At 40.2% G+C, this 144,179-nt stretch overlaps 4 protein-coding genes across 8 annotated transcripts; 3 read left to right on the forward strand and 1 right to left on the reverse strand.

Annotated features, from left to right (window-relative positions):
- The first annotated feature begins 23,897 nt into the window (after positions 1-23,897).
- LOC142152440 (G-protein coupled receptor 61-like) lies at positions 23,898-26,096 on the forward strand. Its single transcript, XM_075209090.1, has one exon. It carries the CDS (start codon positions 24,150-24,152, stop codon positions 25,584-25,586), a length of 1,437 nt encoding a protein of 478 aa, XP_075065191.1. The 5' UTR covers positions 23,898-24,149; the 3' UTR covers positions 25,587-26,096.
- Positions 26,097-32,730: 6,634 nt separating this feature from the next.
- On the reverse strand, positions 32,731-89,599 carry RPAP3 (RNA polymerase II associated protein 3). Of its 2 annotated transcripts, none has more exons than XM_075209092.1 (17): positions 89,406-89,599; positions 88,078-88,258; positions 82,321-82,464; positions 81,326-81,451; positions 76,034-76,161; positions 75,808-75,929; positions 75,253-75,323; positions 73,812-73,940; positions 73,190-73,317; positions 71,212-71,333; positions 68,711-68,781; positions 66,976-67,092; positions 56,713-56,930; positions 48,388-48,568; positions 46,394-46,491; positions 42,562-42,662; positions 32,731-32,957 (listed from the first exon to the last, which is right to left on the reverse strand). In XM_075209092.1, exons 2-17 carry the CDS (start codon positions 88,228-88,230, stop codon positions 32,872-32,874), a joined length of 1,995 nt encoding a protein of 664 aa, XP_075065193.1. In that variant the 5' UTR covers positions 88,231-88,258; positions 89,406-89,599; the 3' UTR covers positions 32,731-32,871. The 2 variants fall into 2 exon arrangements, with proteins under 2 accessions (XP_075065193.1, XP_075065192.1); XM_075209091.1 differs by having other exon boundaries at positions 88,078-88,262.
- Positions 89,600-89,686: 87 nt separating this feature from the next.
- On the forward strand, positions 89,687-95,866 carry LOC142152442 (mitochondrial inner membrane protease ATP23 homolog). Its single transcript, XM_075209093.1, has 6 exons — positions 89,687-89,936; positions 90,153-90,198; positions 90,880-90,961; positions 92,725-92,862; positions 94,481-94,564; positions 95,454-95,866. Exons 1-6 carry the CDS (start codon positions 89,786-89,788, stop codon positions 95,655-95,657), a joined length of 705 nt encoding a protein of 234 aa, XP_075065194.1. The 5' UTR covers positions 89,687-89,785; the 3' UTR covers positions 95,658-95,866.
- Positions 95,867-99,436: 3,570 nt separating this feature from the next.
- On the forward strand, positions 99,437-112,401 carry LOC142152443 (mitochondrial inner membrane protease ATP23 homolog). Of its 4 annotated transcripts, none has more exons than XM_075209096.1 (7): positions 99,644-99,729; positions 101,464-101,598; positions 103,454-103,499; positions 103,764-103,840; positions 105,673-105,810; positions 106,487-106,570; positions 111,419-112,401. In XM_075209096.1, the coding sequence occupies exons 5-7, from the start codon at positions 105,712-105,714 to the stop codon at positions 111,620-111,622; spliced, it is 387 nt and encodes a 128-aa protein (XP_075065197.1). In that variant the 5' UTR covers positions 99,644-99,729; positions 101,464-101,598; positions 103,454-103,499; positions 103,764-103,840; positions 105,673-105,711; the 3' UTR covers positions 111,623-112,401. The 4 variants fall into 4 exon arrangements, with proteins under 4 accessions (XP_075065195.1, XP_075065197.1, XP_075065196.1 ...); XM_075209095.1 differs by having other exon boundaries at positions 103,759-103,840; positions 111,419-112,397; XM_075209094.1 differs by lacking the exon at positions 101,464-101,598 and having other exon boundaries at positions 99,437-99,729; positions 103,759-103,840; positions 111,419-112,165.
- Positions 112,402-144,179: the final 31,778 nt, after the last annotated feature.

Genomic DNA, 144,179 nt, shown 5'->3' on the forward strand with positions numbered 1-144,179 from the left:
TATGTTTTGTTATGTAAATGACGTTTGATTCATTTGAATGTACATTATATGAAATATGAAAACATATTTCAAAGAATGACTGTAATGACCATATATCTCTTCATAAAACTATTTTGGAATTAATAATAATAATAATTATTATTATTATTATTATTATTAATTAATGTGTCAACATGCCCACATTTTTATTGGAAGCCCCAGGACGGTGTCATTTATCCTTGCTTCTTATAGATTATATTGTGTGCCAATCCATTAGATTAACATGTTTAAAGTCACAAATAAAATTAAATATTAACATTAATAGAATGCAGGCAATCAAATTGAAAAGTTAATGTTTAAGTTTAAAAATATTCAGACTGATATGTTATTCAGTGAAAACCATCCATTAGGAAAAAATGCATCAATTTCTAGTAAGTAAGGTTAAGTACACATACCACTCTATATTAATACATCGTGTCACTTAACAAATAGAATATAAAGTATATTTAAGGAAGTTAGAATGTACCAAACAATATCAAAATTATTTAGCAATCTTGTATTTTTACAAAATGTTTTAAATAATTAACAGTATAAGCACCTTTCAAGTGGAACATTTAAATTGAATTAATATCTATCACAACTATACAGGCAAGGTAAAATATATAAATCAAAGCAAACTAATAATGTAAAATCATATAGTACAAATAAGTATTACAAAAGGGAAAGTATAATTAGAATTTGGGAACAAAGTCTTTTCAAAAAGAGGGAAATTCTGGAAGACATCAATGGTTTTAAATTTAGGGTGAAAAACTTTAAGCTTAAAATTAATATTACTATTTAACATATGTCACCTTTTTTTCGCTCACTTCATTCTCTCACTTTTATGAATGAAAAGTGATTCTCAAACCTCAAACCTCAGACAGATTTAAGAAGCACTTCAGTCTGTTAAATTTAACTAAAAATAATAGTTTACTTTATTAGAACACAGAAAAATAGACAATAAAACAGAAGGTTGCTGTCCAGGTATATTTACAAAGAGGACTACTTTTGTTTTACAACTTTGAGATTGCAATCCAAAATGTATTGCAAAAATGATGTCATTCAATAGTCTATGGAGTTTTCAGGAAAACTAGGGGCCACAAGAAAGTTTTGGAGGGTCACTATTTGGACAGCCTTGACATAAATATTATATTTTTTGTGACTCAGCAATGTTAAAACATTTTATTAAATAATACCAAATTGTTTAACAAATATTTTGAAAATTAAAGTGAATTATGTTTGCGAATGATTACATATTCTCTGTAAAACGTAGAATCATTGATGGGTGACAAACTGCTGAGAGTTACCTCCTATTTGGAACCAATTTGAAATGTGATTCAATTTCACCAGTTCAAGAACCCCAAAAATGTTTGCTGTACAAGCATCTATAGATTCAAATTTTACTATTTGTTTTTGTCTGAATGTCAATATTCATGTTAAAAAATGAGTATTTTTTAAAATAAATAAATACATTTTTAAACATAGATTTGAAAACAATGAAAATCATATTTTTTTAATTCTAAATATTTTAACAATTGTTTTTTAAACTGAACTTTGAACACTACCGTCGCAGTTTGATCTAACACTCACAGTTCACCATTCAAAGATTACAATAAAAAACAGCAAAAATAATTTCAATTTTGCTTGGTGGCCAAGCATGTGGACTGTTTCAAACATTATCAAACATAATCAAACCTGTTTGATTTTCTTTATATTTCAACTGGCTCTAAAATGTCAGAATTTCATCAGAATTTTTGAATTTTAGAAAATATTTGCAAATTCATTTGAGAATTGAACCACCTCCAATGTAAGGCTAGTGAGAGTATGGCATTATCTACAAAATTAGGTGGTAGAACTGTTTTTTGCAATCAACAAGTGGGATATATGAACTTAATTTTATTTAGCGGAACATTTAACACTACAGTCACACTACGCCACTGTTTAACAACAGTATTACATGACTATTTTGCTTTATTTTTAACATTTACATTAGATTGGCTACATATTGGCTCTCCCGTTACATGGACTCACAGGATTTAAACTGGAATAATCTGTGTTGCTGTTAAAATTCTAATGTCCTGGCTACTGCTTGTTTTGACCCCACCCTCTTCATATTCTACAATGTCATTGCCTAATTTGTGTAATCAGTTTCGAATAAGGATAAGGCCCTAGTCACAAAATGTACCTCTGGCTTAAATTAGCAAACAGCATTATTGGAATGTTTTATACAGGCAATTAATTTAAATGTCTGTGAGGTCAGGATGGAATATTTTCATCCTGTTATTTAAAATTTGTAATTAACTGACTTTTTGAGAGTTTAATTTTGCCTTTCTCTGCTTATGTATATATATATATATATATATATATATATATATCACAGGATCAGGTTAGGGTTACTGTTTCCTGGGGTAGTCAGCAGCACTTTACATGCGTCAGCTAAAGATATCACTGCAGGCAAGTGCCTAAAAAAGATAAAAAATAAAAAAACAAAATCTTAGCCTGTCTGGCTTTTAACTAAAGACAAGGAATATCCTCTCTAAAGTGAATGACCTGATGTCCTACACCTACAAACAGTGCCGTAACTAGACATTTTAGTGCCCTGGGCGAGACAGGGCACCGGCGCCCCCAATCTAAGTGGGAGTGTCAATAGTCGAGTGGGCGTGGTCAACCTACTGTGGGGGCGTAGCTAGCACTTTACAAGTTCTAAACTGCACTGAAACCCCTCCCTCCCCATTCTTCACGGTCTGGCTTTGAAAGGATCTTTATGTAATAAGCCTCCATAGAATCAAAGTACTTTAAATGCAGCTGTCACATGCTAGCTGTATAAAAAATTAATTGATTTTTTAAATAAAACTCACTGAAACAAATTAAAACATAATTGTAACAGTACCATCTGTATTACACTGCCCCTTCATCCCACTGTGCCCTCCATCACAGTTTCTCCTTTATCACACCGTGCCATGGAGCCATCTTTATCACATTGTGCCCCCTTATCACCATCAGACGAAATTATTATATATATATATATATATACACACACACATACAATATAAAGAGCCTCCTAGTGTCCGCCATACAATACAGAGAGCATTCCTGTGACCTCCATACTTTACAGAGAACATTCCTGTGACCACCATACTATATGGAGAGCATTCCTATGACCGCCATACTATACTGAGAGCATTCCTGTGACCTCCATACTATACAGAGAGCATTCCTGTAACCGCCATACTATACAGAGAGCATTCCTGTAACCGCCATACTATACAGAGAGCATTCCTGTGACCTCCATACTTTACAGAGAGCATTCCTGTGATCACCATACTATATGGAGAGCATTCCTATGACCGCCATACTATACGGAGAGCATTCCTGTGACCTCCATACCATACAGAGAGCATTCCTGTGACCTCCATACTATACAGAGAGCATTCCTGTGACCGCCATACTATACAGAGAGCATTCCTGTGACCTCCATACTATACAGAGAGCATTCCTGTGACCGCCATACCATACAGAGAGCATTCCTGTGACCTCCATACCATACAGAGAGCATTCCTGTGACCTCCATACTATACAGAGAGCACTCCTGTGACCGCCATACCATACAGAGAGCATTCCTGTGACCTCCATACTATACAGAGAGCATTCCTGTGACCTCCATACTATACAGAGAGCATTCCTGTGACCTCCATACTATACTGAGAGCATTCCTGTGACCACCATACTATACAAAGAGCATTCCTATGACCACCATACTATACAGAGAGCATTCCTATGACCACCATACTATACAGAGAGCATTCCTATGACCACCATACTATACAGAGAGCATTCCTGTGACCTCCATACCATACAGAGAGCATTCCTGTGAACTCCATACCATACAGAGAGCATTCCAGTGACCGCCATACTATACAGAGAGCATTCCTGTGATGGAGAGGGTGCAGAGGTTACAGCTGTATTTCGGGGGTCCAGGAGTCAGAATTGACAGGTGTCAAGGATCAGAAGGAAGGGAAACATATCTGGATAGAAACAGAGGGAACTGATATGCAGGGCAAGGAAAGGTCAATGATGGGGACTCTGTACTGTATCGAGAGTTGGGAGGGGCACTGGAGTCATAGTTATCAGGAGCAGAGGTGAGAGTGTTGGTGGAACGCAGGGCTGTCAGGAGGAGCTGGGGATGCTGGGAGGGGCAGTCCTGGAAGCAGAGAGCTGCTAACACACAGCATGTGATATAACAGACCAGTGTTTAGGAAGAGAACAACTAATGGAGCTGACAGATCCCCTCCCCCTCACTTACTTAAGGTCTGTTCTCAGCTCCCCGCAGTGTTGGCTCTTCTGCACTGACAGCATGGTGACATTATCAGTGATGCTGCAGTGACAGGAAGCCGGCGTGAAGGTGGCGACGATCAAAGTCGTTGGTGGTCAGTGGCCAGCAACAGGCAGCCAATCGCTAGGCTGCCTGCTGCTGTGCAACAGACAGGAAGCAGGTAGTCTTCACTTCCTGTCTGCTGATCTGAGGAGCTGAGGGGCGACGCTGGCCAGCACAACTACAGGAAAGTGAAGGGGGGACTGCCATGCATATCTATAGGGAGGGAGAAGGGGGGGACTACCATGCATATCTATATGGAGGGAGAGGGGGGACTGCCATGTATATCTATAGGAAGGGAGAAGGGGGGGCTGCCATGCATATCTATAGGGAGGGAGAGGGGGGTATCTGCCATACAAATCTATAAGGATGGAGACGGGGGGGGACTGCCATACAAATTTATAGGGAGGGAGAGGGGGGACTGCCATACAAATCTATAGGGAGGGAGAGGGAGGACTGCCATACAAATCTATACGGAGGGAGAGGGGGGCTGCCATACAAATCTATAGGGTGGAAGAGGGGGGCTGTCATACAAATCTATAGGGTGAGTAAGGGGAGCTGTCATACAAATCTATAGGGTGGGGGGGCTGCCATGTAAATCTATAGAGAGGAAGAGAGGAGGTTGATATGTGTGAAGGAGGGCAGAGGAGGGGGGCTGATATATGTGACTGGGGGGTTTTGATGTGACAGGGGGGGAAATAGCTACAGAGTGGAGGTAAGGAAAATGGCTGCAGGGGGGATAGCTACAGGGTGGGAGGTAAGGAAAATGGCTGCAGGGGTGGTTAAAAAATGGCTGCAGCGGTGGTTATGGAAAATGGCTGCAGGGGGGGTTAAGGAAAATGGCTGCAGGGGGTATTTAAAAAATAGAGCAGCTTTGGGGGCATAATCTCATGATTGTGTGGTGGTCACATGGATGCTCTCTGTGGTCTCAGCAATCACTAGAATACTAAATATTAGGGAGATGGGGCTGGTAGAGGTTTGTATTTGATGGACCACAAATTTTCAGATATTGCTTATATATGCCTGTATAATGGGGTACTTTTAGTTGGCCATAATGGAGTGTTTTGTGTTAACTAAAGGGCCTAATCATTCAGGGTTTGTTAACATTTTGCATTATAATAAATTTTTGCATTGTCAAAACAGGACGCCAACTTTCCAGAAGCCAGCAAGCGGATAACAAAGCTGCAAGAGAGAAGAGCAAGAACAGGTAAGAGACAATGGCACACTCTGTCTAAATTTGAATGCTAGAGATTACACCTGAACGTTCATATTCAGGAGTGTTCCTATGCCCCTATATATTCAGGTGGGGGGGGGGTGGTCGCGCTGTGGCCGTATAAGCCTAGGGCAGCCAGAACCCTTAATCAGGCCCTGCTTACAGATGCAAGTTTGTTCGGATTGGCCAGCAACTTGCTGGCACGTTAGAGGACCCGAAATGGGCCTTATGAATTATGAATGGAGCCCGCCTCTAGCTGTCCTTTCTTAACCACAGGGGACCCTTATACTGGCTTTCCCTACAGCCAAAAACACTCTTATGTCACAATAAATAAATATATATATATATATATATATATTGTGGTAAGAGCCCACTACTGCAGAAGCACATGCGTACAACTTCTTCCTTTTTATGGTTCTTTATTGTCAGGATGGTAATAATGTTTTGACACTGTATACTTGCACAGCAATTATGGAGACCCTCAATGCTTACTATACATAGTCCAGCTCTCTGTCCAGATCAGCCAGCTAGCCCAGCGTTGATCTCCCTGAACAATGAAACAAGCAGGGTTTTATACCTGACACTCCTCCCACAGGCCTAGCTTGATGGACAGGTGACACACCCACCTTCTCTTTGAAAAGGAAACGCCCATCCCTGGCTCTGTTTAGACTATCAGACCCACCCTGTCTGTTTGCTGAGAGGACGCAGCTTTTAAATCATGTAAGTAAACCAATTTTAAACTACACATATGTTTTTACCTGGTTTAATCTCCACCTAGGTACATAACTGTGCCAATGTTTTACTCTACTTCCCTGCTTTCTCTGCCTATTGCCAGCTAAATGCCTACCTTTTGTTACAATATATATATATATATATATATATATATATATATATATATATATATATGTTATTAGCCATTGTGCAATAGGCATTTATGTGATTCTTTGGAATTATTGTGTACTATTAAATTTATGTTGATACAACACAGCTTGTGTCCATGTTCAGTCTGCCATTTGTGCATGATCCACACTTTTTACAAGGGTTTAAGAGATCTTTAAATTTTTCTGTTTTTGTGTTCTTGTTTGGCTCTAGGGGTGGGCAGCTCCTGTAGTTGTTAGCAGCCTTACCCTTTATTATATTGATTCCATCTTTATATATTTTTATATATATATATATATATATATATATATATATATATATATATATATTTTACTTGTGGATTATTATAAAAAAAATTAAAATTTATTCATTTTTATTTTTCATTATTTATTTTTTATTTATTTATTCTTGTGATCCTTTGCGCCTGATTTAGTCAAGTGATTTTCAGGGCATATTATACTCGCACAACTGTGTAAGTCAGGAACCATACTAGCACAGGACCTGGCAGATACTCTGGGATTACTATGGTAATCTGTTGTAACTTGATTGAGCTTTCATATGCTAAAAAAGTAAGAGCACAGGAAATTTGTTGACCTCTTTGAAAAAATCAAGATGTAAACCACAAAAACTCTGGGTCCATGGAGAATTACACCAAGTTAAAAGTGGCAACTAAACCTTTTACTGACCACCTACACAGAAAATGCCTTTAAGTGACTCGCCCTAACTTTTTATGAAAAAAGGTGACAAGGTGGACAGAATACTGGATTTCAGGGTGAGGGCAAAACTGTCACAGATTAACATTTTGGCCATAAAATGTCTTTCAAATATAACAGCTTGTGACCCCAAATTAATCACTGGGGAATGTCTTGACATCTATAAAAATATAATGCAGCACAAAATACTGTCCTGATCCCCTAGCTAGGGAGATAGCCCAGCGGGTTTTTGTCACAAAGCAAACTACCCCCAATGTCCCTTGAAGAGTTGGACAAATTAGATACAGAGATCAAGGAATAAGATGTAGTGCATACCATTAAAAATATGAAATCATCATTATCATCATCATCAACATTTATTTATAGCATAGGGTTTTACAATTGGGAACAAACATTAATAAAACAATACTGGGTAATTCATACACACAGAGAGGTAAGAGGGCCCTGCTTACAAGATTACAATATATGGGACAATCTATGGGACAATGGCAGTTTGATACACAAGGGCACGTGCTACATCATATTGCACATTGGTCCAGCTAGAATGCAAAGATAAAAAGTATTGAGTGGGCTGTGTGATCAGTCACACAGCAATGTTGGTCAGAGGATTGTTGTCTTGTGTTAGTTGTGTAGAGGATGGCAATAGGGTAACTTAGGGAGATTAAGATGGTGGTTGAGGAATATCATAAGCTTGTCTGAAGAGGTGGGTTTTCAGAGAACGCTTGAAGGTTTGAAGACTAGAGGAAAGGCTTATTGTGCGAGGGAGGGAATTTCACAAAGTGGGTGTAGCCCGAAATAAGTCCTGTAACCGGGAATGGGAGGATGTGATGAGAGTGGAAGAGAGATGCAGATCTGGTGCAGAACGTAGGTGTCTAGTTGGGAGATACTTTGAGACAAGTGAGGAGATGTATTTCAGTACAATTTTGTTGATGACCTTGTATGTTAGTAGAAGATTTTTTTTTATAAATTCTTTTTCTATTATAAAAAATGGTGCAGTTTATACAAACTTAAACAGTATTATATAGACATAAAGTAAATAACCCCTAGGGCAAAGGAGAGGACGGACAAATATGCGGGTGAAACAAGTGTATTGAACAGATATACAATGGTAGTAGAATGTGTATACAGAGAATGAAGTATGCAATAAATATTGCTCGGGTGGACAAATCAAAGTATAAACAGAGTATATGAATATACAGGCAAACAATGTCCAATAAATATGAGTTGCCATATTCTATGTGACATCACGTATTCCGTTATCTATATAGAAATTAAGGATCCATGGACTAATATAGTTTAGCAATATCGGATTCCACATTGGTTTGGTTATTTATATCATGGAACTTGGTGCCTTTATTCGGGTAACCCTTATTTACTGGACATTGTCTCCATATATAGTTTCCAGAGGTACATCACAACCTGGCCGAAACATTTTGTCTTCACCGTATTGCCATATCATTGACTTTGCTTGTATATTCATACACTTTGTTTATACTTGCTATCATCTGTCTCCTTGAGCAATATTGATTGCACATTTACATTTCTGTATACCCTGGAACTTATTCTGGCAACTCATATTTATTGGACATTGTTTGTCTGTATATTCATATACTCTGTTTATACTTGTTGATTTGTCCACCTGAGCAATATCTATTGCATACTTGATTCTTTGTATACACATTCTACTACCAGTGTATATCTGTTCAATACACTTGTTTCACCCGCGTATTTTCCATCCTCTCCTTTGCACCTAGGGGTTATTTACTTTATTTCTACATACTTCCTATCCAAGGGTTGGAACTTCTCTTTAGCTTCATAGTAATCATAGTAATCCAAAAAGAGGGCGACAACTCTATTAACCTGCCACTACAGGTCTATATCAGTTAATGCAACTCAGTTTTGCCCCAATTAGTCCATAATGATGAAGTCAGTTTCATACTTTTGAGACACAGGCAGAGGACACGTAGCAGTAGACATGTAAATAACCTCATTCTCACCATTACCACCCATAAGACCGTGGCGCTCTTAGTTTCTCTCATTACAGAGAAAGCATTTGAAAGAATCAAACAACAGAATTAAATATCAAAATGCTAAAAATTACTATATAACCCATGAATTAATTAATACAGGCAGGTATTTCATATCAACATATATACATATATAATGAGTTCATATACAATTTGCTAGCCAGCACTGATTATTCAGTCATGATTAATTGCTTTGTTATGGTACAAAACATAGCAAATAAAAACTAATGTCCCCAAAAATGCAGCAAATCATTCCGTTAGCTTAAACTCCATTAGATGAAGGGAAGGACTTTTTAAGAATATTCACATAGATCAAACCCACTTATTAGGAGTAGAAGCCACTAATCCTGCGGCTTCACAGATTTTTATCCTCCACTTGTCTATCCTGGTTCAATGGGGTGCTCGGCACTTCTATATAGTTATCACAGTTCTATTGAGTCCATTTCCCATTCAATCTCCAGAAAAATAGGTTTAAGAGCCAAAATAGTTTTTATAGTGCTATTCACACTACAAATAATACAGCAATACAATACATCGATAGTTGTGCAGAGGATCAGTTAATATATGTCTTATTAAGCTATAGTGTCCTTACACATTTCACTACACTATAAGTAGTTTCTTCAGAGTAAGTGGAGAGGTACTAACCTTCTACATGTTTATATAACTGAAATTCATAGCAATTACTAGTCACCTACTTTGTAAATAAATATATTACATAAAGTGCTTCAGAAGTGTGAATGAATAAGTGAAAATCAGTAAATTGATACTTAAATTACAAGAGGCAGCTCCCAGATCATTCAACACCTGTCTGCAAGTGTCGCACCTAATAGATAAAATACAAAAGACAGGGGGCAACACACATAGTGCATTAAAAGTGAAATACTGTGATAATCACTTATAATGCACTATATTACATTCCCGATTTAAAAAAATATCAAATCTGAATAAAAATTAATTTAATTTTTTTTGAAAAAGACAGTCTACCTACCAAATAACCATACTAATAACGGAAACCTTTCTCCATTGCTCTATCACCCGATTAGATTTGATCAATAAAATGAATGAAATTTATAAAATTCACTTGGTAGCTTGTACGGTTTGTAATAAACCAATCGGATGAATGAATATTGATCAACTTGTGCGTAATGGGAAACATTATAGAAACATATTAAACTAGTCAGACTAATAGATATACTGGCACGATTGTGCTCGGAAGGGCTCAACTCGTCCATACAAGTGTTCTATCATACCAGTGTATAGATAAATATAGCTCATGGACAAGTTATTAAAATTTCATTAAATACAATACAGATGCACAACACCTAAATATTATATTACATCCATGTTCTATTCTAACACACAACTATACAAAGGTATAAAACACGTGCAATACCTTTAACTTCATTAATAAATTCATACAGTTTACATATAATGTGGGATGCTATTGGCAAGTTCCTTTACAATCTAACTACCCATGCATATGGAATAGATGTCCAGAATTGTATTCCTATTATTATTGGTGCTATTTCAACCATCTTTAGAGTACTATTAAATTACCTCTGAACTATTCTAAAAGAAAAAATGCAATCTTTTATAATAATATAAAAGGGAGATATTAATAATCCCGTAAGGAAATATTTTAATGGAACAAAAATGCAGGTGGCGCTGTGACCCAGGCCAAGGTAGCTTACTATGTGACTGGTCCGAGGGGCAGATGTCCCCCTGTCCCCCAGCCCAGCCTACCCTGGGGGAAGATGCACTCTGCTTATTAATGGCCTGCACAATGCCCATGTTATCACACCAGAAGACAGTTTTCTTGCCTTGAAACCTTGAGGTGCCCACAATTCAACCGCCACTTACAATAAGAAAACTTTCAAACAAAACAAAGTTAGCAGTCCAACTGGAACTAACCCAATCACTGGCAAAATAGGCACAGAACCTGACCGCCCCAGCTGCCTCTGTGAACAGCTATAACTCTCTACTGGACCCAGTAGACCTATTAAAATCCCAGAGAAACACTTCCCAGATAATCCTCCTTGATCTCCTTTGGAAGAGGAATACGGCAGTAAGTCCTGGTGAAACACGTGGTCACCCTTTCGAACTTACCCATAGGGATCACCCGGGAGCCCAAATTGAAAGGCCCAAAATATATTGTCTTTTTCAAAAACACGTTTCAGGAACCCTGAACGTCAGCAAACATTGTGTGCAGTTTTATGACCTTATCAGCAGGCAAACCGACAGAGTTTCAAACCCATGTTGATTTAAATGCCTAAATATGACAGACGAGTAATGAGATACTGTGTCTTATTGCAGGCAACGGGAATCAACAGCAAACAGAAAGACAAAATAACAGAAAACAAGGTGTCCGAATAGGCTGTGGAATGATCTGTCCCCACCACAAGGACATCATCCAAGTAATGGGTTATAACAGGGTGACCTTTCCCTGCTTCAACACACCAATGCAGGAAAGAACTGAAGCTTTAGAAAAATGAGCAGGAAATGGCACAACCAATGGTGTAGTCCACATAGAACCCATTGTCTAACTTTAAACCCATGGATGGAAACGACTCTGGGTGCAGTAGAAGAAGATGAAAAGTCAACTCGATATCCACCGTAGCCAGCAAAACCCCTTTACTAAAACCTTTAACCATCTCCAAGGCATACTCAGGTATAGCGTCATTAACTGATGCACCCGGCGTAAATGACATGAGCTGGATCAACTGGAATTTCATGCATCGCACCACTTAGTACGATGTGGTTGATTGTGTTCATTGGTTTCCCTTGGTTACTGCTATCTGCTGTTCAGCCTGGCATTCCTCTCATCGGACGCCATTTTGCCTAGTGGTCTGCGTATATATAAATAAATGATGATGATGATGATGATGTGCTACCCCGGAAACCTTCAAACCTCTGCTCAGCGGTGATTGGATCATCTGCAGCCAGTCCCCTTTATAAGGGCCCTCCTCCATTTAATGGGGCGTCAGATCATCAGATCTCTCTACCTGATAGGGACCATTTCCACTGACTCCTGTTCAGCTACTCCCATGGTTCCTGACATTATGAATGATGCAGCTCACCGCTTCTCAGCAAACACCTGTGCAGCTCATCACTTCTCAGCATTACCAGTGCAGCTCATCGCTTCTCAGCATTACCTGTGCAGCTCACCGCTTCTCAGCAATACCTGTGCAGCTCACCGCTTCTCAGCATTACCTGTGCAGCTCACCGCTTCTCAGCATTACCTGTGCAGCTCACCGCTTCTCAGCATTTACCGGTGCAGCTCATCGCTTCCCAGCAATACCTGTGCAGTTCACCGCTTCTCAGCATTTATCGGTGCAGCTCATCGCTTCCCAGCAATACTGTCACGGCTCTGAACGATTTTAGTAGATCCCTGGCCTCTACTATAGGGAACTTTGCCCAGGAGTGCGGAGTCTAACGGATAGGAGGTTTTCACCAGGGATCCCCGCAAGGGAATATGGTCTCCGCCGCTCCTATTCCGCAGGTAGCGGTCTCCCAGACTAGTATTAGTAGAGGATGGTGGAGGTAGAACACAATGATATTCACAGGTTTAAAAGTTCACAGCTCATAAGCATCACTGAATAATAATAACACAGGAGATGATAGTAATGCTGCAAAGTAGTGTATTGACTGATGGTACAACAGGGATGAGAAAATATATATATATATATCGGCAGAGATGAACACACGGCAGTTGGTCAGATTGCAGAGACAAATCACATATGCTACTTCATAGTTGGTAACCCTTGGCAACAGCATGAGGTGAATAATACAACAGTTCACCACAGAGGTGATGAATAAGAACACTTGGATCCAATAGAGAAACACACAGCAGATGAATGTGAATCACTGGTACAGCTAAAGTCCAAACAGAGTAGTATATAGAACTTGGCTGATCCGATAATAAGGATGATTCAACATAGCAGGTGGTTACTGGTATCGCGGTGATTCTTATCTAGCAGGGCAGTAAGCGTTAAACAACATCCAAGGACTTGGATGAACACAGAAACATGCAGCAGAATGTTGCCTAGAAGTAGCAGCAAAGTGAGGAGTATCTGAACCGTGTGTGGAACTACAGGTAACAGGTATTCCAGTCTTAGATGCAAAGGTAAGTTCACTGTAGTATGAGGCAGCTGAACAGAGGTACGCAACTTGAGCTGAAGTAATAGCCACAGACACAGCAAGCAGTTTACAATAACAGTCCAACAAACAGGTTAACAGCAGAGTGAAGATAAACCGTAGACATGGAACTACAGGTGACAGGTAACTTGGTAGTAGCTCTATCAGCGATATGTAGCGATATAGCCAGCCAGATAGAGGTAAACTTGAGCCAACAGATTAGGCACAGGTGTAGCAAACAACTCAAGATAGCAGTCAGCTTGCAGATGAACAGCGGAGAGGAGTTTCAGCTGAGCCGACCAGGACTCCAAGATGACAGGTAACTTTGGCAGCAAGTATAGCCCAGCGAGCAGGTAACGGACAAACGGAAGATCAAGGTATACAGCCAGATCCCAATGCAGCGTGAGTAACACGAAGAACAGGCAATGAGTCCATAATCATGGGAGGTTAAAATAGTGCTCCAGGACCAATGAGATTCGGGAGGAGGTCCAGATCAAGGTAGCAAGGAACAACTGTGTGAAAGTAATGTCTCTGAAGCAGAAGCAAGCACAATCATGGTTCTTAAAGGGAAAGTCACAGCGCCGGCACCTAGCTATGGGACCGGCGTGTGACAAATACCTGTGCAGCTCACCGCTTCTCAGCAAACACCTGTGCAGCGTTATTGGAGCAGCTCATCGCTTCCAAGCTGTACCTGTGCGTCTCAGCATTATCTGTGCAGCTCATCGCTTCTCAGCATTTACCGGTGCAGCTCATCACTTCTCAGCATTATCTGTGCAGCTCATCGCTTCTCAGCATTACCTGTGCAGCTCAGCGCTTCTCAGCATTACCTGTGCAGCTCAGCGCTTCTCAGCATTACCACTGCAGAGCAGTGCTCATCATCGGTCCAAGGGCTGTATATGCTCTCTAAAGCACCCTCCCTGCTAACCTTCTTGGAAAGCACTTTAGGTAGCAAAAATGCAGATTTCAGAACTGGCTAGGTCTGAACAAACCCGGTGACCTGCCGGTAAAAACCATAAAGAAAACCTCAACTGAAAAAATTTAGCGTCCACCTTGTTGGATTAGTGGTCTAACCAGCGACCCAGGCTGGCCAAATAAACCGGGGAATCCACTTAATGAGCTGCAGCCGTAGAAGGGCACTTGTCCCTGCAACTTCTGCCTAATGGCTATCTTGCGCCCAGTTTTCCGGTGGCGCGAGGGAGTAGACAGAGCTTGCCACTACGAGCCTGAGCCCTTCCTCATGACAAAATGCTTGCATAAAATTCTTAACCAGGTTACTAGGACATGTGCCTGACCAAGACGAATCCACACTAGAACTGCGACAATCAGAGAAAGCAGGCAAAACAACACTGACAGAAAGTACATCATCCCCACTCAACTGAACATAACTGTCTTCCGAGCCAGAAGCAAAAACCGGACTCATCTCACTGGAGAACGATACAGCCCCATCCCTCAAGCCAACGGACCCATCAGCAGCCAGATCACGGACTGCCAAGACACCTGCTAGGAGAGGAGTGTCATGTACAAGGTAATTTATAGACATAAAACTGCAAATATGTGTTTGTGAATTATTGTTTTACCGTGACATAGCTCAGAGGAGCTGTTTAAATCAATGTGTTTGAGTAGGTTAAACTCCTCAGTTTAAGAGAGACCCAGATCCATGGTTAAGGACTAGCACCATGTATCCATTTATGGCAGGTAGCAAATGGGAAGCCTTTCAAATGTCTCTTTTAGGACAGTGATATACCTCAAACTCAGACATGCCAACTGCAGAGACAAGGGAGCTACTCTCAGATCCAATCGGATCTCGGAGTGCCGCGGAGAGAAGAGGCAGAAAAACGTCTGGGAAAGCAGAGCGCTCCTCCTGGGCCTGCCTTCAACCCCCAACCACCACATCTAAAATGATGGGAAGTGGTGTCAGGACCCTCTTGCGCTGAAGATCCAGCACCAGGGCCACCACCTGTATCTATGCCCAGCCAACCAGAAAAGCAGGGGAGCAGAGGGTGGCATGATGTCCCCCAGCCACTGGTCTTGGTTTTGCCGCATGGCACCCCTAACAGTAGAAGGGGCAGAGAGTATAGATCAGCCATGTATGCTGCGTAATAAAGAATTTATTCAGTAGCTGTGTGAAGAACATGTCTTTCAATCTGAGAGTCCATAGATGATAAGCTATGCAGATGATAGTGACTAGCAAAAGTATAGATAGATTTCCATCTAGTTGCTTTGCAAAGCCTGGGCAAGAAGACTAAGTCTTTCTTGCCCAAGATATTTCAACCACTCATGTTGAGTGGACTGTATCTCTGGAATTTTATGCCCGTTCCTCTTGTATTCCTGTAAATTCTTTGAATATTCTGGAAATAGCTTGTTTAGAAGGGGCACACACCCTTTCTAAGTCCTGTTGAAATAACAAAAAAGTTGCTCCATGGTTCTAAATCTTTCTGTCCTGGATAAATATATGGAAACTGCGCTCACCAAGTTGCAACCCAGCTTCCTTTACTTTTCATTAATAGGTTTAGAAGAAGAAAAGCAGTACAACCACCTGATTAATGTGGAAAGTAGATTCTAATTTTTGCAGAAATGCTGGATTGGCTCCAAGTACCACTTTATCTCCATAGATATTCAGAAAGGGTTCACTCAACATAATGCTTGCAATTGTCCAACTCTAAGGCAGAGGTAGCCGCCACTAAGAACACCACCCTTAGTGTTATCCATCTCAGAGAAGGCTGTTGCAGAAGTTCAAAAGGGTCAGAGTGTTGCGAACTAAATTGAGGTCCCACAGAGCCACAAAGGACCTAATAGAGGTACAAATCCTTTTTTAATGCTTGGAAGAATCGAATAATCAATGCTTCTGAAGCAAATTTGGTATCTATAAAACCCTGTGCTGTTAGTTCTACTTTGATTTTAGATAATTCAAGACCTTTGCTGAATTTATCCTGAAGTCAAAGATCTTTGGAATAGCTGCTGCAGTTGGAATGGATGTAGACTCCCACCACATGATAAAACTCTTCCAAACTCTGTAACAGATTATTGAAGACTCGTTTATCTCTGATCTACTCTTGCTCATTCTCCATGCTATTAAAGCTAGTTGTGCTAAGTCTGAATGAAGAATTGAGCTTTGGTGCGGGAGATCAAAAAGATAGAGGTCATGGTTGTTTCTGGTTCATCTCCCAGGTTACTGGAAACCACAAACGACATGGCCAAAGTTAATGGATTGCTATTACTCCTGCTTTCTCTTTTTTAGAATTTGAGTAATGAGTGGAAATCGAAGTAAAACATAGTCTAGGCGAAATGTCCACAGAACTGTCAAAGTGTCTATTCGCTTGGTCTCTGGATATTTGTGTCAAAAGAAGAACCAGAAGAACCAGGGCAGATTGGTATTCTGTTTTGTTGCCATAATATCCACTTCAAGAAGCCCAAATTTTTCTTTTAGTAGCTAGAACACTTCCTGATGCAGAGCCCACTCCCCTGGTTGAACTTGTCTTTGACTGCTATACTCAACTATTATGTTCTGCTTGACTGCCACATGCAACACAAAGAGCGACAATACAAAGCGCTACTTTCACCATCAAGGTTCTGCTTCTGGTACCTTCCTAGCATTTTATGAAGGCCTCCATTGTATTGTTATCTGAAACTATTCAGATGTGCTTCCCTTGCCATTGAAGATGAAAATGCTTAACTGCCTTCCACATTACCCTCATTTCTCAGACATTTGCATAAAGCTTATTCTTGTTTTGAGAATATACCGCTTGTGCTATTTGTGTCTGAAATTGACCTTCCTGCCTGCCTTGGTTCTAAAAGTGACACTCTTCATACCTTTAACTTTGGATTTTGCCACCAGCTGAGAGACTTCCTGGTGGTTCTTGACAGTCTGACTCTATGAGAATTCTAATAATTCTGTTTGTGATCCCACTGTGTCAGTAGTTACAGTTGGAATCAGTGCATGCGCCACCTTGCCCAGGAAATGACCCCTATGGTGGATAAAAGTATGCCCAAAAACTGAAGTCCCTTCCTTATTATTGTTCTCCCACAGTACCTCTTCCGCTAGTCCTTTGCGTAAATCCCTTCATTGGCTCCCTATTCATTTCAGAATTCAGTTCAAGCTCCTTACTCTCACTAACAAAGCCCTTACAAACACTTATCCCTTTACATCTCTGACCTTGTCTCAAGGTACACTATATGGACAAAAGTATTTGGACGCTTGACCATTACATCAACAGGGACTGTAATGACATTGTATTCAGATACATATACTTTAATATGGAGATGGTCCCCCTTTTGCAGCGATAACAGCTTCCACTCTTCTTGGAAGGCTTTCCACAACATGTTGGAGTGTTTCTGTGAGAATTTGTGCCCATTCATTCTGTAGAGCATTTATGAGGTCAGACACTGATGTTGGACGAGAAGACCTGTCTCGCAATCTCCATTCCAGTTCATCCCAAAGCTGTTCAATGGGATTGAGGTCAGGGTTCTGTGCGGGCCAGTTAAGTTCTTCCACACTGAACTTATCAAACCATGTCTTTGTAGTCCTTGCTTTGTGCACTGGGGCACAGTGATGTTGGAATAGAAAAGGGCCTTCCCCAAACTGTTGCCACAAAGTTGGAAGCATAGCATTGTCCAAAATGACTTGGTATGCTGAAGCATTAAGATTGCCCTTTACTGCTCCACAGAGCAAACAGATTTATAGAGAACAAAGGCCCTGTGTATTGTCTATTTCTCACATACTAGAACACTTGGGAGAACATTTAGTAAAGATAACACATCTGTTGTCTTGAGAACCAAGGTTAAACTACTCAATAACTCTGCCTTTGTTATATATATTCACACAACTTACTATTCTGCCCATATAAGAAAAAGTCTATTTATTCAATTTAACCTGCACAATTCAATTAAAAAATACCATTGAATTACCTTTCACATTAACAATTCAACTTTTAATGCTAGAATTCCAGATTGCTCACCTAAGAGGGAAAAGTGCTCAGCAGCTCATTTCTGAAGTCAGTATCTTATTAATTACTAATGTACATACATTAATTTCTTATTTTCAGTGGTTTGATTTTGATATGAGTGCCTGTTTATAGAGAAATTGACTGTGGTTCTAATTATTATATATACTACCAAGTAGAAGGTACTATAGTAGCAGGTAGGAAGCAGACAGTGAAGCTGTCAAAGAACCATAATCAAGATACACTTTGCAAAAACGAAAACCAGTACATCAGAAAAGAGAGCTAGGCTGGGTATACACTATATACAATTTCTCCTGATGTGATATCCTTGATGATTTTACCAACAATTTGTTTCAAAAAAAATTCTTGATCAGCATCATATGTACACACTAAACACATTTTATACGATTTACCTTCAGATCTGTGCTCTTCATCTGTCATAACCATGGGCTGAAAAGATTCGGACTTTGCTCACTCCATAGAGATCTTTGGACACTGCCGGCCATGAGTGCATACACACTGCAGAATTGGAATGACATTGTTCCATCGTTGAATGAGATATTTAGTCTGGTTTAAAAATCAAATAAAACGATACGATGTGCTTTGGAACGATAATCGTTCATCGTTGCAGTGTACACACTAATTCGATATAGGGCCGAAAGGTCGTTTATTGTTTGAGTGGCAACATAATCGGCTGAAAAAACTGTAGCTTCAACTCAGCCTAAGTGGAGACATTTGTATAGGTATAATCTTCGAGGCTGAGAAAAGAGAGGAGATCTAGCTGTAGCTGATTTGCAGTTGTGGGTAGAAAATGTAGACTATAATAATATCCGTTATAACTTTACTCACTTTATGAAAAAAAATCCCCCAATTTCAGCTAAAGTAAACTTACCTGGTGATCTGATTAACCAGAAACATAAATTTCACCATCTGTGTTGTTACTATCTTTCTGCCATTTCATCTTGGATGTCCTCTCGCCATCTCAAACTCAATCTTTCAAAAACTGAATTAATAATATTCCCACCCAAAAACGGAAGTTTCCTGCCGGACATTTCTATTTCTGTTGATAACATGACCATAAATTCCACCCTGCAAGCTCGTTCCCTAGGTGTAATCCTTGACTCACAACTGTCATTTATTCCCCACATCAACTCTATATCTAAATCCTGTTACATACAGCTAAAGAACATTTCCAGAATACGCAGATATCTCACACAAGACACTGCAAAAACCTCAATTCATGCACTCATCATCTCCCGCATCGACTATTGCAATTCCCTCTTTACTGGTCTTCCCAAAGTCAGACTTGAACCCCTACAATCTATTTTGCATGCAGCGGCTTGATTTTCCTTGCAAACCGTTATTCCTCTGTTGAGCCACTCAGTCAGTCTCTACATTGGTTGCCTGTATTTCAACTAATCCAATATAAAATTCTTCTAGTAACATACAAGGCTGTCAACAAAATTGCACCGCAATACATCTCCACACTTGTCTCAAAATATCTCCCTACTCGACACCTCCGTTCTGCACAAGATCTGCGTCTCTCTTCCATTCTCATCACATCCTCCCATTCCCGGTTACAGGACTTTTTCCGGGCTGCACCCACTTTGTGGAATTCCCTCCCTCGCACAGTAAGACTTTCCTCTAGTCTTCAAACCGTCAAGCGTTCACTGAAAACCCACCTCTTCAGACAAGCTTATGATATTCAACCACCATCTTAATTTCCCTAGATTACCCTATTACCACCCTCTACACAGCTAACACAAGACAACAGACAACAACCCTCTGACCAACATTGCCACACACACAGCCCACTCAATACTTTACCTTTGCATTCTAGCTGGTCCATTGTGCAATATGATGTAGCACATGTCCTTGTGTTTCTAACTCCCATTGTCCTATAGATTGCAAGCTTGCGGGCAGGGCCCTCTTACCTCTCTGTCTGTATTACCCAGTAGTGTCTTATTAATGTTTGTTCCCAATTGTAAAGTTCTACGGAATTTGCTGGCGCTATAAAAATAAATGCTGATGATGCTGATGATGATAAATGAAAGAAACCTACAATATGGTTATTTTACGGTAGTGTCAGACAGGTGCTTTAGAATACCACAAATTTCTGATTAGATAGTGGAATCTCTATGGTGTGCAGGGTCTGGCTGGGCTGTGGGGCAGAGGGGCATCTGTCCTCCGGACCGGGCCCATAGTGGGCTACCTTGGGCTGGGTCACTGGGCCACCTGCATATTTTTTCTTTAAAATGTTCCTAATAGGCTGCTGAGTTCAGTCTTGCCCCCCAGGCTAAAATTTGCCAGCCCTCCCCTGATGGTGTGACAGGTAAAAAGGGTTCCCCATTCACTTCCATAATGTGCTGACAGAGTGCACCACCACTTAAAGAGCTGCAGTTTCCTGGTCAAAAAATTAGTCCTACGAAATAGTATAGTTTAAATTCAAACAATCTGCAATCGGTGCTGCATTTTGTATAGGTGTTCCTGATATTTTAATTGATCTACTAACCTTAACATAAAACTAAATGTTTTTACGGATATAGTATGTGCATTTAACCCGTTAATGCCCGCCCCATGTATTTTTATGGCAGGGAACACTGGGATCTATTTTTAGATGTCCTGCTTTTACAAAGGCTAGAAATGGCAAATATGCACTTTTGACTGTAGACACACATCACAAATTGATAGAGTTAGCTATGAACCATTATTAGCAGTTTCTGGAAGCATAATCAGTGCTCCACAGTATTCAGTAGAATACCTTGTAACCTGTTAGCTGTGATTATGACTGACACCATTATGTCAGCTCCTGTTATAACAATAAACATGCCCTCAAGAGTAAAATGCACGTTAGCTACCAAAATAAAAGGAGATATAGGAGAATATATTTAAATATATGTTTGATGGGCACAATAATTGGGTGGAAAATATATGCTAATTTACTCTATATAGTCCTATAAAATAAATGGCTTTTTTTTTAAATGCTGCCAAAAGAATACATTATCTGCTATTAAAAAAACAAAATCAAATTTATTGAGCCACACTAACGAATATTTCATTTACCAGCACATAGCACAAATATGCCAAAATATATCTCGACCTTAAGGCAAGAAATATCATTGATCATTAGGGGTTAAGGTCCCTATGTATTACCCACCACATGTTACCAAAAACTGCTGTCCCTGTGAAGTTCAAAGATACCTTTTCACTGTGTTTTCTCTCCCGAGGACTGCTGTGCGATCCGCAGCAGTCTGGAAAATCCATGTGCGCATGCGCCATTCGGAAACCTAAGGCATGCGCACAAACATATCTCAGGAGGCAATGCAGAATGTGAGAGGGATGGATCACATTGATCCCTCTACACATGCTCTGTTCAGCTCTGCTCTGTGGAACAGAGCTGAAAGTTACATATACGGTAATGTCCGCCAGATTGTGCTGGTGTACGTTAACTTGAACAAGTTCTGATTTTCAGAACTTGTTATACTGCGGAATAGAACATTCCCCATAGACATCTATGGGGACTGCTCTGCAGTTTGAAGAGAAATGCAAAGCAGCAGATATCTATGATATCTGTTGCGATGCACTGTTAACAAATGTGCACATTACTTCAATGTGCGTCTGTCCCCCGAACACAGCTGTTTTGGGGGATTTTCATGAAAAAAGACAACCATAAATAGGCCCCTAAGGGAGAAGCTCACTATTTTGTTTTGCTTTTAAAAAAAATCATATTCCCAAAGTAGTAATAATAATAATAATAATATAAGTTGCACACAGACTATTTAATGTGTAGACAAAACCTTAAACTATGTCCTTGCTTTAACAGAGCGTCAGAGCCGCATTTATTAATGTGTCTCAAAGCATTTACATAAAAGAACAAGAAATAAGAAACCAGCAAGTAATTAGATGATGCAATGAAATTATTGCATTGTGCACCATGTACTTAAATAAGCATTCCCATAGAACTTCATTGTATTTTGCAGAACATTAAAGCTTTTCAACAAAGCAAAGAAATCAAAAGTAAAGTAAATAAAACACTTGTCAGAAAGTGTTTGTGCACAGGTTAATTTGATTTCATTAACTTTGTACCACCCTATTTGTGTCTCCCCCTTTCCATTAGGATGTAGGCTCTCAGGAGCAGGGCCTCTTTCCTTGTGTGCTCCTTCTACTATTACTATCCATCACCTCTGTCCCTCTTGGCCTACTTCCCTAGCCCTATTTTCTTAAGCTTCGGCCTACTTCTCGCTGATTTCTACCATCACTTTCACACATTGTCCCAGTAATAATTTGATTTTCATTACCATGTTACCTGTATCTGTGTATATATTTTTGTTTTTGCTTTGTTCTTTCTGTATCATGTTGTGTCATGGCTCACTGTTTTCTGTATGTCATGTACGGCGCTGCGGACCCTTTGTGGCGCTTATAATTTAAAGATAATAATAATAATAATTAGCTTTTCGTCTATCAGCATTAAACTGTGTTTAATTTCACAACTTGAATGAAACTTTAAAATACTTTCTGTCTGTACAAAGCCATATTCTTAAAAAACATTAAGAGATCTATTTAAGAAGTGTTGAAGTGCTAATATGTCGGTGTGAACTCCGGCCAAAGTCTCTCTCGCCACTTTTTCTTATTTATTTCTTATCTTATTATAATATATTTCTCCAGCATTAACCTCATTACCAGCGCTTGCAACAGCAGCATTAATTTATTAAGCTTTTCACAGAATAGTAACGCTATCTCAGAATAGGATCCAGCAGAAGCCTCTCCAACTTTGTTGGATCCCTCCTGGGAGAAAACACTATGCGCATAGCACTTTCTCCATTCACTGGCAGCATTAGGATCCATTCACTGGCAGCATTAGGATGCCGGTGAACAGAAAAAAGTCTTTGCTGAGGAGGGGGGTAAACACTGAGGCTCCCAGACCAGCCTGCATAGTAAACTGCAGCTGTGCTTATTTATGTACTGCTGTGATTCACTGCAGTACCTATTGATGACTACCACACAGTGGTCATAAATAGACCCCTTAATTTAAGATTATACCTGTAAAGCTATAGGTTAATTGAGGTGTGCAATACTTTTTGAAAAAAACATGGTATAGTCTGCAATTGATAATATATCTGCAAACATTTTATTTGTTAGTCCACCCCTCATGGTTAAACACAATGTTAAATAAATAGCTTCATTCATAGCAAATAATCTTGTTATCAATTGAGAGATATGATTAAAAATGTGTGGATATCACAGTTGAGTTCCCCCACATATCTAATGAAACAATTTATCTGTACTGCATATTAAGGTATTCGTTATAAGGAAAATGATCTCATAAAACATTTGTTGAATTGCTATACATTTCCAAATTATTATTTTCCAAAAACAAACTGTTCAATTTGTAATATCGCGTGAATAGGGAATGTGTTCAATATTTTCAATTATTACCGACGAATAAATTATGAGGGTGACTGTAAAGGCCATTAAAAATGCTGTTAAGATATTGAACACTTTGCTTTCCTTAAAAGAGTTCTGAAAGGCCTGTTAGAAATTGGCATTAAGCTGTGGAGCCCCAGGGACACATTCCATGTGAAGAATGTAAGTACAGCCTGGCTCAGTCCCTGTCACCTGACGTCAAGTCTGATTAGATGGATGCTGGCAGCCCCCTCCTCTGCTGGATCCAGTGCAGGAAGCCAGCACTACCCCTTTACACGCCTGTGGGGCTGGAGATACTGGATCGTTACAGGTACGGTATTGGTAGCCGGATGCTGAGGGGATGCGTGCTATGAAGGGTCCACCTTCAGGTGAGAGATGCTCCGCTGTGCTGGCTATTGCAGCGACTGACAGCGGGGGAGTAAGGTAAAGATGACCGATGCTAGCAAAGGGAGATCTCTGCTGCATTGGATCGCTGCCACCGGGGGATTTACCCCATCTCCTGCGATAACAGGGCCGGGGATGGAGGATCTGTTTGTGCACAACCCGTGTCTGAATAGCAGCAGCAACTGCTCGTCTGGCTCGTTCTCTCCGTTGGACGCCGCAGACACCATCCCTCGGTACATCGGGCTGTTCTTCATGCTTCTCCTCGATCTGGTGGCCGTGATTGGGAATGTGGCAGTAGCTGCAGTGATTGTTAAAACGCCCAAACTCCGGAAATTCCTGTTCGTGGTCCACCTGTGCATTATAGATATATTAGCTGCCATTACAGTGATGCCGCTAGGGATTGTGGCAAGCTCGGGAAGAGTGGCGTTTGGCGAGTCCCTCTGTCAAGCCTACATCTCCTTGGAGGTTTGCTTCAGCAGTGCGTCCATCCTCACTGTGTCTGCCATCAACATAGAACGCTATTACTATATAGTCCATCCCATGAGATATGAAGTCAAGATGACCTTGGGTCTTGCCATTTCAGTTTTGATTTTCATATGGTTTCAGGCATCCTTAACATCAACAGTGCCGTTCCTGACGCCACATGTGTACAGCACGGGGTCTAACAATGTCAGCCTGGTCAATGCCACTCGCTGCTCACTGCAGAGGAATGCAGGAGGCCACAAAAAAGTGTTTGTGACTTTTTTTGTCTTGGTATATTTTGTGCTGCCCCTTATCATCATACTGACAGTGTATTGCAACGTATTTAAAGTGGCAAGAATAGCTGCTATGCAGCATGGACCAATGCCGTCCTGGGCAGCAAGTCCTCGTCAGAGGTCCAACTCTACTGGCAGCCAGACCAATATTATGCCAGGGAACAGATCTCACAGGGGTTCACCAGACAGGACATTAGGAGGTGCAAAAGCAGCCTTTACTCTCATGATTATTGGTGGACAGTTTGTTATGTGCTGGTTTCCTTATTTTGTTTATCATGTGCATAATGCTCTAGAAAACACCTCATACAGAACATCAGGAGGCAAGTGGGAGAACATAGTTAAATGGCTTGCATACACCTCATTTACTGTAAATCCATTCTTTTATGGCTGTCTCAACAGGCAAATACGAACTGAGCTTGCAAGAATTCCAAAATGCTTTCTAAAAGAGTCTTTGGATGAACAGCTAGGCCTCTCCAGTCATGAGGGGTCAGTAGAAGAAAACTTCCTCCAGTTCCTTCAAAGAACCAGTTGCGTAGTGGAGAGGAGAAACAGCTTTCCTACATCTTCAACTTCTAGATTGCTTGTTAATCAAAGTACACTGAGTTTTAGAATTCCAGGGCAAATTGTGGAAGAAACACCAGAGTTATTGGAACATGATTCAACAGAAGGGTTTAAAAGTATGCAGATGTGTTCTAGGAAGGGGAATAATCTAATTCCAACAAAATGAACACACATTTTAATCAGATTCTTAAAAAATAATGAGGGTTAAATCATAATGTGGCTAAATGAGGTACATCTTGTAAAAAGTTGTTTAAATGAGTGCTCCATTTTTGTAAATTCGGTGTAAGCAAAAAAACAAAAAAAACTTGTGATATTGAAATTAGAATGGTTTGAGTGTGAATCTGAATTGTTTACTTCAAAGGCACAAGCACTTTTTTATAGAAATATAGGAACTGGTACTACTTTCATGTTACGCACACTAATGCTACTGGATACATTTTATTCTATATATTCTTATATTTAGAACCTGATGATCATTACACTTAAAGTATGCATCAATGCGAAGGATTTACTAAGTCTTACATGTATGATACTAACAACCTTTTGTTCCATTGTGAAACGCATATTGACAGTTATGCTCTTCTGTGTTCTCTAAAAACATATCAAGCACAAAATAGCAATAAAGAACTGCAACACAATATAATGTATCTCGATATTTGACCAAATAAATAAAAAATGAAAGTAGTTAGGCGTTTATATGTTGCAAAATAAGCTGGATTATTGTGCAAATAATTGTGAGAAAGACTTAAAAAAGATAAATACTTAAATTTAAGTGAAATGTATCTTCCAAGCTTCTTAATCTTCACTCTATGTTTCACATTTGTCATGAAAGAAATGGAAAAAAAGAAAAACACATAGTACAAACCAATTTTAACACAAAATTCCCCATATGAAGTGTTCAAACTAATGAATTGCTGAGTGGTATTAAGTCACATTAAATCGTGATTTTATTATTTGAAATATGTCCTTGAAAGATCTGTTAAGTTTAATATAACACTTTTGTGTTTGATCAGTACGGAGACATAATATATGGTAGGTTTTTTATGCTGGGATTCCCCATGTGCCTTTTGGATGTTCTGTCCTAAAGAAGTCTAAACATTACATTACTTTCTAAAGATTAGGCCATGCATTTTGTTATGTAATACTAGCAAATAAGAGTGCAATAGGGTTTCTTACTGTTTTACATAGGCTTTATGGTTTGAAGGGATGATTCCCTTAAACCCCTTCTCTGTGCCCTTGCCTACACTTGGATTGATCAAATAAGAGAGATTGGAGATTTTTGTCATGGTAGCTTACACTTCTGTGCTCCACTAGGGATTGGTGGGGGGAGGGGGAAGGTTATAGGAAGTCATATACAGATGGAAATTGGTACCCTGGAGAGGCATACATAAAGTCAATGTAAGAATAAGGAATGTCATGAGATTCTGTTTCTATGCGCACTTCAAAGCACTTAAGCGAATATGTTGCTGAAGCTCAATACACTTGGAGACAGGGCAAATATTTTGAATCACAACAGAAACTTCTGGTTAATATATAAAAATTATTTGACAACACTTTCTAAACGTTATTAATATCAAGGTTATGTAACTATTTGTTCAACCACCATTAGTCATTTTATTTAAACATGTCTTACATTACACACATAGTACATGTTTTGTAATTTTACAGAATATTACCATAAGACACTTCAAGAAAGAAAAAAAGGACCTCCCAAAATAAATTAGTCCTTTATTAACATTACATAACCTGTGTACTCTCCTGTATACTGTACAGAGTGTTTACATACTTGTTAGCATAGTAAGGGGCAAGCAGAGAGCAGCCAATTTGCTTATATTTTAACCTCAGTCATGTGTGCAGTGTTACATGTAAAGTTCTGCTTAGATAAAGTATTTATATAAATTATGCCCCTCTTTAACTGCAACAATGTCACTAAAAAGTAAAAATGTTTTTCTTTTCAGTGCAACAATTTACAATCAATAGTTTACATCATCATCACCATATATTTATATAGTGCCACTAATTCCGCAGCACTGTACAGAGAACTCACTCACATCAGTCCCTGCCCCATTGGAGCTTACAGTCTAAATTCCCTAGCACACACACACAGACACAGACTAGGGTCAATTTGTTAGCAGCCAATTAACCTACTAGTATGTTTTTGGAGTGTGGGAGGAAACCCACGCAAAACACAGGGAGAACTTACAAACTTCTCACAGATAAGGCCATGGTTGGGAATTGAACTCATGATCCCAGTGCTGTAAGGCAGAAGTGCTAACCACTGAGCCACCATGCTGCCCACATTGTCTAATATGTGTACACAAGCTATATGGCTGCCTCCAGCGGTCTCATGGGTGCTCCGGTTTCCTCCCACACTCCAAAAACATACTGGTAGGTTAATTGGCTGCTATCAAAAATTGACCCTAGTGTCTGTCTGTGTGTGTCTATATTAGGGAATTTAGACTGTAAGCTCCAATGGGGCAGGGACTGATGTGAATGGGTTCTCTGTACAGCGCTGCGGAATTAGTGGCGCTATATAAATAAATGATGATGATGATGATACACCAGTGGCTACAACCAAACAGATTTATATTTGGAGAGAATCTGTAGTGTTTTGATGTTTTAAATGTTCTCAAAAGACACTCATCAGAAAGCCACTCTGCTTAAATGGGTTTCTGGAAAACAAATAAACCCAAAAACGCCACTTTTACTTTTTCATCATGTACAAACATTGAAAGTAAGAACTGCCTTTAATGTAAGCTACTGGCTATAGCAACCATGTACATTTGGGTGTAAGGTTTTTGCATTTATGTGTGAAGTCTGCAGTAACAATGTTAATTAAATACATCTAAATCTAATATATCTATCTTTGTATGTATATATATATATATATATATATATATATATATATACACACCCACATTCTCACCTAAAGTTATAATAATTTAGCTTTTCCTTGTGTGCAGGGGCGGATCGGGCCAGGGGCCATAGGGATGTGCCCCCTTCCCCTACTACTAGATCCAGATGCAGTATTCAATGGATGCAGCCACCTATATGCACATTACCTAAGCTGCCTGCACCGCAATTCTCTGATGACAATACTACAGGGCTCCTCCACTAAACTATGGGAGCCCTGTAGCAAAAAATTACTTGCAAATTGCTAAAAAAAAAAAAAAAAAATCCTAGTCAGCCGCTTGTGGCTGTTCCAAAATATTTGCAGCAGGGAGCAATGTGTCTGACCGTATTGATAGGGAGGAATGAAGTTTGAGGTTTTCAAATGTAATTAGATACATAAGGACCTACAGTTCAGCTGTAAGTTTTTCCAATAGCCCTCCTCCGTTATATGGGGATATAGTGGGTATGTACCTATATGTTGTGGGCATGATGCTTTTATGCTGGATATAGGACTCTATGCAGTAGTCAGTGCTATTTGTGGAGGGAATAGTGATTATTTTATGGTGGACCAAGGGCTGTACAGGGTGTGCATTTGCTTAGATCATGTGGTAATAAGGGTGTCTGCTATTCTAATTCACTTTTGTTTAACCATCACATAAGTTTATTATTCATGATTTGCTTTTATTCTGTAAATATATTGTAAATAACCTTTGACTCTGCCCATATTGTGCAAAAGAAATGTTAGCAAATTATTGGCATGTTTAAAAGGCCAAACATAAGAAAGCTGACACAAGTTCCCTCAAAAAACTCATAGAGGTATATGTACTAAACTGCGGGTTTGAAAAAGTGGAGATGTTGCCTATAGCAACCAATCAGATTTTAGCTGTCATATCAAAGAATGTACTAAATAAATAACCAGAATCTGACTGGTTTATATAGGCAACATCTCCACTTTTTCAAACCTGCCGCTTAGTAAATATACCCCCATAGATTACAAATGCTTGCAAGATTGAGGAACTGTATGGAGAGAAAGGTCCAGAGTGAGCAAAACCTAACATGTAACCACACTCTATAAGGAAAGGCAGGTCATCAATATATTCTGCACTTCAGTTACTGCCACACTGCTAGCTATATATATATATATATATATATATATATATATATATATATAGAAAGAAAAATAAATCATAGTCAGCAGCTTGTGGCTGTTGCAAAAATATTTGCAGCAGAGAACAATGTGTCTGGCTGTACTGATAAGGGGAATAAAAAAAAAAAAGGTGCTGTAGGGAGAGGGAACATATAAAATTAAATTCATTATAAAGTGAGGTTTGTTTTTGTTGCTTTATTTATTTTTATTATTTTATATATCATTTATAATATAAAAAGTACAGCTTTATTAAGCAACACTAAAATAGACTCTTTTTTTATATAGATAAATATATATTGTTCCAAAAACCAGCCTTCAAGGATGAGTTGCTGCTTATGGGCCAGTGCTGTGTATTTGTCCCCCGACCGAACGTCTGCCAGCCAGCCCCTGCTTGTGTGTACATTTTGTTGATATATCTATTAGGTTCTTGTAAGCAAAGTTTTAAATGTCTCTTTTCCTTATATATGAGGTTGCATAAATATTCTAAAATATATATATATATATATATATATATATATAAAACTTATATGATTGTACAGATCCTAAAACAATTTTTTTACGTTTATGGGGATTACCCAAGGCCATAAGACCAGAAATTGGAATGGATGTTTTTTTTTTTATATACATGGCATTACCAACATTTAAATTAATAATGTTGATTTCCTTGTTTGTTTCTAAACAGCTGGGGGCGATCATACCTTTTAGTGTCAACTTAAAATAGTCCACAAGGAGAATGTTCCCATGTTTATTTAGATTTCTGAATTTATAAAAGAAAAAATTTGTGGTTTATCACTGTGTGAATTATAGTGCAAGAGTATGTTTCTTTGTAGCCCTTGTGCTCTGTTCATGACTTCTTGTATTAAGGCTTCTGGATATTTCCTATTCTTGAAATTTTAAGCTTAAAGTGCCACTTGTTTCTTGATATATATCTCTCTCTCATTATAAATAAATATATAAATAAATATATATATATATATATATTATATATATATTATATATATATATATATATTATACACACACACACATAAATGATAGACCTTACAAACATCTCCAACCTCAAAAAAAATAAAATAATAAAACACAGTAATAAAAACTGCATCTGACCACTTTTTTGCTGAAGAAGGTTTTGAGATTGTCATCTTGATGTAGGTCATAAATACAACGCAAGGCATTTACTGTTTATACACTGTTAATGTTCATATATTATTTGTCTCAATGTGGCAGATATCTGTTGAAAGTCTGTCCTTTTAGCTATAACACCACGCAAAATGTCCCCAAAAAGTTAAAAAAAAATTGTCAAAAAACAGAATAGTGTAGCGGTTCTTTTTAATCTTAATAACTGTCGTTGGGTCATGAATTCGGCAGATTCTTTGACTTGGTGAGCCTGGTCTACAAAAGGAGGTGGATGAATGTGCATCTCAGGGAAGTGCTGTAATATGCTACTGCAATAACTTGTATGTATAAATGTCCTTTCATACAGGGGTGCATTTGACACCACAATCTTTTATGCACTAGTTTTCATGAGCCTCAACTGGATGAGATGAAGATAAATACCAAGGGGTAAATTTATCAAGCTGCGGGTTAGCAACCAATCAGATTCTAGCTGTCATTTTGTAGAATGTACTAAAAAAAATGACAACTAGAATCTGATTGGTTGCTATAGGCAACATCTCCTTTTTTTAACCCCCCAGCTTGAAATATTTACCCCCATGAGTGATTCTGAACCGAATAAAAAAAATGGTAAACAAGCAGAATTCATATAGCTGATTTACTCGAAAAGGTCTTGGATTCTAAAATGGTTTCTATGGAATCCACCTTCCAGAACAAACAGTTTGAGAGATTCTTATCCTCATTTTTGTGTACACTCAAATTATTACATTTTGAAATTCAAATGTGCGATATCCAACTTTTTGCACATCAGCTTTAACTTTGCCTTAATAGGTTACAGTTGAATATTTTCTGTTGAAATTAAAACCAGTTTTGTTCTACAAGTACGGTATCATCAGCTATTGGGAATCCAATTCATGTAATGTTATGCGCAGTATACTTTTAGTCAAGAGCAAGTCATTGAAGCAGGGGTACTGCAACTGTATCTTTAGCATGTCACGACTACTAGATTTTTATGGTCTCAAAATCAGTCAGTTTAAGAGGCTAATCTCACTTCTTTGATTTGTCCATCAATTTACACCGGATACACAATTTTCTTTGAATATATGTTTTGAAATGTTATCTTCCCATTGTAATGGTCCAGCTTCTGTGAAAATGCAGTATTTGGCAAGCTCTTTTTCGTCTAACACATGTAATTTGGCTATAGGGGGTATTCACACATTTCCATAGTCAGACATCTCTATTTTATGAAGGTTTATAAATAGCTTCTTTCAACTTTTACGAAATACATTGTTCTTGCTTTCTTGTTTCCTTCTGTAATTTATGCCAAGGCTTTATAGGATATTTTTATCCATGATACAGATCTGTCCTGTTGCAAGGATACAGATGTATCTACAGTTTTGCTTACTTCCATTGCAGTTTCATACATTACAATTTTGTAGATCTATGCTGCACATTTTTTTCTTTTCTTATGAAATTAAAAAAAAAAGTATCATGTATCAGGGCACCATTGTTTTGGAGCTTCATCAATAAGTGGTTCCCAATATGATGAATTGTACATCTGACAATCAAGGGTTCCAACTCACATGTTGCACACCTCTGCATGTTGCATACAAAACCTTTAATTCCAATTCTTCTGTACAAGAAACATAGCAGCTCCCACTTTCGCTAGTAAATTAAAGAACAAACAGACAAACAACTGTGCTGACTGACCTTTTTTTCCCACGTGTCCTTGATTTTCAGAATAGTCCTGTCTTTTTCCACTTGGGAAGGTTATTTTACTAGAGATCATTCTTCTTCTTTATTTATATATAAAGTGCCAACACTTTATGCAGCACTTTACAGAGACTGTCTAAACATACACATCGACCCTTGCTTCAGTGGCGTTTAGTCTAAATTCTCTAACACACTCTCACCTACCAGTATCTTTTTGGAGTATGGGAGGAAACCAAGGCAATCACGGTCCTGGTCACCATGCTGCCATGTAATATGAAAAATGCGTCGATCAATGCAAGCATGGCATGATGGGAGTTGTATTAACAAACTGAGAGCACAACTCTAGATAGGACAGCCTCTCCATAACATAATGGCATGTTTGGTATGCAAAGTCCAGTATGTTTGAACTTCAGTCCACATGGTAGTAACAGAAATTGAAACTCAGATACATATCAAAATTTATTTTTACAGCACTTCAGTAAAATCAGTCAACTTTGTCAGGAAATGGGCACATGGTTCCTCCTTCATAATTGGCATTTTTAAAATGTCCATTTGATATATATTTGTGTTGTTGCTGGTTATAATACTCAAAGGCCATATTTCTTCTTCAGAGTAATAAAAGAATCACTGGTCTTCTCTGATTGTTCTATGTAAGCAAATAAGGCGCGTACATCTGCAAAAGAAAAAGCAACAAACAGGGAAATGTAAAATAATCAACCGAACCATAAAGATTTACTGAATACTACTTAATGCCTTAATAACCTCAAGGTATTTTGTAACTCAATAACCACACATAATTTCACGTATTCGAGATTCACTATGTTCACATGATTATTTACCTTACCCATAAATATATAAATTATGTAAAAATAGGGAATTCATTTGAAATCCATTGAATGACATTGGTTGTACAAACTCAACTCACACACTTTGTTCGTTGCTGCCACCAGTTCAAGAAATGAGTGGATCAATTTTTGTAAATAGATACTGTAAACTCTGGTTAGCCACAATATTAAAACCACCTGCCTAATAGGTCCGCTCATGCCGCCGAAACAGCTCTGACCAGTCAAGGCATGGACTCCACAAGACCTCTGAAGGTGTCCTGTGGTATCTAGCACCAAGATGTTAACAGCAGATCTGTAAGGTGGGGCCTCCATGGCTCGGACTTGTTTTTGCAGCACATCCCACAGATGCTCGGTCAGATTGAGATCTGGGGAACTTGGAGGCCAAGTCAGCATATTGAACTCTTTGTCTTGTTTCTCAAACCATTCCTGAACAATTTTTGCAGTGTAGCTGGGCAAATATCCTGCTTAAAAAGACCACGGGCATCAGTGAATACAGTTTTCCATGGTGGGGTGTACTTGGTCTGCAACAATGTTTAGGTAGGTTATACGTGTCAAAGTAACAGCCACATGAATGCCAGGACCGAAGGATTCGCAGCAGAAAATTGTCCAGGGCATTACATTGCCTCCGCTGGATTGCCTTCTTCCCATAGTGCATGGGAAGAAGGTAAACTACGCACATGCACCTGGCCGTCCACATGAAGTAAAAGAAACAAACAAAAAAAACCGTGATTCATCAGACCAGGTCACATCCTTCCATTGCTCCGTGCTCCATTGCCCACTCTAGGGTCTTTTGGCGATGGACGGGGGTGAGCATGGTCACTCAGACTATGAAGCACTGTGTGTTCTGACACCTTTCTATCGTAGCCAGCATTTTAGCAATTTGTGCTACAGTAGGTCTTCTGTGGGATTAAACCAGATGAGCTAGTCTTCTCTCCCCAAGAGCATCAATGAGCCTTGGGCAAACCATGACCCTGTCGCAGGTTAACCGGTTGTCCTTCCTTGGACCAGTTTTGGTAGGTACTAAACACTACATAGCAAAAAAAAAACAACACAAAACCTGCCATTTTGGAGATGCTCTGACTCAGTTGTCTAGCCATCACAATTTGGCCCTTGTCAAAGTAGCTCAGATCCTTATGCTTGCACATTTTGCCTTCTTCCAACACATCAACTTTAAAGAACTGACTGTTCACTTGCTGCCTAATATATGCCACCCCTTGACAGGTACAAACCATTATAACGAGACCATCAATTCACTTCACTGTCAGTGGTTTTAGTGGTGTGGTTGATCAGTGTATAAACACCCTTTCTCTCCCTGTGAAGCCCTACAAGTCAGGTATATGATTATAGACAGATGCACAAATCTGGAAATGCAGTGAACATGCATTGGGAGCTTAGTGCAGTTCATTGCACAAATATGGAAGAAGTAGGAAATTACAGTCACACTGCCTAAATCAGGCTGTCCCCCTTAACTTAGTTGGCCCTGTCCAGCAACGGTGACATTGAGTGAGCTACAGAAATGGGTCTACAATCTCCAAGGCATGCCACAAAAAGGTCCCTTTTGGCATGGTTGTAAGAATAAGCACTGGCTTTAGATAAAAACAAACAAATAAATAAAAAAACAAAAAACAAATCCATGGCAGCAAAGTGTTTGCAAAACACAATCTATAAAATACTACCAAAATGTGTCAGTAAATCTTGTGGTTTAACAAAACGTTTTGGGTTGGAATGGTAAATGTCGCAAATCAAAAATTGCTCACCAGCCAAGTACCACCCTACTTTAAACCATGGAAAAAGCATCATCTTACAGAGATGTATTTCAGCAGCAGAGATTGTCAATCTTGTCAAGTTCTATGGGATTATAAATGGTGTCCATTACAGGCAATTCTTCCTACCCTAATGTCAAAAAGCTCAAAATGAAGAAGAAGTTTGTTCTTCAACAGGAAAATGATCAAAGCACACTACAAGAGAAACACTGGAGTGGCTTAAGTGGAACAAAATAGATGTCCTTTGAGAGTTTCGACCTTAATCTTATCGAACATCTGGAGCAAGACCTCAAACTTGCTGTACATTGTCACTTTGTGCATCCGACTGTCTCTCTGCCATCTCCTCCTGGATGTCCTCACGCTTTCTCAAAATTAATATCTCAAAAACTGAACTCATTGTCTTCACTCACCCCAAGCTCCGCTCCCACCACAACCTCTCTATCGTTAATAACACAACCATCTCCTCTTTCACCCAGATCCGTTGCTTGGGTGTCACCCTCGACTCCTCTCTCTCCTTCACCCCCCACGTCCAATCTCTTACCCAAACCTGCAGCTTCCAGCTGCGTAACATCGCCCGCATCCGGCCCTTCCTCTCACAAGATGCCACCAAAACCATCATCCATGCACTCATCATCTCACGCCTCGACTACTGCAACCTTCTCCTCACTGGCCTCCCCCCTCTCCCCCCTTCTTTCTGTTCTCAACACGGCTGCCCGACTCATCTTTCTCTCAAGCCGCTCCTTCTCTGCCATGCCTTACACTGGCTCCCCTTCCCCTACAGGATCCTTTTCAAACTCCTTACCACCACTTACAAAGCTCTCTACCTGTCTACTGCCCCCTATATCTCTAACCTCCTCTCCATTCACACCCCTGCCCGCTCCCTGCGCTCGGCCAATGACCGTTGCCTCTCCTCCACTCTGATTACCTCTTCCCACTCCAGAATCCAAGACTTCTCCCGAGCAGCCCCCCTGCACTGGAATGACCTCCCTCACTCCATCCGTCTCTCTCCCAGTCTGTGCTCCTTCAAACGGGCACTTATAACTCACCTGATCCTCAAAGCCTACCAATCATCCACTTAACCCTACCTTCGTGCTCCTTCACGAACCTCCTTTTCTCGTTATCACCTCTCTCCCCTAGCCCCGCCTTTCTCTCCCTTACTTTAAAGGCTCCCTTTTGTGCCTGTTTGTTCACCCTCCCTTATGATGTGAGCTCGTATGAGCAGGGCCCATCTCCCTCTGTTCTTCTGCTCTGTCTTTACCCACATGTCTGCCTGGAGTTTCTGAAGTATTGGTACTTTGTGTTTATTGTTCTGTACTATGTCACCCTGTATGGTCTACTGTTTGTACTGTGTACGGCGCCGTGGAAACCTTGTGGTGCCTAACAAATAAATGATAATAATTTTTCAAGGAGAATGGGCAAATATTGGTCCATCTTGTTATTATTACTTTATGGGTTACTGTTATCTTTACTTTTCGGAGGGACTGAAGATGATAAATGTGTGACTCACAAACAAAAATATAATGGCTACAGGATTGTGAAGTGTGAAAAAAAAAGAGACTGGGCCAAATACTTTATTAAGGCACTAAGTATGAAATGTGACAATTCATTACTAACACAGTATTAAATTAAATAGTTTAGGAACACAACGTACAGGGATCCTCTCTGTAGCATGTCTACTATTTGGCGTTTCAAGATACATTGACGTCACAAGACACAACTGTATAAAAGGTATGTTATATGATGGTAACAAAACTTGCAGTTTGTATGGTGGAAAAACTACTCTGAAAACATACCAATAGCCTGAACATAAAGCAGTAACAAGACAAATGGAATATATGTGATATCTGACATCAGAATTCTGTGACTTACATGGCTAGTTAGAATGTTTACAAAGTACCACTGGATACATTGCACTTTATTCAGGAACACTACATCGAAAATAAAAGCAGCTACCAACATATATAAATATACAGTATATTTAAAAGCTAGAGGTGCTTATCATATTTGAATATATATAAAATTATTTGTGGGTCGTGGGTGAGATTTTTTTTTTTTTATCTTAACAGCAATGTTCCTGCCAGAATTAAGCCTGAATATGCAGGAGCACGATGCATTCAGTTTTGCTCAAATGTGTCTATTTGTGCACATATTTAGAAAATGCCCCATTCTGCTTTTTGGGATCTCACCTGGTAAATCTATCTGCATGACTTTTTACTGGCTCAGAAAGAAATGCAAATGGTAGCAATAGAAATAAAAGCAGGATTTTTGTACTCCCTTAAAATCTGTTTCTCTTAACCCATTTGGGCATAGAGGGTGCCTTGCTGGGAGTATTGCACTAAATTCAAACAACCTGACTGGCTTGCACCCTCTCCTTTATGCCCCCTGGAAGGAGAACAATCAGTTTATTTAACTAACAAAGCCCTAACAAAAGGACTAAAGTCACATTCAAACAGAAACATACAACTACAAACGGTCAGAAAAAAAAAGGGTGGGAGTGTTGTGTCCCCCAAATGGGTTAAGAGAAACGGATATTACTTTGACTGCAAAGATTTTCTTTTCTCTTGCACAGCCATTTGTGGGACACTGCTGACCATCGGGACGTTCCAAAGCTGCCCCTATGAGTGGTCACCGTTAAGCCATTCTGCGTGCAAAACTTTTCGGCCAAAGCTAGTGTCTTTGGACACAATGAAGCGATAGAATCTGGTGAACGTGTGGACGGAAGACCAGGTAGCTGCCTGATACTCTTGCTAGACCGAAGCTCAATTTCGCACCGCACAGGAAGCGCTGAGTGACCGGTGGAGTGAGCCATAATCTCCTCTGGAACTGGAGAACCCTCCGAAAGATCCATCTGGTAACTGTCTATTTTATTGCCAGCCATTTTCTCTTGTGAGCATCGTACAACACCAGGAGACTATCAGTTTTACGCACGGATGCCGTGTGATCCACATAGTTTTGCAAAACCCTAACCACATCCAACAGAAGAACTGGACTGTAAGTCCCGGGGCAATGCAGGTATAACAATGTCCTGGTTGATTTGAAATGTGGACATCACTTTGGGTTGGAAAGAGGCCTTTGTGCGTAAAACAGTTTCGTCTTCATGAAAAATAAGAAAGGGCGGACTGTAGGAAAGGGCCTCCAACTCAGAGACCCGCCTCGTAGATGATATGACGAGTAAAAAGGAGACCTTCCAGGTCAGAATTTTTATGGGAACAGACTCCAAAGGTTCAGATGGCGACTTCTGCAATGCTGAAAGAACCAAAATCAGGTCTTATGGCGCGACTGGTGGAACAAAAGGTGGTTGGACGTGAAGGACCCCCTGAAGAAAGGTGTCAATCTCCGGCAACCCAGCCAATCATCTTTGAAAAAAAGACAGACAAGGCAGAGACTTAAACCTTAAGAGAAGCCAAATGCAGGCCCTTGTCCAGGATATCCTGGATGAAAGACAAGATCCGAGCCAGACGGAATGAAGAGTGGGTGCACCAGCCTATGTAGGGCTTCCAGACCCGATGATATTTCATAGAAGACACCGGTTTCCTGGCCTTAATCATCATCTGGGTGACCCTGTCAAAGAAACCTTTTTTGATGAGAATCAGGACCTCAGCCACCAGGCCGTCAAAGGCAGCTGGATTAAATCCTGATGAAGGAACAGACCCTAGCTCAGAAGTCTCCCAGGTGGTTCTATCCCTATGCCGAGAAGATCGGCATACCAGGAACTTCTCTGCCAGCCTCTAGTCAGCTGAATTACCTGTACCCCCTTCCCTCTTGGCCTTCTTTAGCACCCAAAGTAGCACAGGAATCAGAGGAAAGATATATACCAGCCGGTAATTCCAGGGAACCGTCATGGCATAAATTAGAGGTGCCTGCGGATCCTTGGTCTTGGCAAAATACCAGTCCACTTTGTGGTTCAGCCAAGAGGTCATCATGTCAACACCACCTGTCCACAAGCTGGGCGAACACCTAGATGATTAGCATGGCGACTTAAGTAGTCAGCTTCCCAATTGTCTACGCCTAGGATAAATACTGCTGAAATGGCCTGGACATGATGTTCCGCCCAGCGCATGATCCTGATCGCCTCCTTCATTGCAAGGAAACTACTGGTCCCCCCTAGTGGTTGATATACGCCCCTACTGTGGCGTTGTTGGACTCTACTCAAATGGGTCTGATGTTCAGAAAGAACTTTGCTAGAGAACTGAAAACTTCCCGTAGCTCGAAATCATTGATGGGAAGCCTTGTCTGCTCCCGGGAACAAGGACCCTGAAGATGGAGGTTCAGTGTCACCGTACCCCAGCGTCTGTGGTCACTATGGTCCAGTCCCACACTGAGAAGGGGCGTATGTCCCAGACTGAGAATCCTTGTCTTCAGCCACAAGAGATACTGATGGGTCAGTGGTGACAGACGGAAGAACTGAGGATTGAACCTCGACCACTTTGCTAGTATCTCGTTTTAGAAAGGCCGTGAGTGGAAGCAAGAAAACTGTATCGCTTCATAGTTTCATGCACTGAAGAATGTAAACATGCTTGAGGGATAACAAGGTTTTCACTTGCCCTGAGGCAAAAACACCCTCTAACAATTGGTGTCAAACAGGAGACCCAGGAAAAACATGCACTGGGCGGGACCAGGCTGGACTTTTTGAAATTTATGATCCAACCATGCGACTACAGCGTTTCCGCTACCAATGGCAAGTGTGACAGAAGAATGTAGGAGCGCTGGCATGACTGTAAAGACTTTCAGTGCTGTTGCCAGATCAAAGGGTAGGGATGAGTCCACCGCAAACCAGAGAAGCATGGTGGCATTCCCATATTGGGATGTGAAAGCATGCAACCTTGTTATCTCAGGATGCAAGACACTTGTTCTGCTCCATGGAGAGCGAACTCACTCCATCCTGAAGCTGGCTACCCTCAAGATAAGTTGAGGGTCTTCAGGTTCAGGATGGGGTGGAAGGACAAATCTGGCTTTTGTACAAGAAAAAGGTTTGCACCAACCCAAGAGTTTGGGTTATTATTCAATCATTCATGATGACAATAGGGATTGAATGGCCTCCTGAAGGGCATGTCTTAGTGACATCTCATGGAAGGTGAGTGGAATGGAAACACGGCGGAGGCATCCCCAGAAATTCCAGAACATAACCTCTGGTCACTATGCCCCTTACCCCAGGTGTTTGGGGGAAGAACGGATTTCACTGGTCCCGAAAGAGCAAGAGACGAGCCTCCACTACCGAACTGTGGCTGTTAATGTCAAGGAAGAGATCCTGGACAGAGCCAGACCTGCGTCCAGGACACTATCAGCCAAGTACTCGGATGCTTCCTTAATATGCTCGGCTAACCGTGTCAATTCAGATCCAGGCATCTCCGACTGTATGCCTTAGTGAGCTTGCCCACCTTTCTACTTTGCTTTGATCACCCATGCAGCGGCCACAATTGGTCAAAGCGAAGAACCAGATGCTAAATAAATAGATTTCAAAATCCATTCAAGTTTCCTATCCATGCTGTCTTTTAAGGCAGCAGCACTAAGGATAAGAATGGTAGTGGATTTCGCCAGGTGTGTAATGGGGGCATCCACACTTGGCTGAGTCTACCATGATGTAAGGTCTGTGTCCGAGAAGGGGTATGAGAACCAGAACAGTCTCAGAACCTACAATTTGCTATGAGGATGTAGTCTCACCTCACCCCAAATTTCGATAACTGTAGAGAGGACGGAAAACAAAACGGGTTGTTTTTTCTTCTGTTTGAATAGGGAAACCTCTGGAACCATGAGTTCCACATAAGAAATATTCAAGGTTGATCGGACCGCTAGAATAAAGGTTCTCCATCCCCTGTCTACTGGAGGAATCGTCCTCCCAAGATGTCAGGTGTTCATAATCTGAGTCCTCTGAAATCTTCCCTTCCTTCGGAGGGAAGTGTTCCGAATTGTACTCTCCTAACCCCTGGATCCACAAACAAGCCTGATGCTTGCGCAATCTGTAAGAAGACAAGGTCTTCAACCTTTTCTAAAGGGAGGAAGATACCCTAACCAGCCCCTGAACCAACCTTTGTATGTTTTGCATCCAGGGGGTTCTTGTGATGCTGCCAAGGCGTCAGGGACTCATGGAGTCACCTCTCCCTGAGGAGGGGTATCTATAGACAAAGCCCCTAGAGAAAAAGTAAGAAAAGCATTGTAATCTCTGGAACGGCGTTTTCCCGTCTAAGTTCCACAATGGATCAAGCCAGTTCCTTAGCCCAGATTGGCTCCACCAGGTCAGGTGTGTCCCTTCCAGATGAATGCAGACCTAGATCCTTGGACTCAAAAGCCGCGCATTGGGCATCCGGGTTCTATTGTACACTAGTGAGCTGGTTCTGACAGATTTGGACCTCAAACTATTCCTTTTTTCTGACATCTTGTATAAACAACATAACCAGTACATATTTCTGTCAGCAAGTTCTAATATTTATTAAATAATTGAGTACTCAATATACAGTGAAAGTACTGTAATTTAACTTGGGAAAGGGTCAGTTCTCAAGATATAATAAAGATTATAGTGACACAATTGAGGAAAAAAAGTACTCAGATATAAAGATAAAGAGTACAATAGTAATAATAGTGACACACAGCTCTAAAGCAGTCACAAACCACACAGCAGTAGAGAAGAAAAAAAAACTTTCCCCCAAATAAAAGAATGGAGCAGGCACTGCAGAGGCAAGTGAGGAGTGTAAAATGGCAGACTTTCCTCTGAGAAAATCCTGGCAAGATGGGAATTGCCACCCACCAGAGAAGAACACCACCTTCTCAATGCCAGCCCCAACATAATGGTTCTGCCTGCCCATTCAAGACTCTGGTGAGAGCTGTGACTGCTACACCTATAACATTCCTTGCTACTTCAGGCTCCAATGCGTTCTATGTCCTCAGTAGCCTGGGAGAACCGCCGGCAGCCCTGTTTCAGCTGTGCTGGGAGAGACTGGGGTTGCCTGCCGCGGCTCCCTGAGCAGCCAGTCGTTGCTCTCGTGCAGCTTATGGGTCCCCTGTCGCTGTGTTTTAGCAACCAGGTGATCATTTTGCCGGGGAGCCAGAGTTGGAGTGTGGGGAACGGTTTGGGAACACAGAAATGAAATTAAAATAAAAAGAACTAAATTAAGGGGTCGGTAGGGGAGTATTCATTGGTTTGGTATCACCAAACCAATGAATACTCCCATAAATGCAAAATCTCAATCCTTGAAGCTCATTTAAATATCTGAACCTGAAACATGAAACCTCAATTTTTGCATGTGGGCACAATATAAGGCAGCAAAGCACATTAATTCAGCAAGGAGCATGCTGATTTACACAGTTCATCTTATCAGAAGGTACAAACGTTTGCACCCTCGCAGATATTTCCATCCTGACACACTAAACTTACTGTACAAACTGGTGCATCAGTGCAAATATAGGCACATCACAACAAGGCAGCTTTGTAAAGGACTCTCCTAATCAGACCAGTCTGTTACACTATAGGAAACTTTACAAATCTTTTTGTGAATGTTATGAGCATCTCTGTTTTATTTTAGGCTTAGTGGGCCTTTAATTCCAAGTATGTAAAGTGCTATATAAGTATGTGTGCCTGCAAAAAATGAGTAAGCAAGTTTAGAAAATGAGCAACAATTACAGTACATTTAGGATTACATTGATAATATACATACATTCAACATTCATAACTTACTTTCTTTTTCTGATCCCGACAAAAACATTACTGCCATGTCAAACCTGTTAAGCTCAGAAAACCTTTGTAAAATTTCAAGCACAACAGCTGCATCCTCAATTCTAGAGAAAAAAAATACAAATACAATGTTCCAATGCAGGTGTTTACATAGCCAGCAATTAAATTACAAAAAAACACAAGGCAATACAGGAGTTAACACTGCAAAACATATATGTGTTACAATTCAACAAACCTTCTTGACATGCGCCCCCAGATTCAGAAATCCCTTAATTGTGGATATGTACAAGAGAATTATTTTAACTAAAATTTAATAGGAACAAAGATGATGGCAGCACATTGTACCTATAAGTGAAATCACATGAATTTCCTAGTCCAGTTTATTACAAAAGATTAGTATTACTTAATAGATATCAGCAGGTGACAACATGAACAGGATGTCAAGCCATCTGTTCCACACCATATACTTACCTAAATTGTCATAATATTATTATATTGTAGACTATAATTGACAGCCACTTTAACCTGGTAGATACAGAGGGGACAAGTCAGCCCTCGAGTAAAATTTTGCAAGCTTGGAATAGATTAATGCAAATTGTTTATCATACGTATAGGGAAATGTCTCTCCCAATAAATCTACACAAGCACATGGTCAAGAGAGAGCAGTACACCCATAAAGACAAAGATAAAGCCTATAACTTGCTTCCTTAGAATTTAGCAAGTCTACTGGTGGTATAGCAACCATGTAAAAAAAAAAATAATAATAAAAAAAAAAAAAAGTATAACACAGACGTTTTGGGCAACAACTTGAGAGGAACTTGAAGAAATGTACACCAATCTTTTATTTGACTATCCCTACTCTCCCAGTCTACTTTGCTGGCAAAATAGGTACAGTGACCTTTTGCAATAAACAGGAGCCCACTTTCTACATTATCTGTTTAGAGAATGGCCTACTCAGTAAGTCTGGAGCAGTATGGTGAAGCCAGAAAAAATGTATAAAGAGGGTGTGCCTAAATTGGAAATACAGACACAATAAGTGTTAGAGAAAGAAAATTCTAGCGTTAGCTGTTGGAATACCTTAATGCTACCTTCCGGATATAATTGACATTAATATAAGACATGTAATATTAAACCTACTCCAGATTGTGTGGTGAAATACCATAGCAAGTTCAAGCTGAGTCCTTACCGTAAATAGGTTAGAGGGCTACATGCTATGCATTATTTGAGAGAAACACCGGGAAACAATTTTCCAATATGCCAGACCTAGATTTCTGGCTATGTAGCCACATAACAGTCTAATTGTTAGAATGTTGCTACATAGCCAGAAATCATAGGACCATGTGTCTTTTTAATAGCTGGGACTGGACACATTCTCTCTCTGTGAGGAGTCCAGGAAAGAAGTTCCTATTTGAGAATCTGCATTAAAAGTGTGACTATAGCAAACATATTTTGTATTTCATTAATCTATGTGCTGGTCAGTAGGACATCCATGATAGAGAAGGAACGCTTACCGTTTAGGCAGAGCCAGACAAACATAAGAACACAAATTCTATCTTTTCTATCATGTTGAAGTTTATCATGAACAATAAATTTAGCTGTGTGCTATGTGAAGCATACTTGCTGGATGGAGACCTTACTCTGTGGTGATTGATGTTGGGAGCTACTAGTTATTCCAGGAGACAGCTATCCTAGGCACAATCACAATACATTTGTTGGGTGTGTTCCTATATCTCAAATATAAAAAAAAAAATACAAGGAGCACTGTATTATGAATCTAAACTGCCAATAATCAAGTTTGCGACAGGTCGGTTAGAATAAGCATTTAGCTGTTTTTTCTTTGGTATTGTCTCATTTATTGTGTGTTGGCAATTGCCCACTAATTGCAAGTGAAGTAAATCCAGGGGGTATATTTACTAAATGACGGGTTTGAAAAACTGGAGATGTTGCCTTTAGCAACCAGATACTAGCGGTCATTCAGTAGAATGTACAAAATAAATAACTAGAATTTGATTGGTTGCTATAGGCAACATCTCCACTTTTCAAACCCGCTGTTTAGTAAATATACTCCCAGGAGTCATTGCATAAAAAATTTGGTACGTTATTTTAAAAAGTGTGTGCGCGTGTGTGATAACAGCAATTGGTTTTGTAAATACTGCAATTCCCATAGTATAGCAAAAAACACACAAACAAAAACCTATACCAGAGAGAGGTGTTCGTGAGTTGGCAGATACTGTGGCCTACTATTGTGCCTTTCTGAGTATCGCAATCATTCGGTAAATGCAGCACTATAGACAGCTACAAAAACTGCCAAAACTTTGGGGATAGAGATAGATTAGATAGATAGAGATTATATATATATATATATATATATATATATATATATATATATATATATATATATATATATATATATATATATATATATATATATATAAACAAATACAATAGATAGTACAGCGCGTAACTCTGAGAAGATAAATAAGTTCCAATTCAAATATTGTCCTTTGGAAGAAGTGGATATCCTATGTTCAGGAGGCTGCCAAAGTTCCCACAGAGCCAGTTGGTGGACTGGAATAATCTAAAACAAAATAAGTAGGAGGGGGCGCCACATAGTATAATACTGTATTCAACAATACAGATAGGTGTACCACAAGCCAGAATTTAAATCACCAAGTGGACATAGGCACTCAGGTATTAGAAGTGAATCAGTCAGAATAAAAACACACAGAGAAGGAAATATTTCCAAGACCACCAACACCATACCAATATGCGTACCAGATAAAAGAACTTTAAAGCTTATCTGTAGGTATAGTTGGTCCCTTCATAAATTAGAGTAGCTTTGGTTCCCCTTCAGGTTGGTGGAGTGTTATTCTCAACACTTACAGGATCATAAACAGGCAATGTGTCTCTGACCAGCTAGATGGAAATGTCCCGGTCTTGAAGCTAAAGACCGGGACATTTCCATCTAGCTGGTCAGAGACACATTGCCTGTTTATGATCCTGTAAGTGTTGAGAATAACACTCCACCAACCTGAAGGGGAACCAAAGCTACTCTAATTTATGAAGGGACCAACTATACCTACAGATAAGCTTTAAAGTTCTTTTATCTGGTACGCATATTGGTATGGTGTTGGTGGTCTTGGAAATATTTCCTTCTCTGTGTGTTTTTATTCTGACTGATTCACTTCTAATACCTGAGTGCCTATGTCCACTTGGTGATTTAAATTCTGGCTTGTGGTACACCTATCTGTATTGTTGAATACAGTATTATACTATGTGGCGCCCCCTCCTACTTATTTTGTTTTATATATATATATATATATATATATCTCTATCTCCAGTGTGCTTTGACAAAACTTATGATTGTATATAAAATATTGCCAAAATCATGCCAAAATTTGGGCTGAAGGTAAAAAAATTCATTTGAACACAGGCTGGGATTATAATAAATTGTCCTACTAAAGAGAAAGTAAGTAGGAGGCTTTGGGTTTAACAATCGGAGTGGACAGACATATTTGACTTGCCATCCCCCCCCCCCCCCCAAAAAAAAAAAATTGCTACTGCAGACACATAAAAGCCCCACAGTTCTCAATAGACAAATAACGGGGCTTCCAGATAAATGAAACCATGCACCTTTCTGTGGCTTGAAAGCAGACATGTATTTTTGTCTTGCCATTAGCCCAACACAAAAATGCTTAGTAAACATTTAAAACAATAAAAAAAATAAAAGGAAAAAAATACTGCTTGTCTACAATGAAATATCTGGCTGAAGATAATTATTTATGTAAGTTAACTATTAAAAAGAATGTTATGTCATTATCACTTTGTCACTTACCCAATATACTTGAGGTGTAGAATTTTCAAAATTGCATTGAAAACTTCTGGGTCCAAAGCTTTTTGGAACAATTTAGTGTAAAGAGAGGGCTCAATTTGCTGAAATCAGATAAAATAATCTATTCAAAATGACTTTATAAACAGGTATGTTTTCATCAACATAAACCATAATTAGCCCAAAACTGCAAAATAACAAATAATGTCACATTTACATTTTACGGGACCGATTCAATTCGTCCACATTAGTGAAAGAACAACGCGGCGCTAATTGTATTATCGTTAATACACTCATTTTAACCCAGATCTCTACAGTGCACAGGAACTGAATCAGCCCCTAAATATTTAAGGCATGATAACTATAGAATACTGGATGCATGCATTTTACAACAGCTTGGACAATGCCATCAGAAATGTAGAAGCTTGGACCAAAAGATAAAAGACAGCAATTTTGCAAGGCAATGTGTATGAACCTCATAGATTTATGTAGGCTTGGGCACATTGGTAGGTGTTCAGCTTTGAAATTTTCTTACACAACTATCCATTCAATATCATGCATTTTCTTTGCCCCCACACACAGTTCTCCTTCTCAAATGCATCTACCAAGAGCCATGAGACTAAACTTCCAACATTTAGGTCTCTTATAAACTGTGCTATAAAACTGAGCAGCATGTTTATAGGAAAAGCCCAGTATAGGGGCATCCAACTGACTCATAACACTGTGCCGATGCGCTCTAATTGCTGAAATTCCAACTCCCACTTGTTCTACTGATGATGTAAGCAAGGAGCAGGAGGATAGGTCTGACGATGGTGGATGGTAGGTGTCCAGTGGGTTTTACAAAACTAGGTGCATCAAGATTATAAATATGTTTGTATATATCCAGATCACTGTTGTCATTTGAAATACTTACATTACAAGGAAGCATAGACTGTTCAGATAGTTTATTCACTGAATAAATTGATGATTTGCACTCAGATCTATGATGTCAATGTGACATGCTCAGAAAGACCTCTATTGGTTATAGAGTGCATCACTGCTTAGTATAATGGTTGACTGCAGTTATAATTGTTAAATGGGAATGTCCACTTTTGTACAAAACCTTTTCAATAAAGCATGACGCCCCCCCCCCCCCCCCCCCCATACAGCAAATGGGAGGCCACACTACTCCTGGGAACCTTCCTGTTACCTGAAACCATGTGCTGAACCACACAGAGTGCTTCTCATTTTCCATACAGCTACGTTGCACTCTGTATGCTGTTCATAGCTCTTCAACAGAGGTCAATTGAAGAACTCTCACAGAGTTCTACTGTAACATTATGTAAAGACTTAGTGCGCCAGTGTATTAAGCAGTGTGAGCCAGCTCTTGCCTTCATGAAAAAGGGGGTTGGTTTGCTGTACTGGAGGCATTTTTTTATTGAGAAGAGGTTCCAAATGTGGACAATACCTTTAGTGTATATATTGACATGACAATTAGAATTTCTGATTCAATAAAAATTACAATGGTGCCGATTTGTTCTGAAACCACTTTTTATGTACATTCTTATTTCATTTATGTTTGCCCCCTTAAGTGCTAAGAGCCCCTACTCAATTTCCAATGTTATTTTATGCAAATGAGAGGAAAGACACAGAGACAGCAACCACTGTTATAATTTAAAAACAAAAAAGGCCCAAAAACAGAAAGTTCAATACAATTAACTTTTAGATAATTCTAACACAGTAAAGACTTTATGTGGGGCTAACAAGTCTACTCAAAAAATTCAGGGATTTTATGTGTTTTTTATATACTATATAATATATAATTGTTGTACATTTTTGTATAGTTTTAAATTGTTCTACACCATAACAGAGGACAGAAATCAGGTGTGCCATTTTGCGATAGTAGAGAATGTTAGAGAGTAACGCCTAATGCCAGTTAAGATTTTACCTTACCAGAACTGAAGTGGTTTTGTTTCACTCTACGAGTAATGACACTAAAGGCAAATTTAGTGATTTCTTACTTTTATGTATAAATATAGCATATCTGGGTTTCCATCCAGTCTTCTTAAATCTGACTCAAGCTGAAATGAATTTGTAGGGACTGCTGGAATGTCAGTGTTCAGTGACTGAGATAAAGTAGGCATATCTTTTTCCACTGTGGGTAGTTGAGCTGAAGATTGAATGTGATCATCTGAATTGCTCCTAAATTAAAATACAAAACAAAATAAAATAAGTTATATTGTACAAAATAAGACTTGGATAATACTCAGAATTCTAATGAATAAAATGAAACTGCTCCTTGCTGTCAGAGGCATTTTTGAAAAGTTATCAAAGTCCACAACACTTATAGATGCTAACCATTTCTGCAGAAATAATGACTCTGTAATTTGTTCCTTAAAAGAGGATTTATGTACTTACGTTAAATCCGTTTCTCTGATTCCGTCTGGGGGACACTGCTTACCATGGGTTGTGGAGGGAGCTTGGGGAGTTGGCACCTAACTAGTTAACTTTTAGTACTGCCGACAGACCCCTCCCCTCTACAATCCCCCTGCCTCTTCCTGTCAGTTAATTAAAAAAGCCCCAAGGAGAAAAGGCCAATCAACCAAAAGCACACAGAAGAAAAGCAGAAGGGAGGGATCGCAGGGTCCCCCAGACGGAATCAGAGAAACGGATTTAACGTAAGTACATAAATCCTCTTTTCTCTTTCATCCAGTCTGGGGGACACTGCTTACCATGGGGACGTTCTAAAGCAGCCCCCTAAGGGTGGGACTACTCGGAAAATCCCGCTCGTAAAGCATTACGAGCGAAATTTGCCTCCGCAGATGAAAATACATTAAACTGGTAAAATTTTGTAAAGGTGTGGACAGAGGACCAGGTGGCTGCCCTGCAAAGCTGGTCTGTAGAAGCCCCATTTCTCGCTGCCCACGACGCCCCTACCAATCTGGTGGAATGGGCCGTAAGTCTCTTCGGAACAGGAGGGTTAGCCTTTATGTAAGCTTGCTTAATGGTTTCCGTAATCCATCTTGCAATGGACTGTCTTGAGACTAGCATCATAAAGAACAAACAGAGAATCAGTACGTCTAATCTGAGAAGTTCTCTTGACATAAATGCGGAGAGCCCTAACCACATCTAGCTTTTCCATAGACTGTTGATCCGAATGGGAAGTAGATGAGAAGACCGGAACTACAATTTCCTGGTTCAGATGGAAAGCCGAAACTACTTTTGGAACGAAGGAAGGGAGGGTTCTTAACACCGCTCTGTTCTCGTGGAAAACCAGATATGGTTCCCGACAAGACAGAGCTCCTAATTCCGAAACCCTACGTGCAGATGCAATAGCCAAAAGGAAGAGGACCTTCCAGGTCAACCTCTTCAAATCTGCCACAAGTAATGGCTCAAAAGGAGGCCCCTTAAGCATATCCAGTACCAGGTTGAGATCCCATGGTGCTGTGGGCGGAACATAGGGAGGCTGAATATGCAAGACTCCCTGGAGGAAAGTCCTAATATCTGGTAAATCCGCTAATTTCAGGTGAAAAAATACTGACAGAGCCGAAACCTGAACTTTTAAAGAACCTAACCAAAGCCCTGCTTCCAGGCCATCCTGAAGGAAAGCCAACAAGCAAGGGAGGCGAAAAGAGGACGAGTGACATGTCTTAATTTCGCACCATCTGATGTAGGTTCTCCAAATCCGGTGATAGATGGGAGCTGAAACTGGCTTTCTGGCTCACATCATAGTATTCACTACGCTGGAGGAAAAACCTTTAGCACTCCAGAGGCTGGCTTCAACAACCATGCCATTAAACTGAGCGGAGGTAAATTCTGGTGACGGAAGGGACCTTGCAGAAGAAAATCGTCTCGAGACGGAAGGCGAAAACCTTGTCCTTTCGCTATAGAGATTATGTCCGCGTACCAGACTCGGCGCGGCCATGAGGGAGCTATTAGAATTACTGGCAGACCGCCCTGCCTTACTCGTCTGAGTATGCGAGGAAGCATGGGAATCGGAGGAACAGGTATCCCAACCTGAACACCCATGACATTGTCATAGCGTCCACTGCCACCGCTAAGGGGTCTCTTGCCCTTGCGCAAAACCTGTGAACCTTTCTGTTGTGTCTGGAGGCCATGAGATCTATGTCCGGAAGACCCCACCTCTGAACCAGAGACTGGAAAACTTCCGGATGGAGTGACCACTCCCCCGGCATCATCTGGTGTCGACTTAGGTAGTCGGCCTCCCAATTCTTTATTCCTGGAATGAAAACTGCCGATATTGCTGGAACAAATTGTTCTGCCCAAACCAAAATTTGAGCTGCAATATTCATTGCCGCTGCACTCCTGGTTCCTACTTGCCTGTTGACATATGCCACGGCCGTGGCATTGTCGGACTGAACTCTGACAGGGTGGCCCTGAAGGAGGGATTGGGCCCCCCGGAGGGCCAAAAGAATAGCCTTCAACTCCAGCACGTTTATTGATAGGGCCGATTCCTGAACCGACCAAAGTCCCTGGAGCCGGAGGTACAGAATTACCGCCCCCCAACCTTTCAGACTGGCGTCCGTCGTGGCTATGATCCATGGCCATGGAGCGAAGGACCTGCCTACTGTCATGTGATCCTGAATCAGCCACCACTGAAGCGATTCTCTTGCCCTTGGAGATAGAGAGATCCTCTGGAGATCCAAACGTAGGTGGGATCCTGACCATTTCGTCAATAGATCCCACTGAAAACAACGAGAATGGGCTCGACCGAAGGGGATGGTCTCTTTCCCAGCAGCCGCATGCACAAGTGCATTGAGGGGTTGGGAGTGGGCAAGACCTGAGTTGTTATACTCTGAATTGAACAGGTAGGAACACCCTTTGCTGGCTGGTGTCCATAATAAGCCCTAGGAAAACCATGCGTTGACACGGAACCATCTGGGATTTCTTTAAATTTATTAGCCATCCATGGCCCTCGAGAACCGCCAAGGTGAGGGATAAGTGATGACGTAAGCAATTCTCTGTGGAGGATTTGATGAGCAGGTCGTCCAAATAAGGCACGACCTGAACTCCCTGAAGGTGAAGACATGCTGCCATAACTGACATGATCTTCGTGAAAACCCTCGGTGCTGTTGAGAGGCCGAAGGGGAGGGCCCGAAACTGATAGTGGAAGGTTCCCACCGAGAATCTTAGGAGAGACTGATGGTGGATCCAAATGGGAATGTGGAGGTATGCGTCTTTTGTGTCTATAGACGCCATAAACTGATCCTTCTCCAAGCCGTTTATCACCGACCTTAGTGATTCCTTCCGAAATTCGTCCACCGTTAAGTGCACATTGAGACCCTTTAAGTTTAGGATGGGACGAAAGGAGCCGTCTGGCTTCTTGACCAGAAACAGGTTTGAATAAAACCCCTGTCTTTTCTGGTAATCTGGGACTCTGCAGATAACTCTTTGAGAAAGAAGAGAGGCAACACAATCCTGTATTGCCTGCCTTCTTGATGGATATCGGGGTAGCGGAGTTAGGAAGAAACGATGTGGGAACGGGCCCAGCAGGTCTATCCTGTACCCCTCTGATATAATACCCCGAATCCAAGGATCTTGGGAGAACACTGCCCACTGTTCCTGAAACAAAGACAGACGTCCCCCACTGGTGCCCCCTCCGGAACAGAATGGTCGTCAGGACGCAGGCTTCTCCTGGGTCTTGGAGGCCTGGCACCTAGCTGCAAACGAGGATCTCCCCCTGGCAGAGGAGCCTCGAGAATTTGGCTGTCTGCCTCTAAAGGACTGTCCTCTAGGTAAGGAGGTCCCCCGAAAGGGCTGACGAAAGGAGCTGACCCGAGGGTTTCGGCTCCTGCTAGGGAATACCGGCAAGGAAGTGCTTTTGCCCCCCGTTGCCTGTGAGATCAGGGTATCCAATTCCGGGCTGAACAAACCTGCTGCTGAAAAAGGAATGGTTTCCACTGACTTTTTTGATTCTGCATCTCCTTCCCAGTATTTCAGCCATAACGTTCTTCTCGCTGAAATAGATGCAGCCTGAATAGAAGAGGATACAGCCGCTGAGTTCTGGGCCGCCTCATAAAAGGTACCCCGATGCCTCCTTCAAATGCAAAGCCAGGGGAAGTAAATCAGAGTCCTGCAAGGCCTCTGCCAGCTGGTCTGCTCATGCTTCCATGGCTCTAGCCACCCAAGGTGAAGCAAATGTGGGCCTAAAGGAAGAACCCGCAGCCGCAAATATAGATTTTAGCTGGAATTCCACTCTGCGGTAATTGACATCCTGCAGAGATGCAGAACCTAGAGCTGGAAGTAAAGTGTGCTTGGCCAATCGGGCTATTGGAATATCCACTTTTGGAAAACTCTCCCAGCGAACCACATCTTCCTCCTGCAATGAATACACGGAAGAGAACATTTTGGGAACAGAGAACCTCTTATCAGGCTGTTTCCAGGCTCCTTCTGCAATACCCTTAAGCTCTACAGAACGGGGAAAACGGATAGCCTTTCTTTTGGCCTTCTTAAATAGACTTCTGTCTCTAGGAGTAGTATCCTCCGGTTCTGGGAGGTCCAACGCTTGTTTCACTGCTAAAACCAAATCATTAATTAACTGGCTTTTAGAGCTTTCTTCCTGTTCCAAAGGTTGAACCTGGTCAGGATCAAAATTAATTTCCCCCTCTTCCTCTGAAAACTCCTCAGAGTCTGAAAGGACCATAAGGGTATTATCAGATCTAGGCCTCCTTCTTTTAGCAGGCGTAATGTTTGGGGATTCAAGTAACTGGTTTAGTTTATCCAAACCCTTTATAAATGCTTCAGACCATGCCGGTTCTGTGGGAACAGGGGCTTGGTCTGTATGAGAAGAGGAAGGTCCTGGTATAGACGTTCCAATAGAACCTGTGGTAACAGGGAGGCCCAACTGAGTACTAGTATTATTAGCCACCGAAGGAGCCACAGTAGATAGCAATTGATTAGGTTGAAAAACCATCTGTGCTAAAGAGGAAGCCGACTGTGACAGGGAGGTTACCCAGGCCGGTTCCTCCATCAGTGGGGCTGAAATATGCTGGGCTTGCGCAGGGGGGAGCCCTGTCTCGCAGACAGAGCAGAGCACCAACGGGCCCTTCTGCCCACAGGGTAATTTTACATTACATTTAGAACATGTAAAATATTTTGCAATAGGGCCCTTTCCCTTATCTGACATTTCTTAATAACGGAAGTCACACCAAACACACAGACTTAAATTGTTAAGTTTAGCTGAGTAGAGAGAGAGATATAAATGTGTGGAGAGAAAAGTGTAAACTACAAGTAATCAACTAATCTAGATATAAAAGTTGTACTTGTAACATTTTAAACACGAAATAATACTTAAGCAAGTAGGAGAACTATAATATAACTCCTACTAGCCCACTTGTACACAGCAATACAGAATATGTGTTTAAATAAATCAGATACTTAGCCCATAGGCCAAACAGGGGAGAAGTCCAACAGCAGTATCCTGGTGCCTGCTCTCTCAGATCTGTTCTCTGTTCCCGGGCTTCTCCTTGGCGCCAGAAGACTGGGATAAACCATCTCTCTCTCTAGAAGGAGGGGGAGCTCTATGTGTTAGCTCCACCCCTTCAGTAATGCTGCCTCTGCAGCGATTCTGTGTCTGAATAAAAAATTAAAAGTATTATGTGGCAGAGAAGTGGAGACCTCCAGGGGAGGTCTCTGCAGCGGATAATACCAGATGCCCCCTCCCATGTATGAGGGGGGATCCTGGTATAGCCCCCTTCTCCTCTTCTCTGAATCCAAGATGGCCACCGCCAATGCAGTATCCGATAACCGGTGCTCTATGTCTGCAGTGGCAGAGCCGGTTAATGGGGAGGCTCCAGGAGTGACAGCGGTCCGTGAGACAGCTTGTCACTCCTAATTCAGGCACCAATTTCTTCAATCTCCTCCTGTCCCTGTCAGTGAGAGCCGCTGGCTCTCATCTGACAGGGGAGTGCCTGCGCTGCCCTGCTGTGAGTGTGTTCTCTATATTAGAACACACTCCAGCTCTGCCACCTGTAAAAAAAGTTAAAAGAATAAAATAAAAGTTAAAAATTACCTACAGTACTAAAACACTGCCCAACTCCATGGGCACCTAAAAAAAACTGGCAGGAAGAGGAAGAGTCAGGGGGATTGTAGAGGGGAGGGGTCTGTCGGCAGTACTAAAAGTTAACTAGTTAGGTGCCAACTCCCTCCACAACCCATGGTAAGCAGTGTCCCCCAGACTGGGGGACATCCATAAAATAGGAGGAGACACATACAGCAGCATAATAGAAAATGTAAAAAGCAAGATGTAATTAACAGGACCACAACAAAGCATGCCCTTCACCTACACACATAATTCATCCTACAACATGGCTGCTTCCATTGTGTACAGGCAAAAGCAACACATAATCCTAAACAGCTCTGAACAGACGAGCCATGGACTCCACAAGACCTCTGAAGGTGTCCTGTGGTATCTGGTAGACGTTAGCAGAAGAACCTTTAAGTCCTATAAGTTGCGAATTGGGGCCTCCATGACTCTGAATTGTTTTTCCAGCACATTCCACATATGCTCAAACCATTCCTGAACAATTTTTGCAGTATTGCAGGGCACATTATGCTACTGAAAGAAGCCATTGCCATCAGGGAATTCCCCTGCCATGAAGGAGTACACTTGACCTGCAACAATGTTTAGGTAGGTGGTAGATGTCAAAGTAACATCCATATGAATGCCAGGACCCAAGGTCTCCTAGCATAACATTGCCCAGAACATCACATTGCATCTGCCAAGCTTACCTTCTTCCCATAGTGCATCCAGGTGCCATCTCTTCCCCATGTGAACAATGTGCACGCACCAGTGTTTGTATATGTGTGTATATATAATAATATACCGTATATACTCAAGTATAAGCCGACCCGAATATAAGCCGAGGACCACAGAAAACTGGGGAAACTTAGTGACTCGAGTATAAGCCATGGGGGGTCTTTTTCAGCGTAAACAATGTGCTGAAAAACTCGGCTTATACATGAGTATATACGGTATATTATAATATATATAGTATATAAATCACACAAACACACGCTAAGATTAACAGCTTAAGAAGCATCCATAACAATACATGTAGAGAGTGGAGTGGAGATTCAGATACTCTGTGATACTTCTCTGAAATGCTTTGGCTGTAAACAACTTGTAAATCACCTATGCTATTCATGGGCTGCCATCTGGAAATCCATGTAAACTAATAATCAAATATCCATCTATCATGATTTATTGTAATGCAAACAATACACTTCTTAGATAAGACCTAAATGCAGCACTCCTATTTTGTGATTTGCATCGCTATTGTCTCTAATAAAAGCACTCATTTCCATTAGATTAAAAAAAAAAAAAAAGACATTCCTGAACTTCAAAGCAAAATCATAGACTATAGAGCAGTATAAATGGATTTAATTAAATGGATGATCCATATGAATGACTTTCAAGTTCTGTTACTGTGGCAATGATACAATGCACTACAGACACTCTGTTCTAAAAATAGTGTTCTAAAAATACATGCGATTTTGTATTTAATACAAATAATTGCATAAACTGTAGTAACATATTCTGTAACATGTTTGCAAAAAATAAACTGCAATGACTCATAATTGTTTAATAATCTCTATTACTGCGAAAAATGGAAAAATGCACACTCTACTAAATGTAGAAACAATTACAACTAGAGCATGATGCTTGTATAAAATTACCTACACTAAAAATATAATCAAAACCCAAAAAACAAACAATTTTTGGTGGTTCAAAAGGTTAAAAATGATGTTTTTAGAACAAACACTGATATTATTAGTAAGCTGCATGCAAAGAAGCACATTCAATAGATTTTTGTGCTGCAGTATGTTCTTGACTAATATGCAAGCTGTGTCTACAGTACCATGACAAGGTAGATATTTTATTTCATTTTTAAATAAGAAAATAATAAAATGAACTTTTTACTTCAATGCAGTTTCAAATAAACAATATTTCCACATGTCAGGTTGTTCACTTGGTAGGTCTGTTTTCACTGAAAAGACGCTGCAGCTCACGTCCGAGTAGTATAATCAGTCTAGTTCTCTTCTATAGAGCACTAAGATGACTGGACAAACCAGTCTATAAAGCCATGAGCATGATATGGCTCCTATGTATGACATAGTGGGAGGGGGAATTGTACATTTTTAGAGGGAGTTGCGTAAAAATCCTTTTGAACTAGATTTCCCAGTAGGTGCTCTTTTCCAATCTAATAATTTCAGACCAAAAACACTGATTTCATCAATTCATCCATAAACTCAAGTAAGGTATTATTTAGTCACTGCAAAAGAGGGGTAACATTTGGGATACAGTTTGATTTGGGAAAACTTACTGAGAGGATGGTAAGTCACTGATTTCCTCCATCGTTATTATCTTTGCACTTGAAACATCCGGTGACATGGAAATTGGTTCTTTATCACACAAATCTTCTATCCTAGGATCCTCGGGTTGGGTGATAACATTTATATTACTAGGAGTACTTCCAGTCAAACAATTCACTGGAGTTGACACATCTCCAACCTCTTCAATTGCCATCCGCCTTAGAGGTTTCTAAAGGAAGAAAGTCAAATAGTGTAATGTGATACATATTAGATATACCTGGAAAATTCCAGATACACTAAAAGAAACAATTTTCCAGAGCTTTTAGTACAGTCTTAGGCTGGGTTCAAACTAGTGTTTTCAGTCAATTATCAGGTCAATCAAACAATAAACGACCAGTTGGCTCTCTATCCCATAAGTGACAATGAATGATTATTCTTCCAAAGGCCATCATATCGTTGAATGACATTTTTAAAGCAGACTAAAAATCTTGTTCATCGCTGGAACTACGTTTCTCCAATCCTGCAGTGTGTATGCACTCATGATCAGGATGTCCACAGAGCATAGAGTCATCATCTTTACAGCCGATGGTTATGACAGATGAAGAGCACAGATCTGAAGGTAAATCTTGTAAAATATGTATAGTGTGTACTCATGAATCGGCAGCTGATCGGGACTTTTTTTTTTTTATATCAGTCGTTATAGATAACACATCGGGAGAAGATTTCTGTACCTAACCTTACTCATTATAAGAAACAATTGCTCTGCAATTGCTTTGCCATGCAGTCCTTTCTGCCAACCTATTGGTTATGCTAGTTACTTCACTCATAAAAACAAGATACATAAATAACATGTTTGTTGGCAGACTTAAACAAAGCTTTTGAACATTGGATGGAAAGAGCCAACCTTGGATGTGTAGAGAACACTACTCTTTCACAATGTACCAGCCTACTCCTGCTACTTGCCAATAATAAGAAACCGTGTAGAGTATTAGACATGAAAATGTCATAAGATCGTAGGACATCACAAACAATAAGATTTTTACTCACCGTAAAATCCATTTCTCTGACTCCATTGGGGGGCACTGCGAGACATTGGGGTGTAGTAGTGAGCTCAGGAGTCTTGTCACTTTAACTTGTTAAGTCTGTGCACTCCTCCCCTACTTAACCCCTCCTCTCAGAGAGATCCTCAGTTTTGAATAACAAAGTGAACGTAAAGGAGGTAATAAAACCTGGACAGGTCTTAAATTATAAAGAACCATAATCAAAGTTTTCACACACAGAACTATATACAGAGCAAGGGAGGGTGCGCAGTGCCCCCCAATGGAGTCAGAGAAATGGATTTTACGGTGAGTAAAAATCTTATTTTCTCTTTCCTACCATTGGGGGGCACAGCGAGACATTGGGGATATACCAAAGCTTCCTCAAGGGTGGGAATGCTCTGGACCAGCTGCACGCATAACCCTGCGACCAAAGCTTGCATCAGCCGCCGCAAAGAATTGAAGACTGTAAAATTTGGAGAAAGTGTGGACGGAAGACCATGTCGCCGCCCTGCACAACTGCTCCGCAGACGCCCCGTGCCTGGCCGCCCAGGAGGCACCTACTGCCCTAGTAGAATGCGCCTTCAAATTTCCTGGAACGGACAGAGAAGCTGCAACGTAAGCTTCTTGAATTGTGGACGTGATCCACCTGGCAATTGACTGCTTTGAAGCAGGCCAACCCCTCTTGTTTGCGTCATATAAAACAAAAAGATCTCTGGTCTTTCTGACCTGAGATGTACGGTCTACATAAGCCTGTAGAGCTCGTACCACATCCAAGTACTGCATAGACCCTTCTGAAGAATCTTTCTTTGACTTGAACACAGGTACAACAATTTCCTGATTAAGGTGAAACCAGGAAACCACCTTAGGAACGAAAGATGGTTTAGTACAAAGGACCGCCCTATCAGCATGGAAAATAAGAAAAGGAGGGTCACAACGAAGAGCTCCAAGCTCAGACACTCTGCGAGCAGAAGCTATCGCCAACAAAAATACTGTCTTCCACGTAAGATACCTCAAGTCTATTGACCCTACGGGTTCAAATGGAGGCTTAGAAAGAGCGCAAAGAACCAAATTGAGGTCCCAGGGCTCGACAGGATGGCAAAATGGAGGTTGCATATGTAACACTCCTTGCAGGAAAATCTTAATGTCAGAATAATCTGCAATCTTTTTCTGAAAGAAAACAGAAAGGGCTGATATCTGGCCCTTAAGAGAACCCAGACGAAGACCTCTCTGAACTCCATCCTGTAGAAAATCCAACAGACGAGAAAGCTTAAATCTAGAGGAATGGAATCCTTTAGACTCACACCACAAAATATATGTCTTCCACACTCTATAATATATAGAGAATGAAGAAGGCTTTCTGGTCTTAATCATGGTAGTTATAACCTCTTGAGAGAAACCCTTAGCCTTCAGTATCAGGGTTTCAGTAGCCAGGCCGTCAAAGCCAGCTGATCTAAACCTTGGTAAAGGAACGGACCCTGAACCAGAAGATCTGCCTGCATGGGAAGCCGGAATGGAGGAGCCCCTGCTAATAATAGCAGATCTGAGAACCACACTCTGCGTGGCCGAAATGGAGCTATTAAAATAGCGAGAACTTTCTCCCTCTTCAATTTCTTTAGAACCCGGGCAATCATAGGTATTGGAGGAAAAACATACATCATCTGATATGTCCATGGAACTGACATGGCATCTATTATCTCCGCCCCTGGGTCTCGAGCTCTTGCGCCGTAGCGTGGAACCTGATGGTTCAGCCTGGACGCCATCAGATCTATGTCCGGGCAGCCAAAACGGTCCACCAAAAGGGAGAAGATCTGACTGTTCAAAGCCCATTCCCCGAAATGAAGTGAGTGTCTGCTGAGGAAGTCTGCTTCCCAATTCTTCACCCCCGGAATGTGAATGGCTGAAATCTTGGGCACTTGATGCTCTGCCCAAGACAAAATGCGCCTGGTCTCTCGCATGGCAGCCGCACTGCGAGTGCCCCCCTGGTGGTTTATGTATGGCACCGTGGTGGCGTTGTCGGACTGAATTTGTAGGGGTTTTCCTCTTAGAAATTTCTGGGCTCCTATCAGAGTATAGTACACTGCTCTGAGCTCTAGGATGTTTATTGGGAGAAGTGATTCTTGAGGGGACCAGAGACCCTGAAGCCTCAGAGTTCCTGTTACACCTCCCCATCCCAACAGACTTGCGTCTGTTGTGACTAGAGTCCAAGCCCAGGTCTGTAGGGATTGGCCCTTTTCCAGATTGGTTTGGGACATCCACCAGACAAGAGACAGCCTTGTGGATCTGGACAGACGAATAATCTGCCTGTCTAAATTGTATAAACTGCGCAAAAGGGACTGCTTTGAAAACAGAGACCATTGTCCCCAAGAGTTTCATACAACTGAGGACTGAGACTCTCTTCTTCATAAGCATGGCTCTGGTCCTCTTCTGTAGAGCTAAGACCTTTTCCCTTGGAAGGTAAACTCTCAGAGACTGAGTATCGAAAAGCAGACCCAGAAAACACATTTGTTGGGCTGGAACAAGAGATGACTTGGGTAAGTTCAACACCCAGCCCTGACTCTGAAGAAACTGTATGATAGATAAGGTATAATTGTTATACCCTTCTGCCGCAAAAGACCGGCCATGATGGCCATAATCTTGGTAAAGACTCTGGGGGCAGTAGCTAGACCGAAAGGGAGAGCCCTGAACTGGAACTGTGCGTCTCCTACTGCAAACCGAAGGAGACTCTGATGTCCCTCTCATATCGGTACATGTAGATAGGCATCCTTGATGTCTATGGACGCTAAGAACTCACCTTCTCCATCCCTGCTATTACAGAGCGAAGGGATTCCATGCGGAATTTCTGAATAGTCAGCTGTTTGTTTAATGACCGAAGATTCAGAATGGGCCGGAAGGACCCATCTGGCTTTGGTACCAGAAACAGGTTCGAGTAAAAACCTAGACCTCTTTCTAGAGGAGGAACCTGAACAACAACCTGCGCTGTTAGAAGTCTTTGAATAGCTTCCTGAAGCGCCACCCGTCTGAGGGGACAAGAGGGGAGAGGGGTGATAAAGAATCTGTGACAGGGGGAGTAGGCAAGGTCTATCACATAGCCCCTGGATACAATCCCTCGAATCCAGAGATCTGGCGTGGATTTCCACCACTGATCTCTGAACTGAAAGAGACGAGCTCCTACTTGATGCTCCCCCTGAACAGCCCCGTCATGCGGAGGGCTTATCTGCTGGGCGAGAAGAACCTCCTCTGCCTCTGATAGCAGGCGCCCTAGGCGCTGAGTACTGCCCTCTGTTAACGTTACCCCCTTTTAGAGTCTGCATCCACCGACCATGTCCGTAACCATAGGTTACGCCGAGCTGCTACAATCAGGGCAGATGCCTTAGCATTCACTGACACCGCATCCATAGCTGTGTTTGCCACATACTCTGAGGTCTCCAGTACCTGCTCTGCCATATCTAAGAGCTCTGTACGCGGAGTATCATCTCTAAGCCCTTTAATCAAAGCTTCCATCCATAACTGCACGGCCTTGTTGGCCCAGGCCACAGCTATATAGGGTCTAAACATACTTCCCACAGCAGTGTATGCTGAGGGAAGGGCAGAATCACACTTTTTATCTGTGTAATCCTTGAGGGCTATCCGTTCTTGGACAAGAATAGCAGATGAAGAAGCTAAACGGGCCACCGGGGTATCCACCTTAGGAGATGATTCCCACTTTACCGTGTCCTCAGCTGGCAGAGGATAAAGGGATTTGAACTTTCCTGGCATCAAAAATTGTTTACTTGGTCGCTGCCAAGCCTCAGAAATAATCTCCAACATCTCTGGAGAATGGGGGAATGTAGCCAACTGCGCTTTAGCTCTTTTAAATAGAGAGACACCCTTGGGCGCTGAGGGCTCAGGATCAGCATACCCTAATGTATGAGTCATAACGACATTCCCCTTCCGTGTTCAAATCTACCTCACCTTCCTCTGCCGAGGAGAGATCAGAATCCTGTTCTAGGTCCAGACCTGCGTCAACAACAGCTCTCTTACTCCTCTGGGAAACGGATAATAACCTGTCTTCCCTCTGGGATGACCCCTCCTGTGATGTGGAAGCATATTCCTCAGACTGACTGCCTATGCGTGTAAGTGGGATAGTGTTCTCACGTACCTCTGTTACGCGCAGCATAACGGTCGTCAGTCTTTCCACAGCTGAAGAGAAGGATTGCAGCCAAGGCGGTTCCACCACTGCAGGCGATGCCCCCTGGACTGGGCTGTCACGCACCTGAGCCTCCGCAGTACAAGCTGCGCAAAGGGCGTCTCGGTCTGTGTGTCCAACAGAAAGTTTTGTATTACATTTTGAACAGGTAAAATACATAACAGAAGGCACAGAGCGACCCTTGCTTTTGGCTGTCCCCTTCTCAGCCATTGTCCTATTTCTTAAAATAATTATAGAAATGTAGACAAAATGAGACTATAACACGTCCCTTGTGCTAGGAAGTCTCTTTAGAAAAAAAGCACCACTCCAAATAACAAAAAAGGTTGTACAGTACTGTCTGTGAAAATTCCTATAACATGAAATAACTCACATGACAAATGCATACACATGTAAAACCTTCACAAAACACTCTACTAGTCATACAAGCCTGATTCTGTAAGGCAGTTATGTCTGTCGGTAGAGGAGAGGCAAAGCAGAGGCTCTGGCCAGCGCTGACACGCTGTTCACTTCAGTGTTCCCACGAGTAGACTCGGTCCTGCGCGCGGGAAGGACAGGCTGGGAGGAAGGAAGTTTTCTCGATCACTCTCCTCCCATTCCTGCTGCTTCTGCCCGCCCTGCTTGCCTCCGCTTCCAGGCCCCATCAAGCTCCGCAAAATGGCCACCATGAAGCGCTGGACTCGCGCTATTATAATATTAAGTGCCCAGCAGCGCGAGCCCTGTAAAGCGGACCGACTCACCTCTTATGAGTGTGAGCGCCGCTATGTCCCCAATCTTTTAAACCTGCTTGTTGTCTTTCTAGGGGCGAGCGGGGACCTGCCGGCAAGGACGCGGCAGAGGAGAAGAGGCTGAAGCACTCTTTCTCCCTCTGACCGCTAAACTGTGGGGAACTGTGGCCGCGGAATACCTCCGCTAAAACAGGCTCTTACCCTGCTTGTAGAATTTAAACACTAAACGCTTCTACACAGTCCCCTTCCCTAACTAACTATGGAAATTCCGGCAGAGGGTGCAAGGTAACTGAGCGCTAGGCTTCTGATACCTGCGCTGAGGGTCCCCAGAGAGCAGAGCTATGTCTTACTCACTGTTTTCCTGGGTCTTCACCGAACCCTGCGCTGCACCTATAGGACAAAAAATAAAAACATGTTCAACCTATAAGACTAAACAGAGTATAGGCAGGAGCCTATACTTTAGTGACCTAACTCTCCAGTCACTTAGAAAAAACTGAGGATCTCTCTGAGAGTAGGGGAGGAGTGCACAGACTTAACAAGTTAAAGTGACAAGACTCCTGAGCTCACTACTACACCCCAATGTCTCGCAGTGCCCCCCAATGGTAGAAAAGAGAAATACACAATCTCTTTATTTACCAGCCGAGAACATAGGATTGGTGAAAGAGCACAAGCCAAGTCAACAGGCATAAAACAATTTTTATACCAAAACAGAACTTAACAAGTTTGCTACACAACATGCCGTTGTTATTAAAGAGGTTGCCCACTTTGGGACCAGCTACACTTTATATAATGCCTCAAACCACCCATGTAAATGACCCGTGGGCTGGATTGTGTTGTTCATTAGCTGTGTGCGGAAACAGCTTTCAGCACTGAAGCAGCAGCAGTTTTAGGGATTACATTTGCTTGTATGGGAGAAGCATAGTGAAAGCGTATAGTGGATGGGTGTAGGATTCATTCCACCCTCCCATTTTAGCAGATTTGAATTATCCAGTCTCAGGTGCTTTGTCAGCTCGAAGACAAAGTCGTCAGGCTACTCTTAACAATGCGGATTTCAGGGGAGTGCCAACAACTGAGGGAAGTGGGAGGAATTAAAGTACAGCTTATACCAAAAAGGACAATGCTTTTAATGAAAGTTGCTGTGCTATGCTGTTATCAGCTATTTTAGGTTCAGAAATGTTTCCTGTTAATCCTACATGTCTGCAGTACATAAAAAAATATGGATAGCCACATCTGAAACTCTTCGTTCTAATACATTACGGAAACATTTCACTAATTGCTTTCAAAAAGCAAAAATGCTTCAACATCTCATATATTCTTCCTTTAAACTTTAAAACCCATTAATCAATTGCTTCCCCCTGGTATCTTTTATGACTGAAAGGCCACATACTGAGATTAAAGACTTCTGTATGACATTTAGTTTTACAGAAACGAAAAGAGGCAGAAAGCAGAATAAATGATAGTACCTTTATGTAGCTTTATTTTATTTTCAAAAAACTTCTTTCTATGACTTACATGAGGTTTCATTAAAGCATCATCTTAATTGGTACAAGGGTTGCTAAACAGGCAAGTCAATGACTGAAAAATATATCCAATTTTATAATATTATTAAAACATATTTTAATATTTTTTACAAAGTAGCAAGATAATCTGTACAGTAATAGTACTCAGTACTATTCAGCACAGAGAACCATATTTCTCTGCAAGTGTGCTAAGATGAACAATACACTGATGAGGACAAATTGGCCTGATAAAAGGTATGAGTGGCCTCAAAATGATCAGATTACCAAACGATGATCATGTCTTAAAATGTGTCATCTGCTTACTTCACAACAGAAGTGGCCTTTGTGTGACCAGCATTGGAAGAAGTGGGAGCTGATTAGCAATACTGGGTAATACAGACAGACAGACAGAGGTAAGAAGGCCCTGCTTGCAATCTTACAATCTGCGATCTTCCTTAAAGGTTCTCCTAATCCTATTTGGTTCATCTAAAAATATAAACTTACAACCACTCCAATAAGACACATACTTTATGAGCTTTTAGCAATGTTAACCTGTTCTTACCATATTTTGGTTGCATTCCTTAACATTCTCTATACACCAAAAGCTGCCATAATTCTATAGCCCAGTAATCACTGGATGTTATCTCCTCCGTGAAGCTCTCTCTAATACTCTTTATGCCATTTCACCAATTTTAATTATGTTATGTTCTACTATTTGTGCTTCTGCAATACTATTGTGTACAACGAATATATTTTTAAAAAAAATATTTTGAAAAAGCATCTAAATTTACTAATCTGTGTATGTTAATGACAATAATATGCTACATTTTAGACATTAAAAATTGAAAACTGAGCTTGCTCCAAATAGTTACATTAGGAAATTAGCGAATGCAATGGATTGAGAATGCTCAACTCTTAAATTCTCTCTATGCAAAAAGGATCCCCATGCATAAGATATTACTTCTAAGATGTCAACAAATTTTATCATAATAATAATAAAAAAAAGATGTTCAGATATGTAACACACCACCCTATATTTTAGCACTATATTAGATATCCAACTGTGCTGCAGCAAGAACAAGAAGCAAGCAGACTATGACTGCCCTCTGGTGGTAAGAACTTTACAGTTGCAGAAAACAAAAAAATATTTGAGGGTTTATAGTTATATTTTACATTTGGACGTATGGGTAACATACTCAGTTATGTTCTCATGCTTATGACAAAAAGACTACATTCACTTTGTAGTGAAACGCATTGAAGAACATCAAAATGAAGGCACCCATTTTCATGAGTTGCTACTGCAATAGGAATGCATTCACATAACTATAAAATAATTAAAAGGTTAAAAAAAAAAAAAAAAAGGCCCCTCTACCCACTGGTGGTACTCAGCATATGTATGCTGACTACCCTGACAAGACTTACCCCAACATGAGGACTCAGAAGGGCTCACCGATGACGACTTCTCTTCAAACTGACTTCAGCCAATCACGATCGAGTAAGAAGCCGGCTCCACATGACGTCATTCCCCATGGCGACGGGATTATCGCTGATGTTGAGGGGGTAATGTAAGTATGCACCCATGTACAATGTAGAAGGCTTTGTAAACTGCATTGTACATGAGTTCATACTTACATTACCCCCTTAACATAAGCAATAATCCCATCGCCATGGTGAATGACATCAAGAGGAGTCGGCTTCTTACTTGATCGCGATTGGCTTAAGTCGCTTGACGAGGAATCGTCATCGGTGACGGTCGGGAAGGAGCCTTTCAGAGTCCTCTTGTCGGGGTACATAACCCACCCCTACCCACACAGTGGCCTCGTGGTTAGCACTTCTGCCTCACAGCACTGGGGTCATAAGTTCGATTTACGACCATTGCCTTATCTGTGTGGAGTTTGTATGTTCTCCCTGTGTTTGCGTGGGTTTCCTCCAGGTGCTCCGGTTTCCTCCCACACTACAAAAACATGCTAGTAGGTTAATTGGCTGCTATCAAATTGACCCTAGTCTCTCTCTGTCTGTCTGTGTGTGTATGTTATGGAATTTAGACTGTAAGCTCCAAAGGGGCAGGGACTGATGTGAATGAGTTCTCTGTACAGCGCTGCGGAATTAGTTGTGCTATATAAATAACTGATGATGATGATATACACTTGATCCCATGGGACTGGGGGGGCCTGGGTTAAAGCCCACTGTTCTATGCTGGGGATGTCATGATGTCTTACCCCCCACAGCATCAGTGGAGGGTGCAGCATTTTTAAGATTTCCAAGGCAAATGGGACACCTAGGCTAAGGCTCACAGGGACTTGAAACTATATTTGTTTTGCCGAACACCTCTCTTGGGTTGGCAACACCCTTTTTTCTACAGAACACAGGGAAGCCATATTGAGCTCCTGGCCACCAGTTGTACTAATGTTTGTACGACTATCACGGTGGTCCCAACACCAGGTAATAATGGTATTCATTCTTTTTTTGTTTACTGCATTAATTATTTTTAAATTATTTTCCTGCACTTATTATAAATTCCTATTTTTTCTGATTTAAAGTCTGTTGATGCATCAAAGATAGAAAACACTTCAGTGCTCTGTTAAGTTTACAACACAATGTGTAAATTATACAACTACAAACAATTTGTTAAATTTTTAACAAAGATATGAATGGCCCAATAAAACTGGAGAAGTGTTAAAAAAGCTCATAATAAATGTTCTACTTTGTTCTGGGAACAGATGTCTAACAGTAAAAGATTTCTAAATGGTCAAATGTTGTCCCTCCAAGGTTTTTCTGAGGTTTCATGTTTCTCAAATAATTATATGTAAAAGTATGAACTTACAATGGATCTTAGATGTGCGGGTTTGGTTATTGGCTTAATGACGCGTCTTTTATCAATTCCTTTGCTTTCATTGGTAGACTGAGGTTGGCTTGTATTTACTGATTTTCCATCAAGTTCCTAGACAAAAATATAGAAAAAAAAACCCAACATAAATATGCAACTTATATTTAATGATTGATTTTCAAAGACTAAAGGGAGCATTTTGCCTAGTAGTAAAACACCCAGTTTTAGTATTTAGCAACAAGATTTCTCATTACCTACAGTTAGATATTACTATAATGTAGTATTTAAGTGACAGGCATGTCCCTTTAATCATGTCATATTTAGCAAGATTTGCCTAAGTAAAGTCAGAATGTGTCACTTCAGATTGAATGAATAAATATCCTCCATTGATAATAATTTACAAAAATTGAGTGGTAAAACTAGTTTAATCAAAATAATTATTGTTCCCTAAAGATACAGAAAGGATTTTAACATCTATAATTGCCCTACTTCCAATGAGTGATAAATCAATAAATATAGGAAGTAGAATATAAAGTGTGTTTAAAAACAAATCTATGACGGATGAGCAGTTAAAATATATAAATAATTACATTAATAGCTGTCAAATTGATTAGTATGTTTATTCTGGATTTATATCTAATTATAAGACAACATTAAAATAATAAATATAACAAGCTTCTATTATATTTAACTGTCCACAACTAAAAACATAAATATTGATACTGACCACTTTGTTTTTGTCAATGAGGAAGTATTGCCCTTCTAAACTGGCAGTAAGAAATCCAACGGCTGTCAGATCACTATATTCTAAACTGCAATGTCCCCATCTTCCTCAATTAATGTATAAGTGGGAAACCCAAGAGGGACCTTGGCCCTAGACCAGTTAGATCTGGAGAGAGGATCACAGATATTTGTGGAAACAAAAGACCCACTAAATCATTGGAAAACAGCTAAGTGATATTTTCTCATGTAACTTATGACACCTGATTTCACCCAAAATACATTTTTTATATTTGAGAGGAATTATCCTTTAATGATGTTACATCATTGAGTGTAGGCTTGCTGTCTGGAATAAGTTCATTCATACAACTCTCTCATTAACACTTTTTTAGAAAGGTTAGCAAAAAGGAGACTTACGGCTAAATTTACTAAACTGCGGGTTTGAAAAAGTGGTGATGTTGCCTATAGCAACCAATCAGATTCTAGCTGTCATTTTGTAGATAGTACTAAATAAATGAAAGCTAGAATCTGATTGGTTGCTATAGGCAACATCCCCACTTTTTCAAACCCGCAGCTTAATAAATCTAGCGCTTTGTATAGTCACAGTAGGTTCTCAGAGGTTTCCCCTATTACCAGCACTAATAGATACAATTTAACCTGAATAGAAATATAATTTACTATTAAATTTACTATTAAATCCATTTTTCGAGGATCTATTGTTGTTTTGCATTGGGAGTTCCGATTCAGTGCTCCGTGCATTTGCCTGGTCCCTCTTTTTAGGGAATGTTCTGTGAAGTTTTATGCACTGTGGGCCCCACAGGCAGCTGGGGCCCTTTTTTGGTCATCAGTGTCTGAATTATATTTTATGATGTTCAGCCAGTTGACTAGTAGAGCATTATGTAGTCAGCAACACTGAAGGGCCACAGGCCTCCCAACAGCCTGTGGTATAGTTTTGCACAATATACAGCTCATATCCCTTATACACATAGCAGCAGCAAATCAATGGACGTACCCGAGATATTTTAGCCAGTTCTGATAGTGCTTGCTTGTTTCCAGGCTCCAACTTTAAAACCATTTCAAAATCTAATAAAAAAAAAGCAAAGAGAAGCATTATATTAAAGGTTTTTTTTAGCCCGTTTCTTGGAACGAGAGGTTAATATGTAGGTTATGTAATAATGTATGTAATATAGATGTTCTAGTTGTAAGTATCTAGAAGGAGGATAGTACATGTCAAATGTCGAGAATGAGATGAATATCAATAATTTTACTTTCCTTCTTGGCTTGTCCCAGATGATTTTGAGCGTATGGTCACCAATCTCGTTCATGAGCAAAATAATTGGTGATATATATCAACGTTTATTAAAAACCAATAAAGCTAAAGAGAATTTTCTGCATGTGACACAGGGTGATTGGATTCCCAAAGGAACTAATTCTCACAAACAATAATTTTTTTTCTCTATTCAACAGGAAGCTGTGGATCACAGAGATAAAGCGCAAATTGGGAATAGCACCACAGATTATACTCTTGCGATCAGGGCCCTTTGTTAGTTTTACCCAACCTTGTTTTATGGTTGTGTATAGTGGCACTATATAAATAAATGTTGCATAATAATAATAATAATAATAATAACAACAACAACAACAATCTTCATCATATCACTGGAAAAAGTTTGACATCTTAGAGAAACTAGAGTGATTTCCCATCTTGTCAAAACTAAAATTCTTAACACCTTAATTTCCAAAGGATTTTTACCCCTTCATGACGAGAACAATTTTCACACTTCTGTCATCCATAAAACTACACAGGAAAACACATTTTACTAGCAACAAACAAGTACCATACAGGCATGTTAACGTAATTACAACCTAATTTAAGGTGGATGCAGGCGCAGATATGTATATCTTTTAGGTGATCAATCTTTAGTACAGAAATCGGTGTTGGTGATGAAGGCTTTTTTTGCAGGCTGGGCCTGTCACATTATGCAAGGTAGAGATTACCTGTTCTAGTGTGACAAAGCCAGCCTGTCATATCTAAGAATTTTGAGGGGGCACCCAATGTTGTTCATCCCACAGAAATAGGGCCAACCAGCCCAGGCTATTAGGCGCTTAGATCACTTTGGGGATAAAGGAGTGACATTTTTTTTTTTAAAATTTATATAGCTCTTTATTTTAAAAATACCATTGATGGCGTCTCATCATGATACGCCTAAAAATGTATTATATGCTTTAAATATATGTGCATGCAGCATGATGCATTTAACATATTATCTCAAGATATGTGCAACTAAGAGAAAACATGCAAATATGACATGGATTTTCCGAGAAGATTTTGGATGCAAATGTGTCCAACTCAGCATCAGGCCCATTCTATCTAAAAGTAAATATGCAGAGAATAAAGGTTCTCTATGGAGAATAATTTATCTTTATTATAGGGCTGGTATTAACATTAGGTCCAACAGACCCATACCTATTAGTCATATTATATGCTTTATTCATCTTCTTTATTGCAGTAAGCAAATACATTCTGCTTGACCATAACATCATTCATCTCCTGCACAAACCTCCATGTCCACCTGTCTAAGTCAGACAGATCACCTTAAACAAACTTACGCTACTCTGCACTGTCCTGTGCCAGTCCATATAGCCCAATATGCTACAATGTGATCTCATAAGGCAGCTTGTGATGTTATGATGAATACAGTATGGTGCAGGCAGGGCCGTATTAAGGGAATGGAGGCCCCTGGGCTAAGGGGGCCTCCATTCCCCTGTGAGGGCCCCCCTGAGATCTCCTCAGTAAGGAGACTACAGCGCACCGGAGAAGGACCGCAGTGAAAGTGATCAGCAGCACTGATCGCACCGGGGCCGCCCCCGCCCCCGACCGATCAATACTGCTGCTGAGCACTTTCAAGGGCCCCCTGGATGCCATAGGCCCCTGGGCTGTAGCCCAGTTAGCCCTATGGTTAATCCGGCCCTGGGTGCAGGAAACACAACAATGATGCAAGTGTGGAAAAGGGTAAATGCAGATCTGATAGTGTCTGTTTATTATTATTCCTGGTGTTTAAAATTTTTAGAATAACTGACACATATGAGAAATATTTATAAAATATAGGGAAATGGATCTGTGAAGTAGTAAGACTATGATGAAGTGCATATAAAATGATGTGACCAAGTATAGATACTTTTGCTCTCTCTAAAGCTGTAACTCCAGATCATGCCTATATGTTATGTTTTCACAGTATTATAAACACAAAAATAATCAATTTATTTAAAAAGGGTACATTTTCTCTTTAACTTCACCCAGGATCACATGTCTTATGCAGTGATAGACTAATGAGAGAGAAGTAAAGGCCATGTTTGTTTATAGATTCCATTATCAGGTTAGGGAGAAATGTTTGTGAGGAGTTTAATTTGGATAATTACTATTGAAAAGCACTAAATTATATTGAGCAAATTTATACACCATTGATTACAATGCCTTAAATACATTTCAAAAAAACAGTTTGTATTGATCACCTTCTTTTGCCTCCATCAGTTTTCTGAGCATTACTCTTGCAGTCCCTCTTCTAGCAAAAGCTTTACCATATGTGATGTCTAAAGCTATAGCTTGCGTACAGTCTTCTTCTGCTTCCTTGTATCTAAAAGTACATACAAGGGAAGAAATTATATTAAGCACAAAATGAAAAGCAGGTATTGATTCACAACATTTAACCTTCTTTGACCTTTGTTTGTACTATCAGGATAGTAAAGGTCACTCAATTCACAGACATGTCACTAAAGGAATTACTTAGAGATTGCTCAGTGATAGCTGAACACTACATAGTTAACAGACAAAAAGGACCTTAACATTGGAAAACATCACTATAGAGAAGACATCAAGGATTCATAATTCAACTTTCAAACATTTACCATATACCAAAAATTCCACATCCAACTCTTGGGCACAGGGCCCTCTATATGGTAAGCGTACATGCCTCATAGCCAGTTACATAAATGTAGACCCTACTGCACAGTCCCCATTGTTAGTAATATGTATCGCAGTGTCCCCCAATGGTAGGAAAAATAAAATATTTTTTAATCCCCCCCCCCCCCCCCACTTGCAGTTGGAGAATAGGGTATTTGTTGCATTCAAGAAAACACTTAACAAGATGCTATTGCTGCAGATCATACCCTCATGAATTCATTAGTGCTTCCTGATGCCTATTTTGCTATATGTTCACGGAGCCAAAGGGGATAGCTCATAGTTGACAACTCTCCAGGAATGTCCAGGAGACTCCCGCATTCCTGCGAGTCCTCCCAGACTCCCGAGAGAGAAGGGCAACCTCCCGAATCCTGCTCACTTAGTGAAGTGCACACCCTTTGCTGTAATAGGCTGAAAATGATGATGGTTAGCTGAGGGGAGGGGCCAACTACAATATTTGTATGACCACACCCCAGGAGGGGAGATCTCAGAAGATGACAAGTATGGGATAGCCTTCTGGTTCAGCAGCAGTTCAGTAAACAGTTAGCAGCCTCCTGAGGCACTTATAAGCAGGTCTAGACAAATGTATAAACTTAGAAGCCTGCTTCAAAAGTTAAAAGCCATTGTATGCTAACTCACATATGATTCCAGGTAAAATATGCTGAGCAACATCTGGTGCCAAGCAGAATATGCAGAGGTGCCAGTATTAGTCAAAAATGTAACATAAAAGTATAAATGTGAACAGGTAATAAATGCAATTGTACAGTATTTAAGTGATGTGCAGCTCCAAAGTCTGTGCAAAGTCTAATATGTAGACCCATATGTGGTGAGAGGTAAAGTGTTTCTAAGCAAATACAATTACGCAAACAAAGGTTGTGTATCTTTTCAATTCTGACTAGTTGATAAGTGAAGGCTAATGATGACTCACACAGATGTATAATGGCTTCTCTGTGAATATGCTCATTATGCATGACAGAATGGATACAAATTGTACACAAGTCAGGTTGCTACAACTAGATATGAAGTACATCATATGTCTAATATGGGGCAGGGGGAAGGCTACCTGGTAATATCAGAAATGGTAACAATAAAATCAGAATTTCCACTAAATCTACAAAGTTGCCTTCTATGAAAAATGTACAGTCAAACGTGTATGTGTACAATTTAACGTATCCGACATCAATTTGTGGTGTCAAATAGATGCACATTACCATTCCTTTTGTAAAGGTTTTACACTTCTCCAAATTCCTGATTGTAAAAGGTTAAGCTTACAGGGTTTGTTAGAATTATTGGGTTCTGGATTCCCTGACCATATAATGTTAATTTGACATGTTGATTCATAACAAGTTTACGTACAATGTCAAACATCTTAAGGCCTGTCAGGTTTTTACATATGTATTAGGTCACAATTTTGGATACATTTGTATTTTAGTTGTGCTCTACCCAATCATGCCCTTGGAGAGAAAGTGTTCCAGCCAATCAAAGAGAAGTGTATCATCTGTAGTGCACCCATTGTTTGAAAAGGATACTTACTTTTGAATCTTCAGATATGCCATGGCTCGATTTGCTGGTAACAGTGCATTTGTACCATCTGCTGCAATGCCTTGTGTGTAGCACTCAATGGCAATTTCATATTTTCCTTCTTTAAAGTAAGCATTGCCCTGAAGGATAAAGCATTTTGTCATATGAACAATAAACTTGCAACATAACAATGTAGAATGGAATATGAATGGAGGTTATAAAAAAAAAATTGTGTCAAGCACAAGGATGAAAAGAATGAAAGTTTATTGTTATTAGAATTCATATAAATTATTTTTCATACAGTGTATGATTTATTATAAAAAAAAAAAAAAAAAACAAAGCCCCAAAAAACTTCTATATACAGCCCTTGAGCGGCCTGCCTTTTCCTTAAAACCTGTTGTATGGGCAGTGCTCCCGTCACTGTGGAAAAAGGCAGGGGTTACTATACAGAAGCATCTGCATAACAACCTGACAAGTGTGGGCACTCTAAAGATGAATGTGTGACTCACAAAATACAAAAAGCCTTTCCGACATGGGACAAGCCATTATTTAGCAATAAGTGTTCTACAAGATAAATATAGTCTCAAGTAAGTAATGTCAATGTTTCTTAAAATGAAAGAAATGTTAAATATACCAGATCTTTCTGTACGATAGCTTGTTGCTTCAACTGTTGGGTGCCTTTACATTTATTTTCTTCTTCAGAAACATCAGTATTTATCACCTTTACATCTTCCTCTAATGGACTAGTGGAAGTTTCCAACTCCTAAAATATAAATGCACACAATATAATATTAACACAATTTTCTTGATACAAAAGTCACAACAATGTTTTTAAAAGTTGGCAGTTTTTTTTCTCCATTTGTGAATGTGTCTAGTAAAGTGGACCCCACTACCTCAGAATTCTCCAGGAAGGTTCTAAATATCTGGACACGCCACATAATCCTAATTGGGGTGGAATAACGAAAACAGATACTTTTGTCCATGTAGTGTATGTGGACACCCAGACATCACATCCATATGTGCCTATTAAAAATGTCATTCCATTAACATTTTTGGGAAGGCTTTTCACTAGCTCTTAGAACATGGTCGTGGGGATTTGCATCCATTCGGCCACAAGAGCATTAACAAGGTTGGTCGATAAAGTTTGGCTCACAGTGTGTGTTTCAATACATCCCAAAGGTGAACAGCGGGGTGATCGAAGATCAGGGCTCTCTGCAGCATTAAGATTTTCCTTCACTGGAACTACGGAGCCCAGGCCAAACCATGAAAATCAGCCCAGAGCATTATTCTTCCTGTTTTCCTGGCATTCGCCAATTCCAGATTTGTCCGTCAGACTACCAAATAGTGAAGTGTGATTCTCACTCCAGAGAACACATTTCCACTGCTCCAGAGTCCAATGACGGTGCGCATTATGCCACTTGCCATTGGGGATGGTGATCTGAGGTTTGTGAGCAGCTGCCCGGCCATAGACACTCAATCCATGAAGCTCCCGATGAAAAGTTCTTGTGCGGATGATGCTTTTCGAGGCATGTATTGGTGAGTGTTGTAACGGAGGACAGGTGAAGCTTACATGCTATATGTTTCAGCGCTCTGTGGTCCTATTCTGTGAGCTTGTGTGGTCTACCGCTTTGCAGGTGAGCTGTTGCCGCTTCTAGCTATTTACACTTCACATTAATGCCACTTGCGTTTGATTTGGGCAGCCCTAGACAGGCAGACATTTGACAAACTTACTTTCTGGAAAGGTGGCATCCTATGACAGTCATACATTGAAAGGTACTGAGTATGGCCTATTCTACTGCTGTTTGACTAGGTAGATTGAGTGGCTGTAAACTTGATTAAACAAACCTGTTAGCAATAGGTGTGGCTGAAATGGACAGGCATTAGAAGTTGTGTCCACATCTTTAAAATACGGTAAACAGACATGAATGGAGAATGTTTTCAACAAAGACAGTATATGAACAATGTAATAGAGGTATGTATTTTACTAATGGTAGTACCACAACACAAAACAAACATAAGTACAAAGTATATAACTAATAAAAACAAACATCCAAATTTATATAAGATCGTATTACCCGCACAATTTTCTTTAGTTCATTTGTGGCATCAAAATTGTTTGGATCCAGTTCTAGGACTTTTTCATAATCTAGGCAGGAAAAAATTACAACTTAATGTGCAAAAATATAGGATTATTCAAACTACATTTGAATCCGTAATCGGGAGGTTATATAACTTATCAAGCAGATTTTCCAATATATGTGGATTTCCCAAGCACTTGATAAAAAACACAAGAAACAATTGTGGCAGAGATTGGCTACAACAATCAACATAAAAAACACATTTTAATTTCACTGACAAAAATTTGTCATGTTGCGTTACTCCTATAATCAATTTTTAGATATATAAGTACTGTTATCTACACATAAATTATATAAGTGCTTATGAGAAACTTCCTCATAAATATACATAGCATAAATATGTAGATGTGGAGAGAAGTATTAACTTTTATTCGTAATATATTATAATAAATGCCTAAAATATATATATATTATTACTTTTAATATATTTTTTTATATAGGCTAAAATAAACATTTCACTAATAATAACTATTAATTAGCTTAATTGACAACCTTCCTTTGCTCCTTGAAAATTGTTTAATGCAAAGCGAGCAGCTCCCCTGCGTGTGTAAGCTTTCCAATAATTGCGGTTTAATGCAATAGCCAGATTGCAGTCCGATTCAGCGACAGCAAACCTAGGAAAAATGTATGGTAAGAAAAACCACCTAAGCTTTAGGGAAAACAGGAGTCATATAATAAACAGTTGTCTATAAAACAGCATAAAAGGCACAAGACTTACTTTTTTTGTCTAAAGAAAGCAGATGCGCGATTGGTCGGCAAGACTGCATTATATGGATCAGCATTCATGCCTTTTGTGTAGCATTCCACTGCTTCATCATACTTTCCTGCTTTAAAATAATTATTTCCCTGAAGTAAACAAGACAAATTGAGCATTGAAATAATGTTTAATTTTATAAATTTTAAACATTCAACAAATGAAAAAAATAAAAAAATACAGAAGCAATGATTTGGTAGGCAACTAAATTATTTCATAAGAGTAAGCCAACCCACTATTGGGCAATGTAGATAAACAAATTTGCTTTTATTAAGAACAATGTAAAGCTTTTTTAATGAAAAAGAGAAAAATCTTTAAAACATCCTCTCCTACCTACCTATCCTAATGCTCCAAGCTAACATATTTCAATATTACAGTCTCATGATACAGAAGGTCCCTCTTAAGGCCTCATTTAGAATCATTTTTGTGTCCTTACGTGTATATTATGAGTGGCATATAACTCATATTTGCCAACTCTCCCGGAATGTCCGGGAGACTCCCGCAGTTTGCAAGAGTCTCCCGGACTCCCAGGCGAGTGTGGCAATCTGACGGAACTGCCCACTTCACTAGTAAGTGCCCCACTTCCTAGTAAAGTGGGCAGAATTAGCTCCCAAATGACGCGGTTTGCGTCATGACATCACGGGGTGGGTCCAAAATAATGTGCATTTTGGAGCCCCGCCCCCGTCACGCCCACCTCCCATGACAGGCTCCTGGAAACCAACTATTCAAAGTTGGTAAGTATGATATAACTAGAAATATACTATAAATATGGAGCCCCATCAAGATGTACGCTATGTGTATTGAGAAGTCTGTGGATTAAAGATACAGCATTCATTATTATTAAACCGACTGCCATAATAAAAATGTAACTACATTTTTAAAAAAATGGTTCCCACCCACTAAAACATGCTAGAGGCTGGGCTACTCACACTATAACCATAAAACTCACTGCCTGGTTAACACAGAGCAGAATTTCTTAGAGGAAACAGGCCTTGCGGCCACTGACAGACTGGCCATTCAATTGTACAAGCACTATTGTGCTGAAGCAGCCAATGGCTGCCTGCTTTGCTGGGACTTGTAGTGACAAAAATACTAAATTATTTTATAATTTTTCATTATTACCGTGGCATCCAGAGCTCCCAAGGGTACCATGATGAGCCCCAGTGCTATTTAGTAGGTGGTTGGTTTGCCCATCTTTTGCAGTCTCTGCTGTACTGTGACCAGCCTAACCTGCCATAGTCTGGCATAAGTTGAAGTTTTTATAAGAGAATCCTATGTTGTCCCCTAATTAAATAAAAACAGCCCAGGCTATAACTGGCGCCAGTTACTATTTAAGAGGGACGAACATGTTTTTTTATTTAAATGTTTAGCAGCACAAATGCATAATAAAAAAAAGGTGGGAAAAAAAGCAAAGTACTTTATGAAATAATTATGAGACATGCAGACGCATTTAGAGTAAGCTGTACACTGGCTCAGCTCTTTGCCCAAGTTCCCACTTTTCTTTATGTTCACAAATATAAAGTATTGGATATATCTGAATACGGTTGGCAAACATCACAGCAGCGCTGGAGGAACATCATACAGAAAAACAAGGCTGTTTTAGGATCTACTGGACTGCATCGCTGTTCAGCTGTGGGACCCAGAGCTCAACTGTCATTGCTGCTTCATCATCTGCTCAGCTGCTCATTGAGCACAACTGTGATTGCTGTTGCCATCTCTGTTTGGCTGCAGGACTCTCTGCACCCAACTATCAGTATCCTTCACTTCGTTGTGTCAGAAGTACAGAAACCTGCCTACTCCATCAACCCCTGCCAGGTGGCGGTAAAGTATCCTTCATTGTCCTACACAATTTGGATCAACTGTTCCTTTCCAATCTCTCATTACCTACCTCAGTTAATACACATTCATTCATATCTCTGACATCTGTCCATCATACACCTACTCAATTTACACTCTCCACTGTCTAGTATCACCAAACTTTTCTTCAAACTACTCTTCTTTCTCTATCATCCTATTTCTCCAGCCCCTATTAGGATTTCCCCTTCACTACTTCCCTCCTCACTAGTCTGCACACATGAACTGTTTTGTCTCCTGCACCCACCATACTCACCAGCCTACATAAATAAACCTCACACCCACAAATCCTCCTCACATATCCTGTTCCTCACACGGCTCCTTCTCATGGCTGCTGGTGACATCTCACTTAACCCTGGACCCACTCTCTGCTCACGCTCCTCTTTTCATCCTAAACCTTTCCGTCCACCCTGTACTATCAATCCCGCCAACCTTATCCACATATCTCTACTACCCTCATTTCCCTTCTCCTGTGCACTATGGAACGCCAAATCTGTCTGTAACCAACTTACATCCATTCATGATTTAATTATGATTAAATACCTCAACCTCCTGGCCATTACAGAAACTATGCTCACCTCCTCTGATACTATATCCCCTGCAGCTCTCTCCTATGGGGGTCTCCCCCTCAGCCATATTTCCAAACCAGGAAACAGACAAGGTGGTGGAGTAGGCATTTTACTTTCTCCAAGTTGCACCTTCCAAGTCATAAGTGAGCCAGCAAGGCTCACTTATTACCTATTTTTTGACCTGCTTACTCTCATACTAGCCAATTTCAACATTTTCATTGATAATACCACGGTCTCTTTTACCACTAAACTTCTTTCTCCGATTTTCTCCTTTGGTCTCTCCCAGTGGACCTCATCTCCCACCCACTGTGATGAGCACTCCTTTGACCTTGTCTTCTCCCGCTACTGCTCCATCTCTAGTTTCACTAACTTAGCATTCCCACTCTCCGACCACAACCTCCTTTCCTTTAGTCTTACCTTACCTCATGCCCTCCCTCTTGCACCCAAATCCACATGTACACAATGACACCTAAGTACCCTTAACCCAATCCACTTCTCATCTTCACTAAAACAATTATTTTCTCCTATGTCTTCATTGTCCTGCCCTAATCAGGTCGCCTCTCTCTACAACAAAACAATCACCTCAGCCCTAGACAATGCAGCTCCAGCTACCACATACAGTCTCCGACGATCCAAACCCAAACCATGGCACACCAAACAAACCCGCTACCTGCAAAAGTGCTCCAGCTCTGCAGAGTGCCACTGGAAGAAATCTCGTTCCCATCCTGATTTCCTCCACTATATATTCATCCTTTCATCTGACAGTATTGCCCTTTCAATTGCCAAACAAACATTCTTCAAATGTCGAATATCAAACCCAGTCTTATAACCCACATCACCACTTTGACACCTTCAACTCACTTCACTGGCCACCTGCACCTCCTCCCCTTTCTTCCCTCACACCTACTTCAAAGAAAGAAAAAAAAAAAAATTTGACAAGATATTTCCTCATGCCAAATTCCACAGAGTCCACCCACCCACTCTCACCAGTAACTGAAGACAAAGTCTCTACACTCATCTCATCATCCCTCCCTACAACCTGCTCCCTCGACTCTATTCTCTCTCAAATTCTCTGCTCTCTCTCCTCCACTGCATGCCCAAATCTAACTCACCTCTTCAACATGTCTCTCTCCACTGGCACATTTCTGTCCTCCTTTAAACATGCGCTCATCTTACCAATTCTAAAGAACTTTTCTCTCGATCCAGCCTCTCTCCAAGTACCGCTCTATTTTTCTCCATCCCTTTGCCTCCAAACAACTTGAGTGATTAGTCTACAAACAACTGTCTCACTTTCTCTTCTCACTCCATTCTCGACTCTTTGCAATCAAGATTTTGTCCCCCACATTCCACTGAAACTGCTCACAAATGTGATCGATGATCTACTTACTGCAAAGTCTAAGGGTAATTTCTCCATACCCATTCTCCTGGACCTCTCTGCTGATTTTGACACTGTTGATCACCCTCTTATCCTACACACCCTTCACTCCTTTGGCCTTTATGACACAGTTCTTTCCTGGTTCACTTCCTACCTATCGAACTGCTCCTTTAGTGTTTCTACCTCTGGCACATCCTCCCCTCCACTTCCACTATCTGTTTGGGTCCCAGAAAGCTCTGTTCCTGGCCCTTTACTTTTTCATTGTAAAGCTCTTGTCTTGGGGCACTAATTCATTCATTTGGCCTCCACTACACTGATGACACCCAAATCTATATCTCTTCCCCTGACCTCTCCCCTTTTGTACTATCTCTTTGTAACCAACTGTCATTCAGCTATCTCCACATGGATGTCCCAATGCTACCTAAGGCTCAACATATCCAAAACATTATCTTCCATCCTGCCAGAATCACCAGCTCCCTTCAAATCTCCCTCAATGTTAATAACACCACATTTTCTCAGTCTCCCAGACCCGCTGCCTTGGTGTCGCACTTTACTCCACCATCTACTTTATTCCTCACATCCAGGCTGTCTCCCACTCTTGTCGATTCCACCTTAAAAACATTGCTAGAATACGCCCTTCTCTTACTCAACATGCAACCAAAACTCTTAACCATTCTCTCATCAATTCCAGTCTTGACTACTGCAACCTCCTGCCATCTAGCATTCCCCACACCCATATAGCCACACTTAAGTCCATCCTAAATGCTGCTGCAAAACTAATCTTCATCTCTCATCACTCCACATCTGCTGCACCACTTTGCAAATCCCTACACTGGCTCCCTATGTCCTCCAGAATCCAATTCAAATTACCCACCCTTACCTACAAAGCCCTGAACATCACCACTCCTTCATACATCTCAAAACTCATATCAAAATACTCTCCTTCTTGCTCTCTCAGATCTACCTCTGACCTGCGCCTTGTCTCGTCTCTAGTAACCACCTTTCACTCTCGCCTACAAAACTTCTCCCGTGCTGTTCCCCATTTATGGAATTCCCTACCATGCCCAGGCTTTCCCATGGCCTTCAAATCTTTAGATGCTCTTTGAAAACACATCTCTTTATTAGAGCTTTATCCCCAATAACACTATTCACACTAATACATCCTCACAACTGTCCCAATCTTCACTCTGAACCACATTTGCTCCAGTTTCAGCTGTGTCCTCTTCCACTTAGAATGTAAGCTCTCTAATGAGCAGGGTCTTCCATACCCTTTGTTTTCAAGTCTTCATTTATTTTGTCTACCTTGTATGTCCCTGTGTTATGTATGCCCTGTTTTCTCTAATGTACAGTGCTGCAGAGCTCTGTTGCGCCATATAAATTTACAATAATAATGATAAATACAATTACTCTGGAAAACACACAGTTCTATTAACTTAAAGAAATGAAAAAACAAACTACCTTTTCTTTCTCTGCCAGAGCTTTTTGTGTATTAATACTTATTCCATCCTCATCTCCAGAATCAGACTCAGTGGACATGGATTCATTAGTGTTGTCCTCTTTATCAAGCTCTTGTATTGCTTTGTCCTGTATTTCATCAGACATAATACATTCAGCTTTTAAGAACATACAAAACATGATGTGGTAACATTAGTACCAGTATATAAAGAGGATATACTGAAGGCTATATGTTGCCAAACATATCATTTATTTTCAAAATATTCCAGTAATGCAGGTGAATTCAATAGACCTGTCTACAACAATGAAATAATTCACAAATCTTTAAAGAGTTTTGGAAGGGTCCAGATTTAGACATTTTTAAAAACTTACCATGACTGAGTGATACCTTACTCTGTAGCAGAAGCAGGGGGCTCTTTCACAAAAACAGTGTTGCTTTACATTTAAAAAAGCACAGCGTTTGAAGTGGGTCGAAAACACCTTGCTAGAGGCATATATTCATAATACATACTGACTCACATCAGTTCTGCAACTGGTTTTACAGACTGTATCAAGACGTGGGATAGATATTGCTCTACATAGAGGTAAAAATAAAACAACATTTGATAAGAGGTAATGGAAATGTTTTCATTTGTCTCTTTTCAATTTGATAGGCAAGTTAAAAAGTCTGCCGTAGCAAACACTATTTTATTTACTGATCCAAGTCAATGATGCGAGATGCTCATTCACAAAAATATGAAAGCAATCCGTTCATTACCTGTGAATGAATAGAGCTGGTCAGGTATTTTGTCCTTTTATTGCTTACATTAAGACTCATCACAAAGCCTAAATCATGGACACATTCAGAGCTCAGCTATCTAAATTGACATAACTTAAATGATGCTAAAGACAGACATGTCGATATCAGGATACATTTTCCATCTAATTGAAAACCATCCTCAAAATATTAAGACAGTGCTTTAACTATACACGTATGTATTACTATGGCTTACACTCACCACATCCAGCTTGTCCCAATATTCATAATCAAGTAATTTTCGCTTGGGCTTTTTGGTCTCTTCATAGTTCTTCTTTTCCGTTGATGGTTTGCTTCTGCTCTTTTTCTTTTTCCTGTAGTCTTTGTTTCTAACAGGCGGCAATGCCTATACAAAAATGTGATTCACATTTATTTCCCTATCCCAGTCTTGCATCAGTAACATAACTATCACCAGGGGTCAAAATTGGTGTAAATTTAGAAGTAGCGGTATGGAAATTGTAAGTGAATGGGATTTGAAGGCAGAGGTAGCAGTATGGTATACCCCCATATGGACCCTCACCTCGACCACTGTCTATCACCATTTACCACTGTATCTCAAAATCTCCTTTAATTCTATTCAATTAATTTATGAAATCACTCTCATTATTATAAGTCTTAAATGGGGTACTTCAACCAAGACCTGTTTTTTTTATAATGTATGCTGGTCATAAAAATATATAAATAAAAAGAAGGAAAAACAATTAGATGAACTTACGGACCTGGCCACTTAAAACATTGTTGGGTTGCAAAGTACACTCCTGCATATTAACCACCATTGCATTGTGGATTAAATAAATGTACAGCAGACAAGCTGGTGAAGACTGTAGGCAGCACGGTAAAATTACTTTTTTCTTTTAAATACACCTCCTCAACAAATTATTATTATTATTATCATCATCATTTATTTGTTGGGCACCACATGGTTTCCGCAGCGCCGTACATAGTACAAACAGTAAACCATACAGGGTTAAACAGTACAGAACAATAAACACAAAGTACCAGTGCTTCAGAAACTCTGGGACAGACATATGGAGTAAGGACGGAGCAGAAGAACAGGTATGGAGACACGAGTGACGAAGTGCCCTGCTCATACGAGCTTACATCCTAAGGGAGGGTGGACACGAGAGGGAGCGGTGGTGCCAGGGGAGAGAAAAAGGGACCAGGGGAGATAGGGAAGAGCGAGCAGAGTAGGTGAGGGGTTAGGTGGATGGTTGGTAGGCTTTGAGGAACAGGTGAGTTTTAAGGGCTCGTTTGAAGGAGCACAGATTGGGAGCGAGACGGATGGAGCGAGGGAGGTCATTCCAGTGCAGGGGCGGCAGCTTGGGAGAAGTCTTGGATTCTGGATTATGTAACAAATGTTACATAATCAAAAAAAACATATCTTGGGTAAAGAACCTTTCTGCTACTTAAGGATGTGCCATGAGAGTTCTCCATCACTAGTCTATACACATATTTTTATACATTTGTTTTTTTAACAAAAATGAAAAAATTCATAACAAAAATTAATATATTTCTTAATAATTGGTTTAAGTTACCTTGTATATATTACATAAAGACATGAAGATGGATTGAAAGAATGCGTTGGTGTTCCAGTTACATATAAAAGCCACTTGCAGCAATATTCACATTTATTATGAGTAAACAGTATAGAAAAAAAAAACCACTTGTAACGCTTGCTAGTCACTTAATTCAGAAACATGAAGTCAATTAATAAAATGTCTCTGAATCTGTCTCCCCATTCTTGTTTACTAGCAAAAGTGCCATTAAGTAGAGGGAGAAGACAGATATAGAGGCCTACTTAAACTTTGAAGAGGTTTTAAATCCCCCCAAAACAGTAGTTTTCGGGGAACTGCTTCTGTTTATTAATAGAGGACTGCGGCAGATACCACAGCCTTTTCAAATCGGAAATCTAGACCCCATAAGTGTCTATAGGACTGTGATTTTGTACAATTAAGCTCCGAAATTCAGAGCTTGACCCCAGTAGTTAGATGGCATTGGAGAAATGAATGAAACAAATAATTACAAGGCTCCCGATTCAAAAACACATTGTAAATAATCCATAACCTCACTTGATATTTTAAAAACATTTATGTGTTTTAAAGTGGTTTAATGTGGAAACCAACTGTGCAACTTCTTTTTAATCTCTTATTTAAATGTACATCTTTACATTAAACCCCTCAATTACAGTGAACAAATTTGTACTTATCTGTATCAATTAGGTGGAAAAATGAACATTTTACTATTGTCAAATATTTCAGTCAATAATATAGATCCACAATAGAAGTGTATGTGTCTTGTTAACTTGGTCCCCCTGAAGAGCTTGCTGTGAAATTAACATTTTACTTGTTTAGAAGGTTTTTAAATCAAATATGCACTAAAATGAGAAACTGGCAGCCCACTTCGCGACCATGGCCCGCAGTTCTGTTACTCTCAGTATTATTTCATCCGGTGCCTAGATATTTGTGTCTTTACCTTACTTCCATCTCACATTATCAGACGTAACACTGTTTGCATAACAGGCATTGTATTTGCGGGGTTTTTTTTAATGCTAGTAAAATCTAGAGAAACGAGTTGGCTATATGTTTGTTACTCGTCTTTTCACTAGTGTTTGGAGATCATTGTAGACTTAAGAAAAATATAACACAATGCGTTATGATCACAGTGCAAAAAATATCATGATAAATGCAAGTGGGTATAAGCCCTTAACTACTGGAGGAACACAAATGAATGCTTCCACCCTCCCCACTTCATAACATTCAGTACGCCTTGAGACTCCTGCCAGTACCTATGTGAGGCAGTACATGCTCACCTCACCCATACATTTCACTTCCTGCCGTTCACCGCTTCTTATTTTTCTAAGGTAAATCCATTTATTTCTGAGAACAGGGTAAATGGGCTGCATATAGTTAATAATGGACTATAATATAAAGCCCTGTGCAATCCTTATATATAGTTGCATTGGGCTGTTCTGCAATTGTGCAGTGCCATATATGTTGTTCTGTATGCTAGATACAGTTTGCAATGCATTATTTTCTATGTCTATAGACAACTGTATCACTTGTTTATACGCTGATGACAAATATTGCTAGTGACATTCTATAATTAATGCTAACTGAGGAGCTTTTCTTGACAATAGTTATAGTACCATTTTTATTTCTCAGAATACTAGAAGCAGTTATCAGTATTTTTCTAAATCTATGGACAGATGTGCAGTAACCATTATCTTGTTCAGTATGCATTTTTCTATGCGCGTGGAAAACAGCATTTTTTCCCCTTCTACCATTCATTCTTCACACCCTATTTTTATTATCGTATGTACATTTCAATATTATCCGAGCTAAGGAAATATATTTTGCAACTTAGAATTGTTATATTTTGCATGTTATCCACAGTGAACACCAATACTACATAGTCTTTGATTGATGCAATGCTGTTCTTGGCTTCTTTATACCTCAGAAAATAAATGACGACATGTACTGGTGTCACTAAATTCAGTTGGTAGATGTATCCAACCTTCTAAAAAGGAAAAGTCTAGGGGCTAGATTTACTAAGCTGCGGGTTTGAAAAATTGGGGATGTTGCCTATAGCAACCAATCAGATTCTAGCTTTCATTTATTTAGTACCTTCTACAAAATGACAGCTAGAATCCGATTGGTTGTCATAGGCAACATCCCCACTTTCTCAAACCAGCAGCTTAGTAAATCTAGCCCTAGGTGTTGCCCGTAGGAACCAATCAGATTCTAGTTATCATTTACCTAATAAATTCTAAAAAATGATAACTAGATCTGATTGCTATGAGCAACACCTACATGTTACCTTTTAGAAGGTGTGATACACCTACCCACTGAACTCAAATATTCTAAGACTTTCTCGGAACATTCAAGCCAACTCCAAATGTTCTAAAATTGTAATATAACATTCCGTCACTTTTTACTTATATAATCCGTCACAAATAATTTTCAATTTACAAGTCCCAATGTGTATCTGAAACAGCCTAACCAATTTTAAAAATTTCAGTTTAGTGTTCCAGACTCTGAGTGATGCTCGTATACCAGAGCCAAATACAAGAAACTCCTACCACCACTACATTACCCGCAAAGCCAAGAAATTCAAACTCCCTGTGCTGCTGTTCTCAACACTCCACAGAGACTGCGTTGACCAAGGTTGTCAATGATCTGATCACTGCTAAAACTGAACGCCATTACTCTCTTCTAATTCTCCTGGATCTCTCGGCTGCATTTGACACCGTTGACCACTCTCTTCTCATACAAACGCTGCAATCCCTAGGTCTTCAAGACACTGTTCTATCCTGGTTCTCATCCTACCTCTCTAATCGCTCTTTCACTGTTAATTTCTCTGGAGCCACCTCTGCTCCGCTTCCCCTATCAGTTGGAGTACCACAAGGCTCAGTGCTAGGTCCTCTGCTGTTCTCTATCTATACCGCTTCTCTTGGAAATCTAATAAGTTTCTTTGGCTTTCAGTATCATCTCTATGCGGATGATACCCAAATCTATCTATCCTCTCCTGATCTCTCGACATCTGTGTTGTCCCGTGTAACTGACTGTCTTTCTGCCATATCATCTTGGATGTCCTCTCGCCAACTCAAACGTAATCTTTCTAAAACAGAGTTAATAATATTCCCACCCACCAACAAGAGCATACCTGACATTTCTATCTCTGTTGATAACATGACCATATATCCCACCCCACAAGCTCGCTGCCTAGGTGTAATCCTTGACTCACACCTATCCTTTGTTCCCCACATTGACTCTATATCTAAATCATGCTACATACATCTAAAGAACATTTCCAGAATTCGCACATATCTCACATAAGACACTGCAAAAACCTTAATCCATGCACTTATCTCCCGCATTGACTATTGCAATTCCCTCCTTACTGGTCTTCCCAAAAACAGACTCAAACCCCTACAATCTATTTTGCATTCTGCGGCAAAACTGATTTTCCTTGCAAATTGTTATTCCTCTGTTGAATCACTTTGTATATCTCTACATTGGCTGCCTGTCTTCTACCAAATCCAATATAAAATACTTTTACTAACCTATAAGGCCATTAACAAAGCTGCACCAACATACATCTCCTCTCTTGTCTCAAAATATCTCCCAACTCGGCAACTCCGTTCTACACAAGATCTGCGTCTCTCATCCACCCTCATTATATCCTCCCATTCACAGGACTTTTTTCGGGCTGCACCCACTCTATGGAATTCTCTCCCTCGCACAATAAGACTCTCCTCTGGTCTACAAACTTTCAAGCGTTCTCTGAAAACCTACCTATTCAGACAAGCTTATAATATTCCTCAACCACCCTCTTAACCTCACCGCCTTTAGCCTGTTACCGCCGTTACACAATTTCACACAAGAAAATTACCCCCTGACCAACATTGTTGTGTGACAGGATCATTTAGCTTATGAGTCACTTCTACATTTGCCGTCTGGCTGGGCCAAAATGCAAAATGTATACTTAACCTCATGTATCAATCTCCCATTGTCCCATAGATTGTAAGCTTGCGAGCAGGGCCTTCTCACCTCTTTGTCTGTTTTACACAGTTTGTTTATTAGTTTATTACGTTTGTCCCCAATTGTAAAGCGCTACGGAATATGTTGGCGCTATATAAATAAATAATGATGATGATGATGTGTCATTTGGTCATTCAAATTGCCTGTGAGAACACAGATTCATGCTAAAAGTGGGGAAGGGGTGGGGGTGCAATCATTTGCCCAACCAGCAACAAATTTTGAAAGACATTAGTAGATTAGTGGTACTGATCGGTACCTGTATCTTAAGAAGTATAAGACTTAGGGGTTGTTATCCATTAGAATTAATGTTAGTTACAGTAATGGAAATATTATAAGGTTCAAGAAAAGGTGGATTTAGACTTCAACTACATACATTTGGTGCATCTCTATTAGAAATATATAAATCCATCAACACCTACCTCTTGGTCTGCAATAGTCTGTTTACTCAACTTGGCATCTTTCTGCTTTATATCCTTTTCCCAGCTTTCTAACTCTCTCATAAAGTCGTGCAGCTCTTCTGCATTTTGCTTCATTTGTAACTGAAGGTCAATAGCTTTGTTTGGAGAGGACATGGTGGTTTATAAGAGACACAGCAAAGGGCTGCCTTGACAAAATAAAGGAAAAGAAAAAATATAAAACATTATAATGTATATCTAATGCTAATTTTACTATCCATTACCCAAACCGATTAGCACTATAATACCGTACCCTTCCCTGGCAAGTCTTTTATGATCTCCAAAGTAATCTATTTTGTTACTAAGTTTTGCACAGAACAATAATACTATGTAAATGTTTAAAAAATGTTTATAATATATGCTAATAACACTGAAAAACTGTCATACCCTATTTTCTTAAATGCGAAATATAAAGCACTGTATAAATCTAGTGGTCTGCTAACATTATGTTTGTATGGATTTCCTCCGGGTGCTCTGGTTTCCTCCCACACTACAAAAACATGCTAGTAGGTTAATTGGCTGCTATCAAATTGACCCTAGTCTCTCTGTCTCTGAGTGTGTGCGTTAGGGAATTTAGACTGTAAGCTCCAATGGGGCAGGGACTGATGTGAATGAGTTCTCTGTACAGCGCTGCAGAATTAGTGGCGCTATATAAATAAATGGTGGTGATGATGATGTCAGTCTGATCATTAATGATATATTTAAAATTAGCATATTACTTATCAAATTAGACTTGTTTTAAGGGTTTTAAAATGTACTCATAGCTTTAGATAATCATCTTCATGATCAAATGTGAGTATAATTTATAATTGCATTTTGTGACAATCTTAAACAGCATAAGTAATATCCTCCTAGAAAACACACTTGAGCCATTTCATGCCCCCCTGTTGATCTCTAGAGCCAAATCAGAGCTATGTTGAGAATGTGTGTACTGCATCTAAGGCTATCTTATGCAATTTATGGCTCACCAGCACCCGTAGAGGCTGGGCAAGCATGCTGACATCTGTAGTACCACAACCGCTTTAGACTCACAAGTCGTCTACGTCTGATGATGTAAAGGTTTTCTAGAAAAAAACTGATATATGGATCACCAGAAAGATGGATACCCTAGTCTTAGCTTTCCATACATACAAAGCTCTTTTCTTAGAGCTATTGGAGCAATTCCACCGAGATAATCTAGACACATTTTAATTAGTGCAGTGCCCCCGGGACTGTATATAGAAAACAAGGCCAAGAGGACTAATCAGCAGTCCCCTAGCTAGATGTGCACAAGGCTTGATGCTTTAACTTACCTCCAGATCCTTACTCACTCGCTTCGCAAATCTCACTTCCCATGCAGTGACTCCCAGCATGCCCCGCTGCAAGTTACCATAGACACCAATGACGCCGAGACCTAAAACAACAAAACGAAGCGCTAGATGACCAGACAGCTTTGTATGTCATACTATAACTTTACCCTGTCTTCCGAGGCATGTGCAAACGCACCGTTAAATACAGAAACCTGTAGCAAATACTATCTAAAATATGTTTCCCAAATAAAAAATGTCTGAAGTTATGTCGCTGACGTACGTATTCTGCGTCGGAACAGCACGTCGTGACGTTTCAACATGGCTACCTACTGTGCAAGTTAAGATGGATTCATGAGATTGTTGTAAAGGTGAGAGGGTAACTCATGGAGAAAAACAAGTCGGCGCATACAGACCATGGCTATCCTCTTTCATCAGAGAGGCAGAGTTGTGAGGAGAAAATGGAACCAGTGGTATCTAAAACAGAAGGATCAAACTATAGCTGCCAGATGATGTTGAATATTACTATGGAAATAAGTAGGTGTGATGCACTTGGGTTCTCTGTAACATCCCATGTAATGCTGTTATATACCTGCAACATGACACATTTATCTCTAGTAACACCTTTTCTCCTTTACAATTTCCTGCAATATGTTCATTTACCCAGTGTAGTATTTAAACCACAATGTAAACTGTCGCAGTTGTATACTGTAAATTAATTCACACTTTTATATATTGTTTTTTTTAAATTAGGTCCATATGCCAAGTTACTTTTAGATGCCATGAAACAGACTGGTTGGTAAGTCTCTGCAAGCATGTACACCAATAGTTTTGAAATTAATGCATGTCATACACATACATTAAATATTGATAACAATGTTACATTGTATTTCATTGATTTTTTCCTTGTTGAACTGCATTATACTCTGTGTATATCAATAACATTAATCACCATTGTATTTTGTGTATTTAACTCATGTTATCCTCATGTATGTGCTCATAGACCAAGTATTACAGCAGTGCCATAACTTGTGTTCAGTGCTTGTTAGATACATCATATCTGATGAAAACATAACTTGCTGAAGGACAGCATACATCAAATATAGATCATGTTGCATCCAGTGCTTCCACAAAGATGAATTATTTCTATCATAGCCTTATAGCTGCATCCACTTTGTGGTGGACATAGCTTAGCACACCATAGGTAAAACACTTTCCTTTTATCTGGTGTGTATGAGCCTTTCACACACCCAGAACCTGAAAAGAATGTTATTGAAAACCTCTGAATCATTGATCCATCTGTGCACTTGCATAGCTTAAAAATTATCATGAGAGTGCAGGTTTTCACTGGAATACTAGTTTTACATATACAAAATATACTAGTATGAACTAAGAGCTTGTTTCTGGAAAACAAAAATATATTTAAGTCCGATTAGGTAATGGTATAATTGAAACTGAAGATGTCGGATTTTTTTTCCAGCACCGTTTCCAAAGACAGACATTTTTCTTGTGAAGATTGCCATGGATCAGTGAGTGGAGGATTTGATGCAGATACATGTGAAGTAAGTGGAAGCTTAAAAAAGTTGGATGTATGAAATATGTTTCATGTAGAAGACAGTGGCGGATCAAGGGGGGTGGGCAATCAAGCCGATCGGGGCAATTCCCCCCTGCTCTGATTGCTAAACAATCAGAGCAGCTGGGCAGCACACTCTCCCTGCCTGTCTCTGCCGAACGGACCTGCACGTAGTGTGCAGCCTTAGCTGTCAAAAAGGGGTGGCGACTAAATCGCCACCCCTAAATCGCCCCCGGTAAAATTATTTTCTAGATGCACCCCTGATAGAAGGCATGTTACACAAGTGTCTTTTTTTATATGCAGTGTTTAAAAGAAGAGAAGTTGATGCCAGTACTTATTATTTTATTTATTTATTACCATTTATTTATATAGTGATTGCATATTCTGTAGTGCTTTACATTGCAAAGAAACATAGTATTAAAAGGAGACTGGATACTGCTTAAAATCTATAGGACATGCATTATCATCATCATCATTTATTTATATAGCGCCACTGATTCCGCAGCGCTGCACAGAGAACCCACTCACATCGGTCCCTGCCCCACTGGTTACAATCAGATCAATGATTGGAGTCCTACTCAGGATATTACTTAATTGTATATGCAGTTTTGAAATGTTTATCAGGACTCTATTAAATTGAATGAGTTCTGTTCAACGCATTAAAGTTAAATGGACACCCACAATTTCAGATCATATGTAACAGGTACTAATACAGTATTGAAACTCTCCAGAAAACATATTAGTTTCATCTGTAATTGAAATTGATGGCATCTTTTTACAGATATTGTAGTATAGCTAATTGAATTGATCATCAGTTCTATCCAGTTTGCTGCAGAACCTCAGCAAGCATACTTTATAGAGAAATGGTTCAATATTCAGTATAAATACTGTAAAACAACTGACGCGTTATTGTATCAGCTAATACCTTGTACCCGTGTTTTGTAGCATACTTGCACCAAGCAGATATTCTAATGTCATCATTGTGTCCTGACCATTATGTCATGTGTGGTGTTATCTCTAAATGCCTTTGCAGTATTAAATGTGATTATTCAAAATGTTGAAAACCAAGTACCTACATTAAAAAAAAATGTGTTTTGTTCTTCAAAAGCAGACTGTTCTTAATCATTACTATGGTTTTAACTGGTACTTATGCTCTCTTTAGAAATATTTTTTGAACATGTGCTTAAAGGGTATATCTACCTAAGCTTTTTTGTTTTTACTAATTAGTGTGTGGGGACCGTTATTTAAGAAAAAGTACAGACTTCCCTGTCCTGCTTCTATTGCAAGTAAAATGCATAGACATGCTGCAAATGCTTTAGATATTTGTTGGGTTAATATGCAGGCACTCCTGCATAGTAATCCTTCTGTCTGTCAACCATGGCATTGGTAAAGAGGAGCCTGTTCATTGCAGAGACAAAAGCAAGCAAGGAAAGTAAGTACATTTTATTAAATAACTTCTCCTACAGCAGTGGTTCCCAAACTGTGTGTGCTGAAGCTCCCTGGGGTTCCGCGGCAAGCTCATAGGGGTGCCTTGGCCAGGGTCGGTGGTAAGCAAGGCGGGGGACTACTTGGTTTATCTTGCCTTATGGGTGCCTTGAAAAAATTATGGAGACCCTAAGGATGCCGGGAACTGAGAACGTTTGTGAACCACTGCCCTACAGTAATTAGTAAAAAATAAGCTCTTGGGTGGCCAGACTCCTTAAAACATACACACAAATAACAATGTGATTCTTTTTTTTGCCCTCCTTCCAGATTGTATTGTGTCAAAATAATATTCACAGTCAATCACATATGAACCGAGTGGTTACCCATGAGCTGATCCATGCATTTGATCACTGCCGTGCACATGTTGATTGGTTTAACAATGTTCAGCATTTAGCCTGCTCTGAGGTATGTATGCTTCTCTTAATTACATTTTTTAAGTACAAATCCAATTAACCTACATTTTATGGGTTCATATTATTATTGTAATTTAACTTGCATCCCTTTTGTTAAATGGCTTGTCTAGCAGTTGAAATTCTGTTTTACTGTTGTGTCTAATATATCCTTCTACAATCTGAGTTGCCTGTTTGCGGAAATACAACAAGGTTGGTGGGTTACACTGCAGTAATAGTAGGGTGGGGCAATGTGCTGTCTTTATACATGGCATAAGTGGTTGAAGTGGGGCTGTATACAGTGGTATGCCACACCACCAAGTCTACTGCTTTCATTGTAAAATTCTATTCACTTTCATTTTCATTACCGCCACTTCTAAATTCCCACATCCACCACTGCATGTCATGATTAAAATAATTAAGAAACACAATAGTTACTATTTTTAATTACAGTTGCTTGTGTAATCCATCATTCAGTTGACAAAATAAATTTAGAGATTACATTGTGTTCTCCTTTTTGATATGTTTACTTAATTTTAAGTAAAGATTACCATAGAGTAACTAATTATTTTACTGCAATATTAGCAAATGGACAATACATATGATAAACAGACTGGTTGCACATTTGCATATCTGAGATATATGCATACAGTAGAATGTGTACAGTTGTGGTTCATGTCTAATTAAGCGGTGGCCCAACCTGTTAGATTTTGAGGGCCGCCAACTTCTCCAAAGGATCACACGTTGCATATTTTTTGAATTTTGCTTAGAGAAATGTAAAATTGTAACTATTTTTTATTATTGTTACTGATTTGTATTGTTCCACAGTGCTTCACAGCACAGAGATTGGGAAGTGGGCCAGCATCATTTAGCCCAATTGTTTTGGGCAGCTATTGTCACAGTAAATAATAAAAGACACATCCGTCATTACTATTAATATACCACATAATATTGCTCAGTAGTGTGGCAGCAGAAGGGTAACCCATTGCGGTAACTGTAATGCTTGCTAATATGTCAGAAGTAGTAGTAATAATGTCCTGTAATATACATAGCAGTAACACTAATGCCCCATAATATATAAAGCAGCAACAGCAATTCCCCATGAATTTATCTTTTGTTTTTTATCATGCCACTGCTGCTAACTCTTAATTGACCAGCAAATTGGTAGCAATATTGCCCCAACCAATATGTGTCCCATGCAATCAATTAGATGCCAGTGGTGAATACTGAAAGTAGTACCAAGTGACATGAGTAGCTCTGGTGAGGCAGTGCTGCTTCCAGTTTCCCCACTTAATCCTTTACATTTACAGCTGGGAGGCCAAGGCAATGCCTATTCTCTGCACAGCTCTTATAGTGCTACTTGTTCTTTTTATATGGTCCTAGATCTCCTTGCTGACTTATAATACCCTTATAATCTACAGTTCGGGGGTCCTTATTCCTAAAATCAGGGCACACAGTCTAAGGCATGGGATTCTGACGTAACTTCAAAAAAAGATATAGTCTTCAACAGGGTATACATTATTCATTAGAATACAAAAATATTCACCAGTGTGGAAGAGATTCTCACTAAGTATAATTTATGCAGTTCTTATTCAATGAAGTTTAGTCAATACCACTTCTGTCTTTTATTATAGATCAGAGCTGCCAATCTCAGTGGAGACTGCTCACTTAGAAATGAAATTAGTCGGTTTAATTTTGGCTTTAAACAGCATCATCAGGTATGTAAAGGAAGATATACATTTGTTGGTGTATAAACCATTTGCTTAAATCTGAGTCGTTCAACAGAGAGCTAAGTTACTTTGATAAAAAATTAGTCCGATTTTGTTTTTCAGATTTTGATAAGGGTATTCCTAAATGTAAGCTATAAATATAGCATTAGTCCTAGAATGGGACAAGCGCATCATTAAGATGGGCTTTATTTACAATGAAAGGGTTTGGATTGTTTTTAAATGTATTTAGTCTACAGTAGTGTACATATTAGTTTAGGAACTAATATTACACAGCTACATTTAGTTACGTCATTAGACAATGGAAGATGTATATAGAAAGTGGTGCAAAGGAAGTGTTGTCCGTAGCAAACAATCAGATTCTGTCCTTGGTCTGGTGAAGTTTTAGATGTTTAACAAATAATCAGTGATTCCCAATAGCCAGATGCGGAGAACCTCATAATTTGCTTGGGTGTATAACTTTCTGTGGTCTTGGTGCCATCCCCTGCATGATTTTAACTAGGTTTAATGTTGGAGATATAGATATATATATAATATATAGATATAGATAGATAGATAGATAGAGATATATATATATATATATATATATGTATATACATTTACACACACGGCGGGTGAAATAGGTGTTGAACACATCAACCTTTTTATAAACCATCAGTTGTGGCTGTCATTTCACATTATTACACAAAACTTAAATTATGGACATCTATGGTTTGATTTCTTGGTATGTGTGGATTGCAAGGGTTGTTGCTGACATAGTGTAAATTTCATTACAATAGCCACATTAACTAAAGCAAATGTCTACAAAGTTTCACATGATTTGAGAATACCTATTGTTTGTTACTAAAACTAACCTAATGTTTGTTTTACAATAAAATAGGCATGTGTCAAAGACCGAGCTCTTCGCTCTATATTGGCTGTAAGACAAATCAGTCGGGAGACAGCAGCAAAAGCCGTGGATGAAGTGTTTGATACATGTTTTAATGATCAGGAACCATTTGGTCGAATCCCACACTGTAAAAGCGATGCTAACATGGCATATAAAGATTTTAAAAACCGGGGACGCTATTATGCCAATGTTTAAAAAAACAAAATATTGGCTAGCTGTCAAACAGGTTTTTTGTTTTTTTTTCATATTACCGCAATCGTTAATTAATGATGTGTATTTTAAACAGAGTTTTTTGTTTGTTTACAATACATCAAAGCTCCAATGATTATTTTGGAATCTTTAAAGGTACGTCTAATAGAATATTTCTATGTTTATGAATGTGTCACTTGTTATCTAAAAACATTTTTATATATTTAAGCAAAATTTGATTTGAGTTGATTTTTTTTTTATTTATTTATTTTGCTGCAATAAAATGCATAAACAATATTTGAAAGAATTTTTGTTTCACTTTTTTTCTCCTACCACTAATGCAGGTTGGGGAAAATGGAAAACACATCTAAGGGTAAATGTATTAAGCTCCGGGTTCTTCAACACCCGCAAGTTCGGCGTCTTCGGCGTTTAAATTTAAAGCGGGGCTGCCTTGTAAAGGGAAACTTCCCCTTACAAGGCAGCGCTGCTTTAAATTTAAATGCCGAAGACGCCGAACTCGCGGGTGTTGAAGAACCCGGAGCTTAATACATTTACCCCCTAGTGTATATTTAAAAACCATTTAATATATACAATAGGACAGCAAATATGGCCTTGACTGGGTTGGAGGCCATAAAGTCAGCACCTTAGGTCATACCTTGTATATCATATTCCATCTAGGCACTGCTCCCTTAGAAGTAATGGTAGTGTCAAAATAAGAAAGCCCCTCAGGAGCACCAATCACAATCTGCCCATGATCAAGAGATAATTTTGGTGACAGATTAGTGCTCCCACTCAGATTCTGGCGAATGAAATTGATTGATGTGCCTGTTCTATATTACAGAAGCAATGAAGCCCCGGATAAAACGGCTGCATGTAGCAGTCCCTGGGCTCCGGTTAGGGAGAGGAGCATGTTTGTAACATTTTACAGGACGTGATTATAGACCTTTAATCATTACATGGCCTTCTGATAAAAGGATAATTTCATATTATTTAATAGTGGTGTCCAGTACATATTTCTAGTAATATATATAATGTGTGTAGGTAGTGCGCTTCACTAACTGTTTTAATTATTCAGACATTATATTATAACACTAAAGTTCTTAGCAGTAAGCAGTGCAAAATAAAAAGCTCTTAGACCAGAACCCTCATATTATTAACAATACTGAAAAAATATCTGAAGTTTGTAGCTAGTTCATTACATGATTAAAAGCAGTGGTTTCCAGATAGTAGTATTCTCAGAAGTATCTGAGACTAGGTATAATAATCAATAGCATTTTTTTTATGTCATAAGACCAGTTAGGGTGTTAAAAATATAAATTTTGCGTCCAGACAAAAATGTCACAGACTTCTCTGCTGTTCATGATACTGGTCTCTTTACAATTGGTCATTTAAAAAAAAAATAGAATATCACTTAACACATATAATGCTGTTCAGATTAGATACCTTAAGTGTGAAGGCTTAATATTTATTATACACATACAATTCTTCTACTTAGATAAGTTACTATGTTTTATTAATAATGTGCTCATGACCTGAAAGCAACAGATGGTTGCAATGGATGTGAGTTAAAAGAAAATGAGTGTATGATTGAGGGTGCCTACTCAGATAGTTATGGGCCACTGATTGTGTTATAAAATCCACTGTAACTAAGCTGATGTGCTGGAGAGGATAGAAGGAAAATAAATGTATATTTAACAAGTTAAAGTTAACTATTCAACTACGGCTAAGAATTGCTGGAGAAAAGTTGGGAGATAAAAATAAACAAAGGTAACTTTATTTACATCAAAAGAGGGTCTGGTTCCCATTAATTTTTATATCAAGAGACTGTACTTTGCCTGCAGATGCATCATTTACCTGTTGTCAAACCTGCATGAGATGAAGAGCACTGACCTAGTATGCAGGTAGCTGTACCAAAGGAGTGAGTCAGGGTAAATATCCCACCATGCCCATAAACAAGGGCTTTATAATGTCTGGCAGAGGTTAATTTAATCAAGTGTGAAAGATAGTTAAGTCTGTTTAAATATTGCAGACACCTAGAGTCTCTGTTATGCTAACCACACACCGCAATATTCAGAAATTGTCCCTATATGATCACATGCCTGGTCCCAAAAGGAATACAATCTAGGAACAATGATGTGGGCCCCATCTGCCTGTGTGTTTGATCATTTTCAGAGGGCACTAATAGGTGTCCTCAAAATTACAGGATCTGTCCAGTCAGGCCACCCTCTTGCCTTGCAAAATTTAGAAACTGATCCTTTTGGCACTAGACCAAATATTAGATTTAATGAGGACAATTGTTAAACCTGGGCTGTTACTGACAGCCATATAATCTCAAACCAAGTAATTTGGTCCCTATTCCTACAATCAAGAACACACAGTGTTCAAAGTATATGCAACATGTGAAAGTGCAAAGCACATCTGCATTCAGTGGTTTGTTAATGTCTAGTAACCTTAAGATCTCATGTTCCTTGTGTGGCGGAGGCCTTAATGGCAGTTTAGGGAAGAATCAGATATCCTCTGCTACTCAAACATGCAAGCTGCTGTTCCTGGTCCCAATAGCATCAAATCAAAAGATGTTCGTGTGCGATAGAGCCTACCAAAAGTTAAAAAAAAAAATAGTACGTTTTTTTCCAGATTATTAATTATGAACATTGGTATGTAGTACCCAATTACAAAATAGTATATATATCATTAGGAAAATTTCAATTTTTAAAACTAGCACATGCCCCTTTGTTCCTAGAGTCTATAACTATGTCAGACCTCACAATACATTGTAAATGTTACACAGAATGAATGGGACCCAAACCATCACTCCAAGGGAGCTATTTAATTTTCCGCAAAGTTCAGTAGTAGCCTTGCGTGTAATGTCTAGGTAATGAGAAAAAATTAGTAATTTTATCATTACTGTAATTTACCTACCTGGAGTTCAGGAGTCTCTAGGAAGTTGTGGGAGAGTGGGCAAGTATGCTATAGTGTTTTAATAGTCACTAAATGAACATTCCCATAGAAAGCCATAATATGTTACTGAGCATTAATGGTTGTAGGCAATGTTTTTTTTTGACTCAACAGAAACCACATGTTTTTTCAGAAAGCGTGTGTACAAGTCAATTTTCATACATTATTTTGTAGGAGCTCTGGTATAAGTGTTTTTAGGTTTTGAAACACATTAAACACACTTGATTTTAACATTTGTGCTCAAGCCTTTTTTTATGGACATTTACAGTATTTCCATAGTATTTAATTTTATTACGTATATCAAGCATACCTATAACCTGGATATAGAATCTTGTATTTCAGTTGTATTTATATAGTTGCTCTGTAAAGTAACAACAAGCAGATTTGTTAAATAGCTTTTATATATATATATATATTTCTGCTACCTAAACAAAAATATTTTTGTTATATGATAAAAGGAAACAGTAAAATATTCACTTTTATATAAAAAAATAAAGTTAATGGTTTAATCGACCTAGAACTGCAAGCAAATTCGGTTGGGCCCACATCTGGTTAAATATTAATTTTAACTAGGGCAATAAGGCGACTTCAATCTTATAACGTAGCCAAATGCATTTATCTGGCAGGTACACGAACATCTAGAGCTGTGCTCACCATCAGGCTAATGGTTTAAGTCCCCAGTGAGCACTGAGTACTAATGTGACCCGATTCACACCATAGTCATAACTAGCAATGGTACCACTGGGCATGAGCGATCAGGTCAACCAATGACCACCTTCCAAGACGTAACAAGCGCCGATAGAAACAGACATTAATTCTAATATCTATGTGCCCGAATAAAAAATGGCTGCAGATGACGCTAACCGTGACGTAAAGTCTTAGCGCCTGAAGATTAGGGCTCCATGTAGTGACGCCTGCACATGGCTGCCTACTATACAGGGTCATATAGGGTTAGGTGACAGACGAGAATACATGGGGGAAGATAAACCGTCAGATGAGCAGTATGGCTATCATCTGTTCCCGCAGAGGGACGTCCGTCAGCCAAAACGGGAATCACTGACGTCCAAACTATACGGGTTAAAGTATAGGTGCAAGATGAGGCTGGGGATTGCTATGGACACAAGTAAGTGTGATACACTAGTTCTCGCTTGTAAGCGAGTGTTTATCTAATGAGAGGGAACCGACACTGGACTACATGGATAGGTATATTCGCTTTTTCATGTCATTAACATGTTTAATGAACGTGCCAACGTTTTAAAATAGTCTCAAGGTGAGGAACTAAAATACATGACGTAAAATGCTACAAAAGGGAATGTCAAGTGAATATAATGATAGCAAATTAAACCCTTGTGTATATTCCAGATAAATGTAACAATATGGTTTGTGTTTCATAAACTAGCTAAGATACTTTGCCATAGGTTACACCTGGAATGACAGCTGTTCTCTACAGTATTGTGTCTGCAAAGTATTTGTGTGTGGATTTATGGTATCTGGGAGAAACAGGTGTGTTTTCATGAAACACATGCAGCTTTTATTGATATTTTTGTGCTGCCATACCTAATAAAATAGCTGTCATTCCACATCACGTAATAGTAATAATACTTTTTATCACAAACAACTATCATTCCATATAATTTCAAGTGTAAAGCATGACAATCTTTTCTAGAAATAAGTGTGTGGAAGGTAAAATTCATATTGTTGGGATTTTTTGGGATATACACAAAATATTAATTTGCTATCATAACATTTACTCGGCATTCCTTTTAGTATCTCCCATTTCCAGAGATTCATTGCTGTAGAGCCAGTGGATCTGAGTATATCCTCATCAGTTATTTATATAGCGCCACTAATTCCACAGTGCTGTACAGAGAACTCGTTCACATCAGTCCCTGCCCCATTGGAGCTTACAGTCTAAATTCCCTAACATATATATATATATATATATATATACACACACACACACACACACACACACACACACACACACACACACACACTAGGGTCAATTTTGATAGCAACCAATTATTCTACTAGTATGTTTTTGGAGTGTGGGAGAAAACCGGAGGAAACCCACGTAAACACAGGGAGAACATACAAACTCCACACAGATAAGGCCAGGCCTGTTCAACCTGTGGCCCTCCAAGTGTTGTGAAACCACAAGCCCCAGCATGCTTTGCCGGTAGACAACCAGCTGATAGCTGGAAGGGCATGCTGGGACTTGTAGTTTCACAATACCTGGAGGGCCACAGGTTGGACTGGCCTGGATTAGGCCATGCTTGGGAATTGAACTTGTGACCCCAGTGCTGTGAGGCAGAAGTGCTAACCACTAGGCCACTGTGCTGCCCCAGTATATCATGCACAATAGTGCCTCAGCGAGCCTTGGAGTTGGGCTGGAGCATGAATGGTCCACCAATGAAACTAATGGTAAGCATCATTGTACAGGCATGTGTTCCATATAATTGGTGATTTGGTACTGAATGGGATGCGGCCAACCTGTGTAAGGAGCATGAGCAGCTAAGTGCGAGACTACACTTAATTACTGTGCTTAGGGAGTGTTGTTACACATACTTTACAGGCAGCTATAGACACGGCCTGATACAGAGTGAGACGTACACTCATTTGCTTAGCGTATCTTTTGTATAATGTATGCTCAGAAACGGAACGTGCGTAACACCTGCTAGTCATGCCTGAGACTTTTTGCCGCTTACGATTTCTTGTGCCTGAAGAGGTGTGACAGGGGAGGAAAGGGGTTTTCTAATGTAGGCAATGTACAGTAAGAGCGTGTTTGAGCATTTGTGCACAGATTCAGACTGGGATGTAGTTGTAGATGTGACTGAAAAAACTATTTTATTTGCAGGTGGACATGTGTAAATAGTGGATGATGGTGAACAAGCGAACTGCTTGTAATTGGAGGTTTGCGAATGATTCGCAGACACTAACTGAGACTCTCGTCACTTGGTTATTTTAGAATTTGCAGAGAGTGTTGAGTCAGGTACAATTTTATTTTTTAGTATGCGTCTCCTGAAGATGTTCCTGTTTTATTAGCTAGGTTATTCAAGTTTAAATAATGCTTCATAACAATTGCATTCATAAAATAAAAGGTTTTTGTACATGTTCACAATTTGTACATAAGTGTCTGTGTCAAGTGGGCTTATCTTCCACTCATTCAGACTTGGATACATGTTCGGCTTACACTCACGTGTGTGCAACTTTTTCAGTCGTGGGTTAGAGTTACGCTTGCAGGACCACAGTGTTTAAACAATATGATCTTATTTTTTTATTGTTTTTTATATATACTGGATATAAAATTACTGTGCATTGTGGGTGCATTTTCCCATCACAGTAATTCCATATCTAGTGAAATGTAAATGAACCCATATAAAAAATATCCAGTGAAAAAAGTCCTCCCAGCATGTCATAACAGCCTTTGCTATGGCATGCTGAAGCATGTAGTGTCACTTCAGCTAGTTTATATATACTGGATAATGAAATATTGTGGACACATTGTGGAAACAGGAGTCCTGTCTCCACTATGCATCCACAGTGCACATTATTTCTATATTGAAAACACCAGGGTAGGGGTGTTTTTTAAATTAGGTAGGCCTGCATGCAAGAGTAGTACTTATGCTCAATCCCATCAATTGTGACAAAGGAAGAATGATGGCAAAAGTGAGGAGGACATATACCCTCTCCATTCTCCCTTTGTCACATGTGAAAGACAACCATACAAGATGACTAAGAATGACACGGTGGCCACAAGAATACCACAGCATTATATAACGCTGTGCCTGGATGCTGTAAAGGCCTTTGATTCTATTTTTACAGAAGCAATGGAATCTGAGGGCAAAAACAAGATCACAAATTGATATATTATTTGATGGCATTGGGTGATATGTTGTATCTATGGTCACAGGAAAGGTATGTGCTAGGCACTGGTGGATTTTTTAATTTTATATTATTGCAGGAATTTACATGCTGGTCCAGTGATTCTTCATTACCATTGTATACATTGCATTATTCCATGTAACTAAAAAAAACAAAAAAAAAACACCCACTGTTTTGCATCGTCACATCCATGAAAATACTCGGCCTCACATCTTTTGATTTATTTCATCATCATCATCATCATCATCATCATCATCATCACCATTTATTTATATAGCGCCACTAATTCCGCAGCCCTGTACAGAGAACTCACTCACATCAGTCCCTGCCCCATTGGGGCTTAGTCTAAATTCCCTAACACACACACACACACAGACAGAGACAGACACAGGCACAGACTAGGGTCAATTTGTTAGCAGCCAATTAACCTACCAGTATGTTTTTGGAGTGTGGGAGGAAACCGGAGCACCCGGAGGAAACCCACACAAACACGGGGAGAACATACAAACTCCTCACACATAAGGCCATGGTCGGGAATTGAATTCATGACCCCAGTGCTGTAAGGCAGATGTGCTAACCACTACGCCACCGTGCTCCCCTGATGAGTTGCATCTTTTCTTACAAAATTACTGCCCTAAGTGAGGGAGAAATTTGTCTGAGTTATGGTTGGTTGCAGCTATCAATACCCTAACCCCATTGTTTCCAAATTAAACCATTGACTATTCATAAAAGCAGTGGAAGAGTATTGAGAACTGAGAGAAGGGAGACAGTCCTGTATGTGGCGTGTGGCAGTAATGATAAAAGCGCAGGAAAACAGGACTATTTTAATTCATGATGATGATTTTTGTTTACAATTCTATAAATGCAAAGTTTATATTTTGTTGGCTTCCTGTGATCATATATAGTATGGATCTGCATATTATTATTCTTGATGTTGGTTATTGTTTTTGGTCTTTTACTAGGTCCACATGTCAAGTTACTTTTAGATGCCATGAAACAATCTGGTTGGTAAGTTTCTTTGTAAATAACAATTCTAAACATAGTAATATATTTTGTTGACACTGTGTTGTAACGTCTGATTGTAATGTCTTGCAATCTGTACATTAATATACTAGTCCTCCTTCCTTTTAAGAACAACATTAAGGTAAATCACTTATAAAAGCTGTTGCCCAGCATTATTTTAGCCACTTTTTAGTGATGTGTGATAGGCCTTCTGTTACTGTTTCTAAAAGATGGCAATAAGTAAATGAAGACTTTTGGTTTTCAGTACAGCCTTCAAAGATAGACACTTTGCTTGTGAAGAATGTGATGGATCGGTGTGCGGAGGATTTGATTCAGCTACCTCTGAGGTAAGTCAAATTGCTATAATATATAGACTGACATATTTCATACAATCAACTTACATTACAATCACTGCTGAAAGCATACCTATAATACTTTTATTTTATACATTCTGTAAGGGACTGTTCCAATATTCACAACATATAAAATAAAAGCTAAAATGTTATTGGTTAAGCTTGTTCACATAGCTCAGCATATGTTTACATTCAATGGTACAGTAACCATATCATTGTAATATCATTACACACTGAGGTGGTAAAGTACCGTCTCTATTTTAGAACATCATCATCATTTGTCTGACCCAAACATCATATGTTGTTACAATCAAGCAAATGTGTGCTATATGATGGGTGGGAATGAGTGAATATTAGAAATGACCAGTCCTATGAGAGACCAAAAAGCACCTCTACTGATATTTCCCCAAGGTTTATACTACAGCCAGTATGAAACCCAACATAATTATCAGCTGTTGTTGTTTTTTTTTTTAGGGCAGCTTACATTAGTTTGTCTGCACACAGCTCTTTCTACATAGTATTTCAAAAGGTTTCCTCGCCAGTCAATGACAGAACAGATGACTGTTCCCAACCACTGTCCCACAAAGTCAGAATGGAGAGTGATACATGATATTGCATTTTATCACATATCAGTTTTATTTTTAAATAAAAATGAAATTCATATACAAATAGAAGACCCTACTCGTATCTGATATTTTCATGCACAAATGCTAAATAAAACCTAAAGTCATTAAAATAGCCACTAACTACTTGATTTTAATCTGTTTTTAAGAGATATATAATGTTTTGTCTTTAGTATAAAGGTTTGCAAATTAATTTTACATGGTGGAAAAGCCAGCACTGGCTACAACTACTTATTACTATTGAAACATGCTTTCTTTTAATGTAAAAATCAAATTGATGTATGACTGTGTAAACAACATACATCGTGCATGAATATGACTTATTGACAGTGTGGGTGGGCACAATTATCTGTTCTGTTATAAAGTGGAGAAAAAAAAATCTATTTTAAATGCACTATGCTGGGAGAGAGATCACATTTTTTCAAGCTGATCATCTAGTGTTGTCTATTTCTGTTCTCCATTAGGCTTTAGTAACCATGGGGAATGCATTTTACATGATGGAAATATCAGTAGAAAACAACTCCTTTTCGTGGCCTGTGAGCTTCTATTTAAAATAACACTTATAAGTAAAACTTTAAAGATCTCTCCAATATTTTTTTTTCTCAATCCCCCCCTCCCAGCTACTGAAGCTACAGCTTGTCCACTGCACAATATCTTTACAGCCTGCACGAACCATGCTTAATTTAAAAATTGTCCAGGTGCTTCAGCATGGAGAACAGATTGAGGTTGTTTCATGGGTGGTGAATAATTGAACAAACACATGGCTTCCTTGCTGCTTTACTGGGGACCACTTTTGAAAAATGCTGCCATATTTAGGTGATACAAAATGCGGTCTCTGTTAAGAGAACACTCAAAACCTAAATCGGCAGAGATTCTAACTCTCCCTCTCTCTCCCTGACCTCCCCACATAAATGTCACCATGGTTGTATTTCATCTTCAACAACTTGCACTTTGTCTGCAAAACTGACTGTATCACTAGTTATTAGGAAATAATTATAGAATATGACATTATTGAACATGCTTCATAGTAAGGTTTCCATGCCCAGTTGCAAATTAGTTAGTGTTGAGGATAATACTGTCAGATGTATTATAAAGAGCCTTCAGATTTTTAGCTGATGCCGTGCATTTCTTTTAGGTGGTTTTGGATTACAATCTTATGTGTATGTGACTTTTATATTTTGTTTTCAAATATTTTTTTTACAGATTGTATTATGTCAGAATAACATTAATGATCAACCACATATGAACCGAGTGGTTACACATGAGCTGATTCATGCATTTGATCACTGTCGTGCACACGTGGATTTTTTAAACAATGTTCAACATTTAGCCTGCTCTGAGGTATGTATTCTGTAATATTTTACAATAAAATCCTTCAGCATAAAAGTCTGCTGGTCTTGGGTTTTTTATTTTATATTTACCACCATTTGTTATTTGTTTACCATTAAATAAATAACAAATGGTGGCACTTTAAACATAGTAACTATAAGATTTGAACCAAAGGCCTGCGATTTTAATAATACTTAATGACTGCATGATTGTAAAACATAAGATTCTGTCTTTAAAAATAAAGATGAGTATTCAATTGTCGGCGGGATTGCCGAAAATCCCACGGTCCGCGCGTGATTACCGATATTACGGTAAACGTGCGCGGAAAAACATGCAATACAGTAATTTACTCGCTGGATTTCAGCTCGCAAATCCCTGAGCCGCAAGCTGAAATCCAGCTACAAATTACCGTATTCCATGTATTAGGTTTTCCGCGGCGGGATTTTCGGCGATCCCGCCGTCAATTGAATATGCCCCAAAGGGTTAATCTGAAACAAGCACAACTGTACTGCTCTGTGTAAAGAAAAGGATAAAAACAGCATTTAGGCTCCTCTTATTGTTGTGTTAATTATCCAATTTTCTTTTAAAGCAGAAGCAGATTATAGGTTAAATATTTTTTAATTTTGTATTTGTCTTGTATAAGTTACATTATAATGATTTGACTGTAATCTTTTGTACTTTGATGTAGATCAGAGCTGCTAGTCTGAGTGGAGATTGCTCCCTTACCAATGAAGTTCTGCGGTTGAAATTCGGTGTTAAGCAGCATCATCAGGTACGTAAGCAAGATTTGTTGTACATTACGAGAGGAGCATTAGTCTATTGGAGACATTAAATGCCAATATCATGTCTACTTTGTATTTGTACACCGCTTTGGAAATTAATACTGAGCATAGTTAAAATTTGCCTGGGTTTTGTTTTTAACCTGCCATTCTGTTAAATTGTACCCTTTAGCAACAGTATAAAGTCATAATCCAATCATTTTATATTAACCAGTAGCTTCATAAAACACTTACTATTTACTGGAAAATGCTTAGAGAATGTATCCCTGTCCCCTTTGTTTTATGACATATATAAAGAAGCTGAGTGTAGGCAAATAGGTGTAATATTACTAGAATAGAGACTTACTATACCATTGCACGTTTCATGGATCAAGCAATTGTTGTTTTACATATTAATATAGCAAGCAGTTTGAGCTCTCGTCTTTGTTAAGCATAAAAATTGCAAATATAGGTAGAATCGGAACTAGACCTTAATCATAATACAACACGTCAAGTACATCACATACATTAGATTGACTTCCCTTAACTGAACAAACCTATTATTAAAGCTTTAGGTTAATGAAGATGGCCTCAAGTGTACCTGTCCTCTACATAAAGTGGAAGCAGTCATTTTGTGGACTAAACTAATATTCAGCCACTATATATACCAGTGTCATCACTGAGCAATGCGGCAGTGTTTGTGCTAGTTCTTACTGAGTTCATGGGCTACAATTCGAAGAATTGTTTATCCCACAAAATTGCTGCCTCAACTGTGAGTAGTCCATGGTTATAATTTAAGGAAGGTCAGCACAGAAGGTGTGTGACAGCAAATTGTGTTTCACATGCTGAATAATAGCCCAGTACCTTTAAGCCATTACATAAGCCTACACCACTTTCACAGGAATTGGGGGCAAGCCACTGTATCAGACTATGCAAATTAGTGTTCTTGAAGCCCCTAAGTCCTGAATTACCAGGTGGCAATTGATATTTCAGCAATTCATGTGAAATAAATTGTGGGTGTCAAACAATAGTTTAAGGAGTGCAAGGTTGATGTACAGCTTGTTTATTTACCAGCTAGTGATAAGTTAAAATTACATTTAACACAAATACATTTATATTCTGTTTTATACTGTTTTGTTGGTTTTTTTTTAACTAAGTTTTTATTGAGGTTTAACAACAAATACAGGTTATATAAATGTAATTTCAACAGTATTCGTTTTGGATGGCGGGTGATTAAGAGATTATAACAACATAACTCTAAGCCAAAAAAGATTGAATGTATCAATGAGAACATACATTCCCATCCATAGAAGGTGGGTATTGCTAACCTGACACATAGAACACAAAGACAGACATGGGGGGGGACGACACAAAGGAAACAAAGGGGAAGAATGGGGGATGGCATGAAGCAAGCCTTCATAGTAAAAGGTCTACAGCGTATATGGAGTAGGTATATGACCAGGCCTAATCCAACAATCAGAAGCGTTTGATACAACCCTGTACCTAAAGATAGATGGTTCAGGTGGGTATACTCAAGGCAGCAAACTCTGGCGAATCTGTAAATTTTAACCAAGGTCCCCATATAGTATAATATGTTACAAAAGAGTCCTTATCTGACAAATATAATTCGTCCATGGACCTGTAATATTCTAATCTCCTAATCCAGTCCCGAATATTTGGTGGCGTGGTTGTTTTCCATCTCACAGGTATGATTGCCTTGGCGGCTGATATCACAAATTTTAATAGAGATTTTTTAAAGCAGGAAATGGGCATATCTACTTTATTGAGGAGCCAATACACCGGGGTGTCGGGAATAGCCTGGCCAAGCAACTTCCGTGTGATGTCTATAACCTGCGACCAAAAAGGTCGTAATATGGGACAGTCCCACCAGATATGTAATAAGGAACCTGATCCCAAGTTACACCTCCAGCAAGCACTAGACAGTCCGCGAAACATTTTTGCAAGATGTTCCGGGCATCTATACCACCTGGTGAGAACCTTAAAGTGGGTCTCTAATATTGAGACGTTAGGTGAGCAAGCATGGATTGCTTGGAAAATTTTCGACCAATCAGTCTCTCTTAATTCTATTCCTAGATCCCTTTCCCACTCCAAGAGGAATTTCGGGGGAGATCTAAAGCGGAACTCAATCAAGAGTTTGTAGATAGTCGATAAGGAGTGTGGGGTGTGATGTGGTCTGCTACAGAGGGATTCAAAGACTGTCAAATTCCTATTAATATCCTGTTTTGGGAGACTAAAAGCGAGAAAATGTTTAAGCTGAAGATATCGCCAGATCTCTATATTCGGTAGTTTCCACTTAGATTGAATCTCTACAAATGAGAGGACCCCAGTAGCTCCCACCAACTGGCCGACACGATGGATTCCTGCCCGCGACCACAGGTTAAACGCTAATGGAGTAGATCCTGGGGGGAATTTAGGATTATTAAACAATGGCGTTAGTGGGGATATTAAAGATGAAATATGAGTAAGAGTTCTTAGCTTAGACCATTTAACAAGAGTGGGCCCCAGGGTAGGGTGCGAGACCCTGGGTAATTTGGTTAACCAAATTACTGTAGTACTAGAAGAGTCGAGGTATGATTATTCGATCGCTACCCATTGTTTCCCTCCCTCTTGAACTGACATCTCCATTATACTGTTTTGTTTTTATAAATTAGATTACTTGGCTCAGGTTTTGGATCTTGCAAAAATGGTCCAGTAATTTTGAATAGATGCCTAATCTTTTGATATCTGCTTATTGATAATTTTACTTAGAATACTGATTCTGAATATTTCCATTTTTAATCTGTGGGTGGTTGTTTTTTTTTTTTTCATTTGAATGTTTGCTCTCAAGGGAATATCAAGAAAAGCGCATAAAAAACCAATGAAAAATTAATGGGAATGTTGCAGTCAAATGCAATATACAGCATTTTTGGTACAGACACAGAATTTCTTCTATAGAGAGCAAAAAAGAACAGGGGCCAAATGTATCAAGGTCCGATTTTGCAAAAACAGCAATTTTCTCGGCAGAGTTGAAACTCGCAGATGTATGAAGCAGAGATTTCATGCAAAATCTCCAGAGTTGTGCTTCTGTCAAAATCGCCAGAGATCAAACTCCCGACTGTTTGCCACTGCAGCTATACAAGTCTCAAATGTATGAAGTTGCGAGTATGCAAACTCAGGAGATACAACCAGATACGCCAGATACAACATGCTGCTTGCTAGCAGCGTGTTGTATAAACACATCACTGTTACACTGCCTGTCAGTGTAATAATGGTAAAGAATAGATTCAAGTTAAAAAAAAAAAGCGTGGGGTCCCCCGCTATTCCCGCTTAACCCTAGTGCTGCCTGACTACTGCTGGTTCCGTGAAAATCGGGGAAAAATTTTGTGACAGCCATTTTTGGACTGAAAGCTGCTGACAAAAGAAAGACGACTTCATCGGTGAGTATCAGAGAATTTATTATTTTTAATAAAAATATATGGTGTACATAAGGGTGCTTATTGTGTTGGTTTTTTTTTAATTAAATGTTAGTGGTTTTTACGAGGGTGTGCTGGTTTTTTAAACATTTTCTTTTGTGGAACTACAGGTCCCAGCCAGCCATGGATGTCAGGGCATGTTGGCACTTGTGGTTCTCCACAAGTGCCAACGAGGGTAGGAAGAGCCCTAGTGCTATCAGCACTGGACTGGGTGTCTCTAGGAGGCGGGGGGCCCGCTCGTTTTTTTTGGCGGACCCCTCTCCCTAGGGAATCCAGCCCAGCGCTGAACACACTGGGGTTGGTTAGTCATTATGGCAAGGGGACCCCTGCTGCGTGTCTCCCCCTGCTATAGTGCCTACAACCTCGGCTGGTTTGCCTAGTGCTAGTTAGGTGAAAATCGGGGGGACCCCACGCAAAATTTTTCCCCGATTTTCACGGAACCAGCAGTAGTCAGGTAGCACTAGGGTTAAGCATGTATAGAGGGGGGACCCCCACGTTTTTTGTTTTTTTTTGCGACATTTATCTACTCTACAGTTTTTACAGCTGCCGGAGCTCCGGCAGCTGTATGACAGGCCAGTGTAACAGTGATGTGTTTAAAACACGCTGCTACAACACGGTAGTTTTTGCCAAACACGGGAGTGTTTGCCCTCGCTGCAAATCGCCGGAGATGACCAGCGGTTTTGAAGTTCAGGGTAAATATCGCACCTTGATACATTTGCTGAGTTTTTAACTAAAATCGCGGGTAAACACCCGCGATTTGCCGCGATTTTAACACGTTTGCAAAATCGGACCTTGATACATTTACACTAAACCATAGCAACCAATTGGACCTTTGTCTTCATTGTCTGACTTGCACTGGATAGATTTATAATTAGTTAATCTGTTATAGTGCACAGTTTGTCCTTAAATTATCTGTTTTGGTGAGTTTTCATGCATGGAAATGAAGTAAAACATAAATGCATAACAAACAATTGTGAACAAGCATTTATGATGGAGTTCTGCTTTTAAGTACATTTCAGTTCAGTAGTATATCATGTCACGCTTGATATTTATTCCATAACTGGATAAATATCTATATAGATATATATCTATATCTATATCTATATCTATATCTATATATATATATATATATCTGGCAGACCCTTTCCAATGCCAGTAGCTTTTTAGGGAACAGAGATGGACATGACTGCTTGAACTTATTTATTTTTTTTATTTTACTTTTTTGTGTTTTTTTGGAAATGACACTTTATCTTTGTTTGCAGGGGAAATTTTAAAATGACAGTTGAAATACTTTTTTTTTTTCTTCTAATTTTTAACACTGTAAATGTAGTTATAATGTCTAATGTGCATAGATCTCCTACTTAAATACTGCCTTTATTTGTTTACTAGACTTGTGTACGAGACCGAGCTGTTCATTCCATTATGGCTGCAAGAAAATTCAGTCAAGAGACAGCGGAAAAGGCTGTGGATGAAGTGTTTGATTCATGTTTCAATGATCAAGAACCATTTGGTCGAATTCCTCATACTAAGACTGAGGCAAACATGGCATATAGAGAGTTTAAAAATCGGGGACGATATTATGCAAATATTTGAAAGAAAATAAAAATGTCTTATTTGAATGTAGCCTCATATTACAAACATATAACCTCTTTATTTTAATACAGGAAGCATGAATCAGCAATGCATATTTATAACATTTTGTTTCAAATATAGTAAAATGTTTGTTCATTAATCTTTTTAGCTACTATGAAATAAATATTTTATTTGTAAAAGTGGATTATTTATGACCTGTCAAAGGAGAGCAGGCACTATAGTTAAAAGTCTGTGTCTTTGTTTTCATTGCCTTCAGCTACTTTATCATCATCAACATCTTTATGAAAATACATGCAGAAATACACGTAATGTTACCAATATGTGTGTTTGCTGTATATATGTGGCTTTTTTGTCTGTAGGGTATTTTTTGTTTAAATTTTTGGATCCATGGCTATCTAACTGCTACTGTGTTTTACACGTTTTATTGATGCAGACCTAACAATTATATAAATGCATATATAATTGCAATCTAATTAATATGGTGACCACTTTAGATGGGATCTCAATTAAGAAAAAACTAATAATGCTGAAGCAAACACTCTGCCTGATTCAGTAACAGAAGAACTAAATAACAAATATAATGCAAACTAGTGTGCATTTCTGTATCCAATTTAAAGACTAACGCCACTTTTAAACAATAGCCACATCTTCCACATTGCTTATGACTTGGAGAGACAGTAACCTTAAAAAAGTTATTCGCTCAATTGTTTGTAACTCATTGGAAGGTTTATTATTGACTTAGTAATGTTCTCCTTCTGTGACACCTCATTGCCCACTATCATATTTTTAGTCCTATTCAGACCTGGCACCATTACCAATGATGTCACACATGTCAATTGCCACTAGACCATGTACCATACATAGTATTGTGGACAGATTTACACATCAAAGTAAGGTTGACATGAGAGTTCTGGAAGGAAGTGAATAGAAAAGAGAAGCAACACTCTTTTTTGTTGTACTTGTTTAATTATTGTGAGTTAACTGCAGTTTCTGTACATAGAGCTAAATATGTGGTTTAGGAGAGTGTAGAACTATGACCAGCAGTGGAAAACGTTAATCTTATCAGTTGGTATGATAAGTTGGTATGCTTATCGTTTAATTACAGGGTGCCACAAAACTCCAAAGAATGACAAATCATAAAAAAATACAAATCACACATAAAAAGAGAACAAGTACATATGAGATTCACAAAGGGGGTGCAGAAGTAAGACAGGGTAGAGAGGGCCTTGCTCATGAGAGTTTGCAGTCTGGAGGGAGTGAACAATAGAAGCTAATGGGACTCCGATTGGAGATTGGGACTGTAGCTGGTAGTACACCCAGAGGCAATAGTGTCAGGTGGAAGAAGGATAGACAGTAGTGAAGATTTGGAGTCTTGAGATATTGAAGCATGGAAACAGTCTGGTCAGATGTATTTGGGAGTTCTAGAAAAGGGAAGAAGTCCTGGAGGCAAGAGTTAGTGGTTAGTGCTCAGAAATTGAGTGTTGGTGACAATGGAAAGCTTGAATTGAATTCTGGAGGTAATAAGAAGTCAATTTGGGCATTTGCAGAGCGGTGCAGTGGATGTGTTCAGAGAAAAAGGCCTGTCTTCCCACAGCAATTAGGATGAATTGTAGTGCGGAAAGGTAGATGAGGGGAACACCAAATAGCAGGAGGTTGCGGTAATCAAGGCGGAGACCATGAGAGAATGAATAAAGGTGTTTTTAAAAAAAATGAGAGATTCAGGGACATATTCTGGCTATGTTATGAAGGAGCAGGTGACACAAGACAGCAGAAGAGACTGCAGTGAAGTCAGTGATAACGCCAAGGCAGTGGACGTGGGGAATTGAGTGTTGTCAGCGATGAGGGGAAGGGTGAACTCCATTTTGGACATTTTGAGCTTTAGGTAGTGTGGGACATCCAAGTGGCGATGGTTTAGAGGCAGTTGGACACACGGGACAAAAGAGAAGAAAAGATGTTGGGTGAGAAAAGGTAGATTTGGTTGTTGTCTGCATGGAGATGGTAGTGGAGGCAGATGTAGCATATTAGTTCACCGAGACAAAATGTATAAATAGAAAAAGCAGGCATAGGACCGAGCCTACAGGAATCCTACTAGGTAGAGAAACCAACCCAATAGAGGATGTGCTAGAAGAAGACCCTGAACAAGCTTTTAGAGAGGCTGTTGTGATCCAGGAGAGTATGGTGCAATAAAGACCAAAGGAGTGTAGGGTGTCAAGAAGATGAAGGTGGGGGACTGTATTGAAAGTGGCATTTGTCACAAGACTCACCTGGGCATGTATGATGTAGGTGTGAAAGGGTTTAATTAACACATCCACCTGGTCTATCTAAAAGGGAAGTCTTCAGTTATTCTTTGAACTATTTAAAAAATGCAATAGCTTAATTTAATCAGTTACTGTAAACTAAATGGTTCTCTACATAAATGTAGCATTATAACAACCAAGCCTAGCTGATGCAAAATTTATTTAAGAACACAAATTACAGAATGTTACTAAATGGGATTTAATATGACAAAAAAATAAATCACAATTCTTACTGAATAAAATGGTGATGACAAAATGACATATATAAATACAAAACAGTTTCTTTAGAATAAAACAGGTTTTTCTGAAGCCCTAATTGAACAAGTGGTTTCAGTTGATAGCACTGTGTTGCCCATTTTGGGGTGAGAATACTATGGTGTATAACCAAGCAGTAAACCATGAGAAGAAAAAGAAAATGAAGTCTATATAAAAGTGAAAGCAAGAAAATAGGAGGGACAGGAGTGATACAAAATCACATTTCCAGAGAATTGCAGGACAGTGGTTAAAGCAGTAACATACTGAGGTAAATGTGTAAGGAATAAAAAGAGTAAAGGTCCTACTAATCTAAGAGAAAGAGTGAGGAGTTCTAACAGGAAAGGGGCTGAGGATGGTGGATAATCCTAAGGGAGCGTTTCTCAACTCTAGTCTTTAAATACTTTAACAAGTCATGTTTTCAGGATTTACTTAATTATGCACAGGTGAGTTAATCTATCTGATTGGGTAAGTAATTACCCTACTGCAACTTCAAAGAGAAGATCTTGATACATCACCTATTGGGGTTCGTTGAGGACTAGAGTTGGGAAGCCACTATCAAAGTTGACTATTTCTATGATAGGCGTAACAAGCCGCAGTTCCTTTTCTAAGCTTGTGGTTTGGAATTGTTGAAGAGTTGTTTTAAATCTGTGAATCGTATTGTTGAACAAAAAGCTGTTCTGGAAAAGTTAAGCTTCCCAATAATGAGGAATGTATTCTGTGGAAGTGAAAATATCCACATTTCTCAGTAAGAGGGTATTCATTTAAAGTTATTGGTGTAATTTAATTCTTGTTACAGACTTAAAAGTATCATCATATAAATTATGTAAGGTCATGTGACAAGGCTATTGTTATACTGTATATTCATTCCTTAATATTTATATTAAATAAAAAGGAATATAAAAAGAGTAGTAAGGTCCCCCTTTCTTCAAATACAGCCCTATACCATGGTTTTTGCTGGTTGGTGGGAAAAGGATAGTTGGTGACATCTACTCTCAATGCTTGAGCTCATCACCACACTGGGATTTTAAAGTCTTTGAATTGATTGTTCTATCACAGGAAAGCAGATGTGGGTCCCTAGTGATAAACAAACAAAAGCTATAACTATTAAAAGGAACAAAAAGTCATCATCATTTATTTATATAGGGTTAGCATCTTCCATATCCATTTACAACTGGATATGTGGTATATTTGAGAAAAATACTTTTAAAGCATACTCACTGTGGGGATTGTTTAAAACAGCTTACTTTTATTTATATTATTATTAACGGTAAATTCATACAGGTAGTGAACAAAAATTGGAAACACCTAGCACGCAAAGCATAATTAAAGTAATCGTTTTCCCAGAGGTGTGGCTAAAGATTTAATGAAGTGGATAACATTTCACCATTTTCAGGGTCATGAATAAAATTTTGGGACTCCCTGGTTACCTAGATTTAGCTCTGCAAGAGGAGAATTTGAAAGAGGAGTGATTGCTGGGGCACGTTTGACAGGTGCCTCAGTGGCCAACACAGCTCAACTTGCTAATGTTTCATGAGCAGCAGTGTCTAAGGTGATGGACTAATAGATATTCCGAGCGCTCTAAACCTAAGAAAAAAATAGTCTCTTGTCGCAAACCAAACCATGGTGCCACCCCTTGTAAAAATGGAAAAATATCTAAAAGATTAGGTGCGCCAAGGAAACCAAGCATTTAATAAATAAAGTAAAAAAGAGAGATGGGTGACTTCTTCTAAAATACAATATAAATTTATTTATAAATTCAAAGAATAAAAAAATTAAATAAAATACAAATCATATAGGAATAATAATTGCATATATCACATCAATAATGAATATTGAAGACATCACATTCCGCGTTAATAATACTATGCCTGTTTAATAACAAACGACCAGCATAAAAATACAAGTTATAGGACTCTGCAAATAGTTTAAAGTTGATATAAACCGAGTTTGGCCAGTACACTCTGTATAATAATCATGGGGGGGTATTCAATTGTTCGGCTTGACGGCTGAAAAACTCACGTTCTAAAATTATTACCGTTAATACGGTAATTACTCGCTGAATTTCAGCTCGCTGCTCCTTGCATCTTGTGAGTACTGTGTCTGTTATTACAAGTCTGTGTCTTAATTATTCTGTGCAAAGAACTACAGACTGCCAGTGTCACTCAAGATCATTTATTCAGTACAACTGTCAGAGACTGCCATTTCTAGAGACTTTTTTCTGTGTTTACAAATCAGTATCAAGCTGTGTTCTCACTGTATGTGATAATTGGTTTCTCTTGATATTTATGTTATATTCAAATAAACACAGTTATTTGAACTTCTCTCCTGCTTCTTTCGATCATTGAAATATCTAACAGTCCTGTTTCAGAATTGGGTAAGAAGATTTATTAAATCTCAATATGAAGGCCCAATTTATATTATCTTTTGACTTCACCTCATGGTTCTTGTCCTGAGAAGTTCTACTATATTTAGGTGTCATGCACAAAAACAATTTTCTTTCCACCTTAGTAATCCTTTTGAAAACTTTTAAAGGATCTCATTTGCCTGTTTAAGAAAAAACGGATGCAGTCACAACAGTGGAAATGTCGGTAGTTAACCTGTCGACATGAAAATGTTGTCAGGCTAAATGCAGACACTTCCATTGTGGGAACAGCTTGAAAATGTTGACAGTGTGATTGTTGACATTCACAATGTCAACATTAAAATACCAATGCCAGCGGGTCCTGTGAATAGCCGGCATTGGTCTTTTAATGTCGGCATTGTGAATGTCGAAAATCACACTGTCGAAATTTTCAAGCTGTCTCCACAAAGGAAGTGTCAGCATTTAGCCTGATGACATTTTCATGTCGACAGGTTAACTGACGACATTTCAGTTGTAGAAATTTAGTATCCTACCAAAGAAAAACAGCTTGAGAGGAACAGTTGCATTTTAATTGCATGAACTGCCCCTTAGGGACATTATTCCTCCACATTTTATAATGTGCACTGCCTTTTTCACTTCATCTTCACCATTTATTTATATAGCACCACTGATTCCACAGCGCTGTACAGAGAACTCATTCACATTAGGCCCTGCCTCGTTGGAGCTTACAGTCTAAATTCCCTAACACACACACACACATACACACACACACACACAGACAGACACAGACAGAGAGAAACTAGGATCAATTTTGATAGCAGCCAATTAACCTACTAGTATGTTTTTTGGGTGTGGGAGGAAACCGGAGCACCCGGAGGAAACCCACGCAAACACAGGGAGAACATACAAACTTCACACAGATAAGGCCATGGTTGGGAATTGAACTCATGACCCCAGCGCTGTGAGGCAGAAGTGCTAACCACTTAGCCACCATTATCAACAGGGACAAATCCAGGAGGTCTATAAAAGATTGTTAATACTAGCTAAATGTCAGATTGTATTAATTTATGTTCAAAACATTAACAAATTCCTGTGCTTGACATTCCGCATCACCCCAACTAATAAAGATAGCTATTTAATGGCCATGCAGGACCAGATCCACCCTGAATCCTCAGTCCCAAATGTAGGTAGTTTCCAAATCACCCACATAAAGGTTGGTGTAACTTGGGACAAATCTAGTCCTCATGGCCGTTCCCATCACCTGTAAATACTATGTGCCATCAAACAAAAAATAGTATATGTCTTTAAAGTAGATTTTTCAAAATCTCCTTTGTCAGACCAATCTTCCCCTAATTGGGCACTCCTTATTTTTCTCTTCTTAAATGAGCGACTCATCTAGAGCCCGATTCCACTCTAGTAGCATTTTAAACATAAAAGGTTTTATACAACATTAGACCATCTTCTTGTCCACATATTTTTAGTAAATTAATACATCTTTATATACTGTATGGAATAGAAAGGGACAGATTACAAGTAAAAATAAATGTGTTCCCATAGATCATTTGCTACGGGTATTAAGTAGGTGAATAACATTTTTGCCAAACCTAAAATAATATATGTCTTTATTTCTTGATAACCTTTCCCTATGTATAAACATATAACTCTTATTTTCATGCATAAGAACTGAGCTCAGTTATAAGCAGCTGAATGAGGGTTTTCTTTTTTGCTTAATTGTGTACTTGTGTTATTAAAACAAAAGTATACACACATATAATGGCATTCATTCATTTGATAGGTGTTTATTGAATATGTGATAATTGAGGCCAATGGATATGCCTCACAAACCTCATTTACTTATTTTGGTCAAAATACGATCAGGTGATCAGATTGACAAAAGGGCTCCTTTATGTAACTCATGGTTTATAAGTGGATCAACTTCTTTTTCTTTTTGATTCATGTAGTTTTGATTGTGATCAAGGTAATATACTAATCTTATTTTTCATAACTGAGACATAACGTGATTGTTTCCAGCTGGTAACACAGATGGTTGTTAATTTGCATGGATTTCAGCTATAAATATGTGAAGTAGGTTAGCAACCCTTCAGTCCCTCTGATAAAATTGCCTAAAGCGCCATGAAACGCGTAAGGACTTTTTAATTTGGAAAAACACAAATGAACTGAGCTTGTGCCAATTACTTATGTGACTTGACACAGCATTGCTCCACTACCCGTTTAGAGGAATATTACAATTATTCACAGTACAAGGTGAAACAGCACAGTACAAGTAACAGTAAGCACTATACAATTTATCTTGCTGGAGATTTACTGGGGAATAGATTTTACAACACCATGTTATCCATTTTAACAAACCAGAACAAGTAAAATAAATGTGTGAAGCCGAAAAGAACTTGCAAGGGATTATTTGCTTATGGCGAGCTTCTATTCCCAGTCACTGGATTGAATGTTTGTAGACAATCCTTTCCCTTCTACTAATGATGTTTTAGGCCACTAAATTGACGGATTACATTTTTTAAGGATATCAGTTTTGTCAGTGATACTATATATTATATTAATAATCATGTCTAAATCAGCAATGCGTGTTAGTGGATGCTACATAAGCTTATTTTAAACTGTTATTTTATTCCACAGGCTATATGTTGTATATCTTCCTTCAAAAATTACCATTAAGCATTGTTGCTATATTATATTATGTCATCTAATTATGTTTAGATCTACCAACATGTTATACTACTAATGTATATATTTGCATTATTGATCTTTCTAATATTTAAATGAATCCACTTCAGTCTTCAAACAACAGCTTAATTCAATAAAATAAGTTGCAGGTTTAAAGACAAACTTAGGCACTATGCTTGAAACACTGGTACTGAACCTTTGGAGCTGTTAATACACATGCTGCAGTGTTTAGCCAATTTCATGAATTGCAGTTATTACTATTTAAAGACACATGTTTATCAAGATATATTTTAAATACTCTGTACAATGAAAAATTACTTTCTAATTTATTTCAGTAAAAAAAAATACTGGTTTAATGATATCCGTTTTGGTATTATGGTTTGTCTTATACAACCTACATGTTAAACGGTGATGGACGCCTGCTTCCTATGATGTGGCCGCATCTGGTTGTGTCTCCATGCATGCGCGTCCTTTGATGGGCACAGAACGCTACTCCTGGTCCCAGCGGCGGCTGCTAAGTCACCGCCGCCGGTAATTATGTGGCCCCCACTTCTCTATTTATAGTAAGCTCTGGCACCATTAGGGTGCCAGAGTAGTGGGTCCCCATGCTCCAGCTTCCTGAAAGACTCCTGTGCACGACCTTGGCTTCCTTCTGACTTGGCTTCTGGATATCCCTGCTGGCTCCGTTATTTGACTTCTGTGTCTGACTTTGGATCTTCCGGATCTCCCTTCTGTACTCCTTTGTCCGCACGGTACTGACTCGGCTTGCCTGACTACGCCTCTGGATCACCCCTGTGTACTCATCTGCCCACACAGTTTCAACCTGGATTGCCTGACCATCCTATACCATGCAGTTGCTTCGCTGGTAACTCACTTGGAGGACTGAAACCTGTGCAACTCCCACACTGAATTCCAAACCCCCTTGCGGGGGTCCCAGGCGAAGGCTTGAGGTGTTAGACTCCGTACCTCCCTGTTGAGTTGAGCCAACACCAGCAAGTAACCATCCATTTTAATACAAACTATGACACTACAGACTTCAATTTGAAATACTATTCACAATGAGATATAGTCTGCGACTAAATGCTCTACGAGAACAGCAACATATGAAAATATAATTGAAAGCTTGCACGTTTTTTTTTCAATGAAGTATGAATATGTCATTGTTCGATTTTTCATATTTAAAAGTATATATATTGGTTATACTGTTCCCTTAAGATAGAATTAAAATACATAACGTTGTAACCTTGACATGGTAGCTATGTTACCATAATTTTGAAATTATATGAAATTTTGGGAAGTACTTTTGCTGTGTTCCATTATCGTCTTATAGTTTACAGTGTCTCTCTGCAGAGGGAGCCAGAGCTCCAAGAATAAGAGTATATGAAAATAATACAGCAAAACTTCAAAGAATTGAGCTGGCAGTAGCTTTGAAATAATAATCACACACACAAATAGATTAAATATGTACAGTTTCATTATCCACTGTACGTGTGCACACAGTAATCATTGCTCTGTGCCCTTGAACAATTGATAAGTTTGCTTAGATTTCACACAAAGATTCCAAAACAAATAACAATCATATCGAAAGCACAAGGCTATGCACTGTTTTCTGTTTCTAAAGCTGGGTACACACTACAGGGTTTTCGTCCAATAATCGGCTCAACTAGCCGACACACGACCGCTCGTTCAAAAGTCGGGTCAGTGTGTGCAGTGACACGATGGTCGAAAGTCTGCCCAAATGGACGACTATCGCCTCATTTGGTTGGACGTACCGTTAAATATTTTCGTTCCAATCTTGTTTCCGTTGTGTAGTGTGTATAAACTTCAAACCGATGTTGCTTCAGTGTGTATGAAATTGCAATCATTGCTCACGACAACATGGCTGTAAAAAGTCGCTAAAGGGACGTCCGCTCTTCCCTTTATCGTCTAAAACAAGGCTAGTATGTATGCAGTCCATGGACCGAGCGATCGTACCATCGATCACATGTAATATCGATCGGCATAAAAAGTGAAAAATTCTGTAGTGTGTACCCAGCTTAAGGATGAGATGAGGAGTCCTGTTACATTGTGCATGGGATGCTAATGCTAGAGACTAGGTCTCAGAACAGATGAAAAAATTGAGGAGATGTAACGTGTCATCTGGGACTGAGGAGTTCCTAATTGTGGCTCAAAATATTTTTGCAGGATGCTTGTGACTCCCTAGAGCGCTATTAACTACTAATACAAAAGGATGGTAAACAGACTAATAGCCAGCTGTGCTTTATATTTGTATAACTAAAAATAGGTAAATTGATGAATTCTTGGTATATGGACTTTATACAATTATGAATCTGTCATATAACATTTAAACTTACATTCAGTTCTTTTCCCTACCACCTTGAGAAAGACCCATAACGGGTTGAAACAAGTTGGTGCAAAGTATTTGACAAGTGTCTTTGCTTCTAACCTGTGTGAATGCTTTATATCAGTGGAGAGTACAGATAAGACATCCCTGGATTTCCATCATTTCTGTCTGTCACTAGGTACTCTAAATACATGATGCACATATGGTACAGGTAATTGCTACACCTCAAGGGGAATATTGTGATACAATGTTTTAATTACTTGTAATAAATGTACAAGGGCAAGATTGTTATTTTTATTTGATTAAAATTTTAATAAAGAGTAACATACTAGGACAATGTCTTTTATCCTAAAGTGTAGCTGGAAAAATAAAGAACATATAAAGAGAGATTGGAAAATATAAAGTAGCCTCCAATACCACTGAACAAAAAAAACATTTTGTGCAACTAAGGTTGATCATTTTACAATGCGATTGACATATTCAGCTCCTACACATCTGGAAAAGAAAAACATATGAAGGGTTAAAGAACATGGAGTGGGCTTCAACAACTTGAAACCAGCCACATTTTGTGTGGCTGAAGCCATTTATTTCCACAACGCTGTTGAAATGTTCATCTCCTGCAAGTGAACTACATAAGGACATTGAAAAGAAAAAAAAAAGAAGATTCACACTTCTAAATGTAGGAAGTTTTTGCAAAAGACATCTAAAGGACTTTGTTTTGAGTTAAATGTTTTTTAAATTAAGAAAGTGAAAAAGGTGTACAAGTCATGATGGGCAACAGATGATACTAGGGCCTCATGCGGCCCTCCAAGTCTTCACCTGCTGCCCCAGCAATTTTCCTCTTTATCATCAGACTTGTTTTTTATTGCTTGTATCACTTGTTTGTAATGCATGCTGATTTGTTACTACAGGTAGATGTCTCTTTGATTAATTGTATTGTTTTAACTTATTACTGAGATTAAGGGTAATGTGTGGATAGAGAGCCACCAATGCGGCCCCTGACATGTATCAGGTTCCCTATCACTGGTATTAGTACTAGTACAGGTATGTATTTAGCCATCTACAATTTAGGTGATACATCTGTATTTCTTGGTATTTACCTTTGTTATATATCTGATAAGAGCAGAGTTGTTTTTGGTGCAACCTATATCTCTAAAAAGTGACAAAATTCACTATAGTGGATCGCGTAAAATACAGTTTTATTGATTTTAATTGTGAATTTATTATTAATATGATGGTCCATTCCATATGCTTATATCTTAATATGAGGGGTTATTATTAAAAGAGGTGCAATACCCTATTATTACGATTATTTTAAAGTGGTTATTTTTTTTCGGTGCGACTTTTATGAGTGACTTATTTCTATGATGCCGTTGTCACATCAGATAACAAATTTAAGGTCCTGGGGCCTGATTCATTAAGGATCTTATCTTAAGAAACTTCTTATATCAGTCTCTTGTGCTACATGAAAAAACAGTCAGTATTTAACTTATGTGCAAAACAGAATACTAATTTGCACCCCTTGCATTGTAACATGGTTTTGTCCAGGAGACTGAAATAAGAAGTTTCTTAAGATAAGATCCTTAATGAATAAGGCCCCTGGTCTGTAGATTTACAGAAAAATATTGGAATTGGAATTGGTTGCATTGTTTCGGAGTTTTTTTGCAAAATGTCCGCCCGCCATTTACGACAATGTGTTACTATTGTCCTCTGGAAAATGTGGCAGTTGGCAAAACACCTGTGCACCTGCTGGGTGACCTGGAAACTGTGACAGTTAGTGAACTCTCCCTGTGCACTTACTGGGTGACCTGGAACATGTGACCTGCTAGGTGGTCTGCAAAATTGTGACAGTTATTTGTAGCCACATATATCAATGCATCTTGCAGGGACCATGGCCAGCAATGTAACTTTGATGGTTGAAGTTATATATATATTGTAGTGTATAAATAAGTTTTTTAGTTCCTTTAAAATAGTGATTGCAGCATCACTGATGTCATGTAACTAATAAGGTTACAGTGCTGTCAATAGAGAGGAGCCAAAAAGACAAAGCAAGAAGCTGCAGAAAGGTAAGTAAACTACTGTAGGGGTTAGATGGAACCAGGGATGGGGGTGCGGGGGGGTGACTGTAGAGAATAGAGGCAAGGGAAAATGTTGGGAAGAGCATAATTTAGTCATTACATTAATTTAAGGAGGTTAGTTTGTTTTATTTTGCCAGTCCTTTTTTGTATGGTTTTCTGCCATATTGATGTTATTATATACAACCCTAATGATCTTTTGCAATTTTACAGGTGTATACTTTTGTGGAAATTGGCATTTAGAAGTCAGGTTCCGCGTTTAGAGCGCATTCCCTGTTGACGATAGTTTAAATTTTACCCAGTGGTGCTAACTCTCTAGCACTTGCAGCATCTTTAATTTGACAGTTACTGACATTCCCTCCTTAATTGAGGAGTGTGAAAAATTTTTGTTACTTGCCAAATCTAATATGACATATTTGTATATTCATTGATGTTGCACATGCCAAAATGTTACCATTGCGAATTTTGCTTGTGGATATAATTTAGAAAGGTTTTACTTACTTGTTATGAAAATGTAGTAGAACTGTACCATCAATGTTATTATAAAAAAAAACAACAAAAAAACATGAAAAAAACAGGCAGTATTTAACTTATGTGCAAAACAGAATACTAATTTGCACCCCTTGCATTGTATCATGGTTTTGTCCAGGAGACTGAAACAAAAAGTTTCTTAAGTTAAGATCCATAATGAATCAGGCCCCTGGTCTGTAGATTTACAGAAAAATATTGTAATTGTAATTGGTTGCATTATTTCGGAGTTTTGTCGCAAAATGTCCGCCTGCCATTTACGACAATGTGTTACTATTGTCCTCTGGAAAATGTGGCAGTTGGCAAAACACCTGTGCACCTGCTGGGTGACCTGGAAACTGACAGTTAGTGAACTCTCCCTGTGCACCTGCTGGGTGACCTGGAAACTGTGACAGTTAGTGAACTCTCCCTGTGCACCTGCTGGGTGACCTGGAAACTGACAGTTAGTGAACTCTCCCTGTGCACCTGCTGGGTGACCTGGAACATGTGACCTGGTGGGTGGTCTGCAAAACTGTGGCAGTTATTTGTAGTTACATATATCAATATCAGATAAAGCCTGATATATGTGTGTAATTTTTAAGTAACTGTGCTGAAACTACTTTGTTTTATCTTTGTTTGTTAGCCAGGAGTGGCCAGTGTTTAGTTAAAGCTTTTTGTTGGTGTTCTCCTAATATTAAATGCTTGTTAGGCATACATTATCTGTATGGTCCTTTTCCCCTTATTAGATCCTCTTCTCTGTCTGCATAGTGTTATTCATCTAGAGATTAAAACTGGCTCCTCTAATAAACTATAATTAATATTTTATTTTCAAAAATGAATAACCTCCAAGTGGATGCCTTCTGAATTCATTGTATTTAAAACATGAAATGATTGATTCGCACCTCCCGACTATTCAATACATTTACCTACGAAGAACTACACAGGATTTTTCCCTCTGCAAGATTAAGTTACTAGCTGTGTCACAAAACTGGAGAACAGAGACAGGAGCAGTTTAGCACTTGTCACACGATTTGAGATTGCACAGGTACAGGATTGAAGAGTTGACTTGAATACTAATACTAATAAAAAAAGGTGTCAGTGGGTCAGAAGCAAAATTATTTACAGCAATTTTCAAGGAGTCTGGACCAGAACAGGAACCAGACAAAGCCAGGGGATCAATAAGAGAACCAAAAACGCAGGATCATGAGAGAACATAGTCCAAAAAAAATCCGATTGGGGGTTACAGAATTCCACAAGGTCAGGGTTAAGCTAAAGGTTGGGTTTCTGGGAAAAAAATTAGCAAGAGGATCAGAAATTTTTCCGCAGCAACAATGAATTTGCACAGCCCTAATTCAAAAGGCCGCTTTTAAAAGGGTACCATCAGGAATAATCAGAAGCTGCTGGAGATTTGTAAGCACAGACTAAGCAATAGAAATACACACTGAGCATGTTCAGGGAACAGAAAATGAAGGCTTACCTCTTGTTTCTACAAGTGCAGGATTTTGACAGGCTATTAGTTAAACCAGTTCCTACATACCCTAAGGTCATTACTATGGTGCTGAGATCCAATATCAGCACATTCTTATCTTTGGAGATGGATCACATATGTAATTTAAGCATCAGACCCCTGGAACTTTAATAATTTCATGTGAATAATACCATAATACTGTAGTACTGTATGTGCATTCTTTAATGGTAAAAAATTCTGTGTAATAACTAGTGCAGCAGAGCACTGTATGGTTTTCATTTTTTTTGTGTATACATCACAATATTTGACCATCTTTATTTGTGTTGCTTGATGCTACAAGGTACGCAGCTGTCAACTTATATATGCACTGTATTGTATCACTCTTTTATCGTTTAGAGGTAATGTAAATTCCACTTCGACCTCTGCCTAAAATTATATAATATCATTCAGCATATCATAGCATGTCCAATGTTTCAGAAACATTAGGCTGCACTTAACTCCACTCCTCTCCCCTGGAAGCATCCATGACTTGTAGTGCATGCACCAGTGGCAGGTGCGTGCAGCATTCACACAAAATGCTAAGCCTGTGAAGAGGGTGAAGAAAAGAATACGGAACGTTCCAGAGATCCAGCGCTGGTAAGTCCTTGTTTCTTCCAGGGTCCCCCAGCGTTGGTGACAGCGAATTGGAAATGATTCGCTGCCAGCCAATCAGTGGCCGGGATAGTGAGCCAGTAACAGCTCACCGCTGGCCATTTGATTTTTTGGCGCCACAGTGAGCACTGAAGGCTCATTACAATGCCAGCTATTATATACCTGCCCTGTGCTGATGCAATTTAGTTTGAATATGGAGACCAACCAAGACAGAGGTCTGGAAAAAAGATGTTGTGTTCAAGAAGAAAGATGTCAGAAGATGCAAACGAAGAGAAGACACCTGATAGAAGCAAGAAGCCGACAGGATCAATAGAGAAGATGTTGGATAGAAAAAAGCCGGAGGAGAGAAAAAGAGAAGACAGAAGACACAACAGGCAGTGCAGAGCTTTAGAGCTCAGGGATCAACTAAGTAGACATCAGAAGGCTCAGTTCAGCAGAAGCAGCAAGGGGAAGGTAAAAGAGCTATCACAATTGCCCCCTGATGCCAACAAAAGCTGCCAGAGTCAGGTAAGGCCCACGTCTGCACTCTGTCTTTCTAACACTCTGTACACATTGGGCACAAGGCCCTTGGCATCTTTTGGGAAGTAAGGCTGTGCAGCAGTAGTGGGCAATAAGCACTGGGTATTAGGCATGCTTAGCTTAATTGTATTTTCCTCTTAGGGCGCTATTTAAATTCAGGCTTAGCATGTGGCCCCAAGTAATTTCAGGCTTAGCCTGTGGCACCATTTAATTACAGGATCAGTCTGTGGGCTCTACTTAACTTTCAGGATTAGCCTTTGGCCAATTGAATTGCAGGATTAGCCAGTGAGCATGTAAATTAGGCACTAGGCATGTGGGGATCAGAATAGCATTAGGCAGCAGTTAGGAGTTACCCTGTCCTTGTGAGACAACGCCCAGTCTGTCCCTTTTGTGCCATACTCAGGTGGCCATTGTGGGGTGTTCAGTTTACAGAATTGAGTCTATTCATTTGCTGTATTTTCCTTTTTAGGATACAGAAGTTAGGCCCCCTTTAAAGCTAGACTTTTGGTATCCATTATTCTCTGTTGTCTGTATTCTGTGATTGGTGTCTATGAACTGTGAGAAAAGAGACAGGGCAATGCATTACACCTAGTGCTAGGAGTTTAAAGTTGACCGACATCTAGCCACATAGTATGGTTGTTAGGACCAGGGCCCTAATGTTTTGGTGTTGTTGTAGCTAACAATAGTGTGGGAAGTATATTTTAGTCTGGTAAAAATGAATTGTGGGTTGGCTGTCATGCGCCATCCTAGGTGCCAATCCTGGTACTGCAGATGACTTTCAAGTATCATATTTCGGTATCATCTCTCTCTTTTGGTGGGGCTCTCCCCAGTACATCAGTGAGTAGGATATTTGGGCGGGATATTTCCCTGTCCCGAATATCCCTAGTCTTGCTCCCAGGCCCAAACCAAATTGAGAAGTTGGCAATAGGAGTAGAGCACAGTGTCTCTACTTCTGGCCATCACCTTGTACACACCCTTCCGTCCACTCTGCATCCATGCCCTTCAGTAATTTGTTGTGGTTTCACCCCTAGTCCATAGTGGTGTGGTAAGCTGTGCTGAGGAGTCTATATGAACGGTAGGTGGACCAGCCCTGACGAAGGTAACAAGTTTGTGTGCAGTCTGTTAAAAGATCCCCCCTCCTAACATGGCAGCTTGCTTCAAAAGAATGAAAGAGAGCATGGTGGAAATATTCATACTCAAATTTATTTATATTATTCAGCTCAGTAATGCACAGTCTTTAAAACATATTCATGTCAAATACTGCCTTCTCTTGCTCTTTAAGGATGCTGTCCCTGTCAGTCTTTCGACGTCTTTTGCTGTGTATGTGCTCTATGGGAATAATCTGACATTTGTTGCTACTGCTGCTTGTGCTTGAGGAGCTGATCTGCTTATGGACAGTGTGTGAATTTAGTTTGTGATTCAGTTCTGCTTGCAGTTTAACAGATTTCATATTTCCATTAATGTTAGCATTCACCTGGACTCACTTCATCACCACTTTCCAAGGGTTCTAGAGTTAAAATGTAGAGAATGCATCAGCTTCACTGGTAGTGTCAGTTATTTTGCAAATTGCCTGCATGGTACATTTTTTCCCATTATCACTGCAGTTCTCAGAGCATAACTCTATCCAAATTTATGCACCAGCAACAGCCGTCTTTTATCCTAATTGAAACAAATATATTTTTTTAAGTCAATCTTTTAAGAAAATATCTTTTTCTCTAAAGAAAATAATTATATTGTGGTTTGTATGTTTTTTATATATTTGCAACCTTTGAGAATCAGGATTGTTTGACAGGAGAACTTCACCAGAAAACCTCATATTTAAATTTGGATGGTGTTCAGTACATTATAATATAATACAAAACTCAATTTACTTGCGTGTGGCATTCCCAAAGCATATAATAGTCCAACAGTGCTGCTATTTGCACTGCTTTGTAGTTAGGTTTTTTCAAATATGCATTACTTTGCTGGTGGTGCCTCTCCTTTGTGAACTTCAAATTCACCTGAATGATATGATCACAGGGGATGGGAATTAGCAACAACAGCACTGCCAATTTGAAACAGCAGAGAGAGCAGTGCTGGACCAGAGGAACACTGCATTCCAAGTAAACAGGGCATGTATTTTCTCATGATTTAATGAACTCTGTCCAAAATGAAATGTAAAAGTTTGGGTTGAGCTCTTCTTTGAGGGACTATTGCTAATGTAACATTTTATGTGTTACTGTTATCCTCCCTTACTCATGGGGGTAAATTTATCAAGCTGCGGCTTTGAAAAAGTGGAGATGTTGCCTATAGCAACCAAGCAGATTTAAGCTGTCACTTTGTAGAATGCAATAAACAAATGATAACTAGAATCTGATTGGTTGCTATAGGCAACATCTCCAGTTTTTCAAACCCGCAGCTTGATAAATTACCCCATTGTGTGGTAAGGGATTACACCCTGCTCATCACTGGTGTCTGACATTATTTCAATATACAGTATTTATTAAGTATAATAATGAGGAGAGGCTGAGTGCACATAGAGTAAGTGCTGAAGGCAAAATCTTTATAGGATAAAGAATTGAAGCTTTTACAAAAATGCAATAAAAAGATCATAGATAGGGTTAATCCTTTCAATAATACATTCCCTCTTATGTGTTTTAGAATGAGACTCCTTCTAGAAACAGCTAGAGTATTCTAGCTGAGATTATTAAATTTAGAAATGGAGTTGGAGAGGATGAATTTTTAGAGACATTTCTTACTGTGCAAAATGACACACAGCAATTTCTCTCCACAAAAGGTTTTTAATTTTGCACCATCTTAAAGTTTGGGGTCTTCAGGTCTCTTCCTATACTTTTAATGAGAGTAATTTTGCAATGTTGCTCTTAAATTAAGCTAAATGGAGCAGTATTCAAGAAGAAATATTTAAAAGTTTAGTTTTGTAAAAGGAGTGGTTCTAAAGTGGTAGAATTTTGAACTTTGATGGGAAATTTACATTTTTGAACACAGTGCTTGATCTCTACAGGACAGACCCCCCAGACACACTGGTACAAAACCAAGGCATTTTACAGGGATCATTGGGTGTACTTCCTAAATGACCTCCACTGTCTTTTCCATATTTCAGTGTTGTCAAGGAATTGTCAAACAAGAACAACTAAGTATTATAATGGCTAAGTATGCCTCATCAGCTCTCTTGTTTCAATTGAACTGCATAACAGCTCTTGTTCGTGAGCTTAACAGGTAATTTCCAAAACACAAAAGTTCAGAACTGCAGGTCCAATTTTGTTTTGTGTCACGTTTACTTTTATTCAAATGTGCTGAGTTTCATGGAGATGCACATCTGCAGGTGAAGGTGGTGGCTTCTGCAAAGGTCCAAAAGCTTGCATTTGGTGGTGGGAGGATTTGGGCAGAAAGATTTCATTTTGAGATCGTGGGGTAAATGTATCAATCGGCAGTTACTTAAGAACGCCGATTCTCTGATTTGCCAAAATGTTTTTTATCAGCAATTTCATTAAAGGGAAAACCAGATGGGCTGTGCCTTTAATAAAATTACCATTTTAAAAAATTGCAGCAAAGCGCAAGAATTGGCAGTTTTAAATAACCACCAAATGATTAATTTACTGTTGGGCTTTGATTTAATAAAATTGCAGTTTTAAAAAATTTCGACAAACCGGCAAATCATCCCTACACTTAAAATGGGATGCAATTTGCACTTTAATCAATGCAATAAAAATATTCAGACACACACAATTGATGTATGCAATAAAAACTGTGTGGATGTCCCCTCATCATTAAATTAAAGACAATCCAAATAGTATTTTGGGTGAAAATAGAAATATTGAAACTAATAAAGGGAGAAATCACGAGAGAGAACGGGTATGAAGATCAAATATGCTGAGAAACCCATGCAATTGTGTAAAGCCCGGCAGACCTCCGAGGAGAGGGAAAGAAGATTTAAAAGCAAGTTATCTCTATTTTGTGGAGAAAATGGCCATCTTATTAGTACTTGTACAATTCATCCAGGAAACGACAAAACCTAGTGAGTCAGGGAGAGGTCTCACTAGGTTTATCTGGTCACTCTCTCCTAAACACTTTCCAAAAATAGAATATCCTTGTTCCAGCTTTACGCTTCTCTGATAAAACACTTCATTTCACTCTCTGCCCTTTTGGACTCTGGAGCAGATAGGAACATCATTTCAGCTTCTATAGTTTCAGATTATGACATTCCCACGATTCCCCTGGAACGTCCAGTACATCTCACGGCTATTGATGGCAGTAAGATAGTTGGGGGCCTGATTTTGTCTCAGACAGTTTCACTTACACTCCAGATTGGAGCTCTACATAAGGAGAAGATTTCTTTGTTAATAATTCTCAAAACAATAAATTCTTTAATCCTTGGCCTTCCATGGCTTCTCCTCCACTCACCCTCTCTGGACTGGCAAACCGCCCAAATCCTTTCCTGGGGTCCACAGTGCCATTCCCGTTGTCTATCCAAAGTAGTACCTTTCCGATTCTCTTCTATTTTGGCATTGCCACCTCAGTACCAGGAGTTTGCGGATGTTTTTTGCTAAAAGAAGGGACCAAACTTCCACCTCATCATGTCTGGGATTACGCTATTGAACTTCTTCCTGGGAAACCTATTCCCCCAGGTCATATCTATCCCTTTTCTATTCCAGAGACACAGGCCATGTCGGAATATGTGCAAGTAAATCTAAAGAGGGGCTTCATCAGGAAATCCATCTCTCCCGCTGGTGCTGGATTTTTTTTTTGTAAAGAAAAAAATGGTGTTCTCCATCCCTGCATTGATTTCCGTGACCTCAATAAAATTACTGTCAAGAACAGCTATCCACTGCCGTTAATCTCTGAACTTTTTTTTTTTAAAACCAAGTGTTTATTGACGGTCATAAAGAATTCAAAAAGCAAAACGAATACATATAAATTCAAACAGAGTACAATCAGAGCTTAGAATAATAATGCAAGCACTCCGTGTGATGCAGAGAAGATAGAACAGATTCTATGAAATAAAGACCGGTATATTTTTATATTTAGAAGAGAAGGAAAGAAAAGAAGGAGAAAGGAGTAGAAGAGTGAGAAAAAGACAGATGAAGGAGGAGAGGGGGAGGTGTGGGAAAGATCAGACTTGAATTAGCAGCAGTGAGTTAGGGAGGGGGGAGGGGTAGCAAATGGATAGGGGGTATGATTAAGTAAAGGGGGAGCGGTATTGGAAGAAAGACATCCAGGGGTCCCAGACCTTATTAAAAGATTTGGCCGTATTTCGTATAATGCTAGTCATGTACTCCATTCTATATGTTTGCCAAATCCTATTGTCACGGTTCTCAAACAGAAGTACAGCTAGGAGTCATGAATTCGGTGAAAACACTCTGTGTTTATTTGCAGAGAGGTGATAACAACAGGTAATAAGGAGCAGTGATAAATACCAGGTTCCAGCTGATGCAGCAAGTAGCATGAATGTCCAGAAACAATCAGGTAAGGACAACAGGAAATGACATCACAGGATGGGACAACAATAACCAGCAATGACTGCTGGGAGGAACAGGTATATATAAGGGGAATGAGACACACCCAGGTGCATGAGATAATTAGTGAACATACAGGTTAACTCCTTAAGCACAAGAATAATGCACAATAGCAGCACCTCTGGGGAAAAGAGGTACTGCTGGAACACAAAATAGAAATACAAATAATAGAATGACAAAAAGGCAGGAGCTGCCATGCAAAGCAGCATGTAATGCATACGCTGTAGGCAGATCATGACAGTACCCTCTCCCTTAAGGGCGGATTCCAGACGCCCAATTACCAAAAATGTCTGAATTCATCGGAATCATAGTCCAGAATTGGGGGCCCGGCAGAAAAGTCCTCGTCCATGGGTGGATGGGCAAAGGAGACTATGCCAGCTGCCAGTTCAAGCTCTGTAGACCTTGCTCTCTTCTTTCGCTTTTTCTTTTTGCGAGAATTCCCTGGAACAGCAGTTTGAACCAATTGGGTGGAGCACAAAGAAAACTCTAGGCCAGGTGAGATGGGTGGACCTGCTGACAATACAGAGGCCCCGTAACAAGGCATAGCGGGAGGTGTTGGTGAAAACTTGTTGATCACTGCCTCGACAAATAGTTGTAAGTCAGAAAGAATGGGGTGATCAGACTCAACAAAAGGGTTTGCCCATTCCATAGCCTCTTCTCTAAAATGTGTTAACAAAAACAAAACTTGCCTCTTTGGGTCACTGGCAAGGCTAGGTACTGAGGGGAAATAAGAAGCACAAAACCTCAGTAGAGCACTAAATTGAGAAAGGTGCCCCTCAAAGGTAGATGACAGCTCACACTTGGCACCCTTGGCAACGGATGGTTCGGACTTGGCAGCAGGCTTGACAGGAGACCCGGACTGGGCGGCAGACTTGGGAGCAGGCCCGGACTGGGCGGCAGACTTGGGAGCAGGCCCGGACTGGGCGGCAGACTTGGGAGCAGGCCCGGACTGGGCGGCAGACTTGGGAGCAGGCCCGGACTGGGCGGCAGACTTGGGAGCAGGCCCGGACTGGGCGGCAGACTTGGGAGCAGGCCCGGACTGGGCGGCAGACTTGGGAGCAGGCCCGGACTGGGCGGCAGACTTGGGAGCAGGCCCGGACTGGGCGGCAGACTTGGGAGCAGGCCCGGACTGGGCGGCAGACTTGGGAGCAGGCCCGGACTGGGCAGAAGGCTTGCCAGCAGGCCCGGACTGGGCAGAAGGCTTGCCAGCAGGCCCGGACTGGGCAGAAGGCTTGCCAGGGACAGCGCTTTGAGAAGCCTGAGGGCAGACAGCGCTTTGAGAAGCCTGAGGGCAGACAGCGCTTTGAGAAGCCTGAGGGCAGACAGCGCTTTGAGAAGCCTGAGGGCAGACAGCGCTTTGAGAAGCCTGAGGGCAGACAGCGCTTTGAGAAGCCTGAGGGCAGACAGCGCTTTGAGAAGCCTGAGGGCAGACAGCGCTTTGAGAAGCCTGAGGGCAGACAGCGCTTTGAGAAGCCTGAGGGCAGACAGCGCTTTGAGAAGCCTGAGGGCAGACAGCACCAAGTGGTAACTCGGGCTGAACCGCATGGACTGGCAACTCGGGCTGGACCGCATGGACTGGCAACTCGGGCTGGACCGCATGGACTGGCAACTCGGGCTGGACCGCATGGACTGGCAACTCGGGCTGGACCGCATGGACTGGCAACTCGGGCTGGACCGCATGGACTGGCAACTCGGGCTGGACGGACAGAACCCCCTCTGGAGCAGACTGGAAGGGCAGCGCCCCCTCTGGAGCAGACTGGAAGGGCAGCACCCCCTCTGGAGCAGACTGGAAGGGCAGCGCCCCCTCTGGAGCAGACTGGAAGGGCAGCGCCCCCTCTGGAGCAGACTGGAAGGGCAGCGCCCCCTCTGGAGCAGACTGGAAGGGCAGCGCCCCCTCTGGAGCAGACTGGAAGGGCAGCGCCCCCTCTGGAGCAGACTGGAGCTCAGGAACAGAGACAGCGGCTGAAGACTCAAAACTGGACACAGTGGCAGGAGACTCGGAACCGGACACAGTGGCAGGAGACTCGGAACCGGACACAGTGGCAGGAGACTCGGAACCGGACACAGTGGCAGGAGACTCGGAACCGGACACAGTGGCAGGAGACTCGAAACCGGACACAGTGGCAGGAGACTCGGAACCGGACACAGTGGCAGGAGACTCGGAACCGGACACAGTGGCAGCAGGCTCCAAGCTGGAGGCAGATGATGTGACCTCAGAGCTGGAGGCAGATGATGTGACCTCAGAGCTGGAGGCAGATGATGTGACCTCAGAGCTGGAGGCAGATGATGTGACCTCAGAGCTGGAGGCAGATGATGTGACCTCAGAGCTGGAGGCAGATGATGTGACCTCAGAGCTGGAGGCAGATGATGTGACCTCAGAGCTGGAGGCAGATGATGTGACCTCAGAGCTGGAGGCAGATGATGTGACCTCAGAGCTGGAGACAGAGGCTGGCACCTCGGCACAGGCAGATGATGTGACCTCAGAGCTGGAGACAGAGGCTGGCACCTCGGCACAGGAGACAGAGGCTGGCACCTCGGCACAGGAGACAGAGGCTGGCACCTCGGCACAGGAGACAGAGGCTGGCACCTCGGCACAGGAGACAGAGGCTGGCACCTCGGCACAGGAGACAGAGGCTGGCACCTCGGCACAGGAGACAGAGGCTGGCACCTCGGCACAGGAGACAGAGGCTGGCACCTCGGCACAGGAGACAGAGGGAATGGGTGCCTCAGGACAGGCGGCTGGAGCTGGCAGATTGGGTCTCTTCGCAGAGAACAGGAATGCTGGAGCATAAACAGATTTGGAGTGCCGAGAGGAAACAACAGGAGATGGTTCAGTAAGCTGACGTGGTCTACGGACAGGACAGTCCTGCAAGAAATGTGCATTGCTGGCACAGTAGAGACACAGTTTGTTGGTTACTCTGCGCTGTCGCTCCACTTCGGTCAGATGGGGGCGTGGCCCACTTGTGAACCGGGCATTAGTTAAACTGCAGTTGTTAGTTAAATGCAAATTTGACATGGTATTATTGCAAGGTGTTGGCGGCACGGATTCAGCAGCAGACAGAGTTGGCTGGGTCAAATCAACAGCATTAGATTTCAGTGAAACCGTCTCTGATAGTCTCCTGAGTGGGTCCAAAAGCAAAGCGGAAAATCCGGCCAGCTGGGAGCGCAACAATATAATGTCCATTTGTAAGGTTTGTAGCAGGGGTAATTCCATGATTGGTAAAACAGACACGTTGCAAAAGACAAATGAAAACTTGATTGCAGCAAAAAAAAGTCCCAGAATAAAACAAAACTTTCACCTGACTCCAAAGCTGTTTTTTGGGCTGGTTATACTGTCACGGTTCTCAAACAGAAGTACAGCTAGGAGTCATGAATTCGGTGAAAACACTCTGTGTTTATTTGCAGAGAGTTGATAACAACAGGTAATAAGGAGCAGTGATAAATACCAGGTTCCAGCTGATGCAGCAAGTAGCATGAATGTCCAGAAACAATCAGGTAAGGACAACAGGAAATGACATCACAGGATGGGACAACAATAACCAGCAATGACTGCTGGGAGGAACAGGTATATATAAGGGGAATGAGACACACCCAGGTGCATGAGATAATTAGTGAACATACAGGTTAACTCCTTAAGCACAAGAATAATGCACAATAGCAGCACCTCTGGGGAAAAGAGGTACTGCTGGAACACAAAATAGAAATACAAATAATAGAATGACAAAAAGGCAGGAGCTGCCATGCAAAGCAGCATGTAATGCATACGCTGTAGGCAGATCATGACACCTATTAGTTACAGCGGAATATGAGGGGGGGGGCAACCTGTTTCCAGTCCAGGGAAATTCGACAAGTAGCCGCTGATATAATGTGACAAGCAAGTTTATTTTGGTGCCTAGTGGCCATGGGGAACCCGAGGGGTAGAAGGAAAAATTTAGGCTCAAAGGGTATAGGAGTTTGTATCAACATTTCTATTAGAGCTTTAATTTCACGCCAGAAGGGAGTCAATTTCGGGCAATCCCACCATATATGTAAGAAAGAACCTGCGCCATGGCATTGACGCCAACATCTATCTGAGGAATCAGGCAGTATCTTTTGAAGACGTGTAGGTACATAGTACCACCGAAAAATGGACTTTGTAAACATTTTCCTTTATTCGGACACATATTGAGCTGGATGCAACATTCTCCCGAATTTCCAACCACTCCTCAGTGTCAAGAGGAGAGCCCAGGTCATGTTCCCATGCCAACTCATGAGGGTCTCGAGGAGGAGTAGAGGGAGCGATTAATTCAGAGTAGATATAAGATATAAGACATGACGTCGATGCCAGGTGCAAGCACAATGTTTCGATTGTTGTGAGAGGTCGAGAAATAAGGCGCAATTTGGTGATGGAGTGAAAGTTGCGTAGTTGCAGGAATTAATAAAATATCCGTGAGGGTAGGTCAATTGTAGTTTGAAGGTCCGCGAATTGGGGAAATGATATACTGCGGGTTATGTCGTTTAGGAAACGTATCCCTTCGAGAGTGCCACAGAAGGAATGCGGAATGGCGTAGGCCTGGAGGGAAGTCAGGGTTATTAAAAAGGGGGATTATTGGTGAAGGATGCGGAGAGAGACCATAGAACCTGATGGACGAGTCCCATATAGCTAGAGAGTGGGAGATTATGGGATGAGAGTGAGCTTTTTTGGGATGACGAGCCCTTGGAATCCACAGAAGGGAGGCAGGAGTAAGCATCCCCAGACTTTCAGCCTCCAGTGTGACCCAGACCCTAGCCGAGGTAGGACCGTTCCATAGGACACATTGAGCAAGTTGGGCTGATAGGTAATATTTTTTAAAATGAGGTATACCTAGGCCACCGCCCCGCGAGGACCTCTGCAGAACTCCGAGTCGTACTCGTGGACGTCTACCTGCCCAAATAAATTTAGATGACTCAAATTGAAGGAACTTAAATACATAGGGGGGGATTCGGATAGGGAGGGTTTGAAAGAGATATAATAGTCTAGGAAGGATATTCATTTTAACTGAGTTTATACGGCCTATCCAGGAGATAAATTGGTGGGACCAGGTGCTAAAATCTTTCATAATTTGGGATAGGGTATGGGGAAAATTAGCTTGGAATAAATGGGAGAGGTTTTTGGTCAGAAAGACGCCCAAGTATTTTATTTTATGGCGATGCCAAGTAAAGGGGAATGTTTGGTCTAGAATTATCTTGTCTCTTTTAGGGATATAAAAACCTAAAGTTTCAGTTTTGGCAGGATTAATTTTATAGCCTGAGAAATGCCCATAAGTAACTAATTCAGAAAGAAGGGGGGAGGAAGGGAAGCAACGGAGTTGGACATGCTAATGAGGACATCATCTGCATATAAAGCGATTTTGTTCTCTGTAGAACCGACCTTTATGCCAGAAATGGATTGGTTGCAGCGAATTCTGGCTGCTAGCGGCTCAATTATAAGGGCAAAGATCAATGGGGAGAGGGGGCATCCCTGACGAGTGCAATTAAAGATTGTAAAAGGCTTAGAGGTTAGGCCGGCGGTTCCCAAACTGTGCACCGCGGCTCCCAGGGGTGCCGCGGCGCTGTCACTGGGGAGCCGCGGGCCAGCCATATAAAAAAAAAAAAGAACACAGTAACTTACCAATCCGCCGGGCGCCAGGACCCAGCAGACTCCTCTCTCCCACAGCAGCTGTCACTGACGTCGATATTCAGTGACAGCTGCTGTGGGAGAGAGGAGGCTGCTGGGTCCTGGCGCCCGGCAGATTGGTAAGTTACTGTGTTCTTTCTTTTTTTTTTTTTTATATGGCTGGCCCGCGGCAGAGAAGTTAGAGGGATCGTGACAGCTGGGCAGAAAAGAGACAGAGGAGGGTGACAGCAGGAGAGTGACAGCGGGGCAGAGAACAGGCAGAGGAGGGTGAAAGCAGGAGAGTGACAGCGGGGCAGAGAAGAGGCAGAGGAGGGTGACAGCAGGAGAGTGACAGCGGGGCAGAGGAGGGTGACAGCAGGAGAGTGACAGCAGGGCAGAGAAGAGGCAGAGGAGGGTGACAGCAGGAGAGTGACAGCGGGGCAGAGGAGGGTGACAGCAGGAGAGTGACAGCAGGGCAGAGGAGGGTGACAGCAGGAGAGTGACAGTGGGGCAGAGAAGAGGCAGAGGAGGGTGACAGCAGGAGAGTGACAGCGGGGCAGAGAAGAGGCAGAGAAGGGTGACAGCGGGGCAGAGAAGAGGCAGAGGAGGGTGACAGCAGGAGAGTGACAGCTGGGCAGAGAAGAGGCAGAGGAGGGTGACAGCAGGAGAGTGACAGCGGGGCAGAGGAGGGTGACAGCAGGAGAGTGACAGCAGGGCAGAGGAGGGTGACAGCAGGAGAGTGACAGTGGGGCAGAGAAGAGGCAGAGGAGGGTGACAGCAGGAGAGTGACAGCGGGGCAGAGAAGAGGCAGAGAAGGGTGACAGCGGGGCAGAGAAGAGGCAGAGGAGGGTGACAGCAGGAGAGTGACAGCTGGGCAGAGAAGAGGCAGAGGAGGGTGACAGCAGGAGAGTGACAGCGGGGCAGAGAAGAGGCAGGGGAGGGTGACAGCGGGGCAGAGAAGAGGCAGAGGAGGGTGACAGCAGGAGAGTGACAGCAGGGCAGAGGAGAGTGACAGCGGGGGAGAGGAAAATGACAGCGGGGCAGAGGAGGGTGACAGCAGGAGAGTGACAGCGTGACAGAGGGCAGAGGAGGGGACAGCGTGAGAGAGGGCAGAGGAGGGGGGACAGTGTGAGAGAGGGCAGTGTGTCTGGATGCAGAGGGGGCAGTGTGTCTGGATGCAAAGGGGGCAGAGTGTCTGGATGCAGAGGGGACAGAGTGTCTGGATGCAGAGGGGACAGAGTGTCTGGATGCAGAGGGGGCAAAGTGTCTGGATGCAGAGGGGGCAAAGTGTCTGGATGCAGAGGGGGCATTTTTGCATACAACTAAATAAGTATTTCTGTCCTGACCTAAATACTTATTACAATTTTTTGACCCAACTACTTCTAAAACAGGACTGCTCAATAATTATATTGGAGGGGTGCCTTGAAAAAATTTGGAGACTCTAAAGGGTGCCGCGAACGGCAAAAGTTTGGGAACCACTGGGTTAGGCCATTGACCGATACCGTGGCAGAAGGGTATCGGTATAGGGTCAAAATACCAGTCAGAAACCTACCAGAAAAGCCCATTGCTTCGAGAACCCCCCGCATAAATGTCCAAGAGATGTGGTCAAATGCCTTCTCCGCATCCAAGGCCATCATGAGGGATGGCAATTTTCCACTGAGGATAGAATGGATCAAATCAATGGATCTTCTAGTGTTGTCGGGGGCCTGTCTACCTGGAATGAAGCCCACTTGGTCCGGGTGGACCAGTTTTGGGAGCAGGGGATTAAGCCTGGTGGCCAAGATTTTAGCATAAAGTTTGAGATCTACGTTAAGGAGGGAAATGGGTCTATAGCCCTCACAGTGGAGAGGGTCCTTCCCTGGCTTAGGAATAACTGCAATATTGGCAAGAGTAGTGGCGGAGTCAAAGGATGCCCCCTCCAGGATTTGGTTATAAAAGGATGTTAAATGAGGAACAAGGTCCACAGCAAACTTTTTGTAATATTGTGCTGAAAAGCCATCAGGACCAGGAGCAGAGGCGGGTTTAAGGGATTTTATAGCTAATTTAACTTCATCTGCAGTGATGTCCTCATTTAAGCAAGTGAGCTGGGAATGGATGAGATGTGAAAGAGGGGTATTAGCTAGGTATGACTCCAGAGTATCAGGCGAGAGGTCCCCCTGGGGTGGGGGGTCAGGAAGGTTATAAAGAGATGCATAGAAGTCTCTAAATTCCTTAACAATTTCTAGTGGATCATATGTTATTGAATTAGTGGATTTCCTATGGAGTTTGACAATAGCTCCTCGGGTACGCCTCTGTCGGAGTTTATGAGCTAACAATGTATCCGCCTTGTCTGCCTTGTCATAAAAGCGTTGCTGAAGTTTCTGTAATATGGATGCCGCCCTTCGTGACAGAAGGGCATTAAGCTGGCCCTTTAAAGAGTTAATTTGTGTTAATAGAGAGGGATCAGGGACCAGCTTATGTTGAGTCAAAAGAGTGGAGATACGTTGCTCTAATGAAGAGACTTCTAGGGCAGCTTTTCGCTTTACCTGCGAAGCAACACTTCTGAGACGTCCACGAATAGTGGCTTTGTGAGCTTCCCATATTATGCCAGTCACCAATTCCTAATCTCTGAACTCTTTAATTGAATTAAGGGAGCCACTGTCTTTTCCAAGCTGGATCTAAGAGGAGCATACAACCTTATCCGCATTAAAGAGGGAAATGAATGGAAGACTGCCTTTAATACTCATGACGGTCATTTTGAATATTTGGTGATGCATTTTGGGCTATGTAATGCCTCAGCTGTTTTTCAGAATTTCATGAATGAAATATTCCATGATCACCTTCTTCAGTTTGTTGTCATATATCTGGATGATGTTCTCATTTTTTCTAAGGATCTTCCCTCCCATAGGAGATACGCGGTGGTAGTCACTTTCACAATACTGACTACCCCAACAACATAGAGAAGGACATGAGGAGTCCGATTTAGTACTACACCGATCTGCAAAGAAAACTACTTACCGGAATGAAGATGACTTCAGATCCCAAAATGACAGATGGGTCCGTCCAGCGCTGCTTTAAGCTAAGTCGCTCTTTGTCATGATGTCAGTTTCTGCAGTCGGCAACACAGTGAGTCGGGATCTGAAGTCATCTTCATTCAGGTAAGTAGTTTTCTTTGCAGGTCGGTGTAGTACTAAATCGGACTCCTCATGTTGTTATCTATGTTGTTGGGGTAGTCAGTACCGTTAAAGGGTACTACACCCGAGACACGATCAGATGGTCCTTACCCGCCTAAGGAGACATCATCTCTTCTGTAAATTAGAAAAATGCTTCTTCGAACAAGAACAATTACCCTTCTTGGGTTATTTCTTTCAGGAAAGACTTTAATTTTGCCTCATGTTCGACTCAAGCTATTACGCTGGGCTCATGTCATCCATTTTGCAGGCCAGGCCGGAGTCATAAAGACAAGGAAACTTCTTGCTGGTTATTATTGGTGGCCTTCAATGTTGAAGGAGGTGATGAACTTTGTGGCAGCCTGTCCCGCTTGCGCCCAACATAAGGTACCTCGGGTCAGACCATTGGTTCCTTTAGCCATACCTGATGTTCCTTGGTCTCAGCTTTCCATGGATTTCATCACTAATTTTCCGGCCTCCAGGTCGCATTAAGTCATCTGGGTTATCATGGATCGATTCTCCAGAGCAGCCTATTTCGTACCTCTCAAGGGACTTCCATCCTCTTCTCTATTAGGAGATATTTTTATTAAAGAGGTATTCCGTTTACATGGGTGTCCACTTCACATCGTTTCTGACCGTGGTTCAGAGTTCATTTCAAGATTTTGGAGAGCATTCTGCACCAAATTGGGCATTAAACTGGATTTTTTCACCCACAGTCTAATGGAATCACCGAATGGACCAATCAGGAACTTGAGAAGTTCCTTCGGATGTTTGTATCGGCTAATCAGACAGATTGGGTCGAACTTCCCTGGGCAGAGTTCGCCCTTAATAATCACTTCCATGAGGCAAGTGCGAATTCTCCCTTTTTTGTTAGGTACGGTTGTCATCTGAGACCTCCAACATTTCCACAAGCTCCTATTTCTTGGGTTCCGACGGTAGACGCTGACTCGTAATTTCGCTTGCATCTGGGCCCAGACCAAGACCAGTCTAAAGAACGCTTTCATTCAATCAAAAGGAGTTTATGATAAAGAGAGGCATGCAGTTCCTAAGCTGGTCCCTGGAGATGAGGTTTGGTTATCTACCAAAAAAATCTGTCTAAAGGTTCCAAATATGAAGCTAGCTCCTAGATACATTGGACCCTTTCCCATTGCTAAGGTCATCAATCCAGTAGCCTTCAGGCTTAAACTCCATCCTCCCTTTGAATCCCTCATGTGTTCCTTATTTCTCCATTTAAAACCAGGGGTTTTGAACCAATTCTCTACCAACAAGAGGCCTCCTCCTCTGGTTCTTTTACAAAATCAAGCTAATATGAGGTTAAACCAGTGGATTCCAAACTTTTTCAGTTCGAGGCACCCTTAGGGTCTCCATAATTTTTTCAAGGCACCCCATGCCAAAATATTTACCAAGTAGTCCCCTGCCTTGCTTACAAACGGCCCTGGCTGAGGCACCCCTGTGAGATCGTCGCGGCACCCCAGGGAGCCACGGCACACAGTTTGGGAACCACTGGGTTAAACAATTGGTGGATTCTCGTAGATCCAGAGGTTCAGTTCAATTTCTGGTTGACTAAAAGGGTTATGGCCCGAGGAGCATTTATGGGTGAAGGCTTCAGACATTCACGCTCCTTGTTTACTCAAACAGTTCCATAAGAAGTTTCCCAACAAACCCTTTTAGGGTGTTCAGAGTCCACCCTTATGGCCATGGGGTGCTGTAACAAAACTCACTGTTTATGCCTCCATATGATTTCTCTGTGCCTCTCTCGGCACTTCTCTGCAGCCAGGCTCGAATTGCACTGATTGGACTGTGGAACTTCCTTGTGTACCTCGCTACCTGAATCGTGTACCAGTAATCGCCTTTCTGCCCAAGACCGTGGAACTTCCTTGTGTACCTCGCTACCTGATCTCTGTGTATCAGTACTCGGTGTGTCTGACTAGTCTTGGCCTGATTCCAGTGTACCAGTTCCTGGCTTGTCTGATTACTCTTTACCTGATCTCCGTGTACCGTTTCCCTTGCGGCGGATCTTGGTGAACACCGGGGAATCCATTAGACTCCGCGCCTCTGGTCTGCCTGTGGTAATCAGGATTAATACAGGTATCTGAATCGTAACAGTTAGATATTTCTTTTTTTTACTGTTTATATCCATCATTGCTGTTTAATTCCCTACAGACATTTTACTAAATAGGTATGAAGAAAAAACATGAAGAAGAGAATACAAAAATACCAGGATATATAAGTAGATAACTTAAACTATCCTTTTTTCATTTCCACTAATGCTGAGACTAAATATCAAGTCGTAAAGTAGTATAGTGACAGAAATATATTCAGATATATTTTACTTCCATACATTTTCTTTGACTTTCGCCTTTATCTCATTATCACATTGTACTTTTTAAATGTATTTTCTCTGTGCCCTCGTATGACTGTCAGAATGACCTTCATTATAAAACTGATTGTTCAATTATTCAGTTACAGAATTAAGTCAGAAGAAGGCTTGCTCAAATCACTTTATTATGAGAAGAGATACAAATGGATAAGAAAAGACACCTTGTGATGAGGATATATGATTAACACACACATTTAGTAATTTTCTTTATTGGAGATTTTGGTGCATAATCCTGGTTTGGTCTCAGAAATAATCCACATGGTATGCAAGACTGCAATAAGACATTCCACTACAGCACTAGTGACCATAGACAGTGTGTTATCCGCTAACACAAGTTCTATCTTTTCTCATATGGATATAGTAATAGCATAGCCTTGTATTGCTGCACAAAAATCTGAAAAATAATTACGTAGATGAGGGAAACTCCACATTGCATTTTTATTGTTTTTTTAATATGAGATATTGTTAGAAATATCTGGAAAGAATATAACTATATTATTATGTTAATTACATTTTTTTTTTTTTAAATCAAAAAAGTCATAATCAAAACAGGGGAGAGAGGTTTGACCAAAACATTTAACTGTGTTGGCTCTATTAATTCTAGTTCTTGTAACACCTTAAATGAAGTGAACATGGGCATTGTTCATGTGTTCTGCTTATGTGCACAACATCATTTAATAAAAATGCATTACTGAGTGAACGTCTGGATAAGTAATGCATGTGTCC

This window comes from Mixophyes fleayi, chromosome 4, assembly GCF_038048845.1.
Source record: "Mixophyes fleayi isolate aMixFle1 chromosome 4, aMixFle1.hap1, whole genome shotgun sequence".
Lineage (NCBI taxonomy): Eukaryota > Metazoa > Chordata > Amphibia > Anura > Limnodynastidae > Mixophyes > Mixophyes fleayi.

What these genes read in the sequence shown, in the direction of transcription:
- LOC142152440 (XM_075209090.1), top strand. Translation starts at nt 24,150, where the DNA reads ATGACCGATGCTAGCAAAGGGAGATCTCTGCTGCATTGGATCGCTGCC.
- LOC142152442 (XM_075209093.1), top strand. Translation starts at nt 89,786, where the DNA reads ATGGAGAAAAACAAGTCGGCGCATACAGACCATGGCTATCCTCTTTCA. An exon ending in AGCATTTAGCCTGCTCTGAG is followed by an intron (nt 92,863 to 94,480) that starts GTATGTATGCTT and finishes CTTTTATTATAG; the next exon opens with ATCAGAGCTGCCAATCTCAG. An exon ending in GCTTTAAACAGCATCATCAG is followed by an intron (nt 94,565 to 95,453) that starts GTATGTAAAGGA and finishes ACAATAAAATAG; the next exon opens with GCATGTGTCAAAGACCGAGC.
- LOC142152443 (XM_075209094.1), top strand. Translation starts at nt 99,579, where the DNA reads ATGGGGGAAGATAAACCGTCAGATGAGCAGTATGGCTATCATCTGTTC. An exon ending in GGGGATTGCTATGGACACAA is followed by an intron (nt 99,730 to 103,453) that starts GTAAGTGTGATA and finishes GTCTTTTACTAG; the next exon opens with GTCCACATGTCAAGTTACTT. An exon ending in GCCATGAAACAATCTGGTTG is followed by an intron (nt 103,500 to 103,758) that starts GTAAGTTTCTTT and finishes TTTGGTTTTCAG; the next exon opens with TACAGCCTTCAAAGATAGAC.
- RPAP3 (XM_075209092.1), bottom strand. Translation starts at nt 88,230, where the DNA reads ATGTCCTCTCCAAACAAAGCTATTGACCTTCAGTTACAAATGAAGCAA. An exon ending in AGTGACTTACCATCCTCTCA is followed by an intron (nt 48,569 to 56,712) that starts GTAAGTTTTCCC and finishes ATTTTAATTTAG; the next exon opens with GAGCAATTCAGATGATCACA. An exon ending in CTACACCTCAAGTATATTGG is followed by an intron (nt 42,663 to 46,393) that starts GTAAGTGACAAA and finishes TTTTTTCTCTAG; the next exon opens with AATTGAGGATGCAGCTGTTG.